General features: G+C 33.6%; 7 protein-coding genes and 2 long non-coding RNA genes across 12 annotated transcripts; 4 read left to right on the top strand and 5 right to left on the bottom strand.

Moving 5' to 3' along the window:
- The first annotated feature begins 315 nt into the window (after positions 1-315).
- Positions 316-9,083, top strand: LOC105336365 (ras-related protein Rab-28). Its single transcript, XM_011440667.4, has 6 exons — positions 316-537; positions 1,785-1,881; positions 2,885-2,973; positions 3,372-3,501; positions 3,962-4,065; positions 4,374-9,083. The coding sequence occupies exons 1-6, from the start codon at positions 463-465 to the stop codon at positions 4,545-4,547; spliced, it is 669 nt and encodes a 222-aa protein (XP_011438969.1). The 5' UTR covers positions 316-462; the 3' UTR covers positions 4,548-9,083.
- Positions 9,084-10,090: 1,007 nt separating this feature from the next.
- LOC105336359 (ankyrin repeat domain-containing protein 42) lies at positions 10,091-18,038 on the bottom strand. Its single transcript, XM_011440655.4, has 12 exons — positions 17,912-18,038; positions 16,668-16,822; positions 15,803-15,910; positions 15,466-15,585; positions 14,884-15,019; positions 14,265-14,465; positions 13,907-14,032; positions 13,611-13,760; positions 13,118-13,234; positions 12,702-12,828; positions 12,012-12,150; positions 10,091-11,178 (listed from the first exon to the last, which is right to left on the bottom strand). Exons 1-12 carry the CDS (start codon positions 17,916-17,918, stop codon positions 11,014-11,016), a joined length of 1,551 nt encoding a protein of 516 aa, XP_011438957.3. The 5' UTR covers positions 17,919-18,038; the 3' UTR covers positions 10,091-11,013.
- A 76-nt stretch (positions 18,039-18,114) lies between these two features.
- LOC105336358 (nuclear FMR1 interacting protein 1) lies at positions 18,115-23,767 on the top strand. Its single transcript, XM_034474400.2, has 10 exons — positions 18,115-18,199; positions 18,502-19,105; positions 19,511-19,633; positions 19,759-19,821; positions 21,050-21,132; positions 21,278-21,370; positions 21,595-21,733; positions 22,020-22,230; positions 22,733-22,872; positions 23,368-23,767. Exons 2-10 carry the CDS (start codon positions 18,503-18,505, stop codon positions 23,704-23,706), a joined length of 1,794 nt encoding a protein of 597 aa, XP_034330291.2. The 5' UTR covers positions 18,115-18,199; position 18,502; the 3' UTR covers positions 23,707-23,767.
- A 2,108-nt stretch (positions 23,768-25,875) lies between these two features.
- On the top strand, positions 25,876-50,330 carry LOC105336331 (SMC5-SMC6 complex localization factor protein 2). Of its 4 annotated transcripts, none has more exons than XM_034474393.2 (22): positions 25,884-25,983; positions 27,874-27,920; positions 28,943-30,032; positions 36,890-37,984; positions 38,409-38,508; positions 38,873-38,915; positions 39,272-39,388; positions 41,513-41,557; positions 42,467-42,533; positions 42,622-42,656; positions 43,522-43,684; positions 43,983-44,078; positions 44,448-44,591; positions 44,971-45,028; positions 45,168-45,290; positions 45,999-46,076; positions 46,197-46,275; positions 46,785-46,967; positions 47,930-48,058; positions 48,277-48,360; positions 49,158-49,226; positions 49,445-50,330. In XM_034474393.2, the coding sequence occupies exons 3-22, from the start codon at positions 28,949-28,951 to the stop codon at positions 49,595-49,597; spliced, it is 3,945 nt and encodes a 1,314-aa protein (XP_034330284.2). In that variant the 5' UTR covers positions 25,884-25,983; positions 27,874-27,920; positions 28,943-28,948; the 3' UTR covers positions 49,598-50,330. The 4 variants fall into 4 exon arrangements, with proteins under 4 accessions (XP_034330288.2, XP_034330284.2, XP_034330287.2 ...); XM_034474396.2 differs by having other exon boundaries at positions 25,909-25,983; positions 28,948-30,032; XM_034474392.2 differs by lacking the exon at positions 25,884-25,983 and adding an exon at positions 26,480-27,077 and having other exon boundaries at positions 28,948-30,032.
- Positions 50,331-51,425: 1,095 nt separating this feature from the next.
- LOC105336322 (ferritin, lower subunit) lies at positions 51,426-54,549 on the bottom strand. Its single transcript, XM_011440581.4, has 5 exons — positions 54,388-54,549; positions 53,826-53,929; positions 53,361-53,507; positions 52,150-52,275; positions 51,426-51,629 (listed from the first exon to the last, which is right to left on the bottom strand). The coding sequence occupies exons 1-5, from the start codon at positions 54,497-54,499 to the stop codon at positions 51,480-51,482; spliced, it is 639 nt and encodes a 212-aa protein (XP_011438883.1). The 5' UTR covers positions 54,500-54,549; the 3' UTR covers positions 51,426-51,479.
- Positions 54,550-55,706: 1,157 nt separating this feature from the next.
- On the top strand, positions 55,707-60,796 carry LOC105336310 (yolk ferritin). The gene is made up of 7 exons (XM_066068894.1): positions 55,707-55,865; positions 56,211-56,311; positions 57,590-57,736; positions 58,922-58,996; positions 59,839-59,892; positions 59,995-60,114; positions 60,567-60,796. Exons 1-7 carry the CDS (start codon positions 55,820-55,822, stop codon positions 60,696-60,698), a joined length of 675 nt encoding a protein of 224 aa, XP_065924966.1. The 5' UTR covers positions 55,707-55,819; the 3' UTR covers positions 60,699-60,796.
- A 6,877-nt stretch (positions 60,797-67,673) lies between these two features.
- LOC136270975 (kielin/chordin-like protein) lies at positions 67,674-70,386 on the bottom strand. Its single transcript, XM_066070024.1, has one exon. It carries the CDS (start codon positions 70,374-70,376, stop codon positions 67,674-67,676), a length of 2,703 nt encoding a protein of 900 aa, XP_065926096.1. The 5' UTR covers positions 70,377-70,386.
- Positions 70,387-79,691: 9,305 nt separating this feature from the next.
- LOC109619732 (uncharacterized) lies at positions 79,692-82,544 on the bottom strand. Its single transcript, XR_002200437.3, has 2 exons — positions 82,440-82,544; positions 79,692-80,509 (listed from the first exon to the last, which is right to left on the bottom strand). It is a non-coding gene; the product is annotated as an uncharacterized lncRNA (long non-coding RNA).
- A 28,500-nt stretch (positions 82,545-111,044) lies between these two features.
- On the bottom strand, positions 111,045-113,900 carry LOC136270913 (uncharacterized). The gene is made up of 2 exons (XR_010708779.1): positions 113,611-113,900; positions 111,045-111,345 (listed from the first exon to the last, which is right to left on the bottom strand). It is a non-coding gene; the product is annotated as an uncharacterized lncRNA (long non-coding RNA).
- Between the last annotated feature and the right edge of the window lie 25,199 nt (positions 113,901-139,099).

Consider the following 139,099-nt stretch of genomic DNA (forward strand, 5'->3'; position numbering starts at 1 on the left):
CGACTAATTAAACTGCTCAGGCGATGTTCGTGCATGTGTATAAAATTATTGTCTAATTAAACTAAATTACTTTCTAAAACATTTAATTTACCACTTATGTATAGATAGAAATAATTTAAAAATACATATTTAAAAACAAAAGCAACAAGCAGTGTGTATTGTAGTGTTTATTAATACAATCCGGGCGAATCCACTCGGGGCGATCATGTATTCGGAGCGAAACCACTCAGCGCGAACAAGCGATCGGAGCGAAACCACCCGGATTCCCCCTTGGTTACCTCTCGACAAGCTCATGCGGGTTGAAATCTTTTTGCGTCCTCTCAACGCTTCACAACACGGTGGGGAATGCTTACGTTTGAAAGTACCTGTTTGAAAGAGACAACCGAGTGACAGGTTTCGTGTAAATATTTATTCCTTGTTACAATGTTGATTTAAAGTAAATTAAGGACATAATTTGCCATCATGTCTGATTCGGAGGATGAGGCACCAGATAAGCAGTTGAAAATTGTTATTATGGGAGATGGCGCTTCTGGAAAGGTGAGGAAAAACAAGAATGTTGGACAGTATCCAACGAAAAACGGTTTATCTGTATGTCACGAACTCGGAATCGATCGATCTATACAGAGGTTATCGTTATTTCTCCTTTATTAAATTAGCTGGCTATATCCTGATAGGGGTTGTTGTGCCAATATGACCCCAGAGAATGCCTTTAAACGTCATTGACAGTAATATTTGGAAAGTTTAAGCTCTTCAGTCTAAACTAATAACATGACAAATGTATTAGTCTGAAATTCCACTTATCTTTATTTTTTTATTTGAAAGAAGTACACCACTTCTTGATTATAAATATGATATTGATCCTTTGTGACAATGTATATATTCATAAAATAAAATTTTATGCTGCATGCACATATGGTATTTATAGATGTTAACTATAACATAAGTAACTTTTCAAATACAAATTAAGGATATACCCCCCCCCCCCCCCCCCCAATGAGTGTGTTTAAAATTCTTTCACAGAAATGAAATTAATGAAGAAAATTATAATTATGAAATAAAAAAAAATCCTAATGTATGATTAATTTTATAATGTTAGAGTTGTGACAGACTGGTTCAAATACTGGCACCAGATATCTCAGTGGGTAGAGCACCTGAATAGAGATTCAGGGGACCCCGGTTCAAACCCCAGTCTGGTCCATCATTATTTCTATTTCTCTTATCCCGTTACATGTGCATGGTGCTTTACCAACTCCTGAAACTAACAGGTTAACTCCTGCCCAGAGAAATTGCCTAAGGTGATATTCAAGGGCCGAGATCATTTAAAGGGGGGGGGGGGGACGTGATAGTTATACCGGTTCAAATACCGGCGCCAGATAGCTCATTTGGTAGAGTACCTGACTAGAGATTCAGGGAGCCTGGGTTCGAATCCCAGTCTGCATGGTCCATCGTTAGTTCTCCCATCCGGTTACACAGTACATGTATATATACCCGGTAATTATTTTCTCAATGTTTATATAAATATCATTATTAAATTGATCAAGTTTAAAAACCTGGGCCTGGCTCTGATACTCAAAAGAGATACACATATAAAAGTCCTATATATCTCAGTTCAAAGGTTAAATTCAGGCACTGTGAAATCATTAAATATTTTTGTTACTTATTTAAAGAGAAATTGAATGTAAACATTTGTCTGGAAATATCATTGTATTAAGGCCTTCACAGACTAATTATATAAAAATATTGTACTTGAATATTGAGTAACTCTTTAATGTGATTTTTACTAGACATCATTGGCAACTCGCTACTCTCAAGAGCAGTTTGGAAGGAACTATGTACAGACCATAGGAGTGGACTTCTTCTTAAAGAGGATTGTGTTACCAGGTAGGTTATTGAATTATAGATATTTACATTTTCCAGTGTCTTTGCCTGTGATAACACTACATATCGATTTTGTACTATATAACCCATCACTTCAAATGACGCCAAATTGAGGCGCTAACAGGGTTTGCTTATTTATATTTAAATACTTAATCGTACGATGGCTTAAAATTATATAAATTTAAGTATTAAGGAATCTTTCTTTGAATATTATGAGGTGATAATTTTGGTCGGGGTGGTATCAAATTTATCATAAAGCCCTTTGGCCTTTATTGGATTTGATCACGCCCCGACCAAAATTATCACCTCATAATATGCAAAGAATGATTCCTTATTCATTAAATACACACTTGCCCTCATCTTGAAATAGGAAAGATCAATATTCTTTTAATATTTAATCAGAACTGTGTTGCAATTAATTTTAATGTTAACAACCCAGCATGCATCTGCTGCATATTTTTTTTTTTTTATAAATCTCATACGTTAAACATGTGTAAGTACACTATGATTTAGGGGGCTATAAAAAGGGGAGAAACAAATTTTATTCATAAATGTACTGACTACAGAGTTAAGTTTAACATTTTTCAGATAATTGTAAAATAATCAGGACATATAATGAACAATATTGAATTATCATTTCTATTATTATATTAATACTGGTACCTATATATTCTATTCACAGGTAGTTATTTTATGAATAAATCGATTTAAACCTAATGTTATTGATTAAAGTAATAATTCATACCTAAATTTTAGTATACACATGTATTGATATCTATACATGCATAAAATCAAGTTAGGTTTATTTTAGTATCTTTTTTGTTGTATGGTTTTCCATCATGCATATTACAAAATGACCCAATTTGGTACATCAAATACATGAAGATGTTTATATACATACTGAAAAAAAAACCTTGGAATGTCACACAGATGCTTCAAATTATTCTGAAGCAGTATTAGGCTGGTACATGACAGATTTAACAACACTGTATGTTTATATTTTCAGGAAATGTTCATGTTGCTCTACAAGTATGGGATATTGGTGGTCAGACATTGGGAGGTAAAATGCTGGAAACATACGTGTTTGGCTCAACTGTAAGTGTTTATTGAAGAAAAATGCTAACCGTAGATTCCTAATTAAACATGAGGAATTAATATCTGCATAATGGGGGGGGGGGGGGGCAGATTTAAGATAAATAAATAAAACTATGATAAAAATTGCAATTTTTCAATTTTTACATTCCCGTAATTTGATGCAAAATAATTGATTCGTGGAATTCAGTACTCTCTTGAAATAAGGAATCTCCAGTAATTCCAAGAATTGATTATTATTAATTTATTGAGAGTCAGACTTTTAAATAAAATCAATGTGTGCAATATTTCAAAGCCGTATTTACCTGCTGAGTTTATAACATAATCTAATGTCAGTAAAATATTGTTTTAAGTGTTTTACAGCCAGTTATTTTAATATCGTAAATTTAAATTTTATGTAGGGGATTTTATTGGTCTATGACATCACCAACATTGCTAGCTTTGAGAATGTAGAGGACTGGTACAGCTGTGCAAAGAAAGTGTTCGGAAAGGACAGCAAAATGCCACACTTAGCCCTAGTAGGCAATAAAAGTAAGTGTTTGGAAAAGACAGCAAAATGCCACACTTAGCCCTAGTGGGCAATAAAAGTAAGTGTTTGGAAAAGACAGCAAAAAGCCACACTTAGCCCTAGTGGGCAATAAAAGTAAGTGTTGAAGCATACCAGGAAGTTAATGTTAAGTGTAAGGGCAATAAAATTACATTAGAAGGCAAATTTTTTGGTGTTTATGTTTGGCAACAAACATTATATTTAGGTACCTGAAATTTGAAAGCCTTTATTATTTACTGTTTTTTGGTATGAAAATTTTATGACAAGCAGATTAGATTGATATTTTAATTACAGGACTGTATAAACTGGCATTGAACAGTTTTGTGTATTTTTTTTTTTTAGCACTTGCTTATTAATTTTTCTTAGAATAAACTTTTGAAATTTTAAATACCGGTAGTGTTTAGAATAACAAATTGAAATTGGATGCAAAAATTTCCGTTTCAGTTGACCTTGAACACATGAGGACAGTAAAAATGGATAAACATCAAAAGTTTGCCCAAGAAAGGGGGATGTCTAGTCACTTTGTTTCTGCCAAGACCGGAGATAATGTAAGTACAGGTATTCAGCATGTCAACTTGTGTGTTTACATATCTATAAACATCTGGAATAATGTGTTTTTCTTTATCTCAGTCATTTTTGCAATCTTTGGAATCAATTGAAGAAATTTTAGTTTCATATAAAATTGACAACCACTATGATAAGATATTGATAAATTTCTTGTAACAATTCTTATATATAATATGCATGCATGTAAATGTGAAAATCTGTTAAAATGTACTTTAGCTCTTTATATACCGGTAGTCATTATTTTTACATAATTCACAATTTGTAAGTTTCTTTTTCTCTCTCTCTCCAGGTCAGTTTATGTTTTCAAAGAGTAGCGGCAGAGATTCTAGGGATCCGATTAACGAAACCAGAAGTAGAGCAGCACCAACGGGTCGTCAAGGCGGAAATCATTGACTCAAAACACGAAGCAGCCGCCAAACCTGTCACTGCAACACCCAAAAGTTCACTATGCAGTATACAGTAGCAACCCTCTAACCAAGGGGCATTAACTCTTACTCGACCCCCCTAGAATCTCTGGCATTAATTGAATTTCGGGATCTCCCTTGATCTCAGTGGAATGAAGAGTGTGAGGACAAACGATTTAATGTTATCTGGTTGTTTGTTATTACATTTCTGATGGTTGTATATTCTCATTATTTTTTTTTCTTCAGAGTGCACTTGCACCTTTTAAAGCTAAGGATATTATAGGTTTTGCATATAAAATGGCACACTGGTGTTTTGAAGTTTTATAATTCAGATACACAAATTGAAATCAACAGTAAGATAAATGTGAATTGCTGTTTTTTTTTTGGACAGTAAATTGCATTCCACAAAACCTATGAAGTATTAAAATTATAACTCTTTACAAATTGAATACTGTAAACGTATTATATTTGGCTGTGTATTCTTTTTAGCGTTTTTGGTGGAAAACGGTGTCCGCTTAATCAAGTACATTGTCAAAAGTAAAATAAATAAGTAGATAAGTAGGTGAATTCAGAAATGCGCTAAATCAAATCAACGCCAACTTGTTGAAAAATCATATTCTGCCAAATATCGTACACGCTAAATATAGTACGTTTACAGTACATGAACCGTCCAGTACTAATTCAATTTTGTTATTGCATAATACTTTAATATGTGCATGTACCTATTTCCTGAAATCTGATCTTTGAGAAGTGTTAAGTTGCATAATTTGAAAGTGTATTGAAAAACAACATTTGCTGAATTGTGATTGCTACATTAGATATTTTGAATACATGTAGTTGGTATTTTTGAAGTTAATACTTGTGGATTTTAAAGTTAGATTATGAGATTGAAGACAGAATGGTGTTAAATTTCAGCAACTTGTTTTGGCAAATGAAAGAGAAAACTTTCTTTTGATGCCAATGAATATATAACTACAGTGTACGTATATTGCAAATTGCTTGAAATGGTTGTGTCTGAATTTTTTTTCCACCCGCGTGCATTATGATACTTTGTTACCGAGTACATGTATGTATATATATGGATACTGTAACATGTTGACAATGTTTTGGTTAGATCATTGCATTACATTTTACTACATTTACATGAATGTATATTGATATTGCATCAAGAATGGCACACATGTTCAAAGTTCAAGTAGAGTTGAGACCATGGCTTAAACCAATGCCACATTTTCATGTAAAATATTTACGGTAGTAGCTGATGGGTAGAGAATGGCTGGTGAGGGCATCAAACAAGTGATGAAAAAGGAAGCATCTTTTCAGCTGTGATACCAGTTCTTTCTGCCATCTGATACTAGATCTTCTATTTTATTTGATTCATTGATTACTTTGTTTTGAAAATGATTTTTTGAACGATTGTTTTTATATATTGCATTTTAACTCTGAGTTACTTCCCTTGGCATTTCAACCATTTTGGAGGTCAAACTTGTAAATTTTTCATTTTGAGCTGCCAAATTGAAGCAAGTTTTGCAGACAGAAATTTATGAGAAAATCTTTGCAATAATACCATTACAAATTGAAGAAGAAGAATTAAACATGGCTGTGGTTGGGGAAAAAAATGTATCCATCAAAAATCTTAAGTTGATTTTTGTTTTGAGATATTTTTAGTTTTATTGATAATTACTGTAAATTCCTAATTAAACGCGAGGAATTAATATCCGCGTAAAATCGCGAGAAGCCCGTCTCGCGAATTTTAAAATCTCGCTTTTAATTTTTAGACATAAGTAAACTATATGAAACAATGATAAAATTTCGGCATTCGCGATTTTATGTTCTCGCGATTTGATGGAAAACCGTTGAATCGCGGAATTAAGTACTCGCGTAAAATAAGGAATCTACAGTAATACATGATGTAGGTACTACCGGTAAATGTATTGGTCTGATATGCATTGGTTTATACTCTCACCACTTTTAATTTGTTGTAGTTTATTATGAGTGGTATGAAAGGAAAAGCCACTTATGAAGATCAAGTGACTTATTCTATAAATACAGTACTTAAGATTTTTAATAAAGATTTGAATAGTTTATAGTGTATGATGTAAAACATGGTATTTTTGAATTTTTGTTCTTTACAATTCTTGTAAAATTGACAGAGGGTTTTTTTTGTTGAATTATTTGATCAACTGTTTTTGTGTTGTGATTCAAATTTTTTATTCACATTCATTAATCATATGATATTCATATTCTGTTATGATAAATCGTTGTAAATTCATGTCATACTTCATGATAATTCATTCATAGAATTCATAAAATAATATTCATTCATGTTTACTTTACCACGAGCATGCATGTCTGACCTTATTCATGCGTGCAAGTGCATACTCTTTTCAAATTACTGATAGGAATATATTGTATTTTGTTCAGCCTGTTTTTGGTGAATTATGTTTGAGACAATGAAGTTCAATTGCTTCATATGAATTTTTTTTTTTATGTTCAATGGGACTTGACTATTGTAAATAGCAATCGGAAAGTTTTTGTCATATACTCAATATTCATTTAATTACCCCTCGACTGAAGCCTTATGGGATATAGTCATGCATGCATGTATGTGTCTGCACCAATAAACAGTAGGGGAGCACCAGAAAGTTACCCAGGGTATTCATCTACTCATGTCTTTCGTGTAAAAGCATGTCATACTCATAATTTAATGGTCATTCATACTGCATGCATTCAAATAGAATGGACACTAAGTAGCAATACTTGTACGGTTTACACAATTTGTAACAATTTCATGATATACAGTGACTTCGTCTTGTCTAACTCAGTTGCTGGTTTGGTTGCATGGTTGAAGCGTCTATATTATTTGTGTTTTATTTTTCTCTGTTTGTTTATGACTCTACAGCCTTTGGGTTAATTAAAGTCGGTTGTATAAATAACAGGCTTTTATTCAGTATAATATGTATTTTAGGTAGAACATGTATTTGCATGTGCCTTTGTTTTGAGGAGTTTATTTCCTATACAAACACTGAAAAGCCTTTTCCTTTAAAAGTTAACATTCTTTTAAAAATTCAATGTGCCACTTTGTTCAGTTTGTGTTTTTAGTATGGTCTTTTTTAAATATAGTGCATTTATTTTGAATCTGGTGGTCTTTGAACTTTCAGTTGTTCCATTTCAACTATAGTCTGTCCCAAGTTATTGCTTCCATTGCTTTTTGATGATTTTTAATAAAAATACACATACCTGTGAAAGAAGTACATTTGTAATCCTTGAAATGGAAAATATCCAAGATATATTCATTCATTTGACAAATTATCCCTTTTCACTCATAAAAGTTTACAGGAATGAAAACAAATTTCTTACGGCGATTTATAATTGGAAAATGTTCACATCTTTTCTCCATTCGGAAGTACTCGTGACACCTAGCGCAATTTTTCAACGTTATCATCTGGGCTTATTAATGGCTGATGCAATGCAAAATCCCCGTAGACTTTCTATATTGGGATGTGTATTGAAACCTAAAGCGATAGAGGGGATGTTTCAAAACAGGTAATCTGAACATTTTTCATATTAGTAGATGAACATAGTTTGAACACAAATGTATTTATTATTATCATCGAAATATCAAGCGAAAAGTGATGGAAGCAAAAACTCGGGACAGAGTATAGTGGATATATGGGAGAATGGCCTTTATTGATATTTTTTTGTGCCCAGTTCCCTTTTTTTTTCTCCTTTAAGTTGGTGGTTTGGTTTATACCTAAATGCATCTTCATCCCATCTTTCAATTCCCCTTTCTAGTACATCAAACTGGCAAAATGTTAAAAGTATTAAATACATATTTACATGTACTTCATTTATAAGTATTAAGACACTATGATGAAGTTTTTTAAAAACTTTATTGATTTCAGATTACAACTCAGCTAGAAATTGCTATATTATATGGTAGAATACAATTAGTAGCCATTGCTCTTTTTATCTCTATTTGGCCAGTTTTTTGCTTCTCATGTCTTAGATCATTCATCTGTTTATTAAATTTCCTTTTTGCATTTTTGAATTATCTCAAAACACTCCCAAATACCTCAGTGTGTTGCACAATTTGAATAGATAGGACATGTATTATTTTTTCTCTGACTCTGTTTTCCAATTATGAACATTTTGTATTTACATGGGCAATACTGTATAGTATTTGGGTCTTTCTTTATGTTAAATAAATTCTTGGTGTACATTTTACCGTTTGTTTCCTGAGTGTATACTGAAGTTGAATTGGTATGATAACAATTGGGCATATGAATATTGAATGTACAGAGTATTAAGTTTGTTTTATGTAAACGTTTATTTTTTAAAAACTGCACTTTTTTTTTTGGTTTACATGTATATTTTTAACATTTTTATAATTTGAATTTAAAAAAAAAAAAATTAATTTCAAGCATCATGGACACAGTGGGTTGAATTTGCATTCAAAGTTAAAAACTGTAACAGGAGTTCTCTCTGACAGCATTTTTTGTAGGAATTGCCAAAGTTGGATTCAGTTAAGTTGTTTAAGCAAGCACTGCATCTGGTGATTGTTGTTCAGAAATAAAAAATGTTGACCCTTGACATTCCTCTTTTTGTTTTATAGCTATAACACTTGAGTTTGTGTTCACAATGGTGGTTTAGGGTACATATCTATATCTTATCATAACAGTAACCTAATTCAAAGAGGCAAATTCTGTCAGGTTGCTAGGCGTGGATCATCAGATCGACAAGATGCAAAGCTTCAAGTTTGTTCTTATGTTCCATATCTGGCAATGAGACTGATCCAAATCTTGATGAGGTTACTATTGTGATGATAATTTTCTTTTATATACCCTCCCAGTAAAAGGCAAAAAAAAAAAAAATCCTTGTTTTATCAATTGTACACTGTTTACGTTTTGAATGAAACTATCCTATTGAACTCAAAAAATGCATAAAACATACCTTGTCAGCTTTTGAGAGTGCAATGGTGATACATCTGTGCAAGCCAAGGGTTTCCGAGAGGAACAGAGTGGATCATAAACCCTTGGCTTGCAAAGGTGTGGTACGCAATATGGATTTGAAAACCACAGTGTGGTGATCTGGAATTATCCTATCCCACTCAGTGAAATTAACAGTATCAAGAAAGGAAAAATTGGTCAGTAATGGCATGCTGATTAGTTCGGATGTTGATACTCTACAAAAGCAGTGAAATACAGTCAAACCTCGTTATCTTGATCTAGATGGGACTGGTTAAAAACTTCGAAATATCCGAGTATTCAAGATATCAAGGGTAGAATACTTAAAGTTTAAGTGGTTGGGACTTACAAATCACTTCGAGATATCCACTGTATTCGAGATATCAGTGTTCGAGATTCCGAAGTTTAACTGTATTGTCTTCAATTAATAAATAATAAACCAGATATTTCAGTTATGCTAAAATATGTGTAATAGACCTCAACATTGATGGATGTTTAGATGCTAATATTATTAGCTTATTCCATGACATACCAGTAGGCAGATGCTGCTAGGTACAGCAGACTAGATTGAATAAATGTATGGAAAGTGTAGCAATAAAATTCAATGGAACAAAAAAACTTCATGTCAGAAAACTTTTATTTTCATTAACAAAAATTCATGTTTTTCCTTCATAGAATCATTTTTTTAAAAATCTATACGAAATTTCACAATTTATCAAATTAATTAAAAATTACAAAACAGACACCATATACCGGGTATATATCTCCAAAAAGTCTGACACTGAATCTCGATCCACTGCACAATTTGAATACACTAATGCAACGGTCACATTATGATATGACCACAAAATTATAAAATACTCCACGATTACTGTTACATTTTCAACATCAATGTTCACAAACGCACATACACACATAAGATGACTATGATCTCAGATTTGATGAAATATGAAATCATTTACACTATTGCAGAAATCGCACATACATTACATAATCAATATATCACAGTGAGGGTATCAATACTGTATACAGGAAAATATTCGCCCCCATTTTATTTTCGCCCCTTTTGCCCTCGTTGTCAGTGGGCGAATTTAAGACTGGGCAAATTCAAATGTTTTATATCAACTCTCTAAAAACAAAACTGTGTCTCTGCGAATTCAAGACAGGGCAAAAGTAATTGCTAGTGTAGAAGGGCGAAAATTACACGGGGCGAAAATAACCATGTATACAGTATATCTCTTTTGTAGTCCAGCCTTCTATACATGTAAAAACTATACAATAAGAACAAAAATTGCCCTAGCACTCAATCAGACCTATTTTGTGTAGAAAGTTTGAATGATGTTTCCCAAAAAAACACAACACTTGGTTAATATAAAATAGACTCTACAATATGCTTTTACCTACAAGCCAGGAAGAAAACATTTCCATTTCATTCTACTGCTCATGAAGAAGAGCACAGTCAAGTATTAGTTTATAGGTTTAGGTTTTTCACTACTATAACGACCTCTTGAGAGGCCCGAAAATGTTCAGTCTTAATTTCCCTTAGATCATTACTGGCTCAAACTATTCTGTATTTATTTCCTTTTTTGGGATTGACCATGTTTCTCTTGATGAACACACCACTGTCTTCATCATCCGTTCGACGTCGGGCTGACCCCTTCTTACCAGATTTCTTGCCACTTTTTTTGGCTCTTGCGAGTGCTGATTCAATTTCTTCATCAGTCTGGAAGATAAATAATTTATAGATAACAGATAATCATTAGAAAAAATTAATTATCATATCATGCTGTACTTCTAACAAGTTTAATAAGTATATTCTCATTTCTTTACTTCTAAAAACATAATCGATTTGAAAGCAAAAATGAGTTAAGCACATTGTAAAACAAACAAAACCTTCAACATGTTATAAAAAATAAAAATAAAATTTTTTGCTTCACATGTATAATAGATTATTTTATAGGAAACATCTGTCAGATTGTTTTCAGTCAATCAAGATTTATAGTATTTCAATATGCATGCTATCAATGAGTGAAAAAAAATCTTTTTTAAGGGAGATAACTCTGTTTCAATATACGTGTAGATGCTATTTCATAAATTATCAGAGTGAAAAAAAATGTTTAAAGGGAGACAGCCTAACTCTGCTTCAATATAATGTAGATGCTATTTCATATATTATCAGAGTTAAAAAAAATCTGTTTTAAGGGAGATAACTCTGTTCCAACATACATGCAGATGCTATTTCATATATTATCAAAGTGAAAAAAATTTATGTTTTTAGGGAGATAGCCTAACTCTACTTCAATAAAATGTAGATGCTATTTCATATACGGTATTAATATTATCAGAGTGAGAAAAAAATCTGTTTCAAGGGAGATAACTCTGTTTCAACAAACATGTAGATGCTATTTCATAAATTATCAGAGTGAAAAAAAAATGTTTTAAGGGAGACAGCCTAACTCTGCTTCAGTGTAATGTAGATGCTATTTCATATATTATCAGAGTGAACAAAAAATCTGTTTTAAGGGAGATAACTCTGTTTTGATATTGAATGCTCACACTCTCATCTCCGTAAGCTTTAGCCTGCAACTGGTACTTCATCTCTGAGATCTCTCTCCTGTACTCGTCTAACTGGGCCTCCAACTTCTCTCTCCTAAGTCTCTCATAGTCAAGCTGTGCTTCTAACTCAGTTATGGTCCTGTTGCAAATTGAGATTCCATTAGAAGTTTATCAAAACTTTTAAATTGAAATATCAAATATGAAACTAGAAAAGGAATCTCATGTGGTGCAATTGTACATTCAACCTAAAAAAGGAATCTCATGATTTGTTATCACAAAGTAAGAAAAATAACTCATATAATATCTTTAAAATACTAGAAATAGTAAAAATGATTTCATAAAAAAAAACTATTTTATTTTCTAATATCTAAAAGAATTATTTTTTATAATCTGTTTACATATAATAGTTAGAATTCCTTAATTTTTGGTTGTTTCTTTGCTTAAAAAAAAAAAACATCTTGAATTTTATTGACATTTTTCTGTAATCATCTTAATAAATAACTTCACGGCACTCTGTACCAATGTAGGGGCCTGCCTGTTTTGCAATACTGTAAATTCCTTATATTACGCGAGTACTTAATTCCGCGAACCTGCTGTTTTGTATCAAATCATAAATTCATCGAGTTTAATAAGGAATTTACAGTACCCGACATATACCAGTGAGTTCGTGTGTGAGGGAAAGGGACTTACTTGTCCTTGTCTCTGATCTGTTGCATGCGTTTCTTGTCCTCGGCCAGACGGCCCCCTAACTGTGTGTAGTTCTTCTTGGCTATCTCCAGCATTCTCTCCAGTTCTGACACCCTCTTTTTGGCTCGAGCTGTGAAATTTGCAAAATTCAACTGTGTTATTTCAGCAATAAAATGCTTTCTTTGGTGATTCATTCTAGATACCAAGGTGGCAACATTGCAGAAAAAAATACATAACCCTCGTAAGTGGGTTATGTAAATTTTTTCTGCAATGATCGCTACCTTCAAAACCCGCATGAACCCACATGTTTCTGCCAATGTTTACAGTATAACCTATGGTTTACACCAGTGTTTACAGTATATCATTTGGTTTACAGTATGGTCTACTTTCTATACAACTGTTTACAGTAAGACACCTACATCTGGACTCCTGTTTCTGCCTCTCGTTCAGGGCCACTCCTCGGCCCTCAGTACTCGCCTCCACATCCTCCTCCCCATCCTCCTCGTCTTGTCCCACCACCACCGACGTATCCTCCTCTGTTACAATAGAAAACATAGCACTGGACTTAAAGACAAAATTCAAAGATCAGTCTTCCTGGTATAGTTAACAAACATAGCTCTCCATGCATACTGTAACAGAAAAATGCTGAAAAAGTGTTAACATTGACAGTTTTTTTGTACTGGTAATCTTTATTAAAATGCAGTGCAAACATGAAAATTGATTTAAAGACAAAAAACAAATATCTGTAAGTAAATGAACATATATATCTTCATATACATGGTGCATTGTCACAGAACATACAGATATACTAGTATATGTGAAAACGTATACATACAGATATATGTTTGTAATCTTCGGTATGATGCAGTGCAAAAAAAGTTGCTAATATAAACAAGGCATATTGCTAGATACCTGGATCCCCTCCCAGAAGCTTGACACAGGCTAGCTGACTAAACCTGCGGGCCACATCCCTGGGGGTCTCTCCAGCCTGGTTCTGGATGGTCATGTTAGCACCCATCTCCACCAGCCACTGCAGGACATGTAGGTGACCGTTACCTGCAGCTGTGACGGAGGAGAAACAATGAATTTGATTAGATCATCTAGTTAGAAAATATATTTAAAATACACATCATAAATACTGTAGATTCCTTATTTTATGTGAGTAATTAATTTTTTTGATGTAATTTTGAGCTGATTAACCATGATACCTTTGTGAGCGGGTGTGGATCCTTTCTCGTCCCTCTCGTTGATGTTGATGACTCCGTTTTCCACTAACATGCGTAGATGATCTAGATCTCCCGTGTATGCTGCTACATGGGCTGGGAAAGCCAGGTCTGTCAAGGACATTAAAAAGAACAAATTACATGATCAAGGTTTACTTTGGTACACGTAATTTAAACTAAGAAAATGACAATCAACTGTAAACAAATAGCATTGTTCCGGTAAACAAGACATTGATCTATTTAGACAGGCTCTGTCTGTACAAGCTACATCTTGCTTGTTGGTATCTGTATACATAGATCGAGCTACAATGTTTCTTTGTATCTGTGGGGTGGGACGACTTACTCTCTGCCTCCTCAGGGTGGTCCCTCTCCCACTCGATCCCATTGATGTACTCCACCACCACATCCTTGTAGAACTGCTGGGCGAGGTCTTTAGGGGTCTCGCCCTGGTCGTTCCTGGCACCGAGCACGTGCATGGGGTTCACACCCGCACTGACTAGATACTTCAAGCAGGGTAACTGGCCCTCTCCAGCTGCCAGATGTGCTAAATTAAAACACAAGAAAGACAGAATTAAGATACATTACTTTATATACTCCTGATCTTTTCAATTATTCAGGGATTTTTTTAGGCTATTTTGTTTGCACTTTATTTCAAGTTTTGCATTGAGGAAAATGTACAATACATTTTTTTTTATTTGTCGAAGATATTTTTTTTTAAGTGTGATTTTTTTTTTATAACATGCAATAACAGATACATAATTTCTTGATGTTTCATTGTATATGATAATAAAATGATTGCAAAAAAGATGGAAAGTGGATAATTAATAAAGTGATAAAAGGATACTTTATAATACATAGATATATTGTATTCTTGTTATAATACATGTGCATGCATACTGATATATTATCTATTTCTAGAGTGGGAGAGGGCATTATAAGTAATTCAAGTTACATTTATTTACCTGGTGTATTTCCAGCTTTGTCAACCTCATCAATGTTAGCTCCCCATTTGATTAACAGCTGTAGGCATCCGAGGCGGCCATGATAGGCAGCAGAGTGAACCAAGCTCCAACCAAAATTGTCTGTCACATTCACATCCTGAAACCAATTCAATAATGACTTCCTAATGGTATAACTTTTGATAAAAAATCCAAATCAGTCATCTCTAGTTTTTAAAATTGATTCTATAATAAATGCTCAGTATAGTATATTTTCATCTACATAGTAGTAAAAATTTCATATGTGTGTTCTTAGTTTTCGAATTTGATCAATACTGTAAAGGTATTACATCTGGCTGTGTATTCTACTTAGCGTTTTTGGCAGAAAACGGCATCCGTTAAATCAAGTACATTGCCAAATGTAAAATATAAAAGTAGAAAAATAGGTAGAGACAGAAATGGGCTAAATAAAATCCACGCTATCTGGTTGAAAAGTCGTGTTCCGCCAAATATCGTACATGCTAAATATAGTACATTTATAGTTATTCAAGAGGCTCAATATAACATTTCCAATGCTAGCTAGCAATAGCTGAATAATTTACTTACAATTCCTGCTCTTAAGATGGTGTTAAGTGTGAAGGAGTTTCCATGAGCAGCTGCCAGGTGAGCAGGAGTGCTCCCCCTTGAGTCCTTTGATGACATACTGACTCCATTATTTACCAAAGCCTATATCGGCAACGAAAAAAAAAATATAGCCTAAAATTCTTACAATTTTAATTTGTATTGGTCATAACTGAAGACAGCAAGAATATTCAAGATCTCCCAAATTAATAGAAAAAAGAAGAAAAAATCCTCATAATAAAAACAGTAAGTATTAATGATTGGTTTACAAAAAATTAAATATGGTACACCTTTAGAAAATGTTTGTTTATTATTTATCTACCTGCATGCAGGCATCTTGTCCTCTAATGGCTGCTATGTGGGCAGGTGTCCACCCCCTTGTGGTGGTGACAGTAGCATCAGCCCCATGCCAAAGCAACCAATGGACACACTGGATAGAAAAAGAGAATGACCATCAAAATTCATATGCATGCTTAAAGAGAGAACAGGTTTGTAGGTAGTTACAGATCGAGACTTAGTATGAAATAACAGCAAGCCGATCCAAGAAATCATAATACATATTTATTTAGAGTATTTGAGTGTAAGGGGTAGCAAGTAAAATAGGCAAATTTAAGTAAACTATGCAGTGTACAATACGTATCCTGTTACTGGAATAATTAACTCTAAAAAGCTTGCGTTATATAGGTAATATGTTAAATTATTTCATATACAGTACCGATCAGACCCAACCTAACAGAAAGTAAACCCCAACTAAACCCTGGGTTTACTTTCTGGGTTTACTTCCGGTTTACTAGAGTGGACCCAGAGTAAACCTAGAGTTAACCCAAAGTAAACCCAGAGTGGACACAGAGAGTAAACACAGTCAGACGTATAACCCTGAAAGCAGCTCAAATACAAAGACAAGGCCGTCAGCTTATCTCAAGCTGCAATAATGTAAATAGCCCTCTACCAATTTTTTTTTCTTGGGAGAGGGCTACAACTCCATAGGATCTCCCTAATGTTGCAAGTGTGGGTCTGAGTGATTGACTCCCGCAACAATTTTGGCTCAAACCGTATATAAATGACAACATCATTTGCATTTCTTACCTGAACTCAAACATTGTGTTGTGGCATTGTAGCCCTCTCCAGTAAACACTAGTCTGAGATATAAATAATCGGAGAGGGCTACATTATTGCAGCTAGCTTACCTCCAAAGCTCCTGCGTTGCAGGCACTGTGTAGGGGAGTGAATTTATCGGATTCTTCTACTTCATTTATACTAGCTCCGTTTTTCACCATTGATTCCAACTCCAGAACATCTCCATTTCTGGCAGCATCATGAATTCCAGTATATCTCTTTGGGGCTGTAACAATCAAAAGATAACACAATTTTAATAAAACGTCTGCATTAGGGTATGGTATCTATGACATTCATAGTAAATCACAGTGATTACCGTAAGATATACTAGTATAAAATAATAGGACCTCAAGTGTCTAAATATCAAACACTGTTACAGTATTAAACTTCAAAGCTTAGGTCATAGTATGTTTATAATTTTGACATTTAATAAGATCTGATTCAATATAGGGCATTATAGGCCTATTATAGTCAGTGCTCTATACAAACAAAAATGACTGCCCCTCCCCCCCCCCCTCCTCCAAGATCTTTGCTCTAAAGATAAAACATTCCAGGTTCTTTTCCCTGGCATAAGTTAACCAATCAGTTCCAGGGGATGGTCATGGCACATACCAAATACCGGGTACATATATAATTATGTAATGTAACGGGAGAGATAACCATTGACCAGCTTGGTTTGGTCTGTCATTATTTCTCCCGTCCTGTAACAGAACATTTACATGATTGATTGCCATTTTTAAAGATCCAGCTCAAGTCTTAGATATTAGCTTGTTGATCCATCATCCCAAGTGTCACGAATTTATTAATTTATAAAAGGAAAAATAATTAACGACGGCAGTGTCTTCTTAATCATAAACTTAGCTGTCATGAATATGTATTGATTACTGTACTATCATAACAAAGTTATTGTTCAAAAATAAATAACGAAAGTTCCCGTCAGTTCAAAATCTGACTACTGTTCATGCAGATACTGAGATAGTGAGATCACAGGAGTCGGCGATTTTATCAATTTGTTGTAAATAAATGAGAAACAAGCAAAATCCTACCAGTGAGCTTCGCGAGCTCACGAAGCTCACTGGTAGGATTTTTGCCTGTTTCTCATTTATTTTCCAGAAATTGATAAAATCGCCGACTCCTGTGGTGAGATGCAGCAAAAACATTTGGCAGTTCGGGTCATTCTATCATAATTACTTTTATTCATTGACTATGTGGTAGAAAATTCGATAGCCATGAAATCTAATCATTCTATGAATCTTAATCCGAGAAACCAACACAATACTGTATGAAACAAGATGTAAAAAATAAAAAACCTTACCTGGCATTTTGGTTGCCAACAAACTGTTTAACCGGAAGTATACACATTCCCAATCAGAAGTGAAAGGGGAAAAAATTAAAAATATTTAAAGAATAAAACATCTTACAGATCAACGTTTATCGCACATTTAAGACATATCAATATCAATTTTTCAGTGCTAGTTTGTAATTTGTTAATTTATTTTTAAATTATAAAAGCCGGAAATGCAGGTGCGTGTTTTATCTCCGCAGTTAATAAAATAACGCACGTGTGGAGAAAATATAATCAAAACATCCATGAGATTATAATGTAAGTATAGACGTTTAATTGTACACTATTGTTATCATTGCTAATATATAAACATACCACATTTTACGTATCTTTGTATAAACAATTCAAGACATGACAATGGTGTCTTATTTAATTTCATAGTAGTATATAGTTGGATGTTTGGGAAAAGGGGGGGGGGGGGTACAGTAATTTTGGATTTCGGAACTGTATTATTTATCTATTTTGTGTGACACGCATGGTATCGAATTCGAACAATACCTGATAATTATAAAATCAAATACAGTTTTCCAGAATGAAAATTATTAACTAATTATTTTCAGAATGAATAATTCGGGGGCAGCTGGACAGATGTCGGGATATGCACGGTTCCCAGGGCCTCCACATTCTGGCCATCACTTCTCACCCAGATTTACACACAGAGGCCCACCCCCAAAACAACCCAATTTCTACATGCCACCCCACCAGTCATCCGTAAGACAGCAGGTATCATACTCTGATATGAACTTATTTAGCAATGGCGCCAACAGACAGAATGCAAATTATGCCTATGGGAAGAACTTAAGCCATCCTAGACCAAACTTTAACTCTCCACCCCCTCGGCACCAGGTTTCTTATGGAGATTCCAATATGTTTGCTTCTAATACCGGCCAACAATACATGTTTAATTCTCCACAAAACCCTCCTCCACCTCAGCTAAATCAGCAAAATGGAAACCAGTGGCAACAAAATCATGGACATCAAAATGGGCAATGGAATAATCATTTCCAAAATGAAAGTACTAAAATGAATGGTAGTGTGAATTTTGCAGAAAATGGCTTCAATGGTATGAAAGCAACTCATAACAACAGAAAACCTTGGAATAACAATGTATGGAGTAATCTACCAAAAGATTTCAACAAGAAGCATGAACATTTCCCTAAAAAGGTCAGAATAACCCTGTACTTATAATAGACGATATTCAAAAATTGGAAAATATTTTCTTAATTTTAAGTTGAGAGTTTCATTATATCAGGATCTAAGCATGGAACTTGGCTTTTAGTAAGATATAGCACAAATGCCCATTTGGTTTAGTCTTAAAATACAATTAAACATTTTCCTTTCCATTTAAATTTATTTGATAATGTATAATACAAGTTTTCAAAAGCATAATTTCAAACTTTATGTTGTTTTGTATATTTCATGTTTCAACAAACCATATTAAGATAAAAATTATTGCCTTAAGTTTTGGTGGTTTTGAATCCACAACCATTGAAGTATGAAAGATAGATTTCTATGCATTGTGCAAAAAACTGTCACAGTGGAAATTTAGTTCTTTATTTTCTAATACAGAAGAAAAAGCCCAAAGTAGACAAGAGGGACCTAGCAGAAAACAATGTATATTTCTGTGAGACTTGTGACAGGGGATACAAAGCTCAGGACAAATACCAAGAGCATATTGACAGTCATGTCAAGGTCAGTTATTTATAGAAACACTAGTTCAGTTATATAATATGTCTGGGATTTTCCAACCATAATCTATTTTTTTCTCTATATTTTCAAATTGGATTCAAACTTTTTTTTTCTGTTTTGTGATACAGTGCAGACATGAAGGATGTTCATACACTGCACACCCCAAACTGGTCCAGCTTCATGACAGAACGGTAAGTTATAAATAAAACAAAGTTTATCAATCACCATTGAGCACTACAGCAATTACAAAGATATGAAGTGGTTTGTACTGACACACTACTGTATACAGGGTTATTTTTGGCCCGTATAATTTTCACCCTTTTACACTTGCAAAAGGTTTCGCCCTGTCTGGAATTTGCCCAGATGCAGTTATGTTAACAGAGATATTATATGTAATATAGAGTTTGCCCAGTCTTAAATTCGCCCTCTGACAACGAGGGCGAAAGGGGCGAAAATAAAACGGGAGCAAATATTTCCTTGTATACATTTTGTAGAACCATTTTAAGAAGAGCTTGGACTTTGGGTAGAAGGTGACATAGACCTCTCTACTTTATTCTTGGCCACTCAGCCATGGCTCTTTGAAATCAAACAACTTTGAGGTAAAACTACGCAATCTATGCACACTGTAAATTCCATATTTTACGCGATTACTTAATTCTGCAATTTTGTATCAAATTGCGATAATAAAAAAATTGCAGTCTTGAATTTTTTGTTGCAATTTCTTTTAGTTAAAACTGTCTGAAAAATAAAAGCGAGATTTTAAAATCCGTGAGGGTTGCTTCTTGCGATTTTCCACAGATATTAATTCCCTGCGTTTAGGGAAGGAATAAGGATTCTACAGTATTTCACTTGAAATAGTATCATTTTTAACTTGTTTTGATCGATACAAGAAATAGATAGTTACGTCCTACCGAAAGTCTAAGGTCTTGTTAAAATGGTTCTAAGTGAATTGGATATTATATTTTTAGAATATTGCAATACACCTCAAATGTAATGAATCTGCAGCTTTTCAAATTGATATACATGTATGTGTTTCAAGATTTGAAATAATTTTTGGCATTAGGGAGTTACTGTGGGATCATTAAAATTCGTGGTGGTTCAATTTTTGTGGTATTCGTGGGTCGCCCTCCCCCACGAATTTACACCCTCAACGAATGCATAATTTAGAAAGAGTTATCTTTCTTACTGGAACTGAAAACCAACACATCAACGAAATTACATCCCCATGAATAAGCAAAAATCCCTCAATCCACAAAAATTGGCCCCCACGAATTTAAAGATTCCACAGTATGTTGTTACATAATTTACAAAGTATTGCTAAATGAACTTTAATACAGTACTTGTGGTTGATAATTTACATGTACATTATCCAATACTCCTAACAATATTTGATTTGATTTCAATTTAAATTCTATCTAGCAACATTCTAGTGGACTTGCAACCAAGATATGGAAATTAGAATCTCCAGAAGACATTGCCAAATGGAGAGAAGAAAGGAAAAGGTATTGTTAAGTTCACACAGAATGCTATCTATTTTCACTGATAAAAAAAAATTACGAATTCTCAATGCATGTATGTAAAAAATGTTAGAAGAAAAGAATATTTTTTCCCCTATCTAACACAGTCTTTATTGTGATTTTTTTCCAGAAATTTTCCAACAGCTGAAACAGTCAAAAAAAAGAATGAGATCATACAGGAGAAGATAGCCAGGGGTGAAGTCATTGAGACGAAGACATTTGGGTAAGTGTTCAAATAGCCATCTTTAATAGCCAAGGGTTGTCAGTCCACTCCGCTCCCCATTAGTTATTGGTAGTGGAATGGACCAAAAACCCTTGGGTAGCGAAAATGTCAATATGTCAATGTTTAGACTGACTAAGATTAAACTAGAAGTACATGTACTAGTATTAGTTATGATTAAAATAATTATTGAAGTACATGTGCAACTTCTCGCTTTGGTATTTTAGGAAAATGAGGAACAAAGGTGGAAAAAAGGATAAATTTGGAAAGTGGAAAAACAAGAGACAGAATAATAGGAATAATCGTGGAAGAAGGGAAGATGACTGTACAGAAAGTCCTCCAAAAATTGGGGCACCATCCACAAAGGTACCATAATAAAGTAGTACATGTAATTATTCTATAAACCAACTTTCAATATACCCTTATCAGTGCAAAAATATTTTTAAAAAAATTGAGTCCAGCCTTGAATTTTTTTAATTATTTTATGCGGAGGATTAATCAAATTTATGAATGAATTGCAATATCATACTCTCTTACACTGTTCATGTACATGCATGTACATTGTACTAGTAATAAACAAATATCATATGTGACACTATAGATAAACAAATATCCATTGACATTTACATTGCATATATTATTGACATTGTAGGTCACTGACAAAGATAAAAGATTTGATGCGGACCCGCTGTCACTGCTCGAGGGGCTGGAGGAAACTGTCCCCGATGCTGACCAGGCTGTGTCAGCGGTAGGAGGACTAGCCACTCTGATGGCCAACTACAGTGACAGTGATGAGGAGAAACCCCCACAGACCAACAAACCGTCACACACTGACATACCATCACAGAATGACACACTGTCAAGTCAGTCTAATACACAGTAGATTCCTTATTTTACACGAGTACCCGTTTCTGCAACTCTGCTGTTTTGCATGATTAAATCATTAGAATATTGCAGATTCCTAATTAAACTAGAGAAATTAATATCCACATTAAATTGTGTTAATCACATAACGCAAATTCTAAAATCTTGCTTTTATTTTTCAGACATATGTTCACTACATGAAACTATGATAAAAATTTGGCATTCGCAATTTTATGTTCTCGCGATTTGATGGAAAACAGTTGAATTGCAGAATTAGTATTAGCGGAAAATAAGGAATTTACTGTATTGAAAACTTTGGCTGTAATTTTGTGTTCCCAAATTAATATTATTCTATCCCCATGATTTTTCGGCTTACGCAGAACATGTTTATTGGTTGAATACCGGTAATTTATGCTTTATATGTTTGAGTTTGTGTATTATATTAATTTTGTTTTTGATGCAACTTTTCTCTCCAAACTCATTTCAAAAATTTTTTTGCAGATAAAGAAATCCAGTGTGTAGAAAATGGGGAAAATAATGGCACCGAACATGGAAACAAAAGGAAGAGAAAGAGACATAGGAAAAATGATGGCGACTTTAGCTCTCGACCTAAAGTCAGGAAGTCTACACTATTAGAGAAGGTAATCTTGATGTTTAATGAGAAGGCATGATATTAGAGTTCTTATCTGATCGGTTTGGGTAGAAGATATTGATCCATGTACTAATCAATATTTGTTGAATACCAATTTTCGTGGATTTCGTTTTTAAGTTGATCCATGAAATTAAATGTTCATTGAAATGCAATTTTTATTAACATTTTGTATTGATGGGGTCATTGGCCACAAATTTACATATCCTTGAAACTGTGATTTTCACTTTATCCAATAGAATTGATACCCTTGAATATTAATGAAACCACAGTACTAGTTGAATCCCTGAGGGATATACCAGTAGAAATCAGTTCTTTAGTTGGGACTATAGAATATGTGTTAGCATAAAATAGAGGCCCATCCACTAAATGATTACCAGTATTTGTTTACTGCATTGATTATATGCAAATATCATAAATGAGTACCGAACTAATTAAATGTTTGGTGTTAATGTTCTGTTGACTGGTTTATGTTTTCCTTCTCCAGCTTTTGGCACCAAATATAAGAAGAGAAAGAAACTTGGTACTGCAATGTGTATACCACATTGTCAAGGAGAACTTCTTCGGAGTCGGTAGTAAAAAGGAGGACAAGGAACCAAATCTCGAAGTGACATGTGATAGTGCGGAAGGTTGTGTGATCAAACCTGTGACTGATGGTGAAAGTTGTGTCCCTCCAGACTCTAGTAAATCTGAAGAGACATCAGAAGACAAGCTGAACTGTAAAGAACCAAACCACTTGGACATAAAAATTCAGAACGTGGTCGTTGATCCCCTGAAAACTGATTCCATCAAGGAGTGCGTAATCGATGACCATGCCTGGGCATGAATTTTGATAGTTAATCACTCACTTATGACAAAATAAAAAATATATACTGGTAATTAGCTTATATTTAGTTATGTTTTTAGTTTAATTTTCTCTTTAATGCAAAATCCATCTTATCCATGATGCCCAAAAGGCAGGTACTTATTTTCTGTTTCTAGGGTTGATCCTTGACATGTTTCCTGGCCTATGCCTAGTCTGAAATATATGACATTTTCCTAGCTTCTTTAACAATTTATATATTTATCTTGCGGGAAAAACATGAAAAATGCATTATTTTTTAGAACTGTGTCTAGTCTTAAAAATTTGCATATCCTTTATCCATAAAGTACAGTACAGATCAGACATAATCTTAGACTAACAGAAAGCAGACCAGAACTAAACCTTGCCAATGGGTTTACTGTCGGGTTTTACTCCAAGCTTACTCGGGGTTTGCTAGGGCAGACCCAGTGTAAACCTGATTAAACCCAAAGTAAACACAGAGTATATACAAACATGTAGAGTGGACACAGAAAGTAAACCCCTGTATTAGAAGTAGACCCCTGAAAGCAGATGCTACATGTGTATTTGAAATATACACGGGTAGAGCAGGGCTTACAGATATTAAGATGGTAAAGATAAAAGACGAGTCTGCTTCACACTTAAGTGTGTAAATTGGACCACAAAAGCAAACCCAGAGTAAACTCCAAGTGGACCCAAAGTAAACACCAAGTACTAGTAGTCGCAAATTTTTAAAAAGCATATCCCGAGTAATCCCAAAAAGTATAAACCACAAAAGTAAACCCGGGGTTTAGTTCCATGTGGTCTGCACTGGTGTTAGGTTGGGTCTGGTCGGTACAGTACTGGTACATGTACTATATAAATATATGTATAAAGGCAAAAAAGAGAAGGAGGAGGAAATTAATATAGTATCTTAAAAACTGTCACCGAGTTCTACTTAAACCATTACCGGTACTTTTTACATGAACTTGATTTAAGGTCATTGCATATTCTATCATGCAACATGCCTTTTTTTTTGTATGTTTAGTCTGAACAAGATATGGTCAAAGGGAGAAAAACTACAGTAAAAACTGAAATACAAAGGACTTGCAGTACTATGACCTTCACCTGTTTCCCGGGGATAGGATGGGGCTAGGATGGGGGAATCAAAATGTACAAATCATGATAGCCCCCAGGGGTTTAGTGGGGCCACAATGGGGGAGGGGTGGGGTGGATAAGTTTTACAATATAGAAATATATAGATAAAATCTTCTAAAAAACTAATATATTAGACTAAAAATGCTCAAATTGTGGAGATCAAAGCATCATCAGATAGTGTACATTCAAGTTTGTTTAAATTACGGTCTCCGGGGTAAGGATGGGGCCACAATAGGAGATAATTTTTAACATTGGAAAATATTTAGAGAAATATTTGAAAACTTCTTCTCAAAAACCATTTTGCCAGAGAAACTTAAATAATATTGTGTGGAACGAAGCATCTTCAGATAGTTTAAATTTAGGTTTGTTCAAATCATAATGCCTGGAGTATGGTGGGGCCTGAATGGGGTAGGGGTTGTGTTGTTAAATTTTTACATGGGAAGAATGTAAAGAAAAATTGTACAAAATCTTCTGGAAAAGCATTCAGCCAAAAAAGAGAAGTTGAAACTGGTGTGAAAACCGTCAGGTTGTGCAGATTGAAATTTGATCATGATTCCTGGAGAAATGTGATGCCACAAAGTGGGTGGGGGTGGGGGCTAAATAGGAATAATGAAAATTTAATCTAAAACAACAGGGGTTTGGTATGTGAATAAAAAATCAGCAGATATTTTTAACTTTTTGTGTTAGATCTTCTGTAGTTAATTGATAAGATATTTGAATTGATACTATTATGCTCATTTAATCAGAGTTATGGCTATTGTTGCACAGGTGAGTGATGTATCCCATGGGTCTCTTGTCTTGGTGCTGTACATGTTTGTGAAACTTGTTCATACAGGGCAGGAAAAGAACAGTTTCTCAAAGCTGAAATTTATAATATTGCTGTAATTAAAAACTGTATACTTGATTGGAGATTAGTGATCCTTAAAAAAAGTGTGTGTCATATAAATATATAGGGAAAAGTTTGACTATAAATGGTAGTCATGTTACATTGAAACATTTATGTACAACCTATCTGCATATGTTTCAAACTTCGTACGATTTACTAAATATTTTCAAGCGTCTGGGATACATAGATTATTGGCGGGGAATCTGAGGAAATTCAGAATGTGACAGAGAAATGGTAAAGAGGAAGCAATCTGACAAGGGGTATACAAATTCTGACAATTTTTACTCGAAATATGATAGAGTTATTTACAAGTATTTCTTCCATTTCATGAAATGTGTAACCACAGAGGTGCAAAATCCAGAAGTAATGAAGTTGATAAGTCCAGTACAGCAGTGCAATTATTCAGCTACAGGTTGCTTGATATACCTTCATAGCTTTCTTGCCTTCTTGAAGTAGCTTGATTCAGCTACTCAATCATATATTTTTTTCTTATTTTAACATTTGTACAAAGAGTTGCTCTCAAGTGCAGCAATAATTGTCATTTTTGAGCTGATTTAAAAGGGCGCCTGTAAAGTGCGAAATGAAATCGAAACGAAACGAAACGAAACCAAAAATCGAAACAATTGGTTTCGTTTCGTTCGATTTCGTTTCGATTTCGTTTACACTTTACAGGCGCCCGATTTAAAAACAATTCCTGGAAAAAAAATCACTTTTGAAATTATTGCTCTTTCAGCACAATTGCAGTCAAAGTTCTAGAAGTTTTGAATCTATGTTACAATGTAAACCTGTGACAAAAAACAGCTACTTCTTTAATGAAATAACAAAGAAGAACAGTTCTGATAAGTGCATGATTGGTAATAATTCAGCACAGTGTGAAACAGGGCACTTAGTATTTTTTTTTATTTGCCGTTGGACTAACGTGGGACTTGTTTTCTCCTTAGAACTTGTTTAAATTAGTATCAGCAACATCTTTTCTTCATTTGGAAGTACTCGGGACACCTCGCACAATTTTTTAAAGTTATCATCCAGGGTACTTTCATGTCATTTAAATGCAAGCCCGGTAAACTTTTTATTTTTGATTGTGTATTGAAACCTGAAGAGATAGAGGGGGCGATTCAAAAAAGATTATCTGGACTTTTTTCATTTTAGTGAACGATAATATCAGCGGGATTTGTCTCTTTGGAAGAGACGTCCGTCAAAAATTTCAGTCTCAACAAATCTCACTGAGATTAAGTGAATGAATGTAGTTAGGGCAAAAAGGTTCTTATGATTATCAAGATATACCGCAAAAAGTGGTGGAAGCAGAAACATGGGACAGAAAATAGTTAGGTACTAGGTAAATAAAGCTATGAAGGTAAGTCAAGCTACATAGCTAAATCTAGTGACTGTATTGGACCTGGTATTTTTGTTAAAGCAGTACGTAACATCTATAGACTGCTTCATTACTATTTTTGGCATATTTTAAAATCGCTATTTTAATTTCTCTAGCCTATATTCAAAGGCACTAGATAAAATTATATGAGTTTAAAGATTTGTGTTTATAACGTGAAATGTATACAGTAAAACTCAGTTTGTATGAACACGGATATATAATTTCTCGATATGGCAAAGTTTTTTGGACTCCCCGGTAAAGTTTTTAACAAATTTTTGCAAAAATTTACGGTTATAACAAATTTGGACAACAAATTTCTGTATAAAGCGAACTGATTTTGAGTCCCGTAGATGTGAATAATAACGAAATTTAACATTTTTATAATGAATTTCTTTACAGTCGTAAAAGATTGCAATAACATATAACAAAATAGTTTGAATGAATTTATTTTCATATAAATTTTTCAACTCACAATCTGATTATTAAAGGTATCAAAGTATTTTATTTTAAGCCTCAATTATCAAAAATGATATAGTCTGGTGAAAGAAAACATGTATATAGTAAATTTGCTATAGTTGTTATTACGAATTCCTTATACGGATATATAATGAATTACGAATATAATGAAGTAAATCCATTGGTCCCTAGGACTTCGCTATAACCAAGTTTTACAGTATACTGACCATTTCTGGCAATTTTCGTTGTGATCAATGAATGTTAAATTATTATTATGACAGCTAGCCGCCGATTGCAGTAACACGCTGTAAATATTCTTTAGTTTACAGTCAATTACAAAGTTTTTCAAGTCATCAGAAAACCACCAAGGTAAGCTAAAGCTATATATATGAGCTAATGCACGGCAGGTCATTGGTGTAGTAAATCCATAACATACAGTACTCAGAACTCTTGATTTATAAAACATATTCAGAATATTTATCATTAGTGAAATATCTTTACCATGTTAACACTTATGGTGCCTGGTGTCTATTACATGTAATTAAAAACTGACCATGCTTTAGATTTGTTGCCTTTAATGTTGTCTTGTGCTCACTACTGAGTTTGACCTTATTTGTCATTTATATGTCATATGATTAAGATTCATTTATTTAATTTTTTTAAGAAAAAGAAAAGGTGAAATTTGAATCAATATGACAAGAGTTTCCCTTTAATAAATTAGTGTTTACAATGGGGTTGGGGGGGGGGGGGGGGGGGGGGGCTCTCTTGTTGGAAATAAACTGAGAGATGTTTCGTTAAATTTCTTATTTAAAAAAAATTGCATCATTACAGATCTATTTAAATTTATTTCCCTAACCAGCCTAAAAAATAAACATTGAAAAAGCTAGGAGAGGCCAGATAAATTCTTTAGACGGTGAGGCCAAGGTTGTTATTATTATATTCTGTGTATTTTTGTTTTCATGTTTTGTATTTGGTAATTGATGGAAGAAACAACTGTAGGACTCCACTGCATCAAACACTTGTGTTAATTGTGATTTAACAGAAAAATGCGATGAAATGCTAAATGCAATATCTTTAAATCCTGCTGCTTAATTAAATCAATCATATTTCAAAACTGTAAATCTTTCTTCAAACTCATTCTAAAAAAGATGTAATACATTGCTGGCAGCAGTATTATGTATTATTATGTATATTAAAAAACATGAACAATTGAAGCTTTTCTTTAACTCATGTTTAGAAAATCAAATATGACGTCATTTTTCCAGAAAATGTTAGTAGAGACCTGAGAGGCATTCCCAAAAAATAATGCTTAATATGTTATCTTTTGTTTGATTCTGATTTAAAATTCGGCAAGTTCTTTGGGTTATTGATGTTAATTCTGTATCGATTAGTGTAGCATGAATCCATTTCAACACCAGCAAGGCAGAGGATATAATCCATATAATTCTAGACCCGGTGACTGCAATAGACAGCAGTATGATCAGTTCGCCAATGCTAGGAGTCGTCCACTGTTGCCGAGACCAGACCCCCCAGGATTTCGTATGGAACCACCAAGAGGTCAAGCACAATATAACATTGGGAACAATATTCAACAGAGGTTACCAGTACAAGCATTTCAGAGGCCCAATCTGTGGAATAACCCAGAGAGTCAGTATGGAAATAGAAATCCAAATGTGGGAAGAGGGGTCAGAAATCAGTTTCCTGTATCAGGGAGAGGCAGGGGCTCGCAGGCAGGATATGGATTTCATATGAGTGGCCAAAATTATTCAGGTGTTCAAGACAGTGTTAGAAATGGAAATATGGGTGGATTTGGATTTGGATTTAACAATGCATTTGGATCTGGGGGGCAATTGAATGTTCTAAGAAATGCCACTGCAAACCTTTTAGCAACTGGGGGAGGCCAGGGGTTTTTGCAGAATTTTCAACATTCCAATCCAGGTTTTTCTCAAAGACAAAGCTCTAATGAAGCATTTGCCAGAGTGAATAATCAATTTCATACTCCACCAAATCCACTTCCTTCAAGAGATTCACATTTGAAGAAATCGCAAAGAACTAAAACTCTTAGATACTTGGATGTTGATTTGAATAACAGCAAAGTCGGTGCGGAAGTACAGAACAAGTCCGAATCCAGTAATCTTCACTTAAGTAATCAAAATGCAACAAATCCAACCAATCAAAATCAGTTTGATATTGCCGGAAACTCTGCAATCTATAACAAAGGATTTCTTGGAACTGTAAGCCAGATCCAAGAAAAATCAAATATAGCAAACTGTACTATCCCCACCCCTATTGTGCCACTTCCAAGGAAAACGATAGAACCATCAAGTTCCAAGGAATCTGTGATAGTAGGAAAGACTAGGGACCTTAGTGCAGTGGACTGTGACACTATTATGATTGGTCGATCTGTCGGTGGGGGACAGAATGAAAACAAGTTTATGCAAGGGCTTTCTAATATGAGCTTGGCATCTAGCTTTAAACAAGGTTAGTACGTGGGCAATCTTTCTGTGTTTTCTCCTCTTTCTTCTTGTGAAATGGTTCTTTTTAATGGTTTGTAAATTCAAACTAAAACTTAATTAACCCCAATGGTCTAACGTTTTGATTGATTTGTTGTTTTTTGTTTCTCTACATCTATTAACTCTTGCTCATTAAGAAAAATATCTTGTAATTGATAAATTTTCTTGCAAAGACCAAAAAAAAAAAATAAACAAGTTAAGTTATTAATGTACAATATTACTCCCCCCACCCCCCAAAAAAAGTAGCTAGGAACATGTATCTGATAAATTTTGCATGCCATTTTTTTGGTATTTGATATTAATGATAACTTTTACTATATTATTTATTTAAAGTTTTAATGAAAAAAGAATGTAATTTATCTGGCTTTTAATAAATGAATTCTGTATAACAGACAAGCTTAAGTAACAATAAATGCAGGAGTTGGGGAGAAAACATGTCTGACAGTCTTTGATCCTGATTCAAACCTGGGTTCTCCGAATTTCAGGTCAGGGGGCACTTGTTACAATAGAAGGGTTTGATTGCCACAAATAGCATCACAACTATATCTCACTTAATCCATTTCCTTTTTCACCACTATGCTGATCAATGCTTGCTTGTGTGTTAATGCTTGCTTGCTTTAGTGTGTAGTATTGCATGTAGAAAGCATGTTTTGTTGTGTGTATAATATGCAGAGGGGTATTGTCGGTATGGATTTTTTTTGTGTGGGCTGTGATTGAGGAATACTCTGGACTATTGCCAAAAGATTGATGTTCATTGGATAATTATTTGAATGTAAGGATAATTATTGTATGACTATTACATTTTTTTTTACAGCAAATTTTTATGGAACCATTATCTATATATTTTATCATATTGTGATGGTAATTAATATACATGTATATCCATGAATTTTAATTAAATGTAAACTAACAGAAAATTATTTGATTGTCATTCAAGAAGCATCTCTACTCATGCCAAGATTTTAGCCACCTGAAGCATGAACTCTTGACCTCCTCCCCCCCCCCCCCCACCCCAATCCCACAACCCCATCTTTTTTAAAATTTGTTTTTGACCTTTTATAATTTAAAATGTACTACCGGTATGTGCTAGTATTTGTACATTTAATTGAGTGAATATGATATTATATCAACATAATTGTATTCAGATCTGCCAGCTACTCTTGGTAAACTTTTGTGAAAACCAATGAAAAGGATCTATTGTGAATAACAATTAAATTGATCTATAGGGGAGATGGATTTTCTGGAAAAAGTCTTTTTTGAAAATCAAAGTTTTTGTTGTTATTTCTGTGGTAAATATTTTTAATTTTTGCAGAAAAGAAGGTACAGATTCCTTCAAAAATTGCCCTAAAATTCAAAAGTTGTTTAAAGGACTATATATGATAAGGGCCTAAAATGGCCCCCTAAAATGAACATCATCATTTTACTATTATTCTTTGTTTTCTTAGTACAGATATGTTTGTGATATGTTTACATAATATTCATTTTGATTCAAGTGCCCACAATTTAGATATATGACATTGTAAAGACAACCTTTTCCCGCCATTTTTGCATTTTTAGCGTAAAACAGCTTGTTTTCAAGCAGTTTTTCCTTCCAAAAACATAGAGCGCATTCTTGAACAAATAAAATATTTTAATCAGAGATGTATCTAGCCAAGACTAATAAGTGACAAAAATTTTTTCCTTGTTTAAGCATGCGCTCTATATTTCCCATTCGTAAATAGATATGAAAAATGTCAATTTTTGGCTGATTTTGATTGAATTATAGAAATGGCGTCACTTCTGACGTCATATACTGCCAGTGAGTGCAAATAAATCAAATAAATAGATGAAAAATATATTCTATATCAACTCTTCTAAAAAATTAGTTAACATTTTAAAACACTTAAAAAATGGCGAATTATGGGGGCCAAATTTAACTCTTATCATATATAGTTCTTTGATAAAAATACACATATGCCATCTTGAACATTTATTTATATAAAGTACGAAGTTATACACTTTTATGTTGTTTCAAAAAATAATTATGACTTCAACATTTGTGCATATTACTAAGATTTGTTCTGTTTGTGACGTCACAATTAACCATGTGAAAGTCTTGTCAGGTAACTATTTATAGATTCTTAATTTATAGGTATTATTGTGTAAATAAACGTTACAGTACAATTTCCTGTGATATTTTTAAAAATCACTCTAAAACAGGGCCAAATATGACTGAAAATGTAGTTCTTTGCATTTTTAACCTATCATATTGCTCTTGCAATTTTATGATTAATCTTCAAAGTTGGCTAAAACAGCATTCTCTCAGTCTGCATGGTTTTTGGCCTAGATATCCTTCAGGACTTGCCTGCTCTTAAAAAAACCTTAGATATTTTGATAAGTTTTGTTCAAAGGAATAATTTTTTTAGGGGCACCCCAGCTCTGGGGTTGAATTTGCAAAAAACCGACATTTCGAAAACTGACTTCTATCATAGTGGTCTGTATTTACATCACTATGAGTAACTTCTGGATAGCTCAATAGGTTAAACCTCTGGCTATGATACACAGGATGTTTTTTTGTGCCCTGGTTTGATTCCATCCATCCATCTGTCCGATTTTCTTTCTTTAATGCATGTTTGCTCTTCCAATTGAAGACATTTATGAAAAGTATGTACTGAACTGAAAGCACTCAGCCGTAACTATACCTTAGTGTAAGCACGCTTTGTTTGAGCTAGGACAAGAATCATTCACTCGAAACAGATGCCATGTGAAAAAATCATGTCCAGCAAAGACTTTGCGTTTTCCAGAGAGAACATCTAAAGGAAATGGTAGAAGTGGGAAAAGTACTGCAAAGTAGATGCAGTTCGTTCTTTGCAAAGAACGTGTGCACTGGTGACATTTTATGCCAAAAATGCAGAACAGTAGGAAGGTTTACAGATTAGAAAAAAATGTGGATGCGTCAGTTAGGCAATTGACAACAAGCATTGCTAATTTTTATACCCCCAGCAAACAAAGTTTGGGGGGGGTATATAGGAATCACCTTGTCCGTCCGTCTGTACATCCGTCTGTCTGTGCAATCGTGTCCAGTCCATATTTTTCTTATGGAGAAACATTGGAAGTTCTTACTTCACACAAAGATTGCTTATGACCTAAGGGTGTGTCATGATCTTGACCCAAGGTCATTCGTGCAAGGTCTAGGTCACTGGCAGAAAAAATGCAAAATTTGTGTCCGGTACTTATGTTACTTCTTACTTCACACAAAGATTGCTAATGACCTAAATGTGTGTCATGACCTTGACCCAAGGTCATTTGGGCAAGGTCAAGGTCACTGGCAGAAAAAGTGCAAAATTTGTGTCCGGTCCATATCTTTCTTATGGAAGTTCTTACTTCACACAAAGATTGCTTATGACCTAAGGGTGTGTCATGACCTTGACCCAAGGTCATTTGGGCAAGATCAAGGTCGCTGGCAGAAAAAGTGCAAAATTCGTATCCTGTCCAAATCTTCCTTATTGAGAATCTTTGAATGTTCTTGCTTCACACAAATATTGCCTATGACGAAAGGGTGTGTCATGACCTTGACCCAAGGTCAATTGAGGAAGTTCAAGGTCATTATTTCAAAAATGCTAAATTCTGTCTGTGTCATGTCTTGTATTAATGGAAATATTAGAAGCTAAAATTTGACACAAAGCTTGCTTGTCTCAGGCAACATAAAATTATTTTTAGATTCTCATCCACTTCTCTCTAAAAATGGCCTGCCCAGATGAAATTTTTTGGGGGGGGGGGGGGGGGGGGAAATGTGTGGAAAAAAAATTTCGGAAAAATCGGGCTCAGTATACCAATAATTCAAAATGTTTAAATATTCAATGGCTGTTTGACATGTGGATTTCGTTTGATGCGAGTCATGGTTGTTAACGGAAGGATGCAAATATCCTCATGCATTAACAGTTAACTTAAAATGCAATGGAATTAAAGGATAGAAATTGGTTTGTTTACTCCTATTAGCATTAACAGTGTTAAAAAATAGAGCAGTTGTTATTTATAGAAAATAGACAGTGAAATAGATTCATCCAATACTTTCTATAATAGCAAAAATACATGCGTTATGATTTTTTTCTTAGCGGGGGGTATCAATTGTGAGCTTGCTCACAGTACCTCTAGTTTAAATGAATAACTGACAATATTCTATAATCTGATCCTGTTCAAGCTGTAGGGCTACATATCAGTATCGACACAACTTCTTAAATTTCTTTTTTTATATAATTTTATTCTTACACCAATGACATTTTTTGAAATTAAATGTATCATCTCTGTAAAAAGACGTATGTACACTAACGGGATTAGCAACTTTTTTACTGCCATGTTTACATTTACTTAAAAAAATATCATGCACGTTTTGAAAAAAATTACAAAGAAAGTGAGCGCACAAGATTGTAAATTTGCAGGAATTCTCGACACGAATCAATTGTGATTTAAATGTCTATAACCTCAAAAGGCTACATGTATGTCATAATATATTATGTTGAGAGTCAAAGTACATCGGCTATTCCGGTTATTAAAAAACTCACAAGCTTTCAAAAATGACAATGAGAGGTAAACCGATAACTAGTTATATTAGAAATGTTAATGCAAACATATTTTAATGAAGTTGTATTGTGTATATCATAAAAAAACTAGTAATAAGAAAAGAAAATAGTGTTCATACAGCAGATCTAGAAATCAATAACGACAAATTTAAATATACCAGTATATTATAATTCAACATTATGTTATAATTACAAGCATTTAAAACAAAAAAGTTTTAATTTAAAAAAAAAAAGACCACCAGTTGGATTTGAACCCAAAACACTGCATGTTTGTATTTACTAATACAGTACGAAACCACTGAGCCATGCGAGACTTGTCAATATGCGATGTAAAGTACTGTTTGGAACAACACCGTCATATCAATGGACTTTGTTTTTTATCCTTCAAAAAATAATTTTAAAAAGTACATAATTAGTCATCTCTCCATCTTTTTTTAATAAGCGACTTTTTTAATGTTGAAATGTGTTATATCTTCACACGTTTCAAATTTGTGGAGAGAAGACCCAGAGACAACAAAATCATTTAAAAACAGTTGTTAGTAAATAAGTAGGATTTTGCATGAATTGCATCGTGTTGCTATATTTAGACCCATATTATGATAAAACCTTTTGCATTACAAATATTTTTCCACTCATTCCACATCCAACAGAAACCAAATAACGGTTATAATTCGAAAAATGTTTACGATTAATTGATGGAATTTTCACTCTCCTTGTGCGCCCAGATTCCTGCCGAATGTACATCTTAAGCGCCCACTTTTTTTGTGTTATCATTGCGTTATCATTAATGACCACATCGCGTAAAGCATCTGTACCAACGAGAGACATTGAAATTAGAACTAAGTTGTCAATTGTTGTGGAAAAAATAAGTTAAACTACAAAAAAATCTTGTAAAAACATTGCTACTGATTAAAGCAAATGAATTTTTTCTTCTTGCTGATATGGATCTGTTTCATAAATTTTGAATTATCATGTTCAAAACTGAATGAGATACATTATAGTATAATACAATGTAAGGAAAATAAATACCCAATTTAATTTACTGTCATTGTAAACACAGCATACGTCATCGTAATTATGATCGCATACGGGAATGAAGTAAAATAAAACTCCTTATTTTTTAAAGGATATTGTGTTATTGTTTCAATAGAATAAGAAAAAATTGATGCATAAAACGATCTTTAAAATCGCGTCACATGAGAATTTCGATAGCTGCTAATATGTCCCTGGTTGTAAATAAACGCATATCGTACAAGTATCATATTATAGAAAGTAAACTGAAAATAAAATTTAAAGATAATAAAGTAAAAAAAGGCATCCATTACTCATACTGCTCAGACAACAACAGTTACTGTGAAACTTTTTTTCAATCACTAAACATTATAAAAACTAGAACCCAAGAGTTTAGTACATGTACTGTGTTTGGGCCTAAAATCAAGAAGGGGAACAGAAATAGATATGCTATTTCTAAAGACAGAAACCAACACCTGCCCTATAGGTCAATTCAATCGTAATAGACAATATTATTGATCCTTTGGTGTCTTTATTCATTCAGTTTGTTCTAGTCGGATTGATCCTGTTCATCATTGATGAACCCATTTGCATGTGAGTTGTATTACTTGAAAAGTACCAGTTTGTGATGTAACAGGATCTTGTTATGTACTCTCTCTCAAAAATTAAAATCTTGTACAGTTGAACTTCGATATCTCGAACACTGATATCTAGGATACAGTGGATATGTTGAAGTGATTTGGAAGTCCCAACCATTTATTTTTTAAGTATTTTACCCTATATATCTTGAATACTTGGATATCTCGTAGTTTTTAAGCAGTCCCATCTTGTTCGAGATAACAAAGTTTAACAGTAGTTAGTTTTACAACACTGGATAATTGAGTAAACATGCGATAAACTAGATCCTAATCCAACCTCTATTATTCCCTCTTTGTTCAAATTACGAAATCACATTATATTGAAATATTGTTTAAACCATCCAAACACATTGCTTTTTTGCACTTTGAATTGAATATGCTTCCTGTAATAAAGAAAATTCTGAATGAAATTTTAGTATGTACTAAATTGCAAATTTTATTTTTCACTGATATTTTTTTAATTAAAATTTGTCAAATTTGTTTCATTGAAAGGATTATTGTATAAAAGTGGTGAAAAAGTCTTATTCAAAAAATTTTAAACAAGTTTTTGCAATTTTTTTATTTCTTTAACAGATTTATTATGTGTGAATTATTTTATTTTTGTTTCCTCTTAACAGATGTTCACACTAAGGCTACCCCCACCACACAGTCATTGGGAGGGACTTCGGATCAGGATGATTGTGTGATTGTTAATCCTCCTACATGTAGGGAAACCACTCCTCAGCAAACAGCTAAATGTACCCCCACAAAAACACAAGTTCAAACCTTAAGCAAATCTCCCAGTTCTTGTCAAGAGGAGTCTTATGTGAATACTAGTCAAGCATCTCCTTTCCAGAAATTGGAGAACCCTGAAATTAAATCGATTGAAACTAGTCCTGCATCACCCTTCCAGAAAATAGGTCACGCTGAGACCAGAACAAACAAAATTTGTGAACCTCAAGGTAATGATAGTCTGTGTGGTTCCTTGCCATCTGGAGAAAGGGATAAGACTGGACTGAATGCTGCCTTGATTTCACCAAAGGTACCTCTTCATAAGCAAGCCTCTAGTGGAGGGAGCAGTATGGATCCGGTTAAAGATAATGCAAGTTTAGGGCAAGGCATTAATACTGTAGGAAACTTGGCAAACGACAGGGAAAACACAGTCTCAAAGAATCCCAGTGATGTTGCCGGTGGTAGATTTATGAAGGGGGATGGAGCTGAGATTCCTAGACAAAGGATACTGAGTGGAGAGAGTCAGCGGTATGGTGCCAAAGGATGGCCAGCGAGGGTAGAGAAGAAGAGGCACCAGTCAGAGGACATCAGATTCAAAAGGGAGAACAGCTCCCCACTGAAACACAGAGAAAGCACAGACTCTGGCACCACTGCAAGTCAAGACAGAAAGCAGCACAGCATGCATCGGTCCCAGTCGGATTCTAGTCAAGAAATCACTCCGGAGTCGGCTCAAACCTACAAGGAGTATAAAGAGGCCAAGCAGAGACTGCTGGAGAAGGAGAAAGAGGAGCAGAGCAGGAGGAGGAGTCAGCAAAGGTTGTCCTCCTCCTCATCCTCGGAGACACAGGGTGGAGGTGTCCGGCAAGGCTCTGTACAGAAAACGGCCGAGAGTTACCCCTTAAACACCAGCAGAGGGGGACAAGCTGTGGATTCCATGGACATGTTGGACTCCAAATTCTGCATTGTGTATGGAGCTGATGTACCCAGTCCTGAAGATGATGGTAAGAATGCAAGTCTATTACTATAATTCAGTATTTTCTTGTATCATGCTATTTCATTGGCTAAATGAAAAATGACCCTGACAGTGGCCTGTGGCAAGGAATGCATCAATCTGCTTAGCATTGGTTTTTTTATTAAATATTGTATAATTTATTGCTTTCATTTTCTTTACTTGATATTTGAAAACTGAATTATATAAAGAAAAGAATTCTAAAGCTACAGAACTTATATGATTATAAACTGGGCTGTTGAAGCTTTATAAAATGCTTAGCTGTAGACAAGTGTTTATCGTGAAGAAGAAAAAAAAACAACATTTATCATGCTTATAGTACATAAGCTGATGAATCGTAATTCAGGATGGATTATTTACATGTACTTGTGTTATTTTTTTGTGTCCTCGGCTAAACTGAGCTTTTATTGCTGCAGGTGATAGGCACAGTGACTTAGACATAGACTTAGATCTAGATGACTCAGATGATGAACTGCTGGAAGCACCTTCCTTTTTAAAGGATCTGGAAAATGCAATGTAAGTGAAAATACCAATACCTCTCGAGTGAATTTTTTGTACTACCGGTATACCAAAAGTCATGAATTGTTTGTAAGTAAGAATTTGTTTACCTGTACGTGAGATATGTAAACCAATTTTTATACATGTCACTGTCCATTTAACTTAACTTAGCGATTTGATAGTGGCAAACTGGTTCATGGACCACTAATTTTCCTGACCAAGCCTGCGTTAACCATTTTAGATAAATACAAAAGGCATAATATTTTCAACATGTTCATGTAAACCATGCAAAATTTTCTCGTACTAGAACAAAAAATTGGTGTACAGAAAATGTACAATTTGATGCATTATACTGTATTACATTTTTGTTGATTTTGCACAGAACACAACCAGTGCCACGCACCCCACCACCCAAACTCGTCTCTGTAAGTCATCAGTACGCAGAATTTCCATAAGAGTCTTTTTCTTTGCTATTTATTTTGACATGCTCTTTCAAATAAAGCACTGTGGTTTCATCAGTAATCATGTGCATCATTTTTTGTTGATTTAGAAATTTTAAAAATTCAAATTCAAGAAAGCCGATCTTCATTTGTGAATAATTAATAGCCATCTATTGTCATAGATCATACTTCCATGTACATTAAAAGATTTCATGTATCATCTCAACAATTGAAATCTAGGAAGAGTTCGGTCTTCATTAATATTGATGAAACCATAGTTAAAACAAGTACGCATTGTTCTCTGTTGTTAATTGTGAGTTTCTGGCTCCCTTTTTCTGTAGTCCCCTGCCCCCGGTAGCCCTGTCCCCGGGGCGGTCTCCTCCTCTGTGTCCATTCCCTCCACATCAAGGTTCGCCAAGTTCTCCCTGGACAGCCTGCTGGAGGAACACACCAACAAAGTAAGATGCTTCTGACTGCACAATGCCTGTCTGATAGAGGCTAATAAAAGCCAAAAATAATTAAATTGGAAGACATGTACATGTACCTGCATGCATACTATAGATTCCTTATTTTATGCAGGCATGATCCCACTGTTTTGTATAAAATGTGAGAATATAAGATCGTGAATGCAGAACTTTTATATCCAAACTTATTGCAATTCTCAACTCTCAGAAAACAAAAGTAAGATTTTAAAATCCCTGAGGGGTGCTTTTCACGATTTTACGCAGATATTAATTCCTCGCATTTAATTTGGAATCTACAATAACTGCTACTCTTCTGTTTCTCTTTCTTCATTATCATTAATATGGATTCGTTAAGAGCTACTAAGGCTAATTCAAGTAATGAAAGTAAAGTTTTTTCAGCTTATTTGATGTGTTTTGTGTTTTAAAAATGACATTTCATGAAATGGCATTATAACAGACTAAATAGACACATTGAGTCATTGATAATGAATTACCAGAGTTTATAAGTGTATTGAATCATATGTATATTTAATTCATAATTCGTAAATAAAGTCAATTGTTGAATGGTCAGACAGTGTACATCCTCTTTGAACAGTTCCTGCAACAATTTGTAAATGGCTTAATAACAGGATTTCATCACAGAATAATTAAGGCTATTACTGTAACAAATAATGTTTTGCTTATGTAATGAGCCTGGTCAAAAACATTTTGTCTTGTTTCTCAGGCACAAACACTTCCCATCAGATGCTGCCATGCTGATAAATTTTTTTCCCCCAATTTAAAAAAAAGGGAATTTATTCTATATCACAAAAATGTGTTTGTGTATTGTCTTAGACTTAGTGTGAAAGAAAATCTTCATCTTTAAAATACTGTGACCGTTAGATTGAGTGATCTTTGTTACATTTTGTCCTCTAAAGTATTGATTAAGTTTGCTTTTATTGTATGTAATTTTTAATAATATCATACTTTAGACAATTATTACATTACCGGTACGTGGAAATAAGATGTTATACTGTATACTGGGTTATTTTCGCCCCGTGTTATTTTTGCCCTTCTGCACTTGCAAATGGTTTTGCCCCGTCTTAAATTCGCCCAGACAAGATTGTGTACATGTACTAAAGAAATAACTTGGAACACAGGTACTTGCCCAGTCATAAATTCGCCCGCTGACAACGAGGGCGAAAATAAAACGGAACGAATATTTCCCTGTATACTGGTATTTTAATTAATCAAGGTAATTCCCCCCACCCCCCTTTAAAATGAGATATCACCTCCAGGTGCAACACTGGTAGATAGGTCACTGCAGAATGTTGAAGAGTTAAGAGGGCTTTATGGTTGTTGCCATATTTAGACACTATTAATCTCCTTGAAAAGAAGAGCTCTGTACAGCTACATAGAAAAATGTTCAAATTAATAAGATTTTTGGAATTTTATTTACTAAGTAATGGTTATTTATACATGTAGCAAAATAAACCATTTTTAACATGAAAGGCATACTGTGGTTTCATTAATATTCAAGGGTATCAATTTTCGTGGAAAAAGTGAAAATCACGATTTTCAAGGATAAATTAAATTAAATGGCCAATGACCCTATCAATACAAAATGTTAATAGAAATTGCACTTCATGGAACACTTAATTCCGTGAATCAACTTAATAACGAAATCCACGAAAATTGGTATTCAACAAATATTGATGAAACCACAGTATCTGATGATTAATTTGTTGACCACTGAGCTGCCTTAATATATTATTAAACTTAATAATTTTTAAACATAACCTTTTATCGGTCATCTGACCTGACCTGGTTATGGATGGAGCTTCCAGAGTTATATGGTTTTTGTTGATATTGTTTGTAGGCTAATTTATGTAAATGGGTTTTCTGAATGACTGCCCAGCTACTATCAGAACAGTTTGAGCAGGGAACGTTATCTTCAAATCTGATGATACAGTACATTTAGTTTCCATTCACCTCTGAGATACTGATATATTTAGTAAAAATTTATGGGGGTTTTTCATATTGAGAATTATGTTCATAGAAGCGTAAATATCTGTTTTTTACAAAAAATCATGTCATATTTTTATGTCATTAAATCTTATAAAAAATCTTGTTTTTTAGCCACAAGAGCAGAGAGAGTATGAAGAAATGCACGCAGAATTGAAGGTTTGTCATTTTGGAAAGCATTTAACAAGCATATTTGTGATTTAAGGTCTTTCAAATGACATAAAGAGTACTAATTAGAGTTTTGTTTTTAATTTTGAAATAGATTAGTATGTTTAATATCTATTTAATATACCATGGTTTCTATTCTGTTCATGGATTTGAAAATAATATCCCTATTTACATTATTTATATCATGATTCTCTAATGAACTATTTAAAAATATTATAAAATGCAACAAAACTCAAAATTTTGGACAAAATTTTGGACAACTTTAATGTTAACAAAAAAATCTTATTTGATACCTTTGTAAGTCTACCAAATTCAGGAAGAACTTTTCATAGTGAAATAATTACACTATAATATGTGTAAGCTAAAGCACTGTTTAAAACCATAATATGTATTAGACTTTGTTTTTGTGGAATTGATATTATGATTGTGTTTTGTTACATTTACCGTAAACTGCAAAACCCCTTAAGATATTAAAAAACCCTGCATGAAGTCAATTATTACGTCATATAAATCTTGACGTCATATTTGAAATATAGATTAGTTGTTACCTCACAATGAAAATCTGTGAATTATCTCCCTGTATCTGCAAGCCTCACCTTAATCAATTGTCTGTTTGAACAAAATCACACATTGTAGAAAGAATCTTTGTCCTGGCCCTGGTGCCATAAAACTTAGACGAGCTTACTTTTGATCTCAGTCTCACTTTTCCACTATATTTTCCTTTTGTAAAAGCGAGACTGAGATCAAATGTGAGCTCGTCTAAGTTTTATGGCCCCAGGGCCTGCTTTCTAGTGAGCATTTCTTTTGGAGCATTGAAAACTTATGTTCAGATAAACTGCTTGCAATGAAAAACAGCGCTGAACATTTTTATTTTGATAATTATGGCTTAATTTTTTTCAGGAATCTGTTAAACAAGGAGGCTTTGTAAAAGACACCCTGGAGAAACAAGACGATCCTTCATCAGAGAGTATGTACTGGTAGTTTCAACTTCAGGCTAAGTTACGATATGGAAGACAATTGCTGGTATCTTTAATTCTTTATTTTTTCCTCTTCAGATTTACTACCGGAACACCAAGAACAAATAGAGCATGTAAGTATAGTTTTACTTACATACTGTAAACCAACTTTTATTCGCGTGCGAGAAATTTTCGCAAAGTTCGCGAGGGCCTCATTGTCGCGAATATTTCTCGCCGCCGACCTTATAGTTGTAATGAAAGAAACAGGTGTGGATAAGGTTTCGACGCAAAAATTAGTCGCCGTGAACCAGTTCTTCTCGGATAAATCGCAAAATAAAGTAGTCGCGAATAATAGTTGGTTTACATTAATGAAAGTTACAACTGTTTATCATGTATTATGTGTGTGCAGTAAAAATCTGATCTGTGAGAATTTGGAGCAACTTCTTATGAGGTCACAAATATTTATCATGCATGGATCAAAGAGCATCTCTAGAGATAAAAGATATTACTGCTTGCTCAGTGTTGCATGAGGAAATTTATTGTTGAAATTCGGACTGACTGAGCCATTCAGTGGGAAAAAAAGAGATCAAATGTTGAATTGTAAAACAGGGTTACAATGAATTGGCTTACAGTGAAATCACACTTTCAGCTAAGTTTTATTCCACAGTATCTTAAAATTGTATTATTGAATTACAGTATATAATGATCAGTTAAAATGACTTGTCCCTGAAATTTGGCTATAACTGTATTTAACTGTAATCAGTCTACCATATTTTTCTTTTCACAAAAAAATGATACATGTAAATATAGATGTTGCTCATCATATACATTGTACAAGTTTAATATTGCATGTAATATGCAATACACTTGTTTTATGCATAGAAACTAGTCTGTACATGTATCAGACAAGCAAATGTTGTCATTCTAAAAATAATTACTTATTAAAGTGTTGCTGTTCATTAAATGTACATATTTCAACAACAATTGCGGCCATTTTAGCTGGAGATGAAAAAGAGTGTTATCTGCCCCGCCCACCCAGGGGAGACAATCTTCTGCTCCAGCTGTTACCAGCAACTCTTTACTCCCAGCATAACTCCATCGATGTGTGGATTTAGTCCTGGGGAGTCTTACATTGACAAATTCCTATCAAGTGTTCAACCAAGTAAGTTTTATATAAAGAAAAGACACAATTTGGGAATTTTTATATTTCATATAAATTTTGCAAGTTTTTTTTGGTTAAATTATTGAAGCGTGTTTTCTGTAATTTATTGAGTTATTTATTTTTTTATTCTAAATTATGAATTTTAATATTTTAGGTGCAATCTCTAAATAAACCAAAAACAAAAGGAAGAAAATTTTATGAAAAATACATGTATATAAATGTGTTGACTTTCATAAACAGGCCCAAATTTTGTATTTTTATGTCACGTTTGCATGAAATGAATGTTTTTCCTTTCTAGGAAATTTTGGAGCACTGTTATCCTCTGAGGTTCTAGTCAACTGCTTAGAGAAGGTTACACACCCAAAGCCAATTCTTAAATGGCTCCTCTTTTTATGTAAGTACAAAACATATATCAGATTCCCTGTGTTAGCAATGGCTCAACGAGTATTTATGTAGATAAACAACTGCTATCATTAGTTATTAAGCTATAATGAATTGTTGATCATGACCTGACCATATTAAGCAATGTAAAAATGAAGGGAAGATCTTTAAAACTTTGGTCTTAGAAAAAAACCCATAATTTTGTTTCTTTTATATCTGTTTTCTGTAGTTGTGTTAGATGAAAGTTTTTCTATTCCTTGTTTGGTTTGCTGTGTTGCTATGTTGCTATGTTGCTGTGTTGCTGTGTTGCTGTGTTTCTAGATGACCTTTGAACCTGATACTGAGTGTTGACCTATAACTTGTTTTTTTCCATGGGCTGTAGTGTCAGTAGATGGCAGTCACCTGGCTATGGATGGATGCTGTAAAGCACTGGAAGAATACCTGTACACTCAGAAGGTCTTCCACGAGGATGAGAACCCATGGGCCCCCTGTGTGGAAGACATACTCTCCATATTCATGAATTGTGGTAAAAAGAGACTTGTATCAAACTTGCTTTTCATCCATGAAGTCTTTAATATTGAAAAATTTGGATGTTTATATACCTTAACTATATGTACAAGTATTGGATGTCTGGTTATGTTGACATAAGAAACACTGGTTAATTAACATATTTGCATGCATTGGAATTGCTACTTCATGTACCATTTTAAGTGAAAAATTAATTTTTTTTGTTACAACTATGCTGTGAATATCATTAGAAAATGTTTTAGGGGAAATATTATCATTTTAATTATTTCATCAACAAACAAGTCAGTATTATGAAGCCTTTGATTTTTGACTAGAATTGTAGAATACATGTACTTGTATTTATAATATATGCTTACAATTTTTAATTTTTGGAAAAGGTGCATCAAAAGAAGATGTTTTGCCTACAGATGTGTTCAAAGATGATGAGAAGATAAGGTAAAATAAAAAAAAAACTGATTTACTTTTAATTTACCTTTTAGAAATAAGTAGTTTTGAAAATCATTACTATTGAATTTTAAAAAAGATTTAGTAACTGTTGTAATTAATTAATTGAATGCTTGTAATTACATCATAGCTCCCTGAGTAAAGGAATCACAAGAGAAGCTAACGTTGACCTCCCGCCTCCCAATGTGGGCAGCCTCAACAGGGAAAACCTGAGACTGGTGCTACAGGTGCTGGCCCTGGCCCTCCAGAGGAGGTAAGGAATGAGGCAGTCTGATATTGAGGTCAGAGGAGGTAAGTAATGAGGCAGTCTGCTGAGGACAGAGGAGGTAAGTAATGAGGCAGTCTGATAATGAGGTCAGAGGAGGTAAGTAATGAGGCAGTCAGATTATGAGGTCATAGGAGGTAAGTAATGAGGCGGTCTGATAATGAGGTCAGAGGAGGTAAGTAATGAGGCAGCCTGATGTGAGGTGGTTAGATGAGTTACCTAGTGTACGCTGCAGACAGTGTGAGAGGAAGTAAGTAATTAGGTTAGATGAGATAATCTGATATGCGCTGCTAACAATGTCAGAAATTATCTGACTTGTACTCTATTTACAATTTCAAAAGAGGTAAGTAATGAGGCGTTTAGATAAATAACATGTACTCTGTTAACAATAGCAAAGGAGGTAAGTTATGAAGTTGATTAGAGGAGGTTACCCAAATGTTATTATCAATGTCAGAGAAGGTAAGTAATTAGGTAATTAGGCGGTTAGATAATGAATAAAATAAAACTTAAGTAACTTGTATTCTGTTAACAATATTTTATTTGGCTTTGTTGAGAAAATATGTTTATTAGTCAAGTTTACACTTTTCTCTCAAACTCATAAGAAAAAACTACCTGAATCTGTATAAATTCTTTTTTTGGGGTTCAAGCCTCTTTTCTAAGACTTTCTTTAAATGTCTTTCTGTTTGTGTTTTACAGACCAAAGTATGACACTTCAAACCTGACAGCTCTCTATGTAATGTTATGTAGAGTGGCCCTGGACAAATCTCTGAGCAGGTAAACCTTCTACAAACAAAGTGGACTGTTTACAGCAAATTCATATCCTTTCAAATCATGTCATACACATACCGGTATGTACTTTGGTAATACATGACATTGTTTGTCTTTTTGTTTCAGTGGTATAGTTAATATAGAAGTCCAGTCCTGTTTAGGCAGCATTTTATGTTGTTATCCAGAATCAGAATGGAAAACCTGTGTAAGTACCCCTTTAGATTGATTACTCTTGTGTACAACAAGAAGTATAGTGTACTAAGTACTATTATTGAAATTTTGGTCATTTTAGGAATTTGTACATATTGGTTAAACATACATTTTTCAGTGTAATCCATATAATATAGCCAGATTTATTGGTCTACTTGTCAGCTTTAATAATCACTTAAGATTTCTTGATAGGAAATTGGATTAACCAGCAGTAATTTTTAGAAGTTTTATTTTTTTGCCAAGCTTATAAACACCATGATTACAGCATGTTTAATAATTTTATGTCATAGTAAAATGATTGTGCAAAATATAATGAAAAATCAATCAAGTCAAAGAAAATCCAACATCACGTACAGAATATCACTTGAAAAAAAGATGCAGCTTTTGATCATTCTCAAAAATTTTTAAACAAAAAGTAAAAATTAAAGCCTGGCAGCTTCTGTTCATTAGACATAGCAAACAAAATATATTTGATAACAACCTGTCATTGTCTTCTTACACCAGGCAATAAAGCTGTGTTCTATCCTGCCGAGTCTGACGGAGCACCACCACAATAAGGTGTGTCTAGCCTCGCTGTCACCGTACGGGAGGCGAGGCCAGTACCTCCAGAGGCGGGTCTCCTACCTCATGCTGAGGCAGCTGTTTGACATGGAGCCCAGCCCCGAGGACAAAATAGAAAACTGCAAGGTAAGGTGTTCATTCATCAACTTGACACCTATTAGAGGGTATGTGTGGCAAGTTTAACACAATAGTGCATTAAGTTTTACTGTGTAGATGATATATTCTGTTTGAAAAATTTATTTCAATTGGACATGAATAACATAATTTACTGTTAAAATGAAAATGTATTCATTTGGACATGAATATCATATTTTCACATGCATAGTTGGTGATTAGTGTCTCTTCTGAACTATTATTTTATTTTTGTTTTGAAGAAACAATCCAAACAACATAGTTTACAGGAAACGTGAATACTCTAGACCAAGTTTTTTTCATAACAACTTTATTTCTTGATTGATGAGTGATAACAATTTTTTCGCTGTAACAACTTTTCACTCTATCAACTGAATCTTATGTTTAAAAAATTTAAACAATATAAGACATATAATGACTGGTTTTCTGCAAGAAATTCTTGCAACCACTGCTACAAGGTTCTTGTGAACCTTATGAAATTTTATCGAATGGAAAATATTTATTTCCTATGTCGCTAATAATACGAGATCTGATAGGTTAACAAGCCAGGTGTAAATTTCTGCGTACCACCTTCTGAAGACGGGTGTAAATAAAATGTGACGTCACAATGTACTTCTTGTTTACATCTTTGGTTAAAATAATGTAACGTTAAATTAAGTAAGTGAATGAATGATTTGTCAAAATCCCTATTTCTTAATAATTTAGCTATTGGTATGAATAAATGATTTTCAGCACAATATTAATTTTTGGTTCTTTGTATCAAACTTATTTCACTGGTAAAACAATATCATTTTAAAATCTGTATAACATAGAAAATGAATTTGTTATTCAGGTCCAACCAAGGCCTCAGGGGAAAATATCCCTGTACACCCTTGATTGGACCTAGATAACTAATGATGTTTTTTCTTACCAATTTAAATCGTGATATACTGAAATAGTGGATTTTACCTGTGTAGATACGAGACCTCCATCAGTTTCTGCCACACCTCCAACAGCTGGTGACGTCCGACATGTACAAACTGTACAGCTGTATCACCCTCATAGACCTCGGTGTCGGCAATGGGGTCATTTCCCCGGGGGAAAAGGTAGGGCTTCCCCAAAAATTGGCTTAAAATTAGTATTTTTGATTTGAAAAAATGATTTTTTTCATTCCAGGTGGATGAAATTATTTCTTATAAATTTGTTTCCCCAACATAATATTCTAAATGGCTGATTTTGATTCATTAATTTTGATTAATGAAACAATGAAATATAACATTCCTTTATTGAAAGCCCTTATCTAGCAAGTGCACTTTGTTTGTAGGACAGCCTACAGTATTTGTCAGAGCAGATTAAGAAGATTAGCGGTGATACGAGGGACGATGTCCGAGTGTTGGACAGGAGCAGGGTATGTCATTATTTGATATCACTGCAAATTCTGTAATATCATATATTAGTGCCAAATATTGTAGAATTATATAAATCTGTGAGGGGAGGGGGGGGGGGGGCCGTGCAATTTTCATGGGATTGTCAATTTACAAGTTTGTTGGGATGAAAATTAGTGGATTTTCTCCTGTGTACAATGAATAAATAAAGACTGCATTTCATTCTTTGTTGGGAATGTTAACTTGTGAAGAGGGGCATCCACAAAAACCACAAAAATAGAGCCACAAGTACTATTAATAATACCACATGTATTGTAATTGTGGTTTTTTACACTGATGGTTAAGTACGCATTTATTTTGGTCAAACAATACACCTAGGTATTTAATACACCATTGATCGCTCTAAAATTTTGAGTTTTTTACCATATGTGCGGGGATATTTTATGTGGTTTTAAGCTTAGCGCGCAACTAAGCTTAATTTCCCCAATGCGTAAATAGTCACTTTTGCAGTTTTGCAAATGAGTGGCTTTCAATTGTGCTGGCCTGATTTTTGAATTGACACATTTAATGTTGATAGTGATACATATATTAAAAATATTTCATGTACAAACATGTAATATTCGTTTTCTCTATCAGTTTTCTCTACCATGGTAGTTTTGTTTTCAGAAAAATCTCTACAGTTGTGAACAATTTGTTGCAAGACTACAAATCTCCAAAAATTTGTACTCATGCAATTATGAAAAAATCACTTGCACATAAGATTGTTTATCAAATTTTATGTATTTAAATTACAGGTAATAATTTGTTATTTATTTCTCAGGTGAAGGACCAGATGGTGAGACTGACCAGTAAGTGGACCCTGAGGTTACTGACTGTGGGCAGCAACCAGGTGAGACTATACCGCAGTGCCATGTTATAATTACCTTTGGAGTGAGTTCAACTGCTGCAGAATTTTTATCGGCATTAACAGTTCTGAGCAAAAATGCTGTAGCTTGAATTCATTCTCCAGTATTCAATTTTCTATCATCAAGTACAGAAATCCTCATAAATAACAATTTTGTTCAGAATTTGTTCAGAAGAGTAATTATATAAAATCTAATTTTGCAGAGAAGTATATTCTCTTACACAACATCCCGAGCGCCACAGACTTTAGAGATTGAAACCGTGCAGGCAAGTCAGACTGATGAGAGCCAGTCAGAACCGGAATCGGACGTAGAAATGGCGGACCCACTGGAAGAAGAGGAACCCCAGTCCCTGTAAATTACTAGCCATGCTACATGTAAAAATCAAACTCAACGTAAACTGCCAACTGTTGCTCAAATCAGAACTCCATTCATTACACTGAAAGCAAGTGTTGATGGAATCTCATTATGTGTTCAAATTCTGTTTGTGTTAAAAATTGTTCTCATTGCTGAAAGGTCGCAGGTTTTCATTTCACTCCCATCTTTTGATTCTGCAGTCAGTTTTAACCATCTATCATAGAAGAATGATATTTTGACGTGAAAATCTGTTGTTAAATATGTAATATTAAACATGAACTGATATTTTTGGTCAACTACCCCCCCCCCCCCCTTCTAAAAAAAAACTTAAAGGAAAATGAATTATGCTGTATAGCAGAGAATAGATGTTTGATCATAATGGTCAGTATAAATTGATGGAAATCATTTAATGGTTTATTTAAGTTTTAGTAAATTCCTCTAAGTTGTGTACTTTCTAATGTGTACTTGACCAATTCTATTCTCACTTAAATATATAGGTGCCACTTGTTTTTTAAGGATTAAAAAAAAAGCCTGACATTTACAGGATAACATACAGAAGCTCTTTTGAAATTTATGATAAGCATGTTATTATTTAGATTAACTTTCCATTTAGAAAACAGAGTGAAATACATGTATAAGGAATAACTGATTATCTTTAATGGTGATAAATTTGCATTCATGCATAAAGTCGTTATATAAAAGAAAATATACTTTCATAAGCCCCCCCCCCCCCCCCCCCCCCCAAAAATAAAACCCCAAAAAACTAGTCAGAATTTTTATACTTAAATAAAAGATATATACATTGTATCATGATTAAAATATTTAATGGTGTTTTCCTACACCTAATTTCATTGCACGGTCAATAATCTTTAATATCGGATGTGATATTCATTTCCAGAGTAACTGATCTAATAAATTGGATAATTGGCATTATATGAAACTTGGAAATGTCAAAAAAGGTTAAAACTGTCTGTGAAAGGTCAAAGTAAGCCTATTGACTGCAAAGGTCAGCACTTTACATGTATGCAGGCGAGCAGTGATTTTCTAGTCTGTATTTATCTGTCTGTATCTCAATTTATTAACATTTATTTCCAACTACTTTGCTATGTAGAATTGTTAACAACTTTTTCGAATACAATAATTTTGCGAAAGAAAACAAGGTCGAAATACATATATATGAACGACTAATTTGCTATGTAAAATTGTTAACAACTTTTAATACAATATTTTTGCGAAAAAAAACAAGGTTGAAATACATATTTGTTTGATTCAAAAACATGTATGTTTACTCCGGTGAGCTTTTGACTAAAGGTGTTTAATTTACTTATGTAGTGGCATGCAGTTGTATTAACCATTGAACAATGTTACTCAGAATACATTGAATTTGTTGATTCTGTTTTAAGTTTGTACAATAAATGACCATATTGTTTTGTTTAAACATCTCTTTTTTTTGTGGTCTTAAACTTTTTAAGATCAATTTCAAATTAATGGCCAAGTGCTTGTCATTGAATTTTGGGAGGCGATTAAAAGGGCAAAAAATGCCAAGAATGATAAGACAAATAATTAATAAAACAAGAATGTGTATTTTTTGCCCTTTGCCACCCATTTTGTTTTTAATGGATGGAAGCACTTTTATATGTTTTTGTATTTCATATATTTACCAAAAGCAAATGCATTTAACTAGATTCTGCTCTCACTTAGAAGTTTGTACACTAAAAATTAAAGCAGTCTCAAATGTTGACAACAATAATGGTATATATATCATATACATTGTACATGTATTAACATACAACAGCACAATATATTAGTCTACAGTAAGAAAAACAACAGTGATGTGGAATTTTATTTCGAACTTTTTACATCATGAAAGACTGTTTGGATCACTATTTCTGTAGCTCTAGATCAAACATGTACAGTGCGAGTCCACCCCTCTGAGACTTGTTCATGAGGTCTAGCCGGGTAATTAGATCCCCCAGCTCTTTTATTACATCCACCTGTCCATCGATAATGGTCTCCTCATAAAATAGTTTCAACTGCAACAAATAATGGAGAAAATATACAGGTATACTAGCTAAGGTATTAACAACGCATAGCAGCAGGTGTTACATGACGTAAATTGTACTTGATATGACGTGATGAATTTGAGGGAATTTTCTTTCTATTATTTTATCAATCGTGGAGATCTATTATACTGTAAAATAACTTTTTTTCGCGTGCGAGGAATTTTCGCGAGAGCCTCTTCGTCGCGAATTTTTCTCGCCGCAAACCAGTCCTTGCCCAACGGGTGTTATAACCACACGATTGTAGATAAGGCTTGATCGCGAAATTAGCCGTCGCGAACCAATTTAACTCAAATTATTCGCGAAATAAAGTCGTCGCGAATAAACGTTGGTTTACACTAAATTCTTCTGAATTCTGTTAATGGGTTATCTACTAGATTCTATATCTTTGCAAATTGTGAACATCAACACCAGAGATTTCTGTGGACAATTTAATAGGTTCATTTTATTTTCCGAGCATTTTTTGATGTCGCTTATTTTGTCTAGTGCTTACGTTTGGGTCCCGTTTTGACACAGCAATGTTGTGATTCACCAAGGCCCTCGCATTTAGCTTCCGAGACAGTCTTCGTGCTAGGTCTAGTGCGGACCTCCCGTCGCTGAAGTCTCCTGTCACTGGTTTCTGAAATGAGAGCAATGATATATTAGTTTGATGATAGTAGTAACACCGTGAAATTATATACCAGTAAATCTCAAAATACTTGGAAATGTCATTATTCGTGGGGCTCAATTTTCGTGGTTATCCATTTCCCATGAATTGTTTTCAACGTTCAACGAAATATGATATTCATTATATATAGAGACGAATTAATGAACTTTTATCCTAACGAACAATCCCTAAATTCTCCCCCGAAATAATTTGTATTATTCCACATTTAGCTCCTTCAATTGTTTCCCAAACAAAATCAAGTAAACTTTTCATCCTAAAGAACTTTTAAGGGGATATTGGTTACTGATATTTTACACAATAATTAGAATATAATCACCGTTATAAAAATAAATTAATTTAATTTTTTTTTTCTTCATAAAATGCATTTTATAATTTTGTATGAAGTTTAAAGTTGCAAAACCCTAGCCGGTTATTAACTCACGACTTGCAGGTCAAACGTTGACGCTTTAACTAATAGGGCTATTTCAAACCAAATTGCGGGGAAAATATCCAGTATAGATTAAGTCGCATAGTAATTTATCCTGTTTAGAACCATTTTAGCAAGAGCTTGGACTTTGGGTAGTTGTGTCAAACTGCAATGTGACGTAGGCCTGTCTATTTCATTGCTGGCTACGCAGCCATGACTCTTTGTAATCAACACAATTTGTCTGGCTTTTGAGTTAAGACTACGCAATCTGTGTATATATCACTTGAAACCAGCGTCATGTTTAACTGGTTTTGATGCAAGATGCAAGAAAAAGATAGCTACATCCTACCGAAAGTCCAATGTCTTGTTAAAATGGTTCTATTTCTAAAGACGTCATACCGATAGTGTCCCTTTACTCTTTAACAGTCATATTGTCTGCACCTTATATCAAAGATGAAAATGCCGAGATATTAACTTTGCCGTGACTCTCTCTCTCTCTCTCTCTCTCTCTCTCTCTCTCTCTCTCTCTCTCTCTCTCTCTCTCTCTCTCTCTCTCTCTCTCTCTCCGGGAAACAAAATACCCAAAACCCAGACACTACAGAGCGTGTCGATGTCTTCCAACATTGGTCACCTTAATTGGCAATAGATCCAAAGTTCCCCCTCTTTTGTTCATATACTCCATCATGTCCTTGGCACGAGTTAGCTCCCTTTCGGCACTTGTGGTGAAGAATTTTTGAAATCCCGGAAGTGCGACATCGGCACGTCCAAAATAATTGGCCTGTATATTAAGGATTAATCTATATTAAGAAGGTATTTTTCAAAAACAAAATCATCAACAATAACAATAGACTCAGAAATGTGCTGACTGATGACTTTGTTATGATTCATATAAAATAATTGAAAATTATGGTGATAATAAATACTTGAAAATTAAGATGATATTTTTGAAAAAAAAAAAAACCCCAAAAAAACAAAAAAAAAACTTCACAATATCATTTATATACAAGTACGGAGAAGTTTTAGATGATAACATATTTTGAAAGATCAATAAAATGAAGAGAAAATAGATACAGCATTATGAGAAAAAAATCAGTACCATAGAAAGGTACTGATAGTAGAGGTTGAAACAGTCGGAGATCATTTTGCTGAGTCCTTTCCTATTGATCTTAACAAAGTTCTGTTCCACAAGCGGCACATGGTCTGAAAAACACAAACACAAAAATGGCTTTGTTAATGACACCATGTTATTATCAATTTCATTAAAATACGAATTTTGAGAATCTTTTAGACGCCTTTTGATGCCATTTTGAACCTTTTGGAAGAGCGAACTAATTATCATGACATTTTTCAAGTGAATGGTCAAAACGTTACGATATGGCACACACTTTTAACCCTAACCCCTGTTGTTCCTTTTGTGAAAAAGTAACAAATTATTAAAAGAAATATGTTTGCCTTTTTTTCTCACCTATTGTCAAAACTGTACCAAAATGTCATGCTTATATAAATTTAATGAAAACAACCATGAAACCGATTAGGTTTAAAAATTACAATGTAGCTTGCTTCTCTCCTACTTTCAAAATTGTGTATGAAAATATTACATAACTATGCATAAAAAAACAACGCAAATGGAGTAGTGGTTGACAGTTTTATGAACGTACCGGAAACAGGGGCCTTGCTGGCGCTCGCTGTGACCCCACCCAGCCGTGCGTGTCCATGGTACCCCAGCAGAGCAATCACCAAACCAAATAACGCAGTCACAAAGAACCTCATCGTGTGCTCACCATTAAAATTTTAGAAACAAACTACGGGAGCAAAGGGTACTTCCGGTCAAACAACCGATAGGTGGTGTCCGCTTGTACAGTACTTTAATACTTAAGATGATACATAAATTGATGTAAACAATTACTTGAGGTCTTTTGTATGTGATAATCAATATTTGCAGCAATAGTTCAATCTGGTATTAATTATGAAAATATTGTTCAACATAATATATTATTTTTCAGTATACCCCTGAATCTTAAAGATTTGATGGTTAGGAATTAGTACAAGAAATTAAGTCGTATTTAATTGCCATATAATACAATTTTTAATTTTTACATTTCATACTTTATATATATTGTTTATCTTTAAATGTGCAAGGGACATGTTCTGGATTTTCTAAAACCTAGATAACATCTGTAATTCATATAAATATACACCATCACTGATAAAGTTTGAACTGTACCTAAGTTTAAAGATATATTGAACTTTACATTATATCAACCATGATACAATGGCGGCCTATAGATAACGCTAAAAATTTCACGTTCCAAATGAATGAGATGTCAAATATTAGAAGAAACATTTTTCATTATCACAAAAAGATGACGAAAGATAAATAAACCAATTGCAAAGTTGCAAACATTCGAGATTGTTCCGGACCTTCCGATTGGCCATTGACATGTCAAGTTTGATGCAGCACCATGTTCTGTTAATTTGAGTTTGAATATATTATATTGCATATAATGAACATATAAAAGGAGATATTGACAACAGTTTTTATAAGTAACATGTCCATCTTCTTATGTAAGCTGCTAAAATTGTATTTATATACATGCACTAACTTTCACCTCTTACTTGAACTTAAATAACACAATTGTCACTTGGCATCCTTCCAAAGCCTCACTTAGTACTGTTTGAAAAAGCAATGTATACTTCATTTTATTATATGACCGGTGTAGTGTGATATTTGAAATTTATCATATTGTATTCAAAATTAATATTAATTTTTAATATATAATGTAGTACTTGTTTGCATATCAAATCATACTTAAATAATTGAATAAACTTGGTTTTCATTCAATCAGATGAAATCAAAATTTGCATCATTGCAATAAAAGTCTGAATTTAAGGGCTTGGCTGATTAAGAATTTAACATAGTTATATAACGTCTAGTAGTTTGTAGGCCAATGTCCCGTTATAAATACCCTTGGCCCTGGTCCCATGCTTACCGATACCCGTGGCTGTACTTTGCTCGGCCTCTCTATATCACTGATATCTCATGTCATTATTACGAAGGTGTTCTGAACAGCAGCCATTTTATCTGAAACCATGAAGTATCTCGTCGTTTTCGCTTTTCTTGCCCTGGCATACGCTGGTGAGTGTAATTTAAAAAAAATCCATTTAAAAGATTTGTCGTAATGGGATTGTACTTTGAGAATCTGAATAATTTATAATTATAATCATTTTAATGGTATTTGTTTCGGTGACAATGTGTTTTCACTTATTCATCTACCTTGTGTACATATTTGTATAATATATAATTAGAAATACTTATGTCTAAACAAATAAATCAGGATATTAAGTTTAATTAACTATTCTTTCAATTTTTTTTAATACGAGTTACAGAAATTCTTGAACAGGATAAACTTTTATTTTGATAAATAAAAAAGATGCAGAGGAAAACATCTGTGATTGTTTTTGACATATTTATTATACATAGACGTGAAAAATGTCCGTCAGAAGTTCAAAGATACAACCATCACGGCGCTGAATGACCAGATCACGCGTGAATTACAAGCCAGTTACTTCTACCAAGCTTACGTAAGTAAAATATATAACGCGTGAATTACAAGCCAGTTACTTCTACCAAGATTACGTGCGTAAAATGTAAAAGGCGTGAATTACGAGCCTATTATTTCTACCAAGCTTACGTCAGTAAAATTATAAGTCGTGAATTACAAGCCAGTTACTTCTACCAAGCGTACAAGGGTAAAATATATAACGCATGAATTGCAAGCCAGTTACTTCTACCAAGATTACGTGACTAAAATGTAAAAGGCGTGAATAACGAGCCTATTATTTCTACCAAGCTTACGTCAGTAAAATGTATAAGTCGTGAATTACAAGCAAGTTATATTCTACCAAGCTTTCGTGAGTAAAATATATGACGCATGAATTGAATTACAAGCCAGTTACTACTACCAAGTTTACGTAAGAAAAATATATAATGCGTGAATTACAAGCCAGTTGCTTTATCCTACATGTAAGTTTACGTGAGAAAAAGAATGTAACGCGTGAATACCGAGAAAGTTACTTCTGCTAATCTTTAGTTCGTAAAAGAACGTAAATATGCGAATAACAATTTAGTTACTTTCACTAAGTTACGACAGTAAAATATATAACGCCTGAATTACAAGCCAACCAAGCTTAATCACTTCTATTTCTATTCTACGAGAGATGAATTGAAGATCATTTTGTTCACATAAGTATCTCGTTAGTATATTTCTTTATTTGAAAGTTGAACTGATTTGAACATTTTACACCTTAATGGTTTTTAGGTAATCAATTTGCAGCGTAACCTGTCGTACGCGTATTCTCTAAATTGATTGCTCGGTTGAGGTGCACCATGAACCCATTCCAAGGTGTTCTACTTGCAAGTCATTAAACATGATTATGTTTTCATATAACGTTGTAATTTAAAAAAAAAGATTACAAAAATACATCTACTGTTATAACAAGATATAAAATAATGATAAAGTACATATCCAATCACGCTTTCTAAAATGGCAACTGTTATTCGGTAATGACGCATGGTGAATGGCTACATATACCGTAACTCTTCATGTGTTACAGTTCTTGGAACTTAATGGTTATAGTTATTTAGTAACTTAAGACTTATTAATTGCAACAACAACTTACATGCAATGTCTCTTGCTTATTCATTTAAATCAGGTTAAAATAACTAAATATTAAATATTTTCAATGACAGTGGGTTGAAATTAGAGCAAAACTATGAAGTCCTGACAGTAGTTACTTCGTAATTTTTCCATTCCAGTCGCAGTTCTACGTGCATTTAGTACTTTTCATTTTAAATTCCAGTCGCAGTACTTTGCCCGGGCTGATGTGTCCCTCCCCGGATTCTCCAAGTTTTTCTCCGAGGCGTCCAAAGAGGAGAGATCTCACGCTGAGAAGTTGATGGAGTACATCAACAAGAGGGGCGGGGACGTCCAGATGAAGGAAATCAAGGTCAAATTAAGGCTATTTTTAGTATCAAAGAAAGAAAAATCATTTGTAAAAACAGTATAATGATTTTTAGTGTTTCATAAGGGTATGGAGGTTGCAAACATTTGTGTAGTACATCAACAAGAGATGTGGGAACGTTAACGTCAGAGTTAAAAAAAAGTAACACTAAAGGTCAAATTTAAACTAATTTAATTATCAACCAAAGATGTAAAATGTTTTTATTGGGTGATTTAAGAGGGTATGAGGGTAGCAAACATTGCCAACAGGTTGTGTAATATTTTGCGCAATGATCGCTGCTGCTTTGACAACAAAGAAAGCATATTATATATCACCTTCGTTGACGAAAGGATAAGGATAAGGATAGCGAATATTTCAGAGCATGCTAAGTTATATTTATGCATCGATCGCCACATTTTAAGCTACATGTCTTTTGAATTTTTTTTTTCAATTTTGGGATCAGAAGGCATACCGGTACACGCTCACAATCATTGGAAGAAAGCTCTAAATAAAAGATCAACACATACACAATTATATGTATATACATGCAGCTATTAGGTACATCCTGTGTATACACATATATGGCGCTTACATATTTTAAAACAATTTACATATCTATGTAGTCAAAATAATAGCTAATACAAAGATGAACATGTTATTAAGATAATATGTATAAGTATTTCACTAATTCATTTAAAATTCATGGTATTTTGTCTCTTTTTTTGAAAGCATTTATAAGAAAATTCGCCTAACAATCATATTAATTATTATTCTGTCTTTAATGGACCCTAATAAAATAACAAAGTCATTTCACCATTCTCCAATGAAAATAGATCCTGGTGACAAAAAACAGTTATGAGGACTACAGCAGTAAAACAACATTTTACCAAATTGATATAGTAATTCAAAGATTTACATCCAAACACTCCTCTTATTAAAACCTATTTCATACAGATTATATCAAAAGGTAAAGAGAGTAATTCGGTTATCAATAAATGTGCATATGAGTACGCTTCATGTACAAAGCAACAATAATGTATACAGTCATCTAAAAACTTCTTTCAAACACTCCTTTTAAAGTTATGTACTTACATCAGATTTTTCAACAGGTACTGTAATCTGTTATCAATGACTGTGTACATACCAGTGATGCACTGTTTACAATGTTGAACACTCCTTATTTACTTTCAGTTGCAAGACGTCTGTGACGTAGTATCCAAGGGTCTGGACAGCACCACCTTGACCTTTACAAAAACCACCTCCTGTGTAAGTAACACAATACCCGAGACCTAAGCAATGGTCCTTGTCAGGGTTAAGATTACACAAAACTCGTTAAGATTATTACCTTAAAAGTCAAAACTATTTTAAATGGAATGTTTAATATCATTTCTGCATTTGATCGAAATTTTAGGCAGGACTATATATATATATGTCTGACGGAACAGAATCCTAGCAAAATATCACAGGGTTTTTTTTTTTTTTTGGGGGGGGGGGGGTGACCAAAATTACCAATTTTACAGGAAAAAATATACTCGTCGAAAAATTAGTAAAAGCACAAGGTAACTCTTATTTTTTGGTTTAAAAGTTCGCTTTAAAATTTGAGGAAAAGAAATGGAAATGACTTAATCTTTTTCGCAAAAATATAATTTGATTTTTATTGGTACAATTTTAAAGTAATATTGATATTATCTCTTCTGATTGCTTACATTTTCATTTTTTTTAAATATGAAAAAATTAATGTGACAAGAATCCATTTTTTTTATTGCGACTTTATACCGAGTTTACTTGGATTTAGAACAATCACGTTACATTTAATACAAAATGGTATAATAGGTCCATATTATGTATAAGTGTAGATATTGTTATCAGTTTATATCAAAGCAATTCATCTGCTTTTCTTTCAGGTATCATAGACAGTAGTGTTATCATTGCATTTTTTAAGATTTAAGACAAATCAAATGAACTTTCATTTACTGTTGTTTAGATACATGTAAGACAGTCAAAATAAAGACACATAACAATATGTTTTAAAATGTAATTTAATATGATTGTATATCGTTTATTTGATTGCACGAAGTGTGAGAACAATTTGTTTTACTTTCTATCAGATTTGCAACTTTATGACCGGTGATGCAACTGCTCTTAGCGGGATCGATTGTGACGTAAGTAATCTAAATCTCTTCTGACGACTTCAATTACCAACTGAAGTTTATAATTCCCTTAAAAATGACATGTACTATTTTTACTTTTCTTTCATTACCCAGAAATCCATGCGTGACAGCTGGTTCAACGGATTGCTTGCTATGGAGGACACTCTGGTGCTAGAACGATACGTTAATGAAGAACTGCTTAAAATCCACAGCGGGCACGATGATGATGCTCATGTACGTCCTTTATTTTCATTGGTTGAAACTTATTTTTTTCATCATTTTATTCATTAGTTGAAATGAGGTTTTATCATTATTTTTATTGGTCAAAATTAAGTCTAATGATTATCTTCATTGCTCATAACTGGGTTCCATCATTTATTTTCCTTGGTTGAAATAAAATTAAAGCGTTATTTATTGCAATACATCAAACCAAAAGGTCTTCGTCATAAACCAGCTTAATTTCTTTGGTAAACACTGTGTTTATTTCACAATAGCTTTTGGAAAGGGTGCAATGTTTAACACTCAGAAATTCTATATGTAAATGTAAAATATATATTAACGTGCAACATTGTATTTTAATTATAGTGGTTTTGATTCACTGTGCATGCAAATATTTCGGTCAAAACGAATATAAATATTGAATGTCGAGACATCTACATCTACGCAATATTGACCACTAATTTCAGCTATCTCATGTGTTGGAACACGATTTCTTGGATGAACAAGTGAATGCCATCAAGGAGATTGGAGATAAGATCAGCCAGCTGAAGAGAGCAGGCAAGGGTCTTGGAGAGTACCTGTTTGACCAGAAGTTGTAGATAGAGAACAATCACACAATGAGAGAGTTGTCAAAGAAAGAATAAATGTCAACGTTAAATTGTAAAGCTAATTTAGGGAGTAAAGCTACATATTATAAGCTGCTTTTTGTTATTGTTTTAAAGGTCTGCTGGTTCATAATATGCATTTAATGGCGTTGTTTCTGTTAAGAAAATACCATTGGAATATATTGTAAATAATAACACAGAAATACTTGGTACCCCAATTACTGTTACCCTCCGCAAAATTGCAGTTTTGTTTCGTAGAAAACAAGTTGAATATATCGTTTACATCGTCTTTCCATAGTTAAATGTACATGTACAACGAGTGTTTAAACAATGCTCGCCAACTGGCAAAGTATTATCACTTCAGAAAGTGTAATTCCAGAACGCATAACTTTCTAAAGAAAAATATTTCGTTAAAAAAACCCCAGATAACTGAAAGCTTGTGACAGACTCTGACCAGACGCTGCTATTACGGACCAAAGTGTTTTAATAACAAACAAAATATCGATCAGACAACACTTTGTCTACAAACAGACAAACGGACAGGTTGAACACAAGGTTCTCCTTTTTTAAACAGCAACACAAAAACTCATTAACGTTTTATGAGCACAAAACCCCAAATTTATTTGGTCAAGGTTTTTTTTATCTGCTATATGACATATATGGGCACATAATCAAACATAACTTTTTGTTGGTTTCATTAATTTGATAAAATCTTAATGTAGGTAATAATCATACCATTGTCAAATTAATTATCAATTTTCAATTTATGAAATTTTTTAGAACTTATATGTCACATGCATGCACTTTTCCACTTTTCCCAATAATTAAGTTTATTTGTCTGATGGACGCTGAAAAGCACATTTTTATATTTCACGATAAGTAAATTCTATTAACAAAAAATTTTGGTAGAGCTGAAGTTGTTTGTCACAAACGAAAACTAAAAAATACAGTAGGTGTTGCAGAGAGAGAGAGAGAGAGAGAGAGAGAGAGAGAGAGAGAGAGAGAGAGAGGAGAGAGAGAAACACCAAAAACATTGATTTAAGGATTCTTTTTGTTTAATGCTGAAAATTAGGATTGCATTTAACAATTTCCATATTTATATTTGAATATAACACTGATTAGTTTGTGATTAGTTGACATTCATTGGTCGCAACTCGTTAGTTAAATTCTTTTGTAAATGACGATGCCTATGAGAGCGATTTTTTGTTATGTCGTATTTTTGTAAAGTAAGCAAATACTTTTGGTCTTCCCGGCAGGGCAGTTACACGAGCCATCGCAGTTACAGGTACAGCTATATCTGTAGCAACCCTGGTCCATTTGAAAGGACCCGCGCCCACAGGTTCTTCCATATGCTTCACAATTAATACACATCAATCAGAAGACGCAAGAAAAGATTTAGTAAATGTAAAATTAAATGACGAGATATTAAGTTTTGTAAGCATTTATGCACCAAATAGTGATAATGCCAGTATACCCTTTTTAATAGACTCAAAACTTTCATCACATGCAATATACCACAAGAAAGTAAAGTATTTTTATGAGGAGATTTTAACTGTTGCATGGAAAAGAAAAATGACAAATCTTCGAAACGTTTATTAGAAATTTTAAATCAGCTTGTTTTTAAAAATCTTTGGCCTTTTTTAAAATCCACATAAAGATGGACGCACGTGGTGTGATTCCGAGAATACCCCCAAAAGCAGAATTGATTATATCTTTGCTAAAAATATTAACCTAAACCAGATAAAAACTTTTGTTGTAAGGCACGTACCGGGAACGCATAATAATAACACAAGAATGAGTGACCAAAGATATTAAAAAAATATGTGCCAATTTCAATACATTAGAACGAGGCTCAGGCCGCTGGATATTAAATATCTCTCGCTTAGAAAAAGAAGATTATAAAGAAGGTATTAATTCTATCTTTCATCAGTTAGATGATTCTCTAGACGCTACTTCTAAATGGGAATTATTCAAAGTAAAAGTTCGGGATTTCTCTATAATATATTCCAAACAGTCTAAAAACAACTTAAGATATAAAATTAAATCCACAGAAAAAGAAATAGATTATATTGAAAACTTACCTAGTTCAGAAATAGACATGAATTTAAAAAGGAGATTAGAATCAGATTTAGATGCATCATATAATGAAATAGCTAAAGGAGCACAAGTTAGATCTAGAACAAAATGGATAAGTGAAAGTGAAAAAAATACAAATTTCTTTTAGGACTAGAAAAGAAACATCAAACAAATAATACCATATACGATTTAAATAGAGGAAATGAAACCGTTACATCTAATTTTGATATTTTAGAGGAAATGCCACAATTTTATGAAAATCTGTATCAAACTAAAAAAAATTGAAGACGAAAAAATATGTGATTATTTAGAAGATTTTAACTGTCCAAAATTAAAGAAGAATGAAAAATATATACTAGATTCTAGACCTACACTCGCAGAATGCAAAGAAGCTATAAATAATATGAAAAATAACAAATCTCCTGGGTTAGATGGATTACCAAGTGAATTTTACAAGTGTTTTTAGAAACTAATTAGTCCTTTATTTTATGATGTGCTCATGCAAATATTTGAAAGACGAGAACTGTCATTCTCACAACGTTTAGTATTAATTACTGTTCTTTTCAAAAAAGGAGATAATTAATAGCTAAAAAATTACAGACCTCTTAGTTTGACAAACACTGACTACAAAATTATTGCGTTTATATTAGCAAGAAGGCTACAAAAAATTATTAATTTAATCGGTAACGAAGAGACTGCATACATCAAAAGTCGTTTTATTGACGCCAATTCCAGAACTATTTTAGATATTTACGAGTATTGCATGGAGAACAATAAAGACAGATTATTATTGTTTTTAGATTTCGAAAAAGCATTTGATTCGGTAGAATGGAACTTTTTATTTAAAGTAATTAAAAAATTTGATTTTGGAGATAATTTTATTTCATGGGTAAAAATACTGTATACATATCAAATTTTTAGAATAAGAAACAATGGCTGGATTTCAAAAACATGTGAAATGTCGCGTGGTATAAGACAGGGATGTCATATTTCAGCTTTATTGTATTTATTTATTGCAGAAGTTTTAGCTATAAAACTTAAAACTAATAATGATATAAAGGGTATAAAATTGCTAATGTGAGTACAGAAATTAAAAATCTACAACATGCTGATGATGTTACCTTTGCACTTAGAGACATGCTTTCCTTAGACAAAGCCATTGAAACAGTAAAGTCTTTTTGTGATCATGCTGGATCTAAAGTTAACTTAAACAAAACACAATGTATACTTCTTGGAAAACTTAAAGATAAACATTCTAATATTGGCGAAATTAATGTTACAAACGAATGAAACGATGCTGTAAGATGTCCAGGAATTTTTATTGGACATGATAAAAAACCATGTTTTGATTTAAACTGGAAAAAAAATTACGATGATATGGAAAAACTTTTTGAATCATGGAAAAAAGAAAACTTACTGTTTTTGGAAAAACTTGTATAGTAAATTCTCTAGCTATTCCAAAACTGATTTACGTAAGGTCGAATTTAACCCTCCCTAATCAAGATTTCTTAAAAAAGATCAAATGTAGCATTTTCAATTTTATTTGGGATAAAAGAGATAGAATAAAACGAGATACAATAATTGGTAAAATTGAGGACGGAGGCGTTGGTCTAGTAGACATAGACCTGAAACTTACGGCTATAAAAGCATCATGGGTTTAAAGACTTGTCGATGAATCTTGCATGCCTATTAATATATTTCAAGGATATATAAAAACACGGGATTAGATATCGATTATATACTATCAATATCTGAAAGAAAAGTTGAAAAAATTGTATGTTTGTTAAATCTATCTACTGTGTATAAAGAAATGCTGTGTTGTTTTAATGAATATAAAAGGTTAATTAATATATCTGAACTTTCAAATGTAACATTTGCACAACAACCACTGTGGAATAATACTCTGTTTGAACAGAAGGGAAAATTTTTAAAAACTGGGTAATTAGTAAAATTTTGTTTGTTAAAGAGTTATTGAACAAAAATGGTGAATTCAAAACACTACAAGAACTTTCAAATGATCTAAAGAAGAAAAATAATTGGTTTGGTTGTGTGAATACAATATTTTAAAGAAAGTAATTAAGAAAAAAAGTGAGTGTTTTGATATGAAGTGTTGTTTTTATTCAAAAATACTGAAAAGAAATGTTTATAATTTTCATAAGGAAACACATTGATATATTCGATAAGAGATGTAAATTCTACTATGTAAACTTGCTTCATAAAAAATTCAAACCACCTTGCTACCAATCTGCATTTAGCAATTTATTTAATATTGGTAGAGAAAATTGGAAAGATATTTATGAAAGAAAGGTTAAGAACATGTATGACAAAAGACTTAGTGAATTTAATTATAAGTTGTTAAACAATATTTTGAATTGTAATTCCTTTCAATACAAATGAAAATAAAGATCTAATGCAAATTGTGAATTCTGTCCGTGTGAAAAGGAGGACATTAATCACCTTTTATTTGATTGTCTATCTGTACAAAGATTGTGGCAAACATTGAATAGTATTTTGAATTTCGATGTATGCTGGAAACACATCATTATATAGGATTCTATTTAGAAAAAAATTCAAAAACAATATTTCTAAATACAATTATATCAGATGTATAATATGTAATTTATAAATATAAAATTACATATAGAATGAAGTTTTTTAATCATGTAACACGCTTTTGAATTTTTTCAAAAGGCCTAACATAACAGAAAATAACAGAAATATATAGAGGTAAAATATTAAAACTTATTCGATTGTTATAATTTGTTTATTAGTTAATATTTTTTAAATGCTTATCCTGACCCAGGGCAATCATATATTGTAAAGGGTTGCATATTTCTGAATAAAATATATAATTAAAAAATAGAATAAAAAATATGCTTTACAATTTCTGCAAGCACCGTTTCTGCCTTCAGAACATATGCTAGTAGTTAAACGGCAATAGTAAGATCCATCGCAGTTGCATCTACACGAGAAACGACTGCATTCTCTGTCGATCTGAAAATCGCTGCCGCCTCTGTATGAGCCTCCATTAACCTGGCAGTTTCCACAAGCGCCTGCATTTTGGTTGCTGCCTCCTGTGGATTTGTTAGTAGTTAAACGGCAATAGTAAGATCCCTCGCAGTTGCACTTACAGGAGAAACGATTGCCTTCTCTGCCCAACTGGAAATTACTACCGCCTCTGTATGTACGTCCATCAATCTGGCAGTTTCCACAAGCGCCTGCATTTTGGTTGCCGCCTCCTGTGGATTTGTTAGTAGTTAAACGGCAATAGTAAGATCCCTCGCAGTTGCACTCACAGGAGAAACGATTGCCTCCTCTGCCCAACTGGAAATTACTACCGCCTCTGTATGTACGTCCATCAATCTGGCAGTTTCCACAAGCGCCTGCATTTTGGTTGCCGCCTCCTGTGGATTTGTTAGTAGTTAAACGGCAATAGTAAGATCCCTCGCAGTTGCACTCACAGGAGAAACGATTGCCTCCTCTGCCCAACTGGAAATTACTACCGCCTCTGTATGTACGTCCATCAATCTGGCAGTTTCCACAAGCGCCTGCATTTTGGTTGCCGCCTCCTGTGGATTTGTTAGTAGTTAAACGGCAATAGTAAGATCCCTCGCAGTTGCACTCACAGGAGAAACGATTGCCTCCTCTGCCCAACTGGAAATTACTACCGCCTCTGTATGTACGTCCATCAATCTGGCAGTTTCCACAAGCGCCTGCATTTTGGTTGCCGCCTCCTGTGGATTTGTTAGTAGTTAAACGGCAATAGTAAGATCCCTCGCAGTTGCACTCACAGGAGAAACGATTGCCTCCTCTGCCCAACTGGAAATTACTACCGCCTCTGTATGTACGTCCATCAATCTGGCAGTTTCCACAAGCGCCTGCATTTTGGTTGCCGCCTCCTGTGGATTTGTTAGTAGTTAAACGGCAATAGTAAGATCCCTCGCAGTTGCACTCACAGGAGAAACGATTGCCTCCTCTGCCCAACTGGAAATTACTACCGCCTCTGTATGTACGTCCATCAATCTGGCAGTTTCCACAAGCGCCTGCATTTTGGTTGCCGCCTCCTGTACATTTGTTAGTAGTTACTCTGCCCGGGCAATTCCAAGATCCATCGCAGTTGCAATAACAGGAGAAACGATAGCATCCTCTGTCCAACCGGAAATTACTACCGCCTCTGTATGTACGTCCATCAATCTGGCAGTTTCCACAAGCGCCTGCATTTTGGTTGCCGCCTCCGATGGATTTGTTAGTAGTTAAACGGCAATAGTAAGATCCCTCGCAGTTGCACTCACAGGAGAAATGATTGCCTCCTCTGCCCAACTGGAAATTACTACCGCCTCTGTATGTACGTCCATCAATCTGGCAGTTTCCACAAGCGCCTGCATTTTGGTTGCCGCCTCCTGTACATTTGTTAGTAGTTACTCTGCCCGGGCAATTCCAAGATCCATCGCAGTTGCAATAACAGGAGAAACGATAGCATCCTCTGTCCAACCGGAAATTACTACCGCCTCTGTATGTACGTCCATCCATCTGGCAGTTTCCACAAGCGCCTGCATTTTGGTTGCCGCCTCCGGTGGATTTGTTAGTAGTTAAACGGCAATAGTAAGATCCCTCGCAGTTGCACTCACAGGAGAAACGATTGCCTCCTCTGCCCAACTGGAAATTACTACCGCCTCTGTATGTACGTCCATCAATCTGGCAGTTTCCACAAGCGCCTGCATTTTGGTTGCCGCCTCCTGTACATTTGTTAGTAGTTACTCTGCCCGGGCAATTCCAAGATCCATTGCAGTTGCAATAACAGGAGAAACGATAGCATCCTCTGTCGAACCGGAAATTACTACCGCCTCTGTATGTACGTCCATCAATCTGGCAGTTTCCACAAGCGCCTGCATTTTAGTTGCCGCCTCCTGTGGATTTGTTAGTAGTTAAACGGCAATAGTAAGATCCCTTGCAGTTGCACTTACAGGAGAAACGATTGCCTTCTCTGCCCAACTGGAAATTACTACCGCCTCTGTATGTACGTCCATCAATCTGGCAGTTTCCACAAGCGCCTGCATTTTGGTTGCCGCCTCCTGTGGATTTGTTAGTAGTTAAACGGCAATAGTAAAATCCCTCGCAGTTGCACTCACAGGAGAAACGATTGCCTCCTCTGCCCAACTGGAAATTACTACCGCCTCTGTATGTACGTCCATCAATCTGGCAGTTTCCACAAGCGCCTGCATTTTGGTTGCCGCCTCCTGTGGATTTGTTAGTAGTTAAACGGCAATAGTAAGATCCCTCGCAGTTGCACTTACAGGAGAAACGATTGCCTTCTCTGCCCAACTGGAAATTACTACCGCCTCTGTATGTACGTCCATCAATCTGGCAGTTTCCACAAGCGCCTGCATTTTGGTTGCCGCCTCCTGTGGATTTGTTAGTAGTTAAACGGCAATAGTAAGATCCCTCGCAGTTGCACTCACAGGAGAAACGATTGCCTTCTCTGCCCAACTGGAAATTACTACCGCCTCTGTATGTACGTCCATCAATCTGGCAGTTTCCACAAGCGCCTGCATTTTGGTTGCCGCCTCCTGTGGATTTGTTAGTAGTTAAACGGCAATAGTAAGATCCCTCGCAGTTGCACTCACAGGAGAAACGATTGCCTCCTCTGCCCAACTGGAAATTACTACCGCCTCTGTATGTACGTCCATCAATCTGGCAGTTTCCACAAGCGCCTGCATTTTGGTTGCCGCCTCCTGTGGATTTGTTAGTAGTTAAACGGCAATAGTAAGATCCCTCGCAGTTGCACTTACAGGAGAAACGATTGCCTTCTCTGCTCAACTGGAAATTACTACCGCCTCGGTATGTACGTCCATCAATCTGGCAGTTTCCACAAGCGCCTGCATTTTGGTTGCCGCCTCCTGTGGATTTGTTAGTAGTTAAACGGCAATAGTAAGATCCCTCGCAGTTGCACACACAGGAGAAACGATTGCCTCCTCTGCGCAACTGGAAATTACTACCGCCTCTGTATGTACGTCCATCAATCTGGCAGTTTCCACAAGCGCCTGCATTTTGGTTGCCGCCTCCTGTACACTTGTTAGTAGTTACTCTGCCCGGGCAATTCCAAGATCCATCGCAGTTGCAATAACAGGAGAAACGATAGCATCCTCTGCCCAACCGGAAATTACTACCGCCTCTGTATGTACGTCCATCAATCTGGCAGTTTCCACAAGCGCCTGCATTTTGGTTGCCGCCTCCGGTGGATTTGTTAGTAGTTAAACGGCAATAGTAAGATCCCTCGCAGTTGCACTCACAGGAGAAACGATTGCCTCCTCTGCCCAACTGGAAATTACTACTGCCTCTGTATGTACGTCCATCAATCTGGCAGTTTCCACAAGCGCCTGCATTTTGGTTGCCGCCTCCTGTATATTTGTTAGTAGTTACTCTGCCCGGGCAATTCCAAGATCCATCGCAGTTGCAAAAACAGGAGAAACGATAGCATTCTCTGTCGAACCGGAAATTACTACCGCCTCTGTATGTACGTCCATCAATCTGGCAGTTTCCACAAGCGCCTGCATTTTGGTTGCCGCCTCCTGTGGATTTGTTTGTAGTTAAACGGCAATAGTAAGATCCCTCGCAGTTGCACTCACAGGAGAAACGATTGCCTCCTCTGCCCAACTGGAAATTACTACCGCCTTTGTATGTACGTCCATCAATCTGGCAGTTTCCACAAGCGCCTGCATTTTGGTTGCCGCCTCCGGTGGATTTGTTAGTAGTTAAACGGCAATAGTAAGATCCCTCGCAGTTGCACTTACAGGAGAAACGATTGCCTTCTCTGCCCAACTGGAAATTACTACCGCCTCTGTATGTACGTCCATCAATCTGGCAGTTTCCACAAGCGCCTGCATTTTGGTTGCCGCCTCCTGTGGATTTGTTAGTAGTTAAACGGCAATAGTAAGATCCCTCGCAGTTGCACTCACAGGAGAAACGATTGCCTCCTTTGCCCAACTGGAAATTACTACCGCCTCTGTATGTACGTCCATCAATCTGGCAGTTTCCACAAGCGCCTGCATTTTGGTTGCCGCCTCCTGTGGATTTGTTAGTAGTTAAACGGCAATAGTAAGATCCCTCGCAGTTGCACTCACAGGAGAAACGATTGCCTCCTCTGCCCAACTGGAAATTACTACCGCCTCTGTATGTACGTCCATCAATCTGGCAGTTTCCACAAGCGCCTGCATTTTGGTTGCCGCCTCCTGTGGATTTGTTAGTAGTTAAACGGCAATAGTAAGATCCCTCGCAGTTGCACTCACAGGAGAAACGATTGCCTCCTCTGCCCAACTGGAAATTACTACCGCCTCTGTATGTACGTCCATCAATCTGGCAGTTTCCACAAGCGCTTGCATTTTGGTTGCCGCCTCCTGTACATTTGTTAGTAGTTACTCTGCCCGGGCAATTCCAAGATCCATCGCAGTTGCAATAACAGGAGAAACGATAGCATCCTCTGTCGAACCGGAAATTACTACCGCCTCTGTATGTACGCCCATCAATCTGACAGTTTGTACAGCTCTGGGCACTACACACCACGAGAACAGCACTAAGGAGTACCAGAAGTTTCAGCATCTATAAATAGAAGGGGAAAATGCATGTCTTTGTTAAAAAATATGGAATATCATATAAGACCTTATGAACTGATTAAACCCCCCCCCCCAAAAAAAAAATATTATGATGAGTTAATTTTTTTTATTTTGACTCTAGGTTTCGATTAAAACAAACATCAGGATTAAGCATGCGTTATTTAAGTCGAAACGTGCAGAAAAATATAAATATTATCAGTTGAAATTTTTTTATTGACTTTCAAGGGTTTCTATTATAAAACAAACATCCGTGTTACGCATGCGTTAATCAAGTAGAAACGTGAACCGGGATAAACAAAAATGAACTGGATGTTTGCTAGTCCTAAAACGGTGGTTTCTGTTCTACGCTAAGTAATCAGTGCTCTGTACTCTCTTTAGGGAAGTAAAGACAGATAAAATAGAATCTGTAATAATGAAATCCGCCCCATTTTATATTCTCTTGCGGAAGGTTGGGTGCTTTAATATATGGTTCATTCCTTGATTATTGTTTATTAATTAAAACATCACTTTTTAACTGAGTCCACCATGTTAACAGGGAGAGCAATTTTATTTTTGCTTGAAAGAATACTATTTTATTTATAATTTGACAGCAAGTAACTGAAAAAGTAGGGTTTCTAAATCAAACTTCGAATATTAAATTTTTTATCCCAAACTTAAAATAATTTAATGTTAATTAAATATAAAAATATAGCTTATCCGTTCCTTTTTTATCAAGCAATTCTAAATTTTAATCATTTGTTTCAGATTTTCAACGATTGAGTATTGAGGTTGCCACCGTACTTTTTAAAATTAATAATATTTCAAAAGTTTAGTTTTAAATTGTTCATAAATACAATGAGTTGTATCTTTTTCTAAAGGACTTCTAACCCATAAACAGCAAACGTTCGCGGTTAAGGTACATGTATTCAATGTATAACAACCATATGTTGTACATTGTAAATGAATGGTCAGATAGTTTGAATCATGGTATCATTTTGAAGGTGTTATCAAATAAAAATACCCCACAGATGGAATTTTTCAAACTTTTGATTATAGTCCAAATTCAGTCGCACATTTTGACATTGAAGTCTATGGGCAGCGCATGTTTTTAATATGTTTTACGGTGCGACCGTTGGGGCGAGCGCAGCAGGTGATCAAAATGAATTATGATAAATCAATAAAAATAAAAGTAGTGACGTAAAGTAAATGAATTTGAATGCAAAATAAAATAAATATACCTATTTTTCCAGTACATTTTCAAAATCAGATCTTTGTAACGCTCCGAAATTCTGACAGTCGCTAACAAAAGTGTAGCGGCATCAGAATTTGTCGGAACGGATCAAGGATCTGATTTTAATCAGATTGTTTATATACTGGTCGCACGCCAATATAGAATTTATCTCAAATAAAATGTTGAATAATAAAGATTTTAACATAATGTACATTGCAGTTTATTTCCTCTTTTCTTGCACCAGACATTTTTATTAAACTTACAAATAAAAATTGACTCATCACAGATTCCCCCCTCCCCCGGTTTTAAAAAAAATCAAATTTACGTATAAAAAATTTGTTGATCACATAAGGAAAATGGATCCCCCGGGAGCATGTATTATCGTAAATAGCAGTGAATATAAAGACACTTTTGAGCAGCTAAAGAGCTAAAGGCATACCACGCACTCCCCATTCCCCACCTCGATTAGAATTTTCCTGATTTTGAGAATTTTATTTTTCTTTTTGCTTATAAAGATTTTTTGAATGATGTTGCCACGCCCCATTTTAAAAACGTTCCTGGAAATTACCGTAAATATAGTGAATAAAATAATTGTGAGCATTTATCCAAATGAGAGCAAGTTACAGCTGTTTCCTATCTCTGAAGAAATGTCCCGATTCGTTAGCTCTGCAAGATTTTGAGAAGATTTTGGTATTTATATTTCAGCAGATTTACAATAACTACTTAGAGTAGTTTCCCCTTATTGTGACGTCAAAGTTCACGTCAGTCAAGTGTAGTCTGTCTCTTTGAAAACACACTAGAAAAAACTACGCGAAAAATACTGTTTGGTTTACTTAAAAAGCATGATGTTCTGGAAATTAAACAATTTATCTGTTTCTCAAAAGTTTTACTTTGATTCTCGCGAGATGGTATCCAGTCTAGTGAGATCGGGCGACATTGAGGAATTGCATTGTGGGTCGAAATTTACTGACTCCGAAAAATTCTGTCGGATCAATGTGTAAGAAATCAATTGTGACGTCACTCGAAAGAACGATAACTCCGGAAATTGGCGTTGTTTCAATGCATGTACGTAGTCTTTTATCTTGTTCTCGTGAGAGTGTGAAATCGGAAACCATAATTACAGGGAACTACTGGGACGATTAAAACAAGGCATTACTGGTCCGATTTACTGACGCCAAGAAAATCCGTTGAATGAATGTGCAAATAGTCCCAATTTTCTATTCACACACGCCTTGCCGGTAGAGCTCGCTTCGCGCCGGCAAGCTGCGCTCGCTATTACGATATCGTAAAAAGTGACTTTAATTCATATAAATATCTTGGTAAATATATGCAGAAACTCTCTTTTTATTCAAATATGAAATAAAACGAATCATTTACCACAGAAAGATATTGAAAAAAAATAAATAAAATTTTTAAAATTTAAAATGGCCGGCTTCTTATATGTGATCAGCCATGTAAAGTTAATTTAATTCACTTTCATCGTTATTTTGCAGTAAATATTCAACTCATATAAAATGATTAAAATTGCTTAACATTCCTTCATTATATATTGAATACCTAAGAAAACAATAATAATGCGTTTTCCCCATTACGAAAATGTAATTGAAACGCTCATCCGAATACGTCAAATTAAAGGCGATTGTTAAATTCTGGTAATTTTTTGAACAAATATGAGGTTTCTACCCTCTGTATTTGGAAACAATCCTATAATATATAAATTATGGCAGCCTACATGTACACATGTAAAATAATCCAAAATATATTTTAGCTTTAATAAGACAGAAAAAAATGTTTTTTTTAAAGAATTCAGAGCCCATGCTGATAAAGATATATTTCCAAAAAGTGTTTCGAAAAATAGTTTGATTTGTCCGGAGTTTAAAGCTAACGTACCTTTAAAATGATGGATGATCCTTTCAAGACAATTATAACCTGAACATTTGTACTTATAGGCCGATGCAAAGCCGACATTGCATTGATACAGCGATATCAATTGTGTTCAAATTATAGTAAGTAACAATTTAGCTCTATTTGTAATAGAACATTTTATAAATGACATTTTATAACATGAACTAACACTGATTATCAAAGTCCAATTTACAGTGTATTGCTGACTTATAAATTGGTAACAAATTCGATTAAGTATTTGATATAATTAAAGAATGTTGAAGAATATACGAAAGTGACCTTTAAAAACCAGACCCTGTTCATTTATGAATAATAATCGTTCACAACATTTCCAGAAAGCATGCATTAATTTACAAAATTATGTCCGATAATCCCTCTTTGGAAAGCATAATGCCACTTCTTCTTATTTGGTTATTTGTGATTTGATTTGAACATAATTTTATTGTACTAATTTTACAGTTGGATTTGGGCACAAGTTCTGTAACTTAGATCGTCCTCTCCCTGCTTGTTCCGGGTAATTTGTGTTGTGCCTTGGGAAAAAATAATTTTCATCACGGTCTTCGTTTGCCTTACATTAAACAAATATCCTGCTATTTGGTCAGATGTTTTTCATTAAATAGAATGCTAATACTCTGATATGTTTGTGATAATCATCAGCAGAATTGTTGTTTTCATCAAAATTATACATTTACATCTACCAAGTATTATTTCCTGTATTTCTTACGGAAACATATATATTATAGTTAATTCATAACTCTATAGAAACAGCCAGACCGAAATCTACACGCCCCATTTATCAATTGGTCGAAATCTACAGCGACTGAAGCTGACAAGAAACTGACAGGACAAAAATTGACACGCCCTGTTTATCGGTTGGTCGAAACCTACAGCGACCTAAGAAAAATTACGGACTGCACGATAAAATCATGATAATGGCAGACTCAAAGTATCACAAGAGATGATTTGGCTGTTTCTTTTAGCTAACGTACTTATGTGTGTTAACTGTAATTTAATGAAATTAAATGTTTTCTTTGATTGTTCATGCGGGTTATGAAGGTAGCAATCATTGCAGAAAATTTTTCATAACCCACTAACGCGGGTTATGCTTTTTTCTTTGTTAATATCTTCGTTTGATGTTTTTTTAATTTTTTGGCAGGTGCGAATTAGTAGTTATACGTTCTGTCATACAGATTTACAGCTAATGACAACAGTGCTTTTATTTAAACATCAGAAAGAGCATGATTTGATGCAACCTCTCACCTCCTAGTATTTTGAGTGCTCGATTAATTCATTTCAAAATCAACAGTATTTATTCATATTCAAATCATGTAACGTTTTTCTGCAAATGTAATTGAAGATATTGCAACAATACTTATTCAACATTTCATCATCTTTGCAATTTTAAAACCAACGATGCATTTTTTGGAGGGATGAATTATTCAAACAAAGCAGCTAGCATTGTCGAGAAAGTAAAAAACTGCTACAGTGGGTCAGACAATGAACACTTCTGTCACTACCTACATGAAAAATTAGAAAAAGCATTTATTATTTATTTTTTCATCTACATGTACCATTGAATTATTCGATAAAGAAGATGAGGGAATGAGATGGCGCAAATGCCCATTCGGTTTAGTAGTGAAATACAATTTTGAATTTATTTTTCCCAATTAAATTTATTCAACCATATTATAATACCAGTTTGCAAAAACACCATTTCTAACTATGGTCGGTTTTTAATATATTGAACAAAAGATAAGAAAAAATTATTGTCTTAAAATTTTAGTGGTATCAAACCCATACCATAAAAACCCTAGATATAAAAGGTTAGCTTATGTCAGGTATTCTAACCACTGAGCCATTTCAGACGCACCAAAGTATGCTGTTTAAACATTATGCGGGACTTTGGTCACGAACTAACGGACTTTTATTATTTTTTCAAAACGTTCAATTGTTGGGATACAAAATGATATTTTTAATGTATAGTGGGTCATCTCTCCTCGTTTCTGTTTATTGAAATTGGTTTGTTTGTCTAATTGACCTTATTTAGACTATGAGAAAAATATGGAGCACAGACCCATTCTGTAAAAGAAAATGCCTTGAAGATCTAAAAATATGACCGTGTATGGGCATTTTACACGCCTTATCCATCCATCTTCTTTATTTAGTGCTTATAAGTAAATTATTATTCTAATGAACAAATTACCCAAAAGAAACGTCAAATTACTCCATATGTGTGTGAAGTTAACCATGGTAACTACAACTACTTGGAAATCTGTCCATACTGTTAGTCCGTCAAGCTTGTGTTTTCAAAGTAGTGTAAGTTTGCTTGCTCAAAAAAAATCCGTGCATGCAAAGTGATCATCAAAAGTACAAAAAGACAAATAAACGATGCATCCATTATAATTTATTATGGTTATTTGAATTATGATTAATATTCAATTAGCTAAGCAATGGTTAAAACAGTTCATAAAGTTAATAAAATGCGTATTTATTCATACCCTGACATGTCTTTTAAAACCGGTTATTACTGGTTCGTGTAGACTTCTAAATTTGGTCTTGTCAGTTTCTATATGGTAGTAAAGATACTGCAGACTACTATACAAACTGTTTTATTACGGTAACTCATACATTTCAAAGAAGATGGGGGAAAACGATTGCGCAAATGCCCATTAGGTTAAGTTGTGATTTTAAATTTCATTTTTTCAAACTAAACTTAATTTTCTAACCCACAACCTAAAAACCTTATCATTATAATGTTACTTAATGTCTAGTGCTCTAACCACTAAGCCGTTTGAGTCACAACAAACTCAATTGTTAAATGCTATATGCGACTTTGACCACGAATTTTGAAAATAGACGACATCAATCAACCAAACTTGTTGTAAATTTATTAAAACCCGACACTCTAGACCAAATTATGAGTACATGTTATACACTGCTATTGTTATTATGGATGCATAGAGTGTTTCGGCGGTTTTTATAAATGTTATGGTTTTAACTCTTAAGGCGCGCCTCATCAGCGGTCTACCTATTATGATTTTCACATTATTGTAATCGTGATTGAATTATCATTTCGCCGATATTCTTGTGTTTACCGTAGGCGATAATAGGTTCATTGGTAAATAGTTTTTTGCATATTTCATCAATTTAATGACGTTCCAGTATTTCAGGATGCGCTTTTTGAGACCCTTCAAGTGTGGGTTGTACTTGGTTATCATGACATTTGGATGTCTTGTTTGCATTTTGGATTTTTTTTTCACTAAGTATTCTTTTCTATTTGCGTTTTCCATTGTACAAATAATGGGATCTATTCCCGGGCGCCTGTAAAGTGCGAAACGAAATCGAAACTAAACGAAACCAATCGAAACGAAACGAAACCAAACGAAACGAAACCAATCAAAACGAAACCAAAAATCGAAATGAAGCTAAACCAATGAAACGAAAAACACCAACGAAACAAAAATCCCCAACGAAACTGAATTGAAGAAAATGTTTTGTTGATTTGTTTGGTATATAATTATTTAGTGTAAAAACAAAATGCATATTAAATATTGTAAATTGTGTACATAGGCCTACAATAAGACAATATCCAATCACATGGGTTTTTCTTTAAAGAGGGCAATATCAAATTCAAGTGTACGTGGTGTTACTGACAATTTGCATATTCCATCTTCAAAAACATTGTATTAAGGAAGGGTTTCCAGAATACCGTAAAGAACTTTTAACTATCGCAACAGAAACTGTTGGAGTCGTTCCAAAGGAGGTGAAGGACAAATTATCGTCAATGGGGAATAACGTGTAACTTATCTTGTATCTTACCTGCATTATCCCTGGCTAGTTATTTGAACTGTTAAGTTTCTTTTGGATAAAACATTCTAGGCAGAACAGATTGACCTTTCTTATAATTATTTCATTTATTTCTTTGTTTTACATGAATCTGATATAAAGATGTTCTTAAATTAATGTTCTTAAACGTTAAACATTGTATTTTAGTGAGAGTGGCTTTGGTTCACTGTGCATGCAAATATTTCGGTCAAAACGAATACATGTATATATATCGAATGTCGAGACATCTACATCTACACTATATTGACCACTAATTTCAGCTATCTCATGTGTTGGAACACGATTTCTTGGATGAATAAGTGAATGCCATCAAGGAGATTGGAGATAAGATCAGCCAGCTGAAGAGAGCAGGCAAGGGTCTTGGAGAGTGCCTGTTTGACCAGAAGTTGTAGATACAGAACAATCACACAATGAGAGAGTTGTCAAAGAAAGAATAAATGTCAAAGTTAAATTGTAACTCTAATTTAAGGAGTAAAGCTACACGACATACCATTATAAGTTGTTTTTTGCTATTGTTTTAAGGTTATGGTTCATGATATGCACTCACTGGCGTCGTTTCTGTTAAGAAAATGCCATTGAAATTTATTGTTGATAATAACACAGAAATACTTGGCATACCATCTGATGTTACCCTCCGCAAAATTGCAGTTTTGCTTTCGGAGAAAACACAGTTGAATATATCGTTTACTTCGTCTCTCTATAGTTAAATGTACATGAACAACAAGTTTTTAAACAATGCTTGCCAACTGGAAAAGTATTATCACTTAAGGAAGTGTAACTTCAGTATGCATAACTTTCTGAAAAAAAATATTTCGATAAAAAAACCAGATAACTAAAAGCTTGTGACAGACCCTGGTCAGACGCTGCTATTGCGGACTAAAGTGTTTCAGAAACAAACATAAAATATCGATCAGACAACACTTGGTCTGCAGACAGACACACGATAGGTGGAACACAAGGTTCCCCCCTTTTTTTAAACAGGAGCACAAAATCTCATAAACGTTTTATGAACACAAATCCCGCGAATTCATTCGGTCAAGGTTTTTTATCTGCTATATGGATATGACATATATGGCCAGATAATCAAACATAACTTTTTTTGGTTTCATTAATTTGATAAAAGGTTAATGTAGGTAATAGTCATACTATTATCATATGAATTATTGTGCAATCCATCAACATTATTTTAGTTAATTAAATGTCAAGTGCATCCAATGATCCACTTCCCGATAACTGAGCATACGTTTCCTGAAGCACATTCAAATATTTCATAATAAGTTCAATTTAGATAGATTATGATAGACTTGATGTTTCTGGTAATAATTGAAAACTGAAAATTACGGTATGGGTTGCAGAGAGAGAGAGAAAGAGAGAGAGAGAGAGAGAGAGAGAGAGAGAGAGAGATTGAGAGAGAGAAAGGAGAGAGAGAGAGAACACCAAGACCTCGATGTAAGGATTATTTTCATTTAATGTTGAAAGTCAGATGAGAGCGAGTTCTCGTTATCTCCTATTTTGAAATCACATTTGAATATCGTTTACTTCGTCTCTCTATAGTTAAATGTACATGTGCACCAAGTGTTTAAACAATGCTCGCCAACTGAAAAAGTATTATCAGTTCAGGAAGTGTAATTCCAGTACGCATAACTTTCTCAAGAAAAATATTTCGATAAAAAACCCCCAGATAACTAAAAGCTTGTGTCAGAACCCTGGTCAGACGCTGCTATTGCGGACTAAAGTGTTTTAAAAACCAACATAAAATATTGATCACACAATACTTGGTCTACAGACAGACACAAGACAGGTGGAACACAATCCTTCTTTTTTTTCAAAGAGGAGCATCATAAGCGTGTTCTGAACAGAAAAACAAGTTCACTCGGTCAAGCTTTTTTCCTATATGACATTTATGGTCATATAATCAAACGTCATTTATTTTGTTTTATTAATTTGATAAAAGCTTAATGTAGGTAATAATCATATCATTGTCAAATTAATCATCAATTTTCAATTTATGAAAATTATTATAACTTATATGTCAAATGTATGTACTTTTCCATTTTTCCAAATAATTGAGTTTATTTTTTCTGATGGACGTTGAAAAGCACATTTTTATATTTCATAATAAGTAAATTCTATTTACAAAAAATTATGGTAGAGCTGAAGTTGTTGGTCACAAACGAAAACTAAAAAATACAATATATTGGTGCCGATTTTGTGAAGTAAATTGAGGCTAAATATTTCAATGCGTTGACAGTTTTCACACATGACGTTGGTGTTAGCTTGTTCTGATTTTCGTTTCGTTTTCATTATTACAGAGAGAAAGAGAGAGAAACACCAAAAACCTTGATTTAAGGATTCTTTTTGTTTAATGCTGAACATTAGGATTGCATTTAACAAAAGAATATACGACAAAGTCATAGATATTTTCAGTTTTGTGGAATGGTTGTTAATGAACGAAATTTATTTGCAAGTATTTTGATGATGTCCATATTTTTATTTGACAGTCATTAGAATATAACACTGATAAGTTTGTGATTAGTTAACATTCATTGGTCGCAAGTCGTTAGTTAAATTCTTTTGTAAATGACGATGCCTATGACAGAATTTTGTTATGTCGCATTTTTGTAAAGTTAGCAAAAACTTTTGGTCTTCCCGGCAGGGCAGTTCCACGAGCCATCGCAGTTACAGGTACAGCTATATCTGTAGCAACCCTGGTCCATTTGAAAGGACCCGCGCCCATAGGTTCTTCCATATGCTTCACAATTTCTGCAAGCACCGTTTCTGCCTCCAGAACATATGCTAGTAGTTAAACTGCTCGGGCAATTCCAAGATCCATCGCAGTTGCATCTACATGAGAAACGATTGCATCCTCTGTCGAACTGGAAATCGCTGCCGCCTCTGTATGAGCCTCCATTAACCTGGCAGTTTCCACAAGCGCCTGCATTTTGGTTGCCGCCTCCTGTACATTTGTTAGTAGTTAAACTGCTCGGGCAATTCCAAGATCCATCGCAGTTGCACTTACAGGAGAAACGATAGCATCCTCTGTCGAACTGGAAATTGCTACCGCCTCTGTATGAACGTCCATCAACCTGGCAGTTTGTACAGCCCTGGGCACTACACAACACGAGGACAGCACTAAGGAGTACTAGAAGTTTCAGCATCTATAAATAGAAGGGGGAAATGCATGTCTTTGTTAAAAAATATAGAATATCATATAAGACCTTATGAACTGATTAAAAAAGGTCCCCCCCCCAAAAAAAAATGACCAATGATGAGTTAATTTTTTTTATATTGACTGGGTTTTGATTATAAAACAAACATCTGGATACTGCATGCGTTATTTAAGTCGAATCGTGCAGAAAAATATTATTATTATCAGTTAATTTTTTTTTATTGACTTTTAAGGGTTTCTATTATAAAACAAACATCCGTGTTACGCATGCGTTAATCAAATAGAAACGTGAACCGGGATAAACAAAAATGAACTGGATGTTTGCGAGTCCTAAAACGGTGGTTTCTGTTCTACGCTAAGTAATCAGTGCTCTGTACTCCCTTTAGGGAAGTAAAGACAGATAAAATAAAATCTGTAATAATGAAATCCGCCCCATTTTATATTTTGTTGCGGAAGGTTGGGTGCTTTAACATATGGTCCATACCTTGATTATTGTTTATTAATTAAAACATCACTTCTTAAATTAGTCCACCATGTTTACATGCAGAGCAATTTTATTTCTGCTTGAAAGAATACTAATTTATTTATATTTAGACAGCAAGTAACTGAAAAAGTAGTCTCTCTAAATCAAACTTCGAGTATGAAAATTTTTAGACCAAACTTTTAAAATAATTTAATATTAATTAAATATAAAAATATAGCTTATCCGTTCCGATTTTATCAAGCAATTCTAAATTTTAATCATTTGTTTCAGATTTTCAACGATTGAATATTGTGGTTGCCACAGTACTTGTTAAAATTAATAATATTTCAAAAGTTTAGTTTTAAATTGTTCATAAATACAATAGGTTATATCTTTTTCTAAAGGACTTCTAACCCATAAACAGCAAACGTTAGCGGTTAAGGTATTCAATGTATAACGACCACATGTTGTACATTGTAAATGAATGATCAGATAGTTTGAATCATGGTATCATTTTGAAGGTGTTATCAAATAAAAATACCCCACATATGGTTGTTTATCAAATTTTGATTATAGTCCAAATTCAGTCGCACATTTTGACATTGAAGTCTATGGGCAGCGCATGTTTTTATTACGATATCGTAAAACGTGACTCTAGTTTATACAAATATCTTGGTAAATATAAAAAACTCTCCCTTTATTCAAATATTAAATAAAGCGAATCATTTAACACACAAAAAGATGTTGAAAAAAAAATTAATTTTTTATAAATTTTCTCTATTTCATAAAGGGTGGTAACCCTTCAAAAAGTTGTGGGTGCAAAATGGCCGGCTTCTTATATGTGATCAGCCATGTAAATTTAATTTAATTCACTTTTATCGTTATTTTGCAATAAATATTTAACTCATATAAAATGATTTAAATTGCTAAACATAATATTCCTTCATTATACATTGAATACTTAAGAAAACAATAATAATGCGTTTTTCTTATTACGAACATGTAATTGAAACGCTCATCCGAATACGTCAAATTAAAGACGGTTGTTAAATTCTGGTAATTTTTTGAACAAATATGAGGTTTCTACCCTCTGTATTTGGAAACAATCCTATAATATATAAATTATGGCAGCCTACAATTACACATGTAAAAAACCCCCAAAATATACACAGGATGAAGCTCTGCCGTTCAGATTCAGTCAACTGAATGATAACCGAATGGTCTGGAAAGGTGACTGAATGGCATAGCTATGCCATTCAGTCACTTTTCAGTTACCTTTCAGTCACCTTTCAATTGACTGAATGGCAGATTTTCATCCTGTGATATATTATTACGATTTAATAAGACAGAAAAAAATGTTTTAAAGAATTCAGGGCCCATGCTGATAAAGATATATTTCCAAAAGGTGTTTTCGAAAAAAAAAGTTTGGTTTGTCCGGAGTTTAAAACTAACGTACCTTTAAAATGATGGATGATCCTTTTAAGACAATCTTAGCCTGAACATTTGTACTTATATAGCCCGATGCGAAGCCGACATTGCATTTATGCAGCGATAGCAATTGTGTTCAAATTATAGTAAGTAACAATTTAGCTCTATTTGTAATAGAACATTTTATAAATGACATTTTATAACATGAACGAACACTGATTATCAAAGTCCAATTTACAGTGTATTGCTGACTTATAATTTGGTAACAAACTCGATCCCGTATTTGGTATAATTAAAGAATGTTGAAGAATATACGAAAGTGACCTTTAAAAACCAGACCCTTTTCATTTATGAATAATAATCGTTCACAACATTTCCAAAAAGCATGCATTAATTTACAAAATTATGTCCGATAATCCCTCTTTGGAAAGCATAATGCCACTCCTTCTTATTTGGTAATTTGTGATTTGATTTGAACATAATTTTATTGTACTAATTTTACAGTTGGATTTGGGCACACGTTCTGTAACTTAGATCGTTCTCTCCCTTCTTGTCGCGGGTAATTTGTGTTGTGCCTTGGGAAAAAATAATTTTCATCATGAGCTTCGTTTGCCTAACATTAAACAAATATCCTGCTATTTGGTCAGATATTTTTCATTAAATAGAATGGTTTTTTTTTTATTGATTTTATATAAAACAATTTACAAGATTGTGGTCAAAGATAGCTTATTAATACATAGATATGAATTTCAATTGAAATCATTATTCATTATTATGCACACAGTGATAAATATAATAAAACATACATACTAACAAATAATTTATCGTACGATAACATAATCATACATATATTGAAATGTTACATTCATTGGTATACGTAGTAAAAATAAGTTGAACCCCTGGCTTACCCGGTGGACATAACACATACATATGCATACAGTCCATCACTACGTCCCCGGGTAAAGCGCTAATACACATAGACAGTCCCTATGTGTATCGGGTATATTATTGTTTTGAAAAGAATAACAAATATCAAAGTTTAGATATCAAAAGTTGAAAAAGCTCATTTTCTTTTGTATTTGTTAGCATTTTAAGAACTGCACAGTGTGTCGTAATATACTCTTTGAATGAGTTTTTTATCAATAAAATTGATTCGGGTAAATTTTCAAGTCTACAATACATTTTACATTTGCATATTCTATATGCAATAAATGACAAAAAATAATTATATAATTTGGTGACTTGTGTTTCTTCCAGGTAGAACCCCAACACAATATGCTTCCAATTAATATCAAAATTTAAGCACTCGCTGGCCAATTTCCAAATATTTACTACATTAACACAATCAAAAATAAGATGTTTTGAATTTTCAATTTCGTTACATTGTTTTCATTTAGTAGTGATATTTTTATTCCATTTGCTCACTAAAAGATTGTTACATAACAGATTGTTCAGTAGTTTGTAATTAAACTCAGCTAAGGCTTTGTCTTTGGTATTTTTAATTTTCTGTGTGTATATTGATTTCCATACATTTTTGCTTTCCAACTTAAATTCTTTTTCTAATTTAGATTGTGTACAAGGTGCTTGAAATTTACGTTTTATTAATCTTGAATAAAAACTTTTGGTGTTGTGTTGATAGGAAATTATTTGTATTTGTTTTGTTTGTAAGTATGGAATTTTTAAAAAATCGTATTTGAGTTCAAATTTGGTAAAAATTTGTTTTATTATTTTGTATTCACATAACCAGTTTGTTCTTTTGCGTAATGTATCGAATATATCCGACGAACTTTTTAAAGTTCCATTCTCTTCAAAAATATCTTTTACATATAGAATTCCGCTTTTAATCCAATTTTCAAAGCAGATTGTCTTACCTTTAAAATTGAATATTTTATTTGACCAAATAGGTTGTAATAAAAAAGATTCGGTAGAAAAGGCAGGTATTTTGGTTTGGGTATCATCTTTACATAAATTATAGCATACAAAAGCTTGCTTGTAGAACTCTGGGAAGTTGTTTATTATACCATAGTCTTTGGCAACCGTCTCATTTGTTTTCATCAGATATTTAATATCAATTTTTGTATCTTTACAGAAACTGTTAAAAAAATATTTAATATTGTGTTCTGTACTAAGTAAACGTGGAATCCACATAGCTTTAAGGGCCGTAAATTTAGATTCTATATCAACAAGACCTATTCCTCCCTCATATACTTCACCTATGATGGTATTTCTTTTGATCCTATCAGTTTTATTCCACATGAAATTAAATATAAGCCTTTTAACATTTTTTATGAAATCATTGTCGGGTATTTCCAAAATGCTAGCTACATATATAAGTTTAGAGATTGCTTATGTGTTTATTATTGTGCATTTTCCAAATAATGTTAGTTTTCTTTTTTTCCAAGATTCAAATAACGTTTCCATTTCATGATATATTTTCATCCAGTTTTTATTGTAACACTCAATCTTATCATGACCAATGTGTATACCTAAGCATTTAACTGATTGGTTCGTTACATGTATTCCTTCAACATTGTTATATTGGTTTTTAAGAGTGCCAAGAAGGATGCATTCTGTTTTAGATAAATTTATTTTTGATCCCGCGAGTTTGCAAAAGATGTCAATGGTTTTAATGGCTTGTTTGAGAGAATCTATATTCTTCAGTGATAATGTCATATCATCTGCATGTTGGATGTTTTTAATTTCTTTTTCTGAGTTTTTAACTGTAAATCCGTTTATTAACCCATTGTTTTTTTATTTTATCGGATAAGATTTCAGCGACGAAAAGATATAATATTGCTGAAATAGGACAGCCTTGTCTAATTCCTCTATGCATATGACATGTTCTTGAAATCCATCCATTATTTTTTAATCGAAATATTGGGTTTTTATATAAAATTTTAATCCAGTGAATAAAATTGGTTCCGAAATTAAAAGTCTCTAACGTTTTGAATAAAAAATTCCATTCAACAGAATCGAAAGCCTTTTCAAAATCCAAAAAGAGGAGTAGCCCTTCTTGATTATTATTTTCGCAATATTCAAAAATGTCTAGAATTAGTCTAGCATTTGTACCTATAAATCTTCCCTTTATGTACGCTGTTTGCTCATTACTTATATATTCATCTATCACTTTTTGCAATCTGCTTGCAAATATAAACGCAATGATTTTATAATCCGTGTTAGTCAAGCTGATAGGTCTGTAATTTTTTAATAGATATTTTTCACCTTTTTTGTGGATAAGAGAGATTACTGCTAGGCGTTGAGAGAAAGACATTTCATTTAACTGGAAAATTTCCTTCAACATATTAAAAAAAAGTGAAGATAGTTGATCCCAAAAACACTGATAGAATTCTGCTGGCAATCCATCAAGCCCGGGAGCTTTATTACTTTTCATACTCATTACTGTATCTTTACATTCATCTAAGGTTGGAAATTTATCACAATTGTCTTTAGCTGTAGTAGAAAGCGTTTTAATATTACTAGTTTCTAAATAATTTTCAATGTCTAAGTCGTTTACATTTTTTGTATCGTATAAATTCTCATAGAAATGACACATTTCACCTAAAATTTCGTCATCTGTTGTTAAGTTTTCCTGTTTTTCACTCTGTAGTTCGTAAATTACGTTTTGTGTTTGATGTTTTTTTTTTCTAGACATAAAAAATATTTCGTGTTCTTTTCACCTTCATTAATCCATTTTGCACGTGATCTTATCTGAGCACCTTTAGACTTTTTATCATAAAATTCGTTTAACTGAGTCTCTAAGTTTCTTTTCCTAATCATATCAATTTCATTGTAAGGCAAAGATTCTATATATTCAATTTCTTTTTCTATATTAAATATTTTCTTTTTAATTCTGTTTGATTGTTTAACGGAGAAAATTATAGAGAATTTTTTAACCTCGTCCTTCAAAATTTCCCATTTTTGTATAAATGTTTCATGCGTGTTGGAAATATTTTTTATGATTTCAGAAATTTGCTCTTTGTATTCTTTATTTTCTAAAGGAGACGTGTTAAGCTTCCAATAACCACCCCCCTTTTTGTTATCAAAAATATTTAGATCAAATTGTATCGATTTATGATCGGACATTCTATTGCCGTTAGAATGGGTGCCGGGAATTTTTTGTAATGCTACATTATTAGTTTTTAAAGATAAGTTTTCACTCATAAATACAAAATCAATCCTACTTCTTGGTGTGTTATTTGCATCGCACCAAGTAAATCCATCGGAGTGTTTATTTTTTTCTTCCCATAGATCTAAACATTTCATTTGCTTAATAATTTCTTTCAAAAGTTTAGAACTCTTATCAGTAGTACTATTCAGCTTACAGTTGAAGTCACCACACACTATAGTATTTGATATATTATTCGAGTTATTATTAATAAATGTTTTCATTCTTTTAAAAAATTGAATACGGTGTGATTCATTATTAGGGGCATAAATATTTACCAAAGTTAAATCAGTTTCGCCTATTTTTATATTAATCAAGATTTTACGTCCATCATTAGAACTGTGCCTATTAATGATATCTATATCTAAATCTTTCTTAAATAGAACTGATACACCTTTACTATAAGTAGAGTCTCAAAAACAATGAATAGATTTTCCTCGCCAGTTACAATTGTAATTAAACTCGTTCTTTTTGATAAAATGAGTCTCTTGGATGAGAGCTATATCTATCTTTGAATCATGTAACTAATTATAGAACTTTAATCTTTTTTCTTTCGTATTAAGGCCTCTTGCATTAATAGATATAAAATTGATCAATGCCATGTTACTCATGAAACAATCGATAATAAACAAAAGTCTAAAGTAGTTTTAGTTTACCGTATAATCTGAGTCCTTAAATCACAATATTGGTCAGAGTTCCTGTCAGAGTCCGAAAGGGATCGAGTCCAGCGTTAACCTTCGGCGGTGCGCGCGTGCGAATCGCGAACCTGGCTTGCCGGAGCTGTTTTTTTAGTAACTGTGCCGCCAGAGTTTTGAGTCTTGCGAATGTCCTGGATCATCTCTGAGATCTGTAGTTGTTGAGTTTTAGATTTATCCTTCGACGCGGTCCTGGTCTTTGGTCCGCTTGCAGAGTGAGAACGACCCGGAGAGCGACGTAGGCGCCCAGCGATTTCAGACATGATAATGCCAAGCTTGTTTGTTCCCGGCCAAGCGGATGCACGAGTGTGGATGGTGGCCTCTTTGTCCAGCCCAGATGCCCAAAAATCGTCATACGTGGTCTCAACAAAGACGGACTTTTTGTGTTTTTTTAATAAATCAGAAAATTCGGGGATTTGATCAGCTTTTGCCTCCATAATTTCTGTCATAATGGCTATCCGTTTTTCCGTAAAGCTTGGAGACGAAATGATTAGCTTTCCGATTTTTTGGGCATCAAGTGCAGTAGCAGCTGATTGAATTGATGTAGCTCTAGGGATGTTCCCCGCTGCGCATTGCCTTTATGTACTGGAATGCATGTTCAGCCGATTTGTGTGAGATACCAAACACGTTCAACTCACAGGGGTAGAAATTGGAAAGACAATTATCACGCCCGGCGAAGGGAAGCACATTGTTTTCAGATTCAACGTGGAATTCACACGATTCGTCGCCTGGTAGGTGACCCTCATGTTTGCAAACTTTGCATCTTTTATTGTTAGGACAATCTCTAGTAAAGTGTGTATCCTCCCAGCAGTTGGTGCAACGGGGGTTATGTTTTGTAGAGGGTTGACCATGGTGATAGATGGAGCAGCGTAGACCGGCGCAGGTGGATGTACGTGGAAGGAAGACGCCCTCGTCTAACGCTTTCACGTAAATGAACCGATTACCGTTAAGGATGCTCGTCATCTTCCTGGTTACCGGATGGCGGATTTTCTCATATTTGATGTCACTAGTAAATGACACATTGAAGTTTTTTAGCATGTTAAAGTAGATCCAGTGTTCTGTGACGTCATACTTTTTTGTAAAACTTTGAATTCTTTAAAAATTGTGCAGGATAGTTTTATTTATTTTATGTGAATATAATCACATGGATGTAATTAGAATTATTGGTAGGTTCAAGATATTTTCGCTCTTAATTTTAAACTAAATTTCAAAATTTTTATATATTTTATCTATGCAAAGGGGAAATAACTCTTTTTCTGACTTTTCTCTCAGTTGTATGTCTAAATGCTATAGTTTTTCTTATTCCAACGATTAATTTTAAAATATTTTTGTAATTTTAGTTTTCTGATAAAGTTGACATTAAAATTAAACAAGAAAAACAAATTTCTGCCTACAAGATTTTACTTTTAACAAAAAAAAAAAATACATTTTTCTAATGCTAAAATATGCTTTAGTTTATGTTTATCTGGCATCTCAAAAAGTGTGATGACATGTATATTTTTTTCTAACAATTCATGACATTTAAGTCTATTAAGTCGAAATCAGTTCAGTTTTTCAACTTTCCTCAGAGAATTTTACGAGCATGGAGCTACCTTAAGAACTTCATTGTCATCGACGGACAACGGTACACCTTTGACTGTAATTTTGATGACGTTATCAGATGGGTCATTAAGACCGGCTGAGTAAGGATTTGTATCATAAACTTTGACATTTGTGTTTCTTATATCAATTCCTTCTGTTAGAATTTTTGATCTGCTTTCTTTAGATTTTACATATATCCTCCACAAGTCTCTATCTTTTTGTACGCAAGTGAGATCACTGATGCTTTTGGTTACAGACATAGATAGATCAAAGTCGGAGATACGGGTAGACCCACATTGGATCTCCCTGTCTCTCAGATAAAGAATGTTAATACTTTGGTATGTTTGTGATAATCATCAGCAGAATTGTTGTTTTCATCAAAGTATACATTTACAACTACCAAGTACGGAAACATATATTATAGTTAATTCATAACTCTATAGAAACAGCCAGACCGAAATCTACACGCCCCATTTATTGATTGGTCGAAATTTACAGCGACTAAAACTGACAAGAAACTGACAGGACAGAAATTGACACGCCCTATTTATCGGTTAGTCGAAACCTACAGCGACCTGAAAAAATCACGGACTGCACAATAAAATCATGATAATGGTAGACTCAAAGTATCACAAGAGACGATTTGGATGTTTCTTTTAGCTAACGTACTTATGTACGTTAACTAACTGCAATTTAGTGAATTTTACTAACTTTTTATAGTCAATTTAATAGTTTGTTAAAAGAAAGATATTAATAAGATGTTAATATGAACAATAAAATGTTTTCTTTGATGATTCATGCCGGTTATGAAGGAAGCAATAATTGCAGAAAATATTTTACATAACCCGCGTTAGCGGGTTATGCTTTTTTCTCTGCAATGTCGCTACCTTCATATCCCGAATGAATCACCAAAGAAAGCATTTTATTGTTTAAATATCTTCGTTTGTTGTTTTTTTTTGGCAGGTGCGAATTAGTAGTTGTATACATTCTGACATACAGTTTTACAGCTAATGACAACAGTGCTTTTATTTAAACATCAGAAAGAATGCGATTTGATGCAACCTCTCGCCTCCTAGTATTTTGAATGCTCTATTTATTCATTTCAATATCAAAAGAAGGAAGTATTTATTCATATTCAAATCATGTAACATTTTTCTGCGAATGTAATTGAAGATTTTGCAACAATACTTATTCAACATTTCACCATCTTTGCAATTTTAAAACCAACGATGCTTTTTTTGGGACGGATGAATTATTCAAACAAAGCAGCAAGCATTGTCGAGAAAGTAAAAAACTGCTACAATGGGTCAGACAATGAAGACTTCTGTCACTGCCTACATGAACAATTAGAAAAAAACCTTTTATTAATTATATTTTCATCTAAATGTACCATTGATTAATTCGATATGGAAGATGGGGGAATAAAATGGCACAAATACCCATTCGGTTTAGTATTGAAATACAATTTTAAATTTATTATTCCCAATTAAATCTATTCAACCATATTATAATACAAATTTTCAAAAACATAATTTCTAACTATAGTCGGTTTTTAATATATTTAACAAAAGATAAGAAAAAATTATAGTCTAAAATTTTTAGTGGTATCGAACTAATACCATAAAAACCCTAGATAGTAGGATATATAAGGTTTGCTTATCTCAGGTATTCTTACCACTGAGCCATTTCAGACACACTAAAAAGGCTGTTTAAACGTTATGTGTAACTTTGGTAACGAACTTTTATTATTTTTTCAAAACGTTCAATTGTTGGGATATAAAATGATATTTTTAATGTATAGTGTATGGTGTCCGGATAGGGCCATTTGCGTTAGCGTGACATCGTGTTCAGATAAACGAGACATCGCACTAACACACAACACGCCGTCGCGCTAACGCAACTTTGCACAACACGCCGTCGCGCTAACGCAACTTTGCACAACACGCCGTCGCGCTAACACACAACACGCCGTCGCGCTAACTCACAACACGCCGTCGCGCTAACACAACTTTGCACAACACGCCGTCGCGCTAACGCAACTTTGCAAGTTTCACAGTCTAGTAGGAAGTCGTGTCCGGAAATATCAGACTGCGCATGCTGAAATATGTAGGCATGCAAGCAAGCATGGATGAAAAATAAATAGAATGTTCTTTGAAATATATATATTATTTTCATTTATTATCAATGCATATGAATAAAAATATAGTTACTAGTGTGTCACTGTATAAGGATATGAATTATTATAAAATCTACCAATTGATACATTTACCTTAAATATTTAATAAAATTCATTAAATCAACAATAATATATTCATGACACATAGGCATCGGAACCATTAGGAACATAGCAGAATAGAGGGTTCAGGCCCCCCCCCCACTTTTTTTCGCAGGAAACATAATTGTTCCGTAATGTACGTTTGAAAGATTTAGAAGTTGGAGTAAAAAAGCATAACCCCCCCCCCACCCCCCACGGATTAGGATTTTCATGTTGTTGGGAAAAAAGATCTATGGCCGGAAAGATTTTTGTTTTGGAAGTATTGGAATACCCCCCCCCCCCCCCCCCCCCACAGATTAGGATTTTCATGATTTGGGGAAATAGGTTTTCTTCTCTCAATATATCTGAGGATCAGTCTAGTCCCCCCCCCCCCCCCACTTTCAATTTGCTTCCGACGCCAGTGTGACAAGTTATATACCTGTAATTTTACATTTTAAAATTTCTTTGCTTTGGTAATATACAGAGCACCTAATATGAATTTGTGACATGTACATGTTATAAATATATCATTGCTGAATTAATTAATTATATCAAATATTTAAGGTAAATTTATCAATTGGTAATCTATATGCACTCTAGCATATCCTTATACAGTGACATACTAGTAACTTTATTTTTATTCATATGTATTGATAATAATTGAAAATAATATATGCATTTCAAAGTACATTAAAATGACATTTTATTTATTTTTCATCCATGCTTGCATGCAAGCCTACAAATTTCAGCATGCGCAGTCTAATATTTCCGGACACGACTTCCTACTAGACTGTAAAAATTGCAAAGTTGCGTTAGCGCGACGGCGTGTTGTGCAAAGTTGCGTTAGCGCGACGGCGTGTTGTGTAAAGTTGTGTTTGCGCGACGGCGTGTTGTGCAAAGTTGTGTTAGCGCGACGGCGTGTTGTGCAAAGTTGTGTTAGCGCGACGGCGTGTTTTGTGTTAGCGCGATAGTGTGTTGTGTGATAGCGCGATGGCATGTTGTGCAAAGTTGTGTTAGCGCGACGGCGTGTTGTGTGTTAGCGCGACGGCGTGTTGTGCAAAGTTGCGTTAGCGCGACGGCGTGTTGTGTGTTAGCGCGATGTCTCGTTTATCTGAACGCGATGTTGCGCTAACGCAAATGGCCCTATCCGGACACCATAATAGTGGGTCATCTCTCCACGTTTTTGTTGATTGAAATCGGATTGTTTTCCAATTGACATTAATTAGACTATGAGAAAAATATGGAGCACAGACCCATTCTATAAAAGAAAATGCCTTGAACATCTAAATAATGACAGTATTTGCAGGTTTTGATAGTATACGCCTGTTTGAGTCAACATATTCCAAGTATTGAACTGGGTAAGCGGCTTGATAATTCAAAGCAACAATCTTAAAGATAAAGGTCATTATGTTTATGTTTTAATTTTTTTAATGAATATATTTTATCACTTTTATGTAGTCATTATTGATTTTCAGTTTTGTTTGGTTTTGTTTATTCAGTTTTGTTGGTTTCGTTTCGTTTCGTTAGTTTCGTTTCGTTTCGATATTTGGTTTGGTTTGGTTTGGTTTTGTTTCGAATGGTTTCGTTTCGTTTCGATTTTGTTCTGCACTTTACAGGCGCCCTCTATTTCCTTATCAGAGTAACCTCTCTTTGTTAGTTGTGTCTTGAAATCCGTTAGAATTGTAGATAGGATGCAAAGATCACTGGTATTCCTGGTATGTCTGATGCATTCGCCTTTTATAAACCCTTTAAAGACAGAGGGGCTGTAGGTGCTTTTTCTGTGTAGATATTGAAAATTGTTTGTTGGTTTTACATATGACTTAATATCAATTAAGTATGTTATTTTCCTGAAACCTCACGACTTTGTATATAGTAGTGTCCAGAAAATTGACGCTTTTTTCTGAGATTTCATACGTGAATGTCAGGTGTTCGTGACATGTATTGCCGATATCAAAATATTCTAGAATTTCATTTTGTGTGCCGTTGAAGGCTATAAAACCATCGTCTCTAAATCGTCCGTGGTAAAGAACTTGATTGGCGAATTTGAATTTTGATATTACATAGTTGGTGATTTGATTCATTCTTGTATCTGAAATTTCTGTATATGGTATGGCACCCATACTGCATCCTATGATTTGTTTAAAATATATCCATTGAACTCAAAGTAATTGTTCTCTAAGATGCATTTTAATAAGAAGATAAGATCTTCGCTCCCTGGATAAGGAATGTCGATTTGTGGTTTGTTTGCGTTTTTGTAAGTTTCATTGGCGGCGCTGAGTATTTCGCCGAATTCAATGTTGGTATACATTCTAGTTACATCACATGTAATCAGTAACACTTCTGCTTGAAGTTCGAGAGTCTCAACTTTATTGATAAAATCGGCGGTGTCCTTAATATAAGTTGATTGATTTTGTACTATGGGAATGAGAAAGTAATAGCAATATGCGCCGATTTTCCGTGTTGGCGTATCACACTGTGAAATAATCGGGCGGCCAGTTGGTAGTTTTCTGATGCTGCTCAGGCCGTTTTGAAGGGCATATCGGACTTCATCTTTGATTTTGTGTATTTTAGGGAGCAATTATAGATGACCGCATTTTAGCGATGGTTTGTTATCACAGAGATAACGACAAGTTTCCTATTGAGCCCTTAGAGTACATTTGCGTTACTCCTTTTTTATGATATGATGCAGGTTCTGTAGATTTGGTTTATCAACTTCCATGTAATGTTTTGATTTGAGTTGACGCATGGCATCTGTAATGTATTGGTCTTTGTCCATAATGACAATTGTATCGCTTTTGTCCGCTTTTTTGATAACAATATTGTTATTGTTCTCAGCGACGTCAGTGCTTCTCTTTCAAGCTAAGACGTATTATTTTGAATTTTCTTGATTGGAATAGTAGACAATTCTAATTTAGTTTTGTCTATGTAGTCCTCTAATGCATAACATGTGAATGAGGGGTTGTAACCAGATGGTTTTTTGAATGGCTGAATTGGAAGATTTTCCCCTTTGTCAAAATGATACTTGCATCGGAGTTTTCCAGCAAACTCGTCAAAGTCGTTTAATATGACTTTTTTAATGTTGCTGTTTTGTGGAGTCGGTATAAATTTTAAACCTTTACTGAGCAGAGAATACTCGTTTTGGTTGACTTTGTACTTAGATAGATTGAGTACATACTTCTGAGAGTTGTTCTCGTTATTTTTGTATGTATTTTTGAAGTAGATTAGATTGGGATCTACGTTATAGTTTTTTCTGGTTTTGTTCTGTTTATTAAAACGTCTTGCCATTTTAATAAAGAATAACCAAAAATGTAGAAGAACTTTGTTACTTATGAGAATCAAAGGTTCCGTCTACTAAACGACTGGTCGATGTAGTAGAGGAAAGTAACTGGTTTGTTAAAATCTTTGGGAAGATATCAGTTAAGACAACACGTGGCTTCAAACTTATTCCCGTTTGAAACTGAGGCTAATACACCTAAATAACCACAACAAAACTTTGTGTTAACAATCAAATGATAATGAATAAAAACAAATAATGCAAGTATAATGGTATATTCTGGTATAACATGATCTGTAAACAATACAGTAGTATTCTAATCTTTAACTAACAAAGTTAGCTATTAATTTTATACATGTTCTTGATCATGAGGGTTTAACAGTTCCAATCACAGAGTATTGTGCATCACATTGTCATAGAAACACTATATTCATTTCAAGTAAAGTGTTTTTAGAAATTTTAATTTGAACAACCCGCTGGTCAGAACATTATAATTGTGAATATGGCCTGCCTCTAAGTTGTTGTCTGCGTTGTCCAGGTCTACGGAAGGGTCTTCTGCGTGGTCTTTTAGACTGGTCCCGCGTTTTGGAGTTAGATTGTGTTGCTGTTGCTAGCCTGCTTCTGAATTCCTGGATTTCCGATATCTGTTCTTGGTTGATTTTGGTAATGTTTTCGTCAAAGCGAAGCTTTTCACATTCAAAATCGACAGACTGGCGCCTTACTGCTTGGAGAGTCTGATTTCGGATTTAGTTACTCTCCATTTCCTTGGTTTTTATTTCAGCCTCCACATAGTCTAGGACTAATTGGGTTGTTTGTTTATTCTGGGATTCGGCCATGTCTTGCCAGAATTTTTCAAACATCTCATTTCCTTCGCCGTCCAAGTTTAGCGCACAGTAAGACCGGGTATGAAACCAAGTCGGAAATCTTCCTGTCTGGATGCCATTAATCAGTTGATCGCGTAAATTTTTTTTTTAATATGATTTAACTTACATCGGATATAGCCACTTTTTAATTAGATGATCGAAATCAAATCAATTACTTTATAACTCTTTTATTAAGGGCTCTCTACAGCTGTCAATCGGATACCGTCAATCGGAATGTGACGTCGCTGTGAACTTCGAGAAATTCTTAACGATTATAAACATTACTTATGTGAGATAGAATTTTTAGCGACTGCTGATTGGATGTAAAAATGGTTTATGTTCGAAATTAGATTACGCACTTTCCGGGCACCTAGCATCATTTTTTAAAGTGTGGTGGATGACCGGTCTATTGCATAATTTCTCATCTTATCTCTCTCTCTCTTTCTCTCTCTCTCTGTGCTTCATTCTTAACTACTTATTTTTAAAATTTCAATGTAAAGAATAGCTTTCGCTCTTTTTTCATTAATTTATAATTATTTTCCTTAAAAGAAGTAACAAACGATAACGTTCTCAAATTTTAATACTATATGGTATTTCCTGCTTAAACATCAACTCCAATGTAGAGCAACTTTGCTTTTATCTCTTCCGGTATAATTGAGACATTTAGCAAATAAAAATGTCGCCCTCTTATCTTTTTTCTACCATATGCGCGTTGGCGATTCTATATTTTCGAGATTTGATGAAAACCCGTTGAATCGCGGAATTAAGCTCTCACAGTAAAAAAGGGAATCTACAGTAATACACCAACGAAAACATGGTTTTTGAAAGGAGGAGGTCCTCCTCTCAAAAAAGCTGGACCCGACAATGATCAGAAGTATAGTAAATGGGTTTTGTATTATTTATCACATAATGATATGTATAAATAACTGTAATGCACTTTATTTCATTTAACTCAAAGTGTGTACAGATTTTTGGGATTTTTTCCCGAAAATTATGTTTAAAGACATTCACAATACAACAGTACACTAGTAGTAACTTTATTTCGAGTAACACCATTTCGATCCGTAAATAAAAAGGCATTTACATGTAACACATCAATTTTGAGAGATACGTTGTGTTTAGATGATTAAGGGCTAAAATGAGAGTAAGACATAATAATAGAGAATACTACGCATATTTTGAAAAATGTATTTTGAAATTAAATAGTATGCTTCAGCATGTTTGCAGCTGGCAGGTGTTTTAAAGAAAATATAAATATATATATATATATATATATATATATATATATATATATATATATATATATATATATACACACACACACACACACACACACACACACACACACACACACACACACACACACACACTCTGTATTTGCACGTATAAATCGTCACTAGAGAAGAGTGCCTTTATCGGTGTCAAATTTTATTTATATAACAAGTGTTTGAACATATTCAAGGAATATATAATACAGCCGCTGATCTATTTTCTCGCTTGCAGGTGAAAGAATTCAAAGCCCGCTTTCCACATATGGACAACGAGCCAACTCCATTTCCTTCAGCATTAGTGCGGATTTGACTGAAACAGCCAAATTTTAGTCCGCAACTCTCTGTCCGAATCAACATTAATAGCTTACAAATCAGCTTATTTAACCTACAAGTGTTTTATTGAACAATCCTTTGAACATCATGCATCCCCTCTACCACCCCGTGTTCATCACCTGTCAGCATTTATTGCGCATTGCTACCTGAAAGAATTTGCGGCATCCCCAACTTCAACACTAATTTCGTCACTTAGTTTCATTTTCCAACTTGGTACATGTAACTACACCGATATTACACAACATTTCACCATTCGTAAAATGCTTCAGAGATTCCGGAAATCGAAACCATCATCTGACTCACGGCCAGCTATAACCCCCACAATTTTGAAGGAAATAATTCATGCTTTGGTTTTATTACGTATACCACCTCAGCTTTTACTAAATCCCTTTTTCGGGCCATGTTTACTTTAACATTTTGTGTTTTTTACGAGTAGGAGAGTTTACCAAAACAAATGCTCCAACCCAGCATTTTCTTCTTCTCTATGCCTGCTGCAAAATACGAAAAAATCTTTTAGTTTGCCCATGCCAAGTACTTCTACATTACCTAAATCTTAGGAAACATTCCTCACCATCGAAGCCGCTATTTTCCTTCATGGATGGTTCGCCCATCTCGCGTCAATAATTCACACAGCAACTGCGTTCGGCTTTAGCTTTTGTTAATTTGGACTTGCACCTTAATATGTACAAAGCTCACAGCTTCCGCATTGGGTCTGCTACTACAGCTGCCTCACAGGGGTTTTCGGAATTACAAATTCAGAGCATTGGTAGATTGAACTCTGGTGCTTTTAAAAAGTACATTAGAATCCCTATACTTAAGTTTTGATTGACATTCGGTTTTTTTAGTTGGATGGTGAAGACAGGGGCTTCACAATCCTGTTATCTAGCAACCATTAGACAGGGGCTACTGGTTGTGATTTGAATATCTGTGCAATTATCTTACTTTGAGTCAGGGGCTCAAACAGTCAATTTGCTTGTACATGTTTTGTCTTTTGTAATAATAGTCTTTATGTTGTAACCTTTTTTAGTTTATAGTTAATAACAATCGTTAGACAGGGGCTACTGGTTGTGTTTTTGACTTATCTTGCTTTGAGTCAGGGACTAAAACACTCAAATTTGCTTGTACATGTATGCTTTTTCTAGAAATAGTCGTTATGTTGAATGGTGTTCCTTTTCCCACCAATTAGTAATTTTGTTAGAACCTGGTACAATTTTTTATTAATCATGCACTGACATTTCTGTTCATTTGCAATGTGATTTTTGGATATGGGGCGTTCACAAGAATGTCTATATTTATATATATATATATACGGGTATATAAATCTATGGATGAGTGATATAGCCTATCTTGTTAAGGTGGCAGAAGAACACCCAATATCTTTACTTATATAGCAGGTACTTTATTATTCATTCCTGCAAAGGGTCTAAAACGTTGCTGCATAATAATTTACTAGTCACAATCTCAGGATACTGTGTGATATTTTCAAGGTTTTTTGTATGAATATTGTTCTTTGAGTTAAATGTCATTTATTGGAGGAAATGCCTATTTTCTACTTGTCACATCACATCACATATTCTTCATTTCGTATTATATTATGTTGTGACTTTGACTATGGCATTATGTTTCATGCAACTTTTATGCTATGTATTCTTCAATAAATGACCTGTTTTATTCTTTACGAAAGAGTTAAGTTTTGTATGTAATAGTATAGATGTGAGCAGGCAGGCATAAATATAACAAGTGCTTGAACCATGTACATTTTATATGAAGTAAAGAAGTAAAGAATAATCCTTACACATTATATAAAATGATATAACTTTAATGATTTTATAATATTCTGATTGTTTTGTTTCGATAGGTTTCGTTTTGTTTCGTTTATTTTCGTATCTCTAAGTTTCGTTTTGTTTCGGTAGATTTCGTTTCGTTTTTATTTCGTTTAGTTTCGTTTCTATTTTGTTTTGAACTTTACATGTACACCAAGTATGGCATATTATAGATAGAGAGCAATCACACAATGAAAGAGTTGTCAAAGAAAGAATAAATGTCAACGTTAAATTGTAACTCTAATTTAAGGAGTAAAGCTACACGACATACTATTATAAACTGCTTTTTGTTATTGTTTTAAGGCTCTGGCTCATAATATGGATTTACTGGCGTTGTTTATGTTAAAAAAATACCATTGGAATATATTGTTGATAATAACACAAATATACTTGGCATCCCATCTGTTGTTACCCTTCGCAAAATTATAGTTTTGCTTTCGGAGAAAACACAGTTGAATATATCGTTTACTTCGTCTCTTTATAGTTAAATGTACATGTGAAAACAAGTGTTTAAACAATGCTCGCCAACTGGAAAAGAATTATCACTTCTCAAAGTGTAACTCAATAACTTTTTAAAGAAAACTATTTCGATAAAAAAAACCCAGATAACTTAAAGCTTGTGTCAGACCCTGGTCAGGCGCTGCTATTGCGGACTAAAGTGTTTTAAAAACAAACAAAATATCGATCAGATAATACTTCGTCTAGAGACAGACACACGGACATGTGGAACACAATGTTTATATTTTTCCAAAGGGAAGCATTAATATTCAAAAATGATTTTGAACACAAAACCCGCAAATTCACTCAGTCAAGGTTTTTCCCTTTATGACATGTATGGTCATATATTCAAACGTCATTTATTTTGTTTCATTAATTTGTTAAAAGCTTAATGTAGGTAAAAATCATAATATTGTCAAATAAATTATTAATTTGCAATTTATGAAAATTATTTGCATTTACATGTCGAATGCATTCACCTTTCCCGATGACTGAGTTCATATTTCCTGATGGTTGTTGAAAAGCGCATTTTAATATTTCATAATAAGTAAATTCTATTGACATAAATTATGGTAGAGCAGCAGTTGTTCGTCACAAATGAAAACTGAAAAATACAGTAGGTGTTGGAGAGAGAGAGAGAGAGAGAGAGAGAGAGAGAGAGAGAGAGAGAGAGAGAGAGAGAGAGAGAGAGAGAGAGATTTAAGGCTTATTTTCATTTAATGCTGAACATTAGTGATGATTTTACCAAAAGAACTTAGACAAAGTCGTTAATATTTTCACTTTCATGGAATAGTCCGTAATGAAGAGAATGTATGTAAAACTATTTATTTAATTTGCAAGTATTTTGATTTCCATATTTATATTTTACAGTCATTTGAATAAAACATTGAATCGTTTGTGATTAGTATTCATTAATTTGGTCGCAAGTCTGTTGCAAATATCGAATCATATGACAGCGATTTCTCGTAATGTCGTACTTCCTGAAAGTTAGCAAATATTTGTGGTCCTCTGATTTGGGCAGTCATACGAGCCATCGCAATTACAGATACAGTTATATCGGTAGCAACCCTTGTCCATTTGAAAGAGACCGCGCCCATAGGTTCTTCCATATGCGTTACAGTTTCTGCAAGCGGGGTCTGAACTTTGGTATCCGCCTCCTGTACATTTGTTAATAGTTGAACTGTTTGGGCAATCCCAAGATCCATTGCAGTTGCACCTACAGGAGAAACGATAGCATCCTGTGTCGAACTGGAAATTGCTACCGCCTCTGTATGTACGTCCATCAACCTGACAGTTTGTACAGCCCTGGGCACTACACACCACGAGGACAGCACTAAGGAGTACCAGAAGTTTCAGCATCTATATAAATAGAATGGGAAAATTCATACAAGTCCTTATGAACTGATAAAAAGGGATTTAAAAAAAAATTCATACTATGAGTTGAAACAAATTTTAATGTCTGGGTTTCGATTTTGAAACAAACATCCGGATTATGTATGCGTTATTTAAATCGAAACGTGCAGACAAATATTAATATTATCAGTTGAAACAATTTTTATTGACTTTCAAGGGTTTTTATTATAAAACAAACATTCGGATTACGCATGCGTTATTTAAGTAGAAACGTGAACCGTGATAATCAAAAATGGACTTGATGTTTTTTCCTGTCATACGCTTAAGTGGGCAGTGCTCTGTACTCTCTTTAGGAAATTAAAGAGAAATAAAATAGAATATGTAATAATGAAACCCGTCCCATTTTATATTTTATCACGGATAGTCGGGTCCTTTAATTCATGGTCCATACCTTGATTATTGTTCATTAATCAAAACACCACTTCTTGAATTAGTCCACCATGTTAATATGCAGAGTAAAAAGCAAAAAAGTAGTTTCTCTAATTCAAACATCGAATATTAAAATTTCTATCCCAAACTTTGAAAATAATTTGATAATAAAAATATAAAAAGAAAGCTCATCCGTTCCTATTTTATCAAGCAATATTAAATTTAATCATTTCTCTCAAAGTTTCAACGATCGAGTATTGCGGTTGACATAGTTCTTTTTAAAATTAATAATATTTCAGGTTAAGGTATTCAATGCATTACGACCACATGTTGTACCATAATAAATGAATGATTTGATTGTTTGAATCATGGTATCATTTTGAAGGTGTTATCAAATAAAGATACCCCATAGATGAAATATTTCAAAATTTTGATTATAGTCCAAATTCAAATCGCACATTTTCACTTTGAAGTCTATGGGCAACGCATGTTTTTATTGAGATATTGTAAAAAGTGACTTGAATTCATACAATTTTCGTGGTAAATATATGCACAAACTCTCTATTCAAATATGAAATAAAAAGAATGATTTACCACACAAAGATATTGAAAAAAAAAATATTTTTTTCCCATTTCATTAAGGTATATGTAAAGTAACTCTTATAAAAGTTGTAGGTGCAAAATGATTGGCTGATTATATGTGATTTGTCATATAAATTCAATTTAATTCACTCTCATAGTTATCTTGCAGTACATATTTCACTAATATAAAATGATTCAAAATTGCTCAACATTTCTTCATTATACATTGAATACCTAAGACAACGATAATAATGATTTTTCGCTCATTACGATTACCATTGTAATTGAAACCCTTATCTAAATACCTCAAATTAAAGGTGATGGTTGAATTCTAATTAATTCTTAAAATTTCTACTCTCTGTATTTGGAAACAAGTATAAATTTTGGCGACCTACACATGTATCGGAGCAAAATATATTTTGTTACGCTCTGATAAGAAAGAAAATAAGTAAAAGGTGTTTTAAAGAATTCAGAGCCCATGCTGATAAAGATATCTTTCAAAAAAGTTTTTTCGAAAAAAAACCCACAAACATTTGATTTGTCTGCATAATGACAGAAATAGTTAAGTATTACAAAAGTTGAAGCCAATCTAACGTACCTTTAAATGATGATGATCCTTTGAAGACAACTTTAGCCTGAACATTTGTACTTATATAGCCCGATTCGAAGCCGACATTGACGCAACGTTAGCAATTGTGTTCAAATTAAGTTACAATTAAGCTCTATTTGTAATTATTGAACATTTTACAATACAAATAACATTATATAACATGAACGAAATAGCACTAATTACTAGTATCAAAACGAAGTCAATTTACACCATATTGCTCACTTATAATTTGGTAACAAACTCTTGTACTTGATATAATCAAAGAAGCTTTTGCGATATGATCATAATGCATAACTTCCTGTTAATTAATAATGAACGCGAAACGTTCGCTATACTACGCGTTTCTTTTGCGAATAAACACGGATCCTTCCGCAAATTAACGCGAAACTTAGAAATATTAACTTTGTATACGATACAAGGTACAAGTGCATTTAGAAACATCGCAGAGTTTTATAAATTCTATTATATTTATATGCCATAAATAAACACAAATAGTAAATAAGCCTGTTTTGGATCACTCTAGCAAGGCTTTTATCGATGTTTTGTTTGATTTTAAGCATAATATAATGTCCAAGTTATAAAAATGACATCATTTAATTGTAAAAAATAATTCGACCGCTTCTTTAATTTAAAAAAAAACTCTAAAAGGAAGTGAACATGATAAATTTTATCAAGGGCTCAATTCTGCCTGTTTGATATATATAATGATATCTGAAAACCATTTAAACACAGCTTTCCTCAGTAAGAAGATATACCACTTAGAATAACTATGCATAATATACATTTATAAGATTATTTCAAACACATTAACAACACAAGTTAGGTGTGAGCTAGACGAGCATTGCGGACAGCTGGCCTATAATGATAATACATCATCGGAATCATGTGTACATAAAATGTAATATATAAATATAATACCGCACGAATGACGTTAAAAACTGCCCAGGAAAAACCACAGATAAAATATTTGAAAAAAAAACTATGGAAACCTGTGTCCGAATGCAAGTGTAAATAACGTCCAGGGGCGAATATCGGACTTATTCATACATTATTAAGGTCTTCCGTTTCCAACGGAAGACCTTATTGTTATTGCTTTGTTTCTTTTTCCCTTTTATTATTTTTTTTTTCTTACGCTTTTTTGTACAAGCGATTTCTTGAAAACGGCTTGACCGATTTTCGTGAAAATTTCAGATCTTGTAGATATTGATGAAAACCTTATATATAATTATTAATTTTAATGACGTCATTTCCGTTCGGGAGATATTGACGTTTTAGTGATTTTTAGAGGGTCATTTTGTCCTGCTATGTCCTCCTAAACGAAAAAAGATATTGAATTAAAATTTTCAGGGATTGTAGACAAAAGATTGTAGATGTGTTTAAAGGCATTTATGGTTGTCTGGCTTCAAAGGCGTCGAAGCTCGCCTGGACCCGAAAATCGAGTTTGAAAAAACGCCGTAATTTAAATGGTTTTCGTTCTTTATCTCCTTTCCTGAAAATATTTTACTATAACATATAGAGCAAATAAAATTTATATTTACAAGAGCTTTCGTTTGATGACAAGAAAAAGGGGCTGGTCCCTCAATTTAGGGGCCAAAAGGGCTCTAAAGTCTTTCTTCCATAGCACTTTACTGAGAAATATTTTGTAATATGTTAAAGAAGCAAAAATGTTTATCTTTCACTAATAAAACTATACATTATAAAATTTTTATTCTGCGTTACGTAATTAGGGATTTTAAGGAGCCAGAAGTCCAAAACTTCGATCGAATATATCTCAAAAAGGACAAATATTTTGAAAAGTAATATAGAACTAGAGCAAAGCTCGTTGCAAAGCAACGAGTGGGTCTTCCGTTAATGTCGGAAGTAAAGCTGGTAGTTCCTGTAAGAAGCAGAGCTCTTAAACCAATAACAAGAGTAACTAAAATAAAAAGATGAAAAAAATCGAATTATTCCTGGTACGACTTAACAAAACCCGAATGATTTTAAGTACGATTTAACAAAAACGTTTTTGATTTCAAGAACGACTTAACAAAAAAATCCGAATGTGTTTTAGTACGACTTAACAATTATTTTTAGTACGAGTTAATTTTACTATAAACATTATGCTATTTTTTAAACCAAGGACGCAGAATCAAAATTTCCGGAAAAATCCATTTTTAAACCCCGATATCTCTGTAATGCATCGTTTGATTTTAAAACGGATTTCAGTTTTAAATTAAGCTTAATAAAAGCTGCTTTGTTGCTTTATAATAAATATCAAATTATTGGTTAGAAAAAAAGTTATCATAAAAAGACTTAGTAGCCCTTGTACCCCCTAATTTGTGGGGCCAGCCCCTTTTTCTTGATATCAAATAAAATGTCTCGTTAATATAAACATATTTTGTTCTACAAGTGTTCATGAATTGTAAACCACTCTCGAGATATATGTACAAATGTGTTTTAGGGGCCGACCCTTTAACCCCTTACCTGGGCCACTAACAACATAATTCTTGGTTTAATATTGTTCAGAACATTATTTTGAACAACTTTTGTTCTACATCGCCTTTTAAAATATTTCTCCTTTTTCAGATATAAATGATCATAGTTTTGAGTTCTGGCCCCTTGAAACCCCTAATTACGTAACATATGACTTAGGTATAGTACTGTATAGTTGAACAGCTGTACAATGAACATTTTTGCTTCTATAATTAATAACAAAATATTGTTCAGTAAAGAGTTATTGTAAAAAAACATTAGAGCCCTTTTGGCCCCTAATTTGAGAGGCCAGCCCCTTTTTCTTGATATCAAATTTAAGGTCTTGCAAATTTAAATATATTTTGTTCAACAAGTGTTCATGAAATGTTAACCGTTCTTGAGATATCTGTACAAATGTGTTTTAGGGGCAGACCCTTTAACTCCTTAATGGGGTCATAAACAAAAACATTTAAGGTAGCATATTGACAAGAAAACCATTTTAAGCAACTTTAGTTCTACATTGCCTTTAAAAATATTTCTCCTTTTTCAAATATAAATGATCAAAGTTTTGAACTTCTGGCCCCTTGAAACCCCTAATTACGTAACATATGACTTAAGTATGATACTGTATAGATAAACAGCTGTACAATGAACATTTTTGCTTATATAATTATTAACAAATTATTGTTCAGTAAACAGTTATTGTAAGAAGACTTTAGAGCCCCCTTGGCCCCTAATTTGAGGGGCCAGCCCCTTTTTCTTGATATCCAAGGAAAGCTCGTGAAAATTGAAACAACTTTTGCATTACATGTTTTAACAAACTATGTGCACATCGAAAGGTATTACAGAAAATGTGCAAAAATTTCGTGGAAAAATTTGATGCTAGTTTTCAGGCTCAGGCGAGCTTCGAGGCTATGAGCAATTTTCATAATTGGAAGCATGGGGGTACATCTATAGACATTCATCTACAACCCCTGAAAATTTTAAGCTTCTATCTTGATTAGTTTCGGAGGAGATGCGTGGACAAAATGGCCCTTAAAAATTTACAAAATCGTCTATATCTGAAATCGGAAGTGACGTCATCATGCAAAAATTTAACAATATGTAGCGACGATGATGTTCTATCACTCCTAAAAATTTCGTGCAAATCGGTTGGGTAGTTTTTGAGAAATAACGCTCCAAAAAAGTCAGAAAAAGAAAAAAAAGAATAACGAGAAAGATTTTATCAGACGCAGAATTGTAAGCGCAACTTAGATATTATGTTTTAAAATTAGTCTGCGGTCATTTTAATGCAATTTAAATGAGTTTAAATTTTTTTAAAAATTTAAAATTCATCCAATCAATTCGAGAAAGATGTCATCACACTTAAAATTGTAAGCGTAACCTAAATATTATGTTTTGAAATTAGTCTGAAGTCATTTAAACACGATTTAATTAAATTTAAAATTTTCAAAATTTTTAAAAATCATCCAATCAATTCGAGAAAGATGTCATTAGAGGCAGAATTGTCAGCACAACTTCAATATTACATTTAAAAATTAGTCTCAGGTCAATTTATAAAGATTTAATTAAATTTAAATTTTTTTAAAAATTTATAATTTATCCAATCAATTCGAAAAAGATGTCATCAGACGCAGAACTGTAAGTGCAACTTGGATATTATGTTTTAAAATTAGTCTGAGATCATTTTAACACGATTTAATTAAATTTTAAATTTTTAAAAAAGTTAAATTTCATACAATTAATTCGATAAAAATTTCATTGGACAAAAAATTGTAAGCGCAACTTAGATATTATGTTTTAAAATTAGTCTGAGGTCATTTTATAACGATTTAATTAAATTTAAAATTTTCAAAAAAATTTAAATTTCATCCCATCAATTGGAAAAAGATTTTATTAGACGTAGAATTAAAATGCAACTTAGATATTATGTTTTAAAATTAGTCTGAGGTCATTATAACACATTTAATATGAGTTTTAAAATTTAGCTTCCCTACTCGGAATTTCCAGACAATGATTTTTCTCGTGATGCTAGTCTATCATGTCCTCTATCATTCCTGAAATTTTCAGCTTTCTATCTTTTCTCGCTTTCAAATAGATGTGTGGACAATGAAAACTCATCGAAAGTGTGTTCTATATCTTGACCCCGGCTAGCTTCCGTACTCGGAATTTCCGGACAATGATTTTCCTCGGGAGGCTATACGATCATGTCCTCTATCATTCCTGAAAATGTCAGCTTTTTATCTTTGGACGTTTTTGAGGAGATGCGTGGACAAGACGTTTTCGTCAAAAACGTGTCCTATATTTTGACCCCAGCTAGCTTCCGTACTCGGAATTTCCAGACAATGATTTTCCTCGTGCGGCTAGACGTTCATGTCCTCTATCATTCCTAAAAATTTCAGCTTTTTATCTTTGGACGTTTTTGAGGAGATGCGTGGACAAGACGTTTTCGTCAAAAACGTGTCCTATATTTTGACCCCAGCTAGCTTCCGTACTCGGAATTTCCAGACAATGATTTTCCTCGTGCGGCTAGACGTTCATGTCCTCTATCATTCCTAAAAATTTCAGCTTTCTATCTTTGGACGTTTTTGAGGAGATGCGTGGACAAGACGTTTTCGTCAAAAACGTGTCCTATATTTTGACCCCAGCTAGCTTCCGTACTCGGAATTTCCGGACAATGATTTTCCTCGTGAGGCTAGACGTTCATGTCCTCTATCATTCCTGAAAATTTCAGCTTTCTATCTTTGCTCGTTTTTGAGGAGATACGTGGACAAGAACTTTTTAAAAAATGACAAAATGGCGGATAAGTCCGAACCGGAAGTGATTTTTACAAAATAAAAAAAAGCGTATCAAGTTTATATAATAATAGATCGATGCTGAAAATTTGACAAAAATCGGACCACCCATCTCAGAGAAATCTTCTGCACAAAAATTGTAAAGAAAAGAAAAAGAAAAAAAAACTAGAGCAAAGCTCGTTGCAAAGCAACGAGTGGGTTTTCCGCTAATGTCGAAAGCAACGCTAGAAGTACGTCTAAGAAGCAGAGTTCTTAATCTAGAAACAAAGAAACCTAAGTACAAAATGATAAAAAAAAAAATCGAATGATTCTTGGTACAACTTAACATGATCCGAATGTTTTTAAGTACGACTTAACCAAAAACCCTTAACCATTTCAAGAACGACTTAACAAAAAAAACCAATGTGTTTAAGTACGACTTAACAAATTTGACTTCATTTTAGGTACAAGTTTACTTTACCTTGAACTAACATCTTTTTTCTTAACCCAGAATGCAAAATTAAAATTTATGTAAAAAATCAATTTTGTTTATAACATAATTCTGAGCAACTTTTCCTCTTCACTGCTTTTCAAAAGGTTGACCTTTCGTACTGTGTGCTCGTTGCGTCATTAATTGTCAGAAACTTATCGATGTAAAGTTTACTTTACTGTACTTCTGTGAATATTTTCTATGTAAAATTACTATGAACCAGACAACATTGAAATGGTGAACATTTCAAAGGGCCCCGCTTATGTTATTTCAGAGAATTCTGCTTTGACCTTGACCTATAACTTGAAATTTTTCCAGCTGGCATAGAACTTTTAATTCAATTTCATTCCCCCTAACATACATGCATTTTTGTTTAATCTGACCAAGATTAAGCATATTTGGAAAATAATCTACTATTTAAAACTAATTTTAAAAAGATCTGCTATGACCTTCACATTGACAGACTTGGTTCAAGGTCACTGCACACCATTAACCAATAAACTCTGTAAAGGTAAAATATTAGCCAAATAGGGGCTAAAAGGAGAGTATATCTATGCTCTTAAAATATGGATTTTTGTGTGATCTGATATGACCTTGACTCTTCATCTACAAATATCATTCGAGGTCATTGCATATATTTTGAACAAAGGCATCATGTGGGTGAAGTATGAGACTGAATGGAGCAAAGGGAGAGAAGATATACTCCGGACAAGGATTTTTAAAAATATAATTCTGGTATGACCTTCACAGTTTCTTTTCACTGAAAATAGGTTCAAGGTCACTACACACCCTTTACTCAAAAGCTCTGCTTATGTGAAGTCTGATCCAAACAGGGGTTAGTAGAAATTATATATGCTCTCAAAAAAGGATTTTTGCATGATCCGATATGATCTTCACCCGTTACCTAGAAATTTCATGCAAGTTCACTGCACATCGTTTAACCATAGAGACACTCTGTGAGTATTAGCCAGGTTGGACCAAAGGGAAAATTGATATGCCCCAGACAAGGATTTTATATATATAATTCTGCTATGACCTTAACCTTATACCTAAAAACATGGTTTAAGGTCACTGCACATCCTTCAACCAAAGGAACCCTGTGGATGAGGTATGGGCCAGATTGGGCCAAGGGGAGAGAAACTATGCTCCTGTCAAGCCATCTCGGATGGACAGACGGACAAATTGATCACTAGAAGGCGCCCGCATAAACATGCCTTTTTATCTAATTTAAAATAGTATCCATGCTATCTGCCCATGGTGAATAGTCATCAAAACCATTCATCAGCAGAATTTGATTTCCCTCCTTTTTAAGGTGGTATGGGACATCTGTCGATATTAATGTGGATTAAAGTACTATATAATTGAAAACTTTTCACCGGTTTAGAATTTTCAAATTTTACAATATTTAACCAAAAAATAGCTTTTAAAAATATTTGAAAAGGTAAAAATTGTAAAAACCCCAGCGGGATTCGAACTCATGACTTACAGGTTCCTAGTAAACCCTCTAACCCACTGTGCTAAGGAGTTAGGTGACCATTTTTGAAAAGAAACTACATGTACTTATATAATTACACTTAATTTTATTGTTTATTTCGATAAACAATACGTCACAACATGGAAGTGTCCCATATCACCTTAAACTCGGAACACCTCTGACCTAATAAGATCGCCGCATTAAATACAAAGTTTGATTTAACTCTACTTTGTTTATCATCAAGAAATTCTGCATCCCTGACAAATAAAGTTTTCTTCGGTATAATAGTATACCAATTAACTGACTATTCGGACAATAGCAAGTTTATTGTCCCATTCCACAGCAACTATTTCCCTTGGCTTTGCCTCATTAAATAGTTGCTGTCTTGGGGGACAATAAACTTGCTATTGTCCTCATACCCAGTAAATACTAAATAGGCATATAATATCCCATCCACCTACATTTCATGTTATATAACCTCCCGTTTGTAACCTTCAATTTCACTGTAAAGTCAACATATCTGTCATAGCCGCAAGTTTCACAATTTATTTCTGCTTCTCATGTACTTAAAATTAGGGGCCTTAATATTGCTTACCAATTCCAACAAGAGACATCCCTCTAACTATTGATAGTCATTAAAATTCATTTCATGACTCCACGCAACAATGATAAACCTTCAAGTACAGTCACTCTCCATTTTACAAAAATATTGACGGTACTTTATCCGAAACCGTTCCTTGTATCTTTAACTTAGTACACTAACATTTTTATGAAAAGACGGTTTGTCTTAGAATAAGAAAGCTAATGCAATTCTGAGAAAAAGAATACCACATATTGCCAATTCCATTGAGGTTTAATAAAAATATGGCCATTTAAGTGAACCCACCATTTCCAATTTCCTTTAGTAAACACAGATTTACAGGGTTCTCCATAGTAAAACATCTTTACCTGACCTTTTAGAGGTCAACTTTTGTTCAACCACCTTTAAAAAGAAACCTTATTCAATACAACATATGCCTACATGATATAATCATGATAAAAGCTTCACATCACTTAGAAATACCCTTACATGTATACCCCCCACCCCCCAATCTTTTGATTTTCATAAAAAGTCATGGTTTGAAATGTTTTACCTAATTTTATGAAACGTGTGGCAATTTCCTTGAGTAATTTCTCACACATATTTGAAAACAATCATCAATGATTCTAAAATTTGATCTTAATTTGTTTATTGTATGATTTGTACCATTTTAATTAACAAATAGACAGCTGTCCTGCTTGTGATTTCTTGTTTTCATGAAAAAAGTAAGCTAACAATCATATTTAGTGAATATCTAATCTATTCTGATTTCTAGTCTTCTTCTAACCATGCTAAAACAGTAAGTTACAACCTACAAGTTAGACATCTGCCTTAAATTAGAATTAAATTCAAACACACCCAGGTAGCTGGAGACAGAGTTGATTTCAATGAAAAATGTTCAAATTTGACATGTTTTTCTACTTTTTTATGCATATATACCTTAGAAAGGTAGAAATAGGTTGTTTCTTGTTCATTTCAAAAGTAATTATCATAGCAGATGTTATTTCAAAGTCAAATGTACATTTACATATCCTACATGTAATCTTAATGCAGACAATTAAATAGGGGGGGGGGGGATTTTTCAATTATGTAAACACATCTAAATATCTTTATGAAATAAAAAATAAAGGAAACATAATTGCATACTTTTATTGAAAAACAAATTTTCACAGCAATTATGAATTTCTTTATAAACAGCCTTAATTTTGTTTTCATAATTTCTTATCAAACACAAACCACAACATGGCATGATGCTTTCTTCAAGTTCCATTATTGTTCATGCATTATCGGATTTAATTTGAATTACCGGTAAATAGTCTGTAGAACACAAGGAATATGCATGTGGATAGAGGTGACAGGTTAATCTCAGGAGCTGACCCACAAGAATCAACAGGTACCGGTAAAAGCCATGTGGTAACAAGAGTCTGTTTTGAGCTGAAATAAAAAAAAAATAATTAGCTGTGTTTACATACATGTACTAGTAATAGCTGTGTTTACATTAACATATGCATAGTATATCTGGAAAAAATACACTGACCATGCAGTGTAAAAGGTATGACATATCCCAATACATGACATAACATTTAGGCAGTACAAGATCAAAAATTTGCATATCAAGTCATAATATAATATTAAAAAATTTTCATAGGTATAAACACTTATCAAATTGAGAGAGAGAGAGTTTGAGAGAGAGAGAGAGTTTATTACCATACTTGTAGTGCAACAGTCAATATTTCAATTCGTAAATTACAAACGAATATTACCCACCGAACAGCGTCAAAGTACATGTACTGGTATTAGCTTCTGGTATACCATTTTTTATCAATTCTACTGTGTTTTTTTTTTTTTGCAAATAAATTTAGCGATGGTTTTTGCTTATTTTCTTATAAATCACATGTTTTAAAAACAATACTATGTGTAATAAGCATAAACATGTATGAGTAAACTTAATGAAGAATTTTTAATAGATTATTTTTCACAGAATGTGGTACATTACATGTATGTCAATCTTTATAAAACTAGCGTATATTTCGTGCGCCATAAATTGCAAGTTTTTTGTAAATATCATTTACTTGCATGATAGGTATATATGGTCTAACCAAAATTTTCTTCATAAAGCTACAGCTGTATGTACCACATATATGTTTTGTCACAAGTATACATTTAAAAAAAAAAAAAACCCAAATTCCAACAGTTGAAATAAACTCAACTCATTCTCTGATAAGTTCATTGTGTTTTGTGCGTGCATATCTTATTTGTCTGCTGCAACAGCAGCCAATCAGCGGTAAGCTGAATCCACAAAAAGAAAGTTTGTGTTTTAGGAGCGGGTAAATTGTTTATGCGACACTGTCAAGAAAACCACACCAAATAATAACAAGAAACATAAATATTCACTTATATGTATTGTGTTGTAAAGTAAAGGTTTTTAACACTTATTGCATCTTGCAAAACATGTGATGACCCTTAATCATCTGTCATATATCTGATATACATGTATATGTAAAAGATGGGAGAAATAACGACAGAACAAACTGGGATTCGAACCTGGCCCTCTGAATCTCTAGTCAAGTGCTCTACCAACTGAGCTACATGTATCTGGCACCGGTATTCAAACCAGTCTGACCGTCACATTCCTTCCCCCTTAAATGATCTTCACCCTCGAAGATCACCCCTGGCAGGAGTTAACCTGTTAGTTCCAGGGGTTGGTCACAACACCAATATTGTAACAGGATGGGAGAAATAATGAAGGACCAAACCGGGATTTGAACCTGGGCCCCCTGAATCTCTAGTCAGGTGCTCTACCAACTGAGCTATCTGGCACTGGTATTCAAACCGGTCTGATCATCACATATATAAAGAATTATTTTAAACAATGTTGTTCAATAAAAAATAACACGCGCAACCTTCAGTTTTTGTCTGTAATTAATCAATATTGGCGTGCGATCAGTTCTCGCCGAGTACCATTTCTCACCAGTGCATTCACTGCATCGTTACGTCATTTTATCAACACATAAAATTATATACGAAAATATGATGTAACAGTGCACCAGCGAGAAATGGTCCTCGGCGAGAACTGCTTGCAGGCCAGTACTGCCAGTAGTCAGATTAAAAAAAGAGAATAAAACATTACATTTAAAACATTAACAAGGACAATTTAAGTACACATCATAACTGCTAAACAAGAAAAATTATGTGAACTGGTAGAATAGTACGCATAGTTCTAACTTGTAACCTACATGTACAAGTACATGTACCGGGTACCCGTTGGTCTGCTAAACCTTTCTAATGATACAATGATTGGCATCATAAAGATATTAAAGTCATGTTTTAACTCTGAAGTCTGAAGTATACAATTTTATTTACTTGAAGTTATGTCTACAGGATATTCATGACTACATTTGGAGTCTTCTGCACAAGAATATATGATATGTTTCTAATTAGACCCTGCTTTGAATATTGAGTTGAAAATTCACAATCTGTTATTTTTTTAAATAGATAAATTCAGTTACCCTTTCCAGTCCCCCATGAACCTCGAGCGAGTCTAAACATCCATGAAACATGTAAAAACTACACGTTAGTAAACAAACACCCACACCATAACAAAAACAAACAGTGTGCACGTACTTACATGTACATCTATACTATATACTAAATTTTAACTTTAACTTTTTTAAACTTTAAAAGGAGTAAAAGCCTCACCTTCTTCAGTAACATCCACATAAATCACACACTTTATCACACATCTTTTCTCCTTTATTACTCGTAGCTTATCAACGGCTGATCGTCGACAGAAGTGTGGCTGTCAGAATTTCCTCGTAAACGATTCACACGAGAAAAATATCCTCCTTAAACAAATATGTAGTATTGTTCCCTGTGCATGTTCATATGTTTCACAGTAAATTGAAAATGCATTTGTACATCGAAAGAATACACAACTTCTCTTCTGCATTACGGCTCTCTCTTTTCTACAATGCCGTTCGTTAGGCCTACTGTTTAGGGAACGGGACGTTTCGCCCCTATTGACGTTTCGCGCTGAGACGTTTCGCTCCTAAAGACCTTTCGCGCTGAGACGTTTCGCACCTATATTATTTATAAAGAACTATATATGATTTTAGTCAAATTTGGCCCCCAAAATTCGCTATTTTTGAAAATGATTCAGGTACATTAATTTGTTGTGTTTTTTTAATAAAAGATTTGACATGAAATATATTTTTCACCTATTTATTTGAGTTATATGCACTCACTGGCAGTGTATGACGTCAGAAGTGACGCTAGTTTTATAATTCAATCAAAATCAACCAAAAATTGACATTTTTCTTATCTTTTTTCGAATGGGAAATATAGAGCGACTCTTTGAACAAGAACGAACTTTTTGTCACTTATAAGTATTGGACAGATACATCTTTGGTGAAAATATTTTGTTTGTTCAAGTAGTCGCTCAATGTTTCCTTAAAGAAAAACTGCCTCAAAACAAGCCTAACCCTGCTAAAAATGTGTTGGCGTGGAATTAAAAAAGAAATGAATAAGCTCTAAACTTCAGGTTGTACGAATATCTGGTACGATTTGTAAAAATTTACAACGACTTTACCTTAATTTAAATATTTTTCTTTTTTCGCGATATACAACTAGCTAGATTTTTTTTTTACTAAATAATTATAATTTACTTATCAGTTTTACTAACTCAGGTACACTCAAATTGAAAAAACATTCCTGCCGGGCTCCACTTATAAACTCACGCTTCGTATATATATAATTAAAATTGACTTTATTGAAAACATATCTACAAATGATCATGTTTAATGATTGTGGTACATTCACTGATAATTTTAATAATGTAAAAAGCGTTTATCCTATCCACGTTCAAATATAATTATGTTTGTTTAGCAATCATTATTAAGAGGAGAAATTAAACTTTTATGATAAATAAGATTTGAATAAATCATTAATTTTTGTCAGTAGAATGATTTCTCTTCTAAGGAATATACAACAGATAAATTTTTGTACAGGGCGACAATAATTCAATTTTGCTCGGCATTTCCACAAAAGTATGGCTAACAGAAATTTATAATCCGATGTTAATATATATATATAATTATAATCATATATTAGAATAATTTGATTAGCCAAAGGTGTTAAAACTTATTTAGAGGCTCTCAATGGTAGGTTAATATCAATTTACGGTTACCACATAATTAAAAGCCGCAAAACATCTAAATCAAGCAATCATAATTATGTGTCTCATCAAATTTCTAATTACCCTAAGGTGTTATAACTCATTATTTGGAGGCTCTCCATGCTGATATCAATTTACTGATACACATAATTAATAGGCGCGAAACATCTCGGGGCGAAACGTCTCAGCGCGAAAGGTCTTTAGGGGCGAACCGTCCCGCACTCTACTGTTTACATTCGGCGCGCGCGCGGGGTTACAAACAGGGGCGCCCCGACAAATAGTTGCACATAGAACGTTAAAATAATGTGTGTTCATTGAATTCATAAATGATATAGATGAAAAAAATGAAATTGAATCACAACTATTTATCTAAGACGCAACACAACGTAATGCAGTAAATGCCTGGGCCTTAAAGTGGCATTTGTTCGCTTGTGTGTCTATGTAGACAAATTAACTCGTTCATGTAACGTTACGATTCACACATATTTGTTTTATGAAATTTGAAAAAAATAGGGCACAGAACTTTTTTAATTTGATACCAAATGACATTATTTAATATATTAACAATAACTGAATTAATTTCTTTTCATAAAATGATAACGATTTTTGCTATTAGAAAAATACGTGTATGAGCTGCTGACCCCTAATTACAGGGGCCAGCCCTTTTTTCTTAATTTTAAATGAAAGCTCTCATTATTCTAAACAACTTTTGTTCTATATGTATTAACAAATTATTTTTAGTTTAAAGGTTATTATACAAAAAGCAACAAAATTTCAGACCCCCCAAAACCTTAAACTTTACCGGCAAATAGCTTAAAAACTAAAAAACATTTTGCCAAAATGTTCATGCCAGCAAAACTATAAAATGTTACCAACAATCCTGCTAAATTTCATGCAACTATCTTTTGTAGTTCCCGAGATCAACTCTGGACAAAAGACCCCCCAATTTTCAATTAAAGGGCAATAACTCATAACCGGAAGTGAATTTTAAAAATTTGAAAAAAACGTCCCGAGATATTAACATTGTCTACATACCCTGAAAGTTTCATAACAATCAGACAACAAATGTACGAGAAATGGCCTACACAAAATTTGCGGATAAAAAAAAAAAATAATAATAAGAAACTAGAGCAAAGCTCGTTGCAAAGCAACGAGTGGGTCTTCCGATAATATCGAAGGTAAAGCTAAAACGTTCTCTAAGAAGCAGAGTTCTTAAACCAATAAACATAAGTAAATAAAACAAAAAGAAAAAAATCGAATTATTTTTGGTACGAGTTCACAAAATCAAAATGATTCTAGGTACGAATTAGCAATAACATTATCAATTTCAAGAACGACTTAGCAAATACAAATGTGTTTAAGTACGATTTAACAATTATCGAAATATTTTAGGTACGAGTTAATTAAACTATAAACATAACACTATTTTCTTTACCAAGAATATGGAATCAAAATTTCCAGAAAAGTCAATTTTCAAACACCTATATCTTTGTAATGCATCGGCCGATTTAAAAACGGATTTCAGTTTTACATTAAACTTAATAAGCTTTTATTTTTGCTTTTATGATTAATAACAAATTATCGGTCTAAAAAAGGTTACTATAAAAAGACTTTGTATCCCTCCTGGCCCCTAATTTGAGGGGTCAGCAGCCCCTTTTTCTTGATATCAAATTAAAGGTCTCGCAAATATAAACATATTTTGTTCAACAAGTGTTCACGAATTGTTAACCATTATAGAGATATCGGAACAACTGTGTTTTAGGGGCCGACCCTTCAACTCCTTACTGGGGCCACCAACGAAAAATTTTTAGGTATCACATTGTTAACAACATTATTTTCAGCAACTTTTGTTATACAATGTTTTTCAAAATATTTCTCCTTTTCAAGATAATATTGATCAAAGTTTTGGACTTCTTGCCCCTTGAAACTCCTAATTATGTAACATATGACTTTAGTATGGTCCAGTATTAATGAACAGCTGTACAATGAACATTTTTGCTTCTATAATTAATAACAAATTTTTTTTCAGTAAAGAGTTATTATATAAAGACTTTAGAGCGCTCTTGGCCCCTAATTTGAGGGACCATGCAGTCCCTTTTTTTTAATATTAAATAAAAGATCTTATAAATATAAACATATTTTGTTTAATAAGTGTTCAGAAATTGTTGACCGATTTGGAGATATCTGAACAACAGTGTTTTAGGGGCCGACCCTTTAACTCCTTACTGGGGCCACAAACCATAAATTTTAAGGTACCATGTTCTAAAGAACATTATTTTAAGCAACTTTTGTTCAACATTGCCTTTCAAAATATTTCTCCTTTTCAAGATATTAATGATCAAAGTTTTGGTCTTCTGGCCCCTTGAAACCCCTTATTACGTAACAAATATTTAAAATAAGGTACTGTGTAGATAAACAGCTGTACAATGAACATTTTTGCTTCTATAATTAATGACAAATTATTGCTCAGTAAAGAGTTAAAATTAAAAGACTTTAGAGCCCTCCTGGCCCCTAATTAAAGGGGTCAGCCCCTTTTTATTAAAACAAAACAAACGCTCGTGTAAATCTTAACAACTTTTGCATTACATGTTTCAACAAATTATCTACAGGTTAAAAGATATTTTGCAAAACGTGTTAAAATTTTGCCAAAAATTTTGGTGCCAATTTTTGACCTCGGGCGAGCTTCGGCACCGTGCGCATTTTCCACAATGTCAAATACAGAGGATCATCTACAGACATTCATCTAGATATTCCTGAAAGTTTCACTTTTCTCTACCCTTTAGTTTCGGAGAAGTTACGTGGACAAAATGGTCCTTAAAAATTCACAAAATCTTCAAAATCTCAAACCGGAAGTGACGTCATCAGCTCAAAATTTTATATTCGCTAGCACGTTTTATGTTCTATCAGTCCTGTAAATTTGGTGAAAATCGACCAAATAGTTTTTGAGTTATAGCTCTCGAAAAATGTCAGAGGAAAAATATAAAATAACTAGAGCAAAGCTCGTTGCAAAGCAACGAGTGGGTCTTCCGGTAATGTCGGAAGTAAAGCTAGAAGTTCCTGTAAGAAGCAGGGTTTTTAAACTAACAAACATAAGAAACTAAGACCAAAAAAAATCGAATTATTCTTGGCACGAGTTAACAAAATCCGAATGATACCAAGTACGAATTAACAAACCTTATCGATTTCAAGAACGACATAGCAAATACAAATCCGAATCTGTAAAAGTACGATTTAACAATTATCGATTAATTTTAGGTACGAGTTAATTTAACTCTGAACATAAAACTATTTTCTTAACCAAGAATGTGGAATCAAAATTTCCGGAAAAATCAATTTTTAAAACTCTTTATCTCTGTATTGCATCGTCCGATTTTAAAACGGATTTCAGTTTTGAATTATGAATAATAAGCTCTTATTTTCTGCCTTGTGATTAATTACTAATTATCGCTTAAAAATAAGTTATTATGAAAAGAATTTGAAGCCCTTTTGGCCCCTTATTTGAGGGGCTGGCCCCTTTTTCTTGATATCAAATGAAAGGTCTTGTAAATATAAACATATTTTGTAACACAAGTATTCACGAATTGTTAACCGTTCTAGAGATATCCTTACAACTGTGTTTTAGGGGCCGACCCTTAAACTCCTTACCAGGGCCACAAAAATAAAAAAATTAGATCCCATATCGTTTAGAACATTATTTTGAGCAACTTTTCTTCTACAAGGCTTTTCAAAATATTTCTCCTTTTCTAGATATTAATGACCAAATTTTTAGACATCTGGCCCCTTGAAACCCCTAATAACGTATCATATGTCTTAGGTATGGTACCGTATAGATAAACAGATGTACAATGAACATGTTTGGTTCTATAATTGATAACAAATTATTTTTCAGTAAAGAGTTATTATAAAAAGACTTTAGAGCCCTCTTGGCCCCTTATTTGAAGGGCCAGCCCTTATTCCTTGATATCAAATAAAAGGTCTTATAAATATAAACACATTTTGCTCAACAAGTGTTCAGAAATTGTTGACCGTTCTAAAGATATCTAAACAATTGTGTTTTAGGGGCTGACCCTTAAAATCCTTACTGGGGCCACCAACAAAAACTATTAAGGTAGCATATTGTTAAGAACATTATTCTAAGCATTTTTTGTTCTATAATGCTTATCAAAATATTTCTCCTTTTCTAGATACTAAAGATCAAAGTTTTGAACTTCTGGCCCCTTTAAACCCCTAATTACGTAACATATGACTTAGGCATGGTACTGTATAAATAAACAGATATACAATGAACATTTTTGGTTCTATAATTGATAACAAATTATTTTTCAGAAAAGAGTTATTGCAAAAAGACTTAAGAGCCATTTTGGCCCCTTATTTGAGGGGCCAGCCCCTTTTTCTTGAAATCAAACGCAAGTCCTAGTTAATCTGAACAACTTTTGCATTACATGTCTTAACAAAATATTTACACATTATAAGCTAGGGCCGAAAATGTGCGAAAATTTCGTGAAAAAAATTGGTTCCTATTTTTGAGCTCGGGCGAGCTTCGCCGCCTTGCGCATTTTTCAAAATATCAAATAAATAGGATCATCTACAGACATTCATCTACTATCCCTGAAAGTTTCACGTTTCTATCGCAAGTAGTTTTTGAGAAGTTACGTGGACAAAATGGTCCTTAAAAATTCACTAAATCCTCAAAATCTCGAACCGGAAGTGACGTCATAAGCCAGAAATTTTATAATATCAAGTATATTTGATGCTCAATGTGACCTGTAAATTTCATGCAAATCGGTCATGTAGTTCACGAGAAATAGCGTTCGAAAAAAGCCAGAAAAAAAATAAAAAATAAAATAATAATAAGGAAAAGAAACAATAGAATAACAAGAGGGTCTTCCGTCGGAAACGGAAGACCCTAACAGTAGAATAACAGAAGGGTTTTCCGTTGAAAAACGGAAAACCCTAAAAACCTGAAAAAGAAACATTACAATAATAGAAGGGTCTTCCGCTGAAGACGGAAGACCCTAATAAGAATAAAGAAAAAGAAACCGTAGAATAACAAGAGGGTCTTCCGTTGGAAACGGAAGACCCTAATAAAAGATGCTTAAAATGATGTTTTAAACAATATTCAATCATAAAAGTTTCGTTATCTGGCCCCAATAAGGAGATTAGGGGTCGGCCCCTAAAATGTCCTATCCCAGAAAGCTCTAAAACGGCAAAGAATTTCTAAACACTTGTTGAACAAATTATGTTTAATATCAAAAGAACTTTCGTATGATGCCAAGAAAAAGGGGCTGGCACTTCAATTTAGGGGCCAAAAGGGCTCTAAAGTCTTTCTTTCATAGCACTTTACTGAGAAATATTTTGTAATATGTTTAAGAAGCAAAAATGTTCATCTTTCACTAATAAAACTATACATTATAAAATTTTTATTATGCGTTACGTAATTAGGGGTTTTAAGGGGCCAGAAGTCCAAAACTTCGATCGAATATATCTCAAAAAAGACAAATATTTTGAAAAGCAATATAGAATAAAAGATACTTAGAATGATGTTTTAAACAATATTCAATCATAAAAGTTTCGTTATCTGACCCCAAAAAGGAGATTAGGGGTCGGCCCCTAAAACGTCCTATCCCAGATAGCTCTAAAACGGCAAAGAATTTCTAAACACTTGTTGAACAAAATATGTTTAATATCAAAAGAACTTTCGTATGATGCCAAGAAAAAGGGGCTGGCCCTTCAATTTAGGGACCAAAAGGGCTCTAAAGTCTTTCTTCCATAGCACTTTACTGAAAAATATTTTGTTATATGTTTAGGAAGCAATATATTCATCTCACATTTATTTAACAATATATTATAATTATTTTATCATGTGCTCCGTATTAAGGGGTTTTTAATGGGTTTTAAGGGGCCAGAAGTACAAAACGTTGATAACATACCTCAAACAGAACAAATATTTTAAAAGGCATCATTTTGAAAATCAATATAGAATAAAATGCTGAGAATGATGTTCCTAACAAAATTCAACCATCAATTTTTTTTATTGTTGCCCCGATAAGGAGATAAAGGGTCAAATATCAAAGTCAAGGTCATATGACCTTAAAAAAATCGCACGGAAGACCTCCTCGTTGCTCGCAACGAGATCGTGTCTAGTTATAAATATTATTATAACTTATCACAGAATGATATAAAATTCAATTAATATATTAGAAACATCAAAAAACTTAAGAAAGAATCCAAGTTACGTGCGCTGAGTGAAACTGACCCCTTTATACTGGCCGTCATATGGCCACGCCCTGTATTCTTACGCAAATCTATTTGAACACGTTATTATCATACAACATTTTCCCGCTATTCTACGAAACGCGGGAAAACTATATTCTTGAAATCCATGAGCGCTGCCATATTGTTAAAATCATTACCTCCCTTAGGTGCATGCTGAGAAAAAATGGATTTAATCCACTTTTTCTCAGCATGCATCTGTTCTCTGACGTAGATAAGCCACATTGCTGCTGGTGACTGGGTCAATGTTTATACATAGCAGATAGAATTGGGTCAATGTTTATACACAGTTGATAAAAGTTACAAAGAAAATACTAAAAGTATATGATTTTCAACAAGTTAGCGTGGATTTAACTTAGCGCATTTCTGAATGTATCTATTTATCTACTTATATATTTTACATTTGGCTTTGGCAATGTACTTTATTTAGCGGACGCCGTATTCCGCCAAAAACGCTTAATAGAATACACGACCAAATGTAATACGTTTACAGTAGACAAAATGGATGCAGATCTTATATCAAAGTTTCAAAAAGGTTTTTAAAATGTATTAAGCAACAATTATTTTTGTTTCATGTTCACTTCCTTTAAGGTAGCTCCATACTCGTAAAATTCTCTGAGGAAAGTTAAAAACCCGAACTGATTTCGACTTAATAGACTTAAATGTCATCAATTGTTAGAAAAAATATGCATGTCATCACACTTTTTGAGATGACAGATAAACATAAACTAAAGCATATTTAGCATTAGAAAAATGTATTTTTTTGTTGTTAAAAGTAAAATCTTGTAGGCAGAAATTTGTTTTTCTTGTTTGATTTTAATGTCAACTTTATCAGAAAACTAAAATTACAAAAATATTTTAAAATTAATCGTTGGAATAAGAAAAACTATAGCATTTAGACATACAACTGAGAGAAAAGTCAGAAAAAGAGTTATTTCCCTTTTGCATAGATAAAATATATAAACATTTTGAAATTTAGTATAAAATTTAGTGCGAAAATATCTTGAACCTACCAATAATTCTAATTACATCCATGTGATTATATTCACATAAAATAAATAAAACTATCTTGCACAATTTTTAAAGAATTCAAAGTTTTACAAAAAAGTGTTACGTCACAGAACACTGGATCTACTTTAATTACACAATTACACACAGATATACATATAGTCCATTTTTTTCGTATCAACATTTTCAAGAAAGCATGCCCTCATTTATAAAATCATAGCAGCAAATGATCGAGGATGATTTCCGATTAATTCCTTTTTGGTGAGCATAATGCCACTTCTTCTTATTTGGTAATTTGTGATTTGATTTGAACATATTTTTATTGTACTAAGAAGATGGGTGAATAAGGTGTGTAATCTGCCCATATGAGAATAGGTGAGATACTATAAAATTAAAACATCAACAAATCTCATAATTTCTTTCTAAATTATTGAAAATAATGTATATTTACCATAACATCGATTTATAACCCTGAAATATGTTAGATATTTGGAATATGTTGATCTAAACTGGCGTATGCGTGTCAAAACCTCCAGATAGTGTCTTTTTTAGAACTTCAATGCCTTTTCTTTTATAGAGTGGGTCTGAGCTCCATATTTTTGTCATAGTCTATATAAGGTAAAGGAAATCAAACCGATTTCAAACAACGAAAACATGGAGAGATGACTCACTATACTTTAAAAATGTCATTTTGTATCCCAACAATGGAACGTTTTAGAAAAATAATACAAGTGCGTAAACTCGTGGTTGTAGTCGCATATAGCATTTAACAATGAAGTTTGTTGTGACTGAAATGGCTCAGTGGTTAGAGCACCAGACATTTGATAATGTTATAGACTTAAGGTTTTTAAGTTGTGGGTTCGATACCAACTAAACTTTAGATTTTTTTTTCTTATCGTTTGTTAAAATATTCAAAACTTAATACATGTATAGTTAAAAATTGGGCCTTTGTAAACTTAATATAACATTATCAAGTATATTTAGTTGGAAAAAATTAAATTTGAAATTGTATTTTACGACTAAACCAAATGGGCATTTTCGCTATCTTGTTCCCCCATCTTCTTTACAGTAATGTAACGTAGATCTCCGCTCCCTTTCTCTCCCGGGTTATTTGTGTTGTGCCATTTTCATTTAATATGATGCTAATGCTTTGATATGTTTGTAATAATCATCAGTATTTGTTGTTTTCATCTTTGTCAGTTGTGTTTTATTTTTGGCATGTGCGAAACAGTTATTATACATTCTGTCCCACAGTTTTTCAAGTGCTTAAATTTCAGCAACAGAAAGATCACGATTTGATGCAATCTCTCGCCTTCTAGTATTTTGATTGCTCGATTTATTCATTTCGAAATAAAAAAAGCCATTTAATTTTAATTCAAATTATATAACAATTTTAGTGCAAATGTAATGGAAATATATTGCATACATGCATATTCAACATCCCATCATCTTTGCATTTTTAAAACCAACGATGCATTTGTTTTTGTGGGGATGAATTATTCAAACAAAGCAGAAAGCATTGCCAAGAAAATACAAAAACTGCTACAGTCGGTTGGGCAATGAACACTTCTCTCATTGCCTGCATGAAGAATTAGAGTTAGCATGTTATTATTTATTTTTACATTTGTACCATTGAATTATTCGATAAATTTATTTAGTTAATGTAAGTAAATTATTATTTTAATAAACAAATTACACAAAATAAACGTCAAATTCTTCCATATGTGTGTGAAGTTTACCATGGTAACTACAATTAATTGGAAATCCTAGGTCAGTCCATACTGTTAGTCCGCGGAGTTTTCAATGTAGCCTACGTTTGATCGCTCGAAAAAAAATTCCATGCTTGCAAAGTGATCAACAAAAGTACAAAATGACAAATAAACGATGCATCCATTATAATTTATTATGGTTATTTGAATTATGATTAATATTTAATTAGCTAAGCAACGGTTAAACAGTTCATAAAGTTAATAGATTGAGTATACATTCATACCCTGACATATCTTTTCAAACCAGTTAGTATTGGATCGTGTAGATTTCTGAAATTGGTCTTGTCAGTTTGTATGTGTTAAATTGCATTAGGACTTCTGAAGTAAATGAGGAGAAAATACTTCGTAGTGTAAATATATATGTAATTAAACTAAATCATTACTGATAACTACTATAAAAACTACAGTAACCCATACATTTCAAGCTCCCCCCCCGCTAGAAATCCATGCGAGACAGCTGGTTCAATGGACAGACTGCAATTGAAATTACACTGGCTGGTACGCTACGTGAACAAAGAACTATTGTAAAATTCACAGCGAGTACTATGACGATGCTCGTGTACGTATTTTATTTTCATTGTTTAAAATTTGGTTTCATTAATATTTTCATTGGTTGAAGAAAGTCAAAGCATTATATTTAGTTATTAGAATTAGGTTCCATCTTAGTTTTGTTTTATATCATTAATTGCCATTAAAGTATATAACTAAAACGTTTGCGTCATTAAGCATCACATGTCTTTGACAAACATCGCGACCATTGTGTGATAGCTTTTTAAGCGATGGAAACGAAAGATAATTTTATACTTTTGTAATTTGTTACGTATTTTTTTTAAAGTGCTAACATTAAAAGAACAAACTTTATCTATTGCTTTCATAATTTATTCAGCTAAAACTGCTCCAGAAAGAAAATAATTTTCAAACGTTAAGCCGTCTACAATCTGATAAACATCTCATGTTTTGGAGCATATTTCATTGATGGAACAACATTAAAGATATAAGATTGGCAAATTGAAGAGGGTAGGCACGGTTCTGAAAGAGTATCTTTATCAATTCGTTTTTTTTATACGTAATATTAAGAAAAATGCCTGTTGCGAGAATATGTACCCTCGGATGCTACCTGCGCATGCATTGAAAGAGTAGATGTCAAAATTACAATATAAATCTAGATTGAAGAGTAACGTTATACGATATGTTGTCTTATAAATTTTTTCTTTGGTTTTCCCGTTCCGATTTAGTATATTCGCCCATAGACTTTGTTTCTCTAATCAAAGTTCACTCTTGCTTGAAGTATAATGCTGGTAAAAACACTATTTACTTTTTATCATTTTATCAAGAGCCATTACATCTACAATAATTTTCAATTTCGTTTTCGGGGAATAGGGTTTATACTTCTCTTTACAGTAAGTACGACGGACTGCCTAGAACATCCTATACGATACGTCTGCCTTATTGTGTCATCTAAAAGTTAGTGATTCATGCATGTATGAAGATAACGAAGCAATGCAGGCACTATACATATCCTGTGTTAGATTGGTTAGTTTCAATTTTGTTAGTTTCTATGTATGAATCACAATCGGTATTCTTAAGAAAACCAGGAGAAAAAACTAAATAGACGTAAATATAGCTGCGTAAAAGTGTTCTTACATTGGTGTCTGCGAAATGCTATGTGCACTAGTCTGAATGGACAAAATGAAATCAATGTGTTTTATTTTGAAAATAAATTAATGACAACAAATATCTAGGGTAACAAATATAAAAATTAAACTTGATTATTAGATAAAACAAAATAGATGTACATATACTGTAAATTTTCATTGCAAATATAAATGTTTAAGAAAAATGCATTTCCCTATACCCAACATGAAAGTACAGATATTAATATTTTTCACTCATATTTAGTTGTCAAGCTTCAAAATATTAACTAAATAGTGTATTTAAGTGTCCTGAATAGATTGACCCATGGTAATTTACCACTAGTTGGTAAGCTACTCAAAAAGAACTCCCGGTTTACCAAGTTTTTAAGAACAATGACCCTAAAATCACATCGTTTACGAATCGTTATATACCTACTGTAACATGAACCGATGACGTGTGCAGCCAGGCACGTATCATCATTTTTTAAAGTGGGGGGGGGGGGGGGGGGCAGACTCATCCCCGCCAAAAAAGGATTTTTTTAATCCGTTGGGGGAGGGGGGGGGGGCTCACTCCTAATTTACTTATTTTCATACCATTTCTTTTTTACATACTTCCAAAAAAGAAGGTGGGCTAACTCAATAATAATTCAAATTTTTTTATATGTAAAATTAAAGTTGCTGCAAGAACCCCCCCCCCCCCCCCCCCCCCGGCCACCCTGATGCTACGTGCCTGGCAACACAACGTCTCCTTTTCAAACGGAGGTATATAATCTTATAGCGTGTGGCACGTATGTTTAAATCAGATTCAACACAAATAGTTGGCTTGATCATTTCAAGCCTGTTTGATATTTAAATGCCACGTTATTTCTTTTTTTCGATCCATATTGTTATAGTTTTGATAATTATAGCTTAATGTTGTCTTAACAAACATGTAGTAATAGTTTTAGTTTCGTCAATGGAATTATTTGCAATCTATGGAAATTAGTTTTTGCCTTTAAATGTCAAATACATGCATGTAACACGATATTTCCGAAAGTTTGGAAGATTGGCAACACAAATGATTACACATCAACACTTAAATAATATGTCTTGTTAAAGGACGATTCATTTAATATGCGATAACATATGATAACAATATCATAGTATATTTATCGGAGTTAAAAAAGAAAACCTTGTAATCTAAATAATTCTCAGTTAATTAACGTTCTATTGGAGTTTGATAAGTAAGACCAATGTTTTAAGAAGTATTTTAAACGGCTAGATTGTCGTCACAAAGTTTGGTTTATATAGATCTTCTTGTCAGTAAGAGCCCTGTATAAAGAGGTAGGACATTTTTCAACGTTTAAAAGAGTTATCTAATATATATGGATTTTTTGTCACTTCATAATAATTTATTTTTTTGAAATCATATCTAAAAAATAAGGGTTTTTATTGACAATCCAACCTCTTTAATTAAGTCACAGGGAGCAAACAGGGAGAAAGAGAAGTTTCGTTTTGATATATTGCCTTAACAGAATGCAATGATGCTCGTCATCTCAAATCTTTAAGAAGTTTGCAAATTCTCAAAAACCTAGAGACTGGACACGTATACATGTAAAAGCCGTCGCAGAAGAAGTTTTATAGATTAACCGGAAACAACCATCATTTACATGAAAGATTGAATCTAGTCTAATGTAAATTTTGCCATTGACAACACAAGTTGTAGATCGGCAAGTGCCTCCTGTTTGCTTTCTGCCTCTTATGCCTTTCTTTACCGCTAAAGAGGCTAGGCAAGTCCAAGTTCCATCGCAATTGCAACTGCAGATATAACGATGACACTCCCAAACAGGAAAGAGTTGTTGGCACTTCTAAATTCCTGGACACTTGCACGCCACGAAAACAACACTAAACAGTATCAGACGTTTCAGCATCTGTAAATAGTGTGTTACATAATTGTGTTTTTGAATAGCCTATATTTGCGCGGTGGACATAAAAGTATATACTTTATTTTATTGCGCTCTTGCAACACCTTAATATTTAGAAATACATGTATATGTAATGCTGTATATCATTAGGAAAAGTTCTTTAAGAATCAATAAAAATTTGAAATTATCAAAATTTTCAGTAAAGTGGTGGGGAGGGGGGGGGGGTGCTTGGAGCATCACATGGCATGGCATATTATCAGACTTAATTAAAAAAAACTTGATCAATATACTGTATTGTATTTGGTTTTTACATGTACAAGATATGGCGGAAATTGCATTTCAAACAATTGAACGTGTAGTATATTTGAATAAGTGAATTTCTTGGTGCACCTATTTTTATATTGTACATATACTGTATGAAATATGTGCATGGCATTTAGCGAAGTACTTGATTTAGCAGAAGCTACTGTTAATGAAACTATTATAAACTATCAATCAGAATTAATTAGGAAGAATCATTTTATCAAGAAATTACACCCCATGAGGAAACCCATAGCTTTTGATTTAATGTTAAAATTCAGTATAGTAAATCACTTTAAAAAACCCTCTAAATGTTCCCAAACATTCAATTAGTTTCTACTCATTATAAGCAGAAGTGGAGGAGAAGATTTTTAAACAATACATACTTTATAGAAATTATATACAATAACACTCTATGACCATTTTGGCTTCAGTATCAGCAGAAGTGAATAATTTAAAAAGATTTTTTTAACATTATATACATGAAAGCTGCTTGGTCTGTGTTTTTTCCACTAATTTGCCATACAAACTAATTGTGTGAAAAAGTTAAAAAAGTAGACTTTCTCCTATCTACGGATGTTGAATCGGTCTTTTTTTCAAAGATAGAAATATTCGAAGTAAAAAATTATTAAATAGTAATGATAATAATTATTAGGGCCATGTTCTGCACGTGCGCCTTATAGTGATCATTCTGTCCGTTCGCCCATCCTTCCATCAATCAGTCCGTCTGACCGTCAGAGATCTCTTGTCCCATTGCCCCATTCTGGTTCATACTTCACCCACAGAGTCCCTTAGGGTAAAGTGTGTGCAAGGACCTTGAATCATGTTTTACGTCAAAGCAGAATAATATGAAGCATAATGTGAAATCATCATTGTTCATGAAAAACCAATGTTCGTGGCTTTCGTGGGTAACCCTCGCCCACGAATATACATCCCCACGAAGCTATATACAAGCTTATGTTTAATATTTATTAAAATTTTCCAGATTACACTACCAACGAAATTACTTCCCAACGAACCAGGAACACTCTGGCTACCAACAAACATTGAGCCTCACGAATAAAAATGATTTCACAGTATGCCCGGAGTATATCTCCTCTCTAATCTGATTTATACTTCATTTACAGAGTATCTATGGTAAAAGGGTGTGCAGTGACCTTGGATGAAATTTGTAGGTCAAGGTCATATCGGACCACGCAAAAATTCTTTTTTAGACCATATACAGTCTCTATTTAACCTATTTGGATCAAACTTCACGTAAACATAGCTTTTAAGTAAAGGTTGTGCAGTGATCTTGAACCAAGTTTCAAGGTCATATGTAAAGGTCATAGAGCAATTACATGAAAATCCTTGTCCGAAGCATATCTGCTCTTCCTTTGATCCAATTTGCCTCATACTTTACTCACAGAGTGTCTGTGATCAAAGGATGTGCAGTTATCTTCACTGATGTTTGTTGTTCAATATCAAGGTCAGATTGGATCATGCAAAATTCTTTTTTTCAGAGCATTTATATACTAACCACTTATCCCTATTTGGCTCTGACTTCACATAAACAGATCTTTTGGGTAGCTAGTAATGGTGTGCAGTGACTTTGAAAAAAGTCAATCTGAACGTCATAGCATATCTCTTCATAAATAATTTTTGACCGTAGATTATTTCCTATTTGCTTTAACTTGCTCAGGTTTAAAAAAAATACCTGTATGTAAGGGATAATGAAATTGAATTAAAAGTTGAATGCCAGATGGAAAATTTCTAAGTTATAGGTCAATGTCAAAGCTAAATTCTCTGAAATGCTTTCCATCCTAAATTCCATTATTTAAGCAGGGCCCTTTGGGATTTGAAATGGTCACTATCTCAATGCTGTCTAGTTTTTTAAAAGGAACACAAAAAAACCGCCAAAGTTAATGCATCACGGCTTGTTGTGAAATAGGAACCTTTCGATTTCGTCCTTGATGGCTTGGGTTTATTTAGCCCGCATCTTAGTAATTGCAAACACAACAAACTTTAAAAAGATCAATGACAAGATGTACACTTGATTACCTTTAATTTGCCAAAGCATTTGTAAGGGTTGATTTTAAGTCGTACGCGTAATACAATCATACCCAACTCAAATTTGGGTGCGAAACTTAATAAGGGGTGAAATAACGGGCTACCCTCATATATAAAGTCTGTTTTGTAAACAAATTTTGTAAACAGATTATCACTTAAATGAGCGGGAAAACAGCTTTAATTGTTAACATAATTATACACATACAAAGTAAAACCACCGTTTTACAGCGTATCTAAATATAATTTGATATCGAATCGGACCAGACAGATTTAACACTGTATGACCATTTTGGTCATCGAGTCAAAACCCCTACCCCTGGGGACAACAAATTTACAAATTTGTAAAAGGACTTCCTGGTCTACACATAACTGTGACTTCAGTTTCCCTTTCAATATGCATAAGTTGAGGAGGTGTCCAAGTAAGTTAGTAGCGTAGTAGATAATGCACTCGTTTCTCACCGCTGCGACACTAGTTAGATCCCCTTGAACGACAGTGTATGTATGTGAAAGGGTATAGTGCTTAGACACATGGGTTTCCTCCGGGCACTCCGACATTCTCCAACATCACTGACCCCCTCGCACTAACATCCGTGCCAACGAAAGATCGTTGTAAAATAAATTAAGTTCAGTTTTAAAAAAAGAAGTAGAGGACAAGATTTTTGAAATATGGACACATTATGGCGATTTTGCAATGTCCCTGAGGCCCATGTAAAACCAGGGTCATGAAATACACAACTTACGTTTCTCTTACCCCTAAGATGCATCATACCATGAATGAAATTAAAATTGTAGATTTCAAGAAGTTAAAAACAGTTCAATTGTTAACGCACGACGACAGACGGAAACCAATTTTAATATGTCACATGAGTGACTCGGGTGATCTAATACAATGGATTGATTGCAGTTGGAATGAGCATCGGTAATCAGACTGAACACTCGGTCAATAGTCTCTGACGACTCTGCCGTTAAAACATTAACACAATCCTCAAAAACACCAAAACTCTATACTATAAAACTGTTGCCAAATTCCAGGCTGGGATGAGGCCGGGAAAACCGTTTATCAAGTCAGGGAAAGGTTTTTCACCATTAAAAAATTAAACTGTACTCGTCTCCCGAACGTTTTATTAAGTGGATGAAGCATTTTTTCCAGGTAAAAATAATAATTCAGTGTAATACGTTAATATATTAGGTACCAAACATGATATTTTTAAAGTTCAGTGGTTGTTATTTCAGTAAGTTCTTTATCTAAAATAACCATTCTGGTGCCTGAACAACATTGTTTGCATTTAATAAAGAGAAATCTAGATCATTATTTATTAAGTGGATGAAGCATTTTTTCCAGATAAAAACAATAATTCAGTGAACATGTTAATATATTAGGTACCAAACATGATATTTTTCAAGTTCAGTGGTTATTTTAATAAGTTCTTTATTTAAAATAACCATTCTGGTGCCTGAACAACATTGTTTGAACTTTATAAGGGGAAATCTAGATCACACACAGGTACGGGCAACAAGTATGATGTGCCGTCTACTTTAAAACTGTGTGACAACGTTAACAACACTAAGCATGCAACGCTTTTTAGGTGTAAAGTTGCAGCTATGACTTTAAGAACAAATTAGGTTACAGTTCACTGTATGAACATTCACGCTTTACTTTTACTTAGCAACCTATCCAAGCAGAATGTCTATGATCTCGAGTGCATAACACATGGATAGAGCAGATTCAATAAAACATTTCTTTCACTTGGTACAACATCCATACATCTTCGTTATATTTGTATACATGCAGTGTGATATTCTCTCTCTCTCTCTCTCTCTCTCTCTCTCTCTCTCTCTCTTTAAGGACTAATTAAGGAAATTATATTCTCCTTATTTCCCTCTGAAAATCACAAATGTGTCGTATGAACGATTTAACAGGCACATTCTTTTCCGAATGTGTTACAGTTAAAAACTAGTCCATGCAATCGGTTAAAACATGCTACATTGTATATTCACAAAACAATGAACTAAAGAGTATTTGACAACAATATAATGCACCAAACATCACGATGGCATACAACCAAATTTATAATGCATACATCGGCATGACTACTAGCTGTACAGTACTAGATGTGTAAAGGTACATGCACAACTTTAACTAAAAGAGCAAAACATATTGCAATGGTAATTTTAATATTTTAGTGCGTAGTGTCAAATTCACAAAATGAATATTATATAACAGATGGGCAGTTGCTAAAAAAACCTAAAACTGAACTTTATTTATTTTACAACGATTGATAAGCAAGTTCTACAACTTATATCAATATCTCTCGTTGGCACGGATGTTAGCACGAGGGGGTCATTGGTGTGGGAAGAAGCCGGAGTACCCGGAGAGAACCCACGTGTCCAAGCGGGCAACCGCCATACCTTATCACATACAACCACTGTCGATCACTGGGATCGAACTCTGATCGCAGCGGTGAAAAGAGAGTGCATTGTCAACTACGCTACTTGGCAGTTGCTAAGGGTGAATTTAAAACCCCCTCTTACATTAAAACATACATGCTGCATAATTTGTACTTTTGCTCTTTTAGTACATTATAAAAACTATATCATAATGTAAAATTATCAAAACCACACTTTTCTTTTCTAGGGTTTATACTTAACATGAAAAATAACCCCGACTACGCATCTACATAGAAAAAATGTCATTTTTGCTAAAGGGAAGATCTTTTTAATTGTGCTACTCTGTAACCTAACCATGAACATATAAATAACTAGGGCGTTCTCCATTCAGAGGATTCTTAGTACTGTATTGTTAAAAAAATCTTGATGGTTTTTAAATCACCAGTTTCTTATTTACGCAAGATGCAGGGGTCTTTTGGGATCGTTATTTACATGAATGCTATTCCGGGGACTCTCATAAATAGTTTTAAATAAATGTTAATATGTTTAAATTATTCTCTTCAATGTAAGTACATGTATATCTACTCTTTTATATATTCACTTCGATTTGCGAGTGTTTTGTTTTTACTCTTTAATAATCGAATATCCTCCTTGTGTCACAACAGGTGTACACTCTATAGAAAAGAACAACGTTTAAAAATATTATATATGTAAACAGAATTTTATCATCGAAATTCAACAAAGGGCCTGGTTTTTGTTGGCTGTGAACAATGCATATACACTGGAAAAAATATAAGCAAAGAGTCTTTTGTAAAATAAGTGTCGCTTTTTATCTAATCATCCCTAGTCACTTTTTTGTAAAATAAGTTCTTGTTCGTAATCATGGGATTCTGTAATCAAACCCTGCGTATAAAAATACCAAGGGCATCATATATCATACGAAACTAAGTATTACATTGTTTTAAAAAATCCCATGTTTCGATATTTTTCAGGTCACCGGTTTTACTCTTTATACTAGGTAGAGGGGTCCCTGGGGATCTTTGATATCAGATTTGTTATTCCGTTGTTTGTTTGAAATAGTTTGAAATAAATACATAATATGCATATTTTTCCTCGTCTGTGTAAGTACATTGTAAATGATTTTTTATGGAATGGAAAACAGGTACATGTAATTCATTTTTAAAATATTTCTTAATATCTAAATAGCCCTTCTGGTGCCTCAGATAGATTGCTTGCTTTTTTAAATAAAAGAAGAATTTAAACCACACTCAACGAAGTTCTCTCTTTTTTTATGTTTGTGGCTTTCGTTGGTTATCCTTGTCCACGAATATACATCCACGAGAACCTATATACAAGTTAATGTTTAATATTCATTAAAATTGTCCCGATTACACTACCAACGAAACAGAAAAATTCTGGCGACCAACAAACGTTAAGCCCAACAAATAGAAATGATTCCACAGTATGTCCAGAGCCTGTCTTCTCTCCAATCTGACTTATACTTCACTTACAGAGTGTCTATGGTCAAGGGTGTGCAGTGACCTTGAATGAAGTTTGTCGACTCAACCTATTTAAATCATGCTTCACAAAAAACAGAGCTTTTGAGTAAAGGGTGTGCAGTGATCTTGAACCAAGTGTCAACGTCATATCTAAAGGTTATAGCACAACTATATGAAAATCTTTGTCCGAGGCCTATCTTCTCTCTTTGGTCCAATTTGCCTCATACTTCACTCACAGAGTGTCTGTGGTCAAAGGATGTGCAGTAACCTTCACTGATGTTTGTAGGTCAATATCAAGGTCATATTGAATCACTCGAAACTCTTTTTTTCATAGCATATATACTCTCCATTTAACAAGGTCAATCTTAACGTCATAGCAGATTTCTTAATAAACAACCCTTGTTTTAGACCGTAGATTGTTTCCTATTTGATTAAACTTGCTCGCGTTGAACAAACATGACTGTGTGTAAGGGGTAATGAGATTGAATCAAAAGTCAAAGCAAAATCCCCTGAAACGCTTTTCATACTATTTTCCATTATTTAGGCAGGGCCATTTGAGATTGGCACTATCTCAATGATGCCTAGTATTTTAATAGGACACCCCCCCCCCTCCCAAAGCTTATGCATCATGGGCGTGTTGTAAAATGGGACCCGTTCGATTTTGTCCTCGATGGCTTGGGTTTATTTTGCCCGCATCTTAGACATTGCAAACACAACAAACTTCAGAAATATCAATGTACACTTGTACACTTGTTTATCTTTGATCTGCAAAAACATTTTTAAAGGTTGATTTCAATTGTTTATAGTGAATGCTAAAGTCGTACGTGTAATACAATCATACCCAACTCGAAATTGGAGGCGAAGCTTAATAAAGGGCGAAATAACGTGCTATCTAAAGTAAGTTTGTTTAATTTATAACATTATCATACACATACTAAATAAAACCACCGTTTTCAGCGTAACTCTGTGAAATTTGATATCGAATCGGACCAGGCAGCTTTAACACTATATGACCATTTTGGTCATCAAGTCAAAACCCACACCCCAGGGGACATTAAATTTACAGTTTTGGTAAAGGACTTCCTGGTTTACATAACTACAGTCATTTCATGCATATCTTTTACAATTTAATGCTATGCTATGGTATGCGATTTTAATGATATGCTATGAGATTTGTATGCTATGCTATGAGATTTGTATGCTATGCTATGAGAAATATAAATGAAGGGCTTAATGATATTGCATGCTATGGTATGCTATGGTATGCTATGAGATTTGAACAAAAACGCCTCCATACACAGAAGAGTTCCTCACATTTCGAAGTAAATACCACAAATCTGTCATGTAAACATTTATTTTATCAAATAAAATCATTTAAAACCGAGTTAAAATACTGTTGTATGCTAATCTATGGTATGCTATGGTATGATATGACTTTATAAAGAGGAATCTAGATCACACACAGGTATGGGCAAGAAGTATGAGGTGTTATATATTTTAAAACTGTGTGACAACAACACTAAGCATACAACACTTTTTGGTGTAAAGTTTCAGCTATGACTTTCAGAATAAATTAGGTTACAGTTCACTGTATGAACATACACGCTTCACTTTTACTTAGCAACCTATCCAAGCAGAGTGTTGATGATCTCGAGTGCATAACACGTGAACAGAGCAGATTCAATAAAACATTTCTTTCACCTAGTACAATTTTCATACATCTTCGTTTAATTTGTATACATACAGTCTCCCTCTCTCTCTCTATCTCTCTCTCTCTCTCTATCTCCTTTTTAGGACTAATTAAGGAAATAATAACCTCCATATCCCCCTCTGAAAATCACAAATGTATCTTATGAACAATTAAAAAGGCACAGCCATTTTCGAAAGTGTTAAAATTAAAAACTAATACATGCAATCGGTTAAAATATGCTACATTGTATATTCACAAAACAATGAACTAGAGAGCATTTCATAACAATATAATACACCAAATATCACGATGGCATACATCTAAAGTATGCATAAATCGACATGACTTCTAGCTGGACAATACTAGGTGTGTAAATGTACATGTGCAACTTAAACTACTGAGTATAACAGCAAAAGATATTGCAATGGTAATTTAAAATTTGTCAGTGCATAGTGTCAAATTTACAAAATGAATTTTATATAACAGAAGGGCAGTTGCTAAGGGTGAATTTTAAACCCCCCTCTTACATTAAAACATACATGCTGCATAATTTGAATTTTTCTTCTTATCATTTAGTACATTGTAAAAACTATATCATATTGTAAAATTATCAACACCACACTTTTCTTTCCTTGGGTCTGTACTATATACTTAACATATAAAAAACCCACTACGCATCTACATAGGAAAAATGTCATTTTTTTCTAAAGGGAAGATCTTTTTAATTATGCTACTCTGTAATCTAACCTTGAACATATAAATAACTAGAACGTCCTCCTTTCAGAGGATTCTTGGTATTGTATTGTTAAAAAAATTTGAATGGTTTTTAAATTACCAGTTTCTTATTTACGCAAGATGCAGGGGTCTTTTGGGTTCGTTAATTACATGACTGTATGTACTGTATGTTATTCCGTGGACTCTCGTAAATAGTTTTAAATAAATTGTAATATGTTAAAATTATTCTCTTCAATGTAATTATATCAACTCTTTTATATATTCAACTCGATTTGCGAGTGTTTTGATTTTACTCTTTAATAATCAAATACCCTCCTGGTGCCCCAATAGGTGTACACTCTATAGAAAAGACCAGAACAACGTTTAAAAAAATTATGTATGGTAACATAATGTTATCACTGAAATTCAACAATAGTCCGGTTTTTGTTGGTTGTCAACTATGCATCTACACTGAAAAAGATATAAGGCAAAGCGTCTTTTGTAAAATAAGTGTCGCCTTTTATTTAATCATCCATAGTCACTTTTTTGTAAAAATAAGCTCTCGTTCGTTATCATGCAATTCAGTAATCAAACCATGCGCAACAAAATACCATGGGCGTCCTATATCAGACGAAACTAAGTATTGCATTTTTAAAAAATCCTATATTTTGATGTTTTTCAATTCACCAATTATATTCTTTATACTAGGTACAGGGGTCCCCGGGGATCGTTGGTATCAGATTTGTTATTCTGTTAATAGTTTTAAATACTTCGAAATAAATACATAATATGCTAATATTTGCGTACATCTTTGCTATATTTGTATAGATACAGTTTAGTTTCTCTCTCTCTTCTCTCTCTCTCTCTCTCTCTCTCTCTCTCTCTCTCTCTCTCTCTCTCTCTCTCTCTCTCTCTCTCTCTCTCTCTTTTTAAGAACTATATCCTCCATATCCCCCCTCTGAAAATCACAAATGTATCTTATGGACGATGTAAAAGGAACAGCCGTTTTCGAACGTGTTAAAGTTAAAAACTAATACATGCAATCGATTAAAATATGCTACATTGTATATTCATGATCACAAAACAATGAACTAGATAGCAATTTATAACAATATAATACACCAAACATCACGATGGCATACAACCAAAGTATGCATAAATCGACATGACTACTAGCTGGACAATACTAGGTGTGTAAAGGTACATGTACAACTTTAACTATAACAGCATAACATATTGCAATGGTAATTTTAATTTTTAAGTGCGTAGTGTCAAATTCACAAAATGAATATTAAATAACAAATGGGTAGTTGTTAAGGGTGAATTTTAAAACCCCCTCTTACATAAAAACATACATGCTGCATAATTTGTACTTTTGCCCTTATAGTACATTATAAAAACTATACTATAATATAAAATTATCAACACCACACTTTTCTTTCCTTGGGTCTATAATAAATACTTAACATGAAAAAACCCGACTACACATCTATATAGAAACAAATGTCATTTTATTTTCTTAAGGGAAGATCTTTTTAATTATGCTACTCTGTAATCTAATCATGAACATATAAATAACTAGGGCGTCCTCCATTCAGAGGATTCTTAGTATTGTATTGTTAAAAAAATCTGGATGGTTTTTAAATTACCAGTTTCTTATTTACGCAAGATGCAGGGGTCTTTTGGGTTCGTTAATTACATGACTGTATGTACTGTATGTTATTCCGTGGACTCTCATAAATAGTTTTAAATAAATTTTAATATGTTAAAATTATTCTCTTCAATGTAAGTATATCTACTCTTTCATATATTCACCTCGATTTGCGAGTGTTTTGTTTTTACTATTTAATAATCGAATTCCCTCCTGGTGACCCAAGAGGTGTACACTCTATAGAAAAGACCAGAACAACGCTTAAAAAAATTAAATATATTAGCAAAATTTTATCATCGAAATTAAACAAGAGTCCGGTTTTTGTTGGTTGTCAACTCTGCATCTACACTGAAAAAGATATAAGGCAAAGAGTCTTTTGTAAAATAAGTATCGCCTTTTATTTAATCATCCATAGTCACTTTTTTTGTACAAATTAGTTCTCGTTCGTTATCATGCAATTCAGTAATCAAACCATGCTCAACAAAATACCAAGGGCGTCCTTTATCAGACGAAACTAAGTATTGCATTGTTAAAAAAATCCCATATTTTGATGTTTTTCAAGTCACCGGTTTTATTCTTAATAGTAGGTACAGGGGTCCCCGGGGATCGTTGGTATCAGATTTGTTATTCCGTTGATAGTTTAAAATAGTTTGAAATAAATACATAATATATAATTTTTCCGTACATCTTCGCTATATTTGTTTAGATACAGTTTAGTATTCTCTCTCTCTCTCACTCTCTCTCTCTTTCTCTCTCTCCTTTTAAGAACTATATCCTCCATATCCCCTCTAAAAATCACAATTGTATCTTATGGACGATGTAAAAGGCAAAGCCATTTCCGAATGCGTTAAAGTTAAAAACTAATACATGCAATCGATTAAAATATGCTACATTGTATATTCACAAAACAATTAACTAGATAGCATTTTATAACAATATAATACACCAAACATCACGATGGCATACAACCAAAGTATGCATAAATCGACATGACTACTAGCTGGACAATACTAGGTGTGTAAAGGTACATGTGCAACTTTAACTATAGCAGCATAACATATTGCAATGGTAATTTTAATTTTTTAGTGCGTAGTGTCAAATTCACAAAATGAATATTAAATAACAAATGGGTAGTT

This window comes from Magallana gigas, chromosome 8 (assembly GCF_963853765.1).
Source record: "Magallana gigas chromosome 8, xbMagGiga1.1, whole genome shotgun sequence".
Classification (NCBI taxonomy): domain Eukaryota; kingdom Metazoa; phylum Mollusca; class Bivalvia; order Ostreida; family Ostreidae; genus Magallana; species Magallana gigas.

Excerpts from the sequence above, each read along its gene's own strand:
- LOC105336331 (XM_034474392.2), top strand. Across the intron at positions 43,685-43,982 it reads CCTATCAAGTGTTCAACCAA|GAAATTTTGGAGCACTGTTA; the intron begins GTAAGTTTTATA and ends TTTCCTTTCTAG. Across the intron at positions 49,227-49,444 it reads TGACTGTGGGCAGCAACCAG|AGAAGTATATTCTCTTACAC; the intron begins GTGAGACTATAC and ends CTAATTTTGCAG.
- LOC136270975 (XM_066070024.1), bottom strand. The coding sequence starts at position 70,376 with ATGCTGAAACTTCTGGTACTCCTTAGTGCTGTTCTCGTGGTGTGTAGT.
- LOC105336310 (XM_066068894.1), top strand. The coding sequence starts at position 55,820 with ATGAAGTATCTCGTCGTTTTCGCTTTTCTTGCCCTGGCATACGCTG. Across the intron at positions 55,866-56,210 it reads TCTTGCCCTGGCATACGCTG|ACGTGAAAAATGTCCGTCAG; the intron begins GTGAGTGTAATT and ends TATTATACATAG. Across the intron at positions 59,893-59,994 it reads TTAGCGGGATCGATTGTGAC|AAATCCATGCGTGACAGCTG; the intron begins GTAAGTAATCTA and ends TTCATTACCCAG.
- LOC105336365 (XM_011440667.4), top strand. The coding sequence starts at position 463 with ATGTCTGATTCGGAGGATGAGGCACCAGATAAGCAGTTGAAAATTGTT. Across the intron at positions 1,882-2,884 it reads AAAGAGGATTGTGTTACCAG|GAAATGTTCATGTTGCTCTA; the intron begins GTAGGTTATTGA and ends TTATATTTTCAG. Across the intron at positions 4,066-4,373 it reads CTGCCAAGACCGGAGATAAT|GTCAGTTTATGTTTTCAAAG; the intron begins GTAAGTACAGGT and ends CTCTCTCTCCAG.
- LOC105336322 (XM_011440581.4), bottom strand. The coding sequence starts at position 54,499 with ATGAGGTTCTTTGTGACTGCGTTATTTGGTTTGGTGATTGCTCTGCTG. Across the intron at positions 53,508-53,825 it reads ACTATCAGTACCTTTCTATG|GCCAATTATTTTGGACGTGC; the intron begins GTACTGATTTTT and ends CTTAATATACAG. Across the intron at positions 52,276-53,360 it reads TGGATCTATTGCCAATTAAG|AAACCAGTGACAGGAGACTT; the intron begins GTGACCAATGTT and ends CTCTCATTTCAG.
- LOC105336359 (XM_011440655.4), bottom strand. Across the intron at positions 15,020-15,465 it reads CCATCTTAAGAGCAGGAATT|GATGTGAATGTGACAGACAA; the intron begins GTAAGTAAATTA and ends AATTGGTTTCAG. Across the intron at positions 11,179-12,011 it reads AAGCTTACGGAGATGAGAGT|ACTGATGAAGAAATTGAATC; the intron begins GTGAGCATTCAA and ends TTTATCTTCCAG.
- LOC105336358 (XM_034474400.2), top strand. The coding sequence starts at position 18,503 with ATGAATAATTCGGGGGCAGCTGGACAGATGTCGGGATATGCACGGTTC. Across the intron at positions 19,106-19,510 it reads ATGAACATTTCCCTAAAAAG|AAGAAAAAGCCCAAAGTAGA; the intron begins GTCAGAATAACC and ends TTTCTAATACAG. Across the intron at positions 19,634-19,758 it reads ATATTGACAGTCATGTCAAG|TGCAGACATGAAGGATGTTC; the intron begins GTCAGTTATTTA and ends TTTGTGATACAG.